The 116,539-nt window shown below is 48.0% G+C and overlaps 1 protein-coding gene and 1 pseudogene across 1 annotated transcript; one reads left to right on the top strand and one right to left on the bottom strand.

The window, feature by feature from the left end:
• Nucleotides 1-27,896: 27,896 nt before the first annotated feature.
• FRMPD3 (FERM and PDZ domain containing 3) lies at nt 27,897-113,708 on the bottom strand. Its single transcript, XM_062183595.1, has 15 exons — nt 113,637-113,708; nt 93,418-93,572; nt 90,277-90,379; nt 86,966-87,011; nt 72,747-72,851; nt 68,929-69,036; nt 66,101-66,232; nt 64,227-64,346; nt 60,000-60,136; nt 59,544-59,670; nt 57,321-57,410; nt 54,695-54,874; nt 44,048-44,192; nt 32,479-33,300; nt 27,897-30,955 (listed from the first exon to the last, which is right to left on the bottom strand). The coding sequence occupies exons 2-15, from the start codon at nt 93,563-93,565 to the stop codon at nt 27,897-27,899; spliced, it is 5,322 nt and encodes a 1,773-aa protein (XP_062039579.1). The 5' UTR covers nt 93,566-93,572; nt 113,637-113,708.
• On the top strand, nt 61,650-61,925 carry LOC133753333 (large ribosomal subunit protein eL36-like; annotated as a pseudogene).
• Nucleotides 113,709-116,539: the final 2,831 nt, after the last annotated feature.

Below are 116,539 nucleotides of genomic sequence, written 5' to 3'. Positions count from 1 at the left end.
GCCCTAAGGCCAAGAATGTTTAAACAATTGAGACAGTACAGATTTTCCAAGATCTATGGATGATGAAGTTCTGAATTATCTAACGTTTGGAAAGAAAATATGATATACCATGAAAATTCAGTTAAAGATTCCTGAAGGAAATGGAAATTTTGATTTTTAGGCCTGTCTACCTCATGTGAACCTCAATGTCATCACCTGCATGTTACTAATGTGGCTTTTTACACCATTATGACGATATTTCTTAACGGGACCAAAGTGAACCTGTAGTCTTAGGTCACAGTTTAATGAATCACTCTCACCATGGGTTAGAAGAAAAAAGTGTACAATTTTAAAATTGAAAGTAACTGTAGGGGCTGGTTCTGTGGCGTAGTGGATAAAGCTGCTGCCTGCAGTGCTGGCATCCCATGTGGGCGCAGATTCAAGTCCTGGCTGCTCCTCTTCCGATCCAGCTCTGTGCTATGGCCTGGGAAAGCAGTGGAAGATGGCCTAAGTCCTTGGGCCCCTGCACCCACACTTGAGACCCAGAAGAAGCTCCTAGCTCCTAGATTCAGATCAGCCCAGCTCTGGCCGTTGTGGCCATTTGGGGAGTGAACCAACAGATGGAAGACCTCTCTCTGTCTCTCCTTCTCTCTGTAACTCAAAACTACAACCATAAAAATAAAAAGGACTTCAGAGATCATCTGTTCTACTTGCTTCATTTTCCATATGGTGAAACTAAGACCCAGAGAGAACTGGGGATTTGTCTAAGAAACAAAGGTTCAAAACTGTGTCCTGTCTTTCTGCTACTGCCATTGTCAGTGGTGTCCATGGAGAATTCTTCCTTCTGACCTTTTGTCATACTCTTACAATCCAGAAATGGATTGTAGGCCCATGTGTATAGGAAGACCTGGAAAAGGAAGTATACAGAGTATTAGTAGTCTTCCACCAAAGGTCACTCATCAAATATTTACTGAGTGCTTTATTGCATACAAGGCACTGTGCTAGGCATTTAGGGGGCTACAAAGTATTTGCCCCGAGGGATTTGCTCATTCAGTAAATATTTATTGAATTTTTTAAAAATGCAAGGCCTTGTTCTGGGCACTGAGAATATAGCAAGCAACAGTCAAAAACCTCTGTTCTCATGAAGTTTACATTCTCAAACAATGAGAATGTAAATAAAGAAAATGCCTAGTATATTAAATGGTGATACTTGCTATGGAGGAAAGTGGACAAGGAAGTGGGATAGTGTGCCAGGATATATGGAGGAACGTGCAGTTTGGAGTAGGGTGCTCAGAGAAGGCTTATCTGGGAAGGCAACATTTGAGCGAAGAACCTAAAGAGAAACAAAAAAAAATGAGACACGTTGATAGGACAAGCAGCAGGAGCAGCAAATATGCAGGCCCTAAGGGCAAGCTTCTGACCAGGCAGACGTCTGGGAGGAAGGTGTGTCAATGCAGAGGGAATGTTATGACCTGAGGATGGAGTTGTCTAAGAGAAAATAAGGAAACCTAAGGTCAACAAGATAAGAGCAGTTGATTGTAGAAAGCGATCTTGCAGGACCATAGCTAAGGCTTTTCAGCAATGACCTGGGCTGACTTCCCTTTTAAAAAGGTGCTCCCAGGAGACAGTGTGGTGCCCCAGCAGATTAAGCAGCTGCCTGCAAGCAGCTGTTCAAGTCCCAGCTACTCCACTTCCTATCCAGCTCTCTGTTAATGCACCTGGGAAAGCAGCAGAAGATAATCCAAGTGCTTGCGTCCCTGAGACCAACATGGAAGACCTGGATGGAGTTCCAAATTCCTGGTTTTCAGCCCTGCACAGACTCAGCCTTTGTGTCCATTTGGGGAGTGAACCAGTGGACAGAAGATTAGTCTGCCTCTCTAACTATGCTTTTCAAATAAATAAATAAATCTTTCTTAAAAAAATTAGAAGGATGCTCCAACTACTGAGAATAGACTAAAGGAGCAAAGATAGAAAACAGAAAGACCAAGTAAGAATTCTCTTCCTGGGGCTAAGTTGCCATCCCACATGAGCACTGGTTCGTGTCCCAGCTGCTCCACTTCCAATCCAGCTCTCTGCTATGGCCTGGGAAAGCAGTAGAAGATGGCCCAAGCCCTTGGGCCCCTGCACCCACGTGGGAAACCCAGAAGAGGTTCCTGGCTCCTGGCTTCGGATCAGCAAAGCTCTGGATGTTGCAAACATTTGGGGAGTGAAACAGCGGATGGAAGATCTTTCTCTCTCTCTCTCTCTCTCTCTCTCTCTCTCTCTCTCCCTGTAATTCTACCTCTCAAATAAATTGTTTCTTTTTTTTTAAAAAAAGAGCATAATATGAACATAACTGCTTCGTGTAAATGTATCTCTGCAGGGTGAAGAATAGAGAGCAGAGGCCGGCAAACAAGCTTGGAAGAACAAGTTAGTAATGTCCTTGGTTGGGCCAGTACCTGAAAGGTTTAAGAAAAGAAATGGGAGAGACATTGTGGATCTCAGTCTTTTGGAGGAGATCATGGACTCCTTTGAGAATTTTATAATGGATCTTGTCTCCAGATAAATGGTCATACAACCCTGAACTCGTTGTATTAAAACTATGCATCCTATTAGGGCAAATGCTAAGTAATCTTATCAGCTAATTCCAGACTGTAAGTGGGTGTGTTATCTTTGTCCTTTTTTCTCTGGAGAAAGGTAAATAAAGTCAGGGTATGTGGTAAGGCTTTACTGTTTGGGGGTAAATAGGCCTTCTTGGACAATGTCTATACAAAGGTAGCTGTAGAGGGAAACTTGAGGGGCTGGCGTCGTGGCACTGTAGGTTAATCCTCCAACTGCAGCACCAGCATCCCATATGGCTGCTGGCTCTAGTCCCGGCTGCTCCTCTTCCCATCCAGCTCTCTGCTATGGCCTGGGAAAGCAGTAGAAGATTGTTCAACTCATTGGGCCCTGTACCCATATGGGAGACTGGAGGAAACTCCTGGCTCCTGGCTTGGGATCAGCGCAGCTCCGGCTGTTGTGGCCATTTCGGGAGTGAACCAATGGACGGAAGACCTTTCTCTCTGTCTCTACCTCTAACTCTGCCTGTCAAATAAATAAATAAAAATCTTTTTTTAAAAAAAGAGGAAAAAAGGGAAACTTGAAAGACTTGAGTGACAATTATTTTTCAAAATGTGTTCAGATCTTTAAGGATGGATGAAAGTGAGCAAATTAGAGTATCAAAAATATGAGCAATGTGTGTTTGAAGTTGGCATTAGGATCATAAGATGTGAGGTTTTGAAAAGTGTGCTGAGCCAGTGTTTTACTGTAGGTTAAGCTGCTGCCTGCAATGCCAGCATCCCATATGGGAACCAGTTCAAGTCTCAGCTGCTCCACTTCCAGTCCAGCTCCCTGCTAATGTGCCTGCAAAAGCAGTGGAGGGTGGACCAAGTGCTTGGGCCCCTGCACCCATTTGGGAGACTTGGATGGAGTTCTAGGCTCCTGGCATTTGCCTGACACAGCCCTGTGAGGGAGTGAACCAAATGACGAGAAAAACTCTGTCTCCCCCCATCTTTCTGTGACTCTGCCTTTCAAATAAATAAATGTTTTTATTTAAAGATTTTATTTTATTTATTTATTTGAGAGATAGAGTTACAGACAGTGAGAGGGAGAAACAGAGAGAAAGGTCTTCTGTCCATTGGTTCACTCCCCAGTGGCCACAATGGTTGGAGCTACACTGATCCAAAGCCAGGAGCCAGGAGCTTCTTCCAGGTCTCCCATGGAGGTTCAGGGGCCCAAGCACTGGGGCCATCTTCTACTGCATTCCCAGGCCATAGCAGAGAGCTGGATTGGAAGAGGAGCAGCTGGGACTAGAACTGGCGGCCGTATGGGATGCTGGCGCTGCAAGTGGAGGATTAACCTACTGCGCCACAGTGCCGGACCCTAAATCTTTGTTTTTTTTTTTTTGTTTGTTTTTGTTTTTGTTTTTTAAAGATTTATTATTTATTGATTTGAGAGGCAGAGTTACAGACAGAGAGAGGGAGAGACAGAGAGAAAGGTCTTCCGTCCACTGGTTCACTCCCCAAAGGGCCGCAAGGGCCGGAGCTGGGTCAATCTGAAGCCAGGAGCCCGAGCTTCCTCTGGGTCTCCCACGTGGGTGTAGGGGCCCAAGAACTTGGATCATCCTCCAATGCTTCCCCAGGCCATTAGCAGGGAGCTGGATTGAAAGAGGAGCAGCTAGGACATGAACCAGGGCCCAAATGGGATGCCAGCTTAGCCTACTATGCCATAGTGCCAGTCCCCAATAAATATCTCCTTAAAAAGGTTAAGAGGAGGGGGCCAGTGCTGTGGTGCAATGGGTTATAGTCCCAGTGAACAGCACTGGCATCTCATATGGGTGCCAGTTCAAGTCCCAGCTGCTCCACTTCCAATCTGGCTCCCTGCTAATGCACCTGGGAAAGCAGTGGAGGGTGGCCCAAGTCCTTGGGCCCCTGCACCCACATCCGAAACCCAGAAGAAGCTCCTGGCTCCTGGTTTCTGATGGGCCCAGCTCCAGCCATTGTGGCCATTTGGGGCATGAACCAGTGGATGGAAGACCTCTCTCTCTCTCTGCCTCTACTTCTCTCTGTAACTCTGTCTTTCAAATAAACAAATAAAAAAGTAAAGAGGTGCTAATGCTGTGGCATCCCATGTGGGCTTTGTTGGCATCCCATGTGGATGCCAGTTTGAGTCCTGGCTGCTCCATTTCAATTCAGATCGCTGCTAATAGCCTGGGAAAACATTGGAAGATGGCCCAAGTGCTTGGGCCCCTGCACCCACATGGGAAATGCAGAGGAAGCTCCTGGTTCCTCCTGGCTTTTGCCTGGCATAGCCCGGGCCATTGTGGCCATTTGGGGAGTGAACCAACTGATGGAAGATCTCTCTCTCTCGGGGCTGATGCTGTGGCGCAGAGGATTTAAAGCCCCAGCCCGCAGTGCCAGCATCCCATATGGGCACTAATTCGAGTCCCAGCTGTTCCTCTTCCGATCTAGCTCTGTGCTATGGCCTGGGGAAGCAGTGGAAGATGGCCCGTCCTTGGGCCCCTGAATCTCTGTGGGAGATCTGGAAGAAGCTCCTGGCTCCGGGCTTTAGATCAGCTCAGCTCTGGCCTTTGCAGTCATTTGGGGAGTGAACCAGCGAATGGAAGACCTCTCTCTCTCTCAGGCTCTACCTCTCTCTGTAACACTGTCTTTCAAATAAATAATATATATATGTATGTAATTTTTTTGACAGGCAGAGTGGAAGGTAAGAGAGAGAGAGACAGGGAGAAAGGTGTTCCTTTTCTGTTGGTTCACCCCCCAATGGCTGCTGCGGCCAGTGTGCTGTGGCCGGCGCACTGCGCTGATCCGAAGCCAGGAGCCAGGTGCTTCTCCTGGTCTCCCATGGGGTGTAGGGCCCAAGGACCTGGGCCATCATCCACTGCACTCCTGGGCCACAGCAGAGAGCTGGCCTGGAAGAGGGGCAACCGGGACATAATCCGGCGCCCCGACCGGGACTAGAACCCGGTGTGCCGGCGCCGCAGGCAGAGGATTAGCCTAGTGAGCTGTGGCGCCGGCCATATATGTATGTATTTTAAAATATCTCTCTCTTCTTTCAAATAAAGAAATATTTTTTTTCTTTAAAAAAATAAGAAATGTGTACTGAGTTATATTTACATCATGGTATGTTTTAATTTTGATATAATTCAAAAGAAAAGTGTTGAGTGCCTATAGGCTAGTGTTTCTGGAAAATGGACATACAGAAAATGAATAATACACAGTCACTTTTTCTCTAGTAGAGAAAACAGATACTTACAGAAATAAGGTTAACATTGTGAAAGTGGCACTCCCATAACTTTGCAATTATTATATATATATATATATATATATATAAAACAATGGAGGCATGAGAAATACAATCAAATTAAGAGGATTTGTAAGAATTGGAAAATGTGTAAGACCAACGACCCCAAACTGAAAACAGAAAACATGAAGAAGAGCTTTAACAAAGGCCGGGGTGGGCAAATGTGTGTGTATGGAGAGGGGTAAAGGTGAAATGCAGAAGGGTATGTTGAGAGCTCCGGTGAAAAATGCAGCTAGAACTCTGTGACTAAACTCTGATTCCCAACTCCTGAGTCAAGCACAAATCTAGGTGTCTTATTTCGCTATAACCAATACCTGAAAAGAGCTACTTAGGAAGGAAGGTTTATTTCGGCTCATGGTTTTGGAGGTTCGCAGTTCAAAATCGGGCAGCCCCATCAATCTGGCTTCTGGTGGTGGCTGGCAATGGCAGATTTTATATGGAGGAATGATCACATGACAAACCAGAAAGAAGAGAGGCAGAGGGAAAGCTTGTGGTCTCTCCTATTATTCCAATATAGGAGCTCCACCCCAACAACCCAACCCAGTCTATTCGTTTCCCAAGTTCCCATCTGCAGAAACTATCATTGGCTGAATTTTGATTTTTCAAAAATATTTATTTATTTTTATTTGAAAGAATTACACAGAGAGAGGAGATGCAGAGAGAGAGAAAGGTCTTCCAGTTGATGGTTCACTCCCCAATTGGCTGCAACAGCCGGAGCTGCGCTGATCAGAAGCCAGGAGCCAGGAGCTTCTTCTGGGTCTCCCACGTGGGTGTAGGGGCCCAAGGACTTGGGCCATCTTCTACTGCTTTCCCAGGCCATAGCAGAGAGCTGGATTGGAAGTGGAGCAGCCGGGGCTAGAACCGGTGCCCGTATGGGATGTCGGAGCTTCAGGCCAGGGTGTTAACCCACTGCGCCACAGCACCGGCCCCTGAATTTTGATTTTTTAAAAAATACTTATTTATTTGAAAGTCAGAGAGGAAGAGAGAGACAGGGAAAGAGAGAGACCTTACATCCAGGTCACTCCCCAAATGGCCACAGTGGCTGGGCTAGGTTAGGCTGAATCAGGAGCCAGGAACTTCTTCCAGATTTCTCATGTGGTTGCAGGGGTCCAAGCACTTGGACCATGATCTACTGCTTTCTTAGTCACATTAACAGGGAGCTGGATCCGAAGTGAAGTAACCAGGTCTCGGACTGTCATATGGGATGCTGGCATTTCAGACAGTGGCTTAACCGGCTAAACCACAATGCCAGCCCCTGCCTGTCTGGTTGGCCTCTTTCTGAAATCTCAGACTTTACAGGAGAATCTAAATTTGTCTCTTTGTTCAGCTACTTCTTGGGTGTTGTGGTGTGGTGGGTGAAAAGCCATCATCTGTCATGCTGGTAATCCCATGTGTGTACCGGTTCAAGTCCCAGATGCTCCACTTCTGGACCAGCTCCCTGATAATGGCCTGACAAAGTAGTAGAAGATGGCCCAAGTGCTTGGTCCCTTGCATCTATGTGGGAGATCTGCAAGAAGCTCCTGGTTCCTTTTTGCTTTTTCCTGGCCCAGTCCTGGCCATTATGGCCATTTGGGGGGTGAACCAGCAGATGGAAGATCAATCTCTCTTCCTCTTTCTCTGTAACTCTGAGTTTCAAATAGATAAATAATATTTTTTAAAAAGAAAATCAGTCACTCCTGCAGGCATTTCTTGTGCAATGACTATGGACAAAACACAGTACCCAAGAGGCTTTACAGATGGACTAATAAATGACTAATTATAACAGCAGACACACAGAGAGAAACCCCCTTTCTCTCCTCACTGCAGGGCTGAAAGGAGACAGTTGTAGCAAGCTCTGCCTTTTCTGGGCCCTGTGTTGTGATCCCAGCATGCTTGGCTTCCTTGTGGTCTTCTAGCACCCCCCCCCCTTTTTTTTTAGCTTTCCATGCCTTAACATTTCTTTTGAGACACCTTCTCTTTTCTATTTACTACCTGTGTCTATTTCAATGTTTCCCTGCTGAGATTAGAGTGACCTGCTCATCATCCATAATCCTTCTGTGGCCTTTTCAGCCAACTCCCAGTTCAAAGCCAAAGAGAGGACAGCTCCAATTTGTAAGCACACCAGAGAACTTTCAAAGGCCACCACAAAGCCCATCACATCCGTAGAGATGGCTGGACCTGCTGTAGGCCACGCTGAGCTCACCAGCTTTCAGAGATTGGCCCTTCCATTGGGTCATGGACTCCCAACTTTACATTCTTTATGTCTTCAGTGAGGAGGCAGGCTGTCTGAGGGCAGAGGCCACCATATCTCTTGCGGTCTGTAGCATAGTCCCCAAAATAGATGCACTTTATTTTATTCTAAAATATTTATTTATTGTTTTACTTGAAAGGCAGAGAGAGGGAAAGAGGGAGAGAGGGAGAGAAAGAGGGAGAGGGAGAGGGAGAGGGTGAGGGAGAGGGAGAAAGCGCGAACACTCTTTCATCCTCTGGTTCACTCCCCAGATGACCACAACAACCAGGGCTGGGCTGGACTGAAGCCAGGAGTGAAAAACTCCATCCAGGCCTCCCATGTGGGTGGCAGAAGCTCAAATACTTGAGCTTTCTTCTGATGTTACCTAGGCACATTAGCAGGGTGCTGGATTCAAAGCTGATAAACCAGGAATTGAGCCAGGACTCCAATATGGGATATAAGCTCCCAATGGATGGTTTAACCTGCTGTACCATAACACCCACCCTAAAGTGGATACATTTGAATCACTTAAGGATTTGAATTGAAAATTTGGACTGACACTAAAGATACATTGTAACTATTAATGGCTTTTCAAAGTATCCACATAGGAGTATTTTGAAAGACCAAAGGCATTGTATATATAAATTTTGGTTTTATTCATAAAAGCTGATCTGAAAATGATTGCTACTCTTGAAGATTTAATATCATAAAGTTTGCTTATTTTACCTTAGGTAGGATTTGGCTGAAATTTTTAGATATGTTTCACTCTCCTCGGGTTCCTGTGAGTTTATTTCTTATGAGTGTAGATGTTATTGTACGTGGTCAGTATCATAGGGAGCTAGAATCATTTAATGATTTAAAGGCAGAAGGATTCAGCTTCCCTTGACAGAAGGTGAGGAGACGAAAACAGCAGAGCCAAGTGGGATTTGTGATTTGTTCTAGTACTTAACTTCATAAACTGGGGAATTCTCCTGGATTACTTGTCTGGTGGACATTTAAGTGACGCTAGAAATACTTGCCTTGTTTAAAAATGCTTAGGCATATGGCTGAGAAAGAACTTTTAGGAGCAATTCTATTCACAATAGTTAACAAAAAAAATCAAATACCTTGGAATAAATTTAACCAAGGATGTCAAAGATCTCTATGACAAGAATTACAAACATGAAAGAAAGAAATAGAAGAAGATACAAAACAGCGGAAAAATATTCCATATTCATGGATTAGAAGAATCAGTATCATCAAAATGACCATATTACAGAAAGCAATTTACAGATTCAATGTGATACCAAAGGACGTTCTTCTAAGATATAGAAAAAATGATGCTGAAATTCATATGGAAACATAGGAGACTCTGAATAGCTAAAGCAATCTTATATAACAAAAACAAAGCTGGAAGCATCACAATACCAGATTTCAAGACATACCACAGGGCAGTTATAATCAAAACTGCCTGGTACTGGTAAAAAAACAGATGGATAGACCAATGGAACAGAATAGAAGTGCCAGAAATCAGCCCAAGCATCTACAACCAACTTATCTTTGACAAAGGAGCTAAAATCAATCCCTGGAGCAAGGACAGTCTCTTCAACAAATGGTGCTAGGAAAACTGGATCTCCAAGTGCAGAAGTATGAAGCAAAACCTCTACCTTACACCTTACACAAAAATCCGCTCAAAATGGATCAAGACCTCAATCTACTATAATCTACTACCTGATGCCGTCAAATTATTAGAGAACATCAGGTAAACCCTGCAAGACATTGGCATAGGCAAAGAGTTCTTGGAAAACACCCCAGAGGCACAGGCAATCAAGGCAAAAATTGACAAATGGGATTACATCAGATTGAGAAGCTTTTGTACTGCAAAAGAAACACCCAGCAAAGTGAAGAGGCAACTGATAGAATAGAAGAAATTATTTGCAAACTATACAACTGAAAAAGAATTAATAACTAGAATATATAAAGAGATCAAGAAACTCAACAACAGCAAAACAAACCACCCAGTTATTAAATGGGCAAAAGACTTAAACAGGCATTTTTCAATAGAAGAAATCCAAATGGCCAATAGACACATGGAAAAATGCTCAGGATCACTAGCAATCAGGAAAATGCAAATCAAAATCACAATCAGATTTCACCTCACCTGCAATAGAATGGCTTTCATACAGAAATCAACAAACAACAAATGCTGGTGAGGATGTGTGGATAAGGGTACCCTAATCTACTGTTTGTGGGAATGCAAGCTGGTAAAGCCACTATGGAGGACAGTGTGGAGATACCTCAGAAATCTGAATACAGACCTAGCGTATGACTCAGTCATCCCACTCCTGGGAATTTACTCAAAGGAAATGAAATTAGCATATGAAAGAGTTATCTGTACCCCTGTGTTTATTGCAGCTCAATTCACTATAGCTAAGACATGAAATGAATAAAATGCCCATCAACTGAAGACCGGATAAAGAAATAATGAGATATGTACACCATGGAATACTACACAGTGGTAAAAAAAAAAAATGAAATCTGGTCATTTGCAATAAAATGGATGAAACTGGGAAACATCATACTTTGTGAAATAAGCCAGTCCCAAAGGGACAAATACCATATGTTGTCCCTGACCTGCCATAACTAATAAAGCACCTAAAAGGCAATTGTAGAAGTGAAATTGACACTTTGAGAAGCAATGACTTTGAACAGCCCTTGTCATGATTGTTGAGGAACAGATTTTTTTTCCATACTATTTGTTGAATTCTTTACTTAACATGGAGTTAATTATATGTGCATAAAGTTAATTGAAAATAAATTTAAAAAATAGTAGATGGGGGCAACACTGTGGCATAGTGGGTAAAGCATACTCCTGCAATGCCAGCATCCCATATGGGGGCCAGTTTGAGTCCTGGCTGCTCCACTTCCGACCCAGCTCTCTGCTGTGGCCTGGGAAAGCAGTAGAAGATGGCCCAAGTCCTTGGGCCCCTTCACCCATGTGGAAGAAGCTCCAAGCTCCTGACTTTGGATTAGCCCTGTTCCAGCTGTTATGGCCATTTGGGGAGTGAACCAGGGGATGGAAGACTCTATTTGCCTCTGCATCTCTGTAACTCTGCCTTTCAAATAATAAATAAAATAAATCTTAAAAAAAAATAAGAGTGGGAGTAGGAAGGAGGGTGAGATTGTGGATGGGAGGGTGGGCATGGTGGGAAGAATCACCATGTTCCTAAAATTTTAGTTATGAAGTGTATGAAGTTTGAACTATAAAGCCATATAATTCTGCATACATTCCTATGGACTTACTTCTAAGGGTACAGTTTAAAAGTTTGTCATGGAACCCCAAATCCCCTTAAGCTGGGTGATAAAAGATAGCATTTTAAGGATTAAGTGTTAAAGTGATCATATAAATAGGATAAAGTGTCTGGTAATAATCATAGATAGAATTAAAAAGGAGTGAATGCTCTACCATGGGAAGAATTCCACACAGCAGACTCATAGAATGACAATCGCTTTAAATAGCATTTGGACCTCAGAATCAGCCCTTCAGGCATTCTGGTCTGGCTGAAAAGCCCACAAGAGCATTGCAGGCATGGAAAGCCAATACACTGTGGCAAACAATGTCCTACATGAGGGACCTGTGGGTGAGACTCCAGTGGGAAAAAGTGGTCATCAAAGAACGAGGTACTTTTCTCTGAAGGGAAGAGAGAACTCTCACTTTGCTTATGGCCTTGTCTAAATACTGACAGTTTGTGGATTCAAAATCCGTCCATAGCCTAGGCAGCTCATGTTAAAAGCCTTGGGTGATCACTGATGTCATACATAAGAGCGTTAATTTTTAAATTAACAACAGGAGTCACTATACATGAACTTCCCACTTAGGACCTCTTTCCTCAAAGTGTTGTATTATGAGAGTTAATAGTAAAATGTGTTCTCAAGGATTTACTTCATTTTAGTGTATTAAGTGGAGGATATTCTTATGTCTCATAAGCTATAGTTATGTCTAAGTGCTTTCAAAAGGTGTATCATTCTTGAGTTCTTCTTTAAAGTTAATTAAATTTCTAAATAAAAATAGAATGCTTTAAAAAAAGAAGTGAAATTAACTTCGAGATGCAATGAGTTTGAACAGCCCTTGTCTCAACTGTTGAGGAATAGTTTTTTTTCCCTACAATTTGTTGAGCTCTTAGTATAGAGTTAATCTTCTGTGTATAAAGTTAATTGAAATAGATGTTAGTAAAAATAAGACTGAGAATAGGAGAGGGAGGAGGAAGAGGGGAGGGAGTGTGGGTGGGAAGAATCATTGTATTACTAAAGTTGTATTTATGAAATGCATGAAGTTTGTATTCCTTAAATAAAAGGTTTCTCTGGGGCAAAAGACATGCTTAGGAGAAAGAATGTTTAGAAAAAGTGCTTTTTTTAAAAAAAAGTGAATAGACACACTAATTCAACTCATTCATTTTCTATCACAATGACTTGCTCATCAGAGAAGGGAAGTCAATGTTCAAGGTCGCACAGGCTAGTTTTTAGAAGAACTGCAAGGAGAACCCAGGTCTTCTGGTTTCTAAAATATGACTGTTGCTTGAAGCTCTATTAGAGCCAACTTAGCTTGGGCTTAGGGCTGTAGGAACTGCACTTCAAATAGAAGTCTCTTCCTTTCTTCAACAGGGGACAATCTCCTCCCCTCCCCTCCCCTCCCCTCCTCTCTCCTCTTCTCTCCTCTCCTCTCCTTTCCTCCTTTCCTTTCCTTTCCTTTCCTTTCCTTTCCTTTCCTTTCCTTTCCTTTCCTTTCCTTTCCTTTCCTTTCCTTTCCTTTCCTTTCCTTCTTTCCTTTCCTTTTTTAATAATTGACAAGAGAGAGAATAAGAGGGAGAATGCTCCCATCCACTTGTTCAGTCCCCAAATCCTTGTACTCACCTGGGTTGAGCCAGACAGAAGCCAGGAGCCAGGTATGCAATCTATATCTCTCATGTGAGTGGCAGGGACTCAAGAATTTGAGTCATCACTCTTGCCTCCCAGAGTGTGTATTGGCAGGGAGCTGGAATGGGTAATGAAGCCAGTACAGTCTGGCCATTTTCTACTTGATTCTTTGAGTAGTCTTTTTCAGGTTCCTGGAGGCATTGTAGTTTCGACTGTGCCAGATTTGCTTGTCCTTAGTGTCTTGCTTAATTGCCACTTCCTCTGACTTTGGTGGTTAAGGCCATGTAGCATCTTTTGGCCTATATTAGGAAGCAGGAATTGCATTTACAGTCATGTGTCACAGAACTACATCCTGATAATTGTGCTGTAAGGCAACGTCATTGATCTGCGAGCATCATTGAGTGTACCTACACAAACCTAGATGGTACAATTACTCAATGTGGCCTCTTGATGCAGTTGAGGTATCACTAAACAAGATACATAAGGTTGGTACCAACATCACATGTCATTTATAATAAACCTTTTTTGGAAAAGTAGCAATATACTCTAAAATAATGATACATGTATTGTGTAGTAAATACAGACATGGGTAACATAGTCATCTATTATCATTATCAAGTATTATGTACTGTGCATAAAATTGTGTGCTATACTTTTATACAACTGGCAGCACAGTAGGTTAGTTTACAGCAGTATCACCACAAGCACGAGTACCATATTGTGCTACAACAGGATGACTAAGACATCACTAGGCCATGGGAATTTGTTCAGCTCCATTTTAATCTTTTTATTTTAAAGCAATAGCAGAAGTTTATTTTTCCAAAGTCCTAGAGGCTGGAAGTCTGAACTCAAGCTAGAATCAGACACGTTCCCTCAGGTGGCTCCAGGGGAGAATCCATCCTTTCCCTTTTCTAGTTTCTGATGGTTGTGTCATTTCTTGGCTGCCTCACTCCAGTCTCTGCATCTGTGGCCATATGGTTTCCTCCTTTGGATGTCTGTGCTTTTTCATCTTCTGTCTGTTACAAAGACATTTGTTGAATTAGTCAGGTTTTCATTACTTTGAATAAAATACCTGAGGGGATCCACTTAGGAGGGAAGAAGTTGTTTTGTTTGCTTGCTTGTTTTCACAAAGAAGTTGAAAATTTTCTTGTTTCTTATTTTTCTGCAGAGCTATTGGTTCACTGTATGAAATAGCACCAACAAATGCAGTATATTGCAATTAAGATATTATTGTTCTTTCTTTAGAAAAGATTTATTTATCCATTTGAAAGGCAGAATTACAGAGAGAGAGGGGAGAGACAGAGAGAAAAATCTTCCATCCACTGGCTCACTCCTCAAATGGCCGCAATGTCTGGAGCTGGGCCAGGCAAAAGCCAGGAATCATGAACCTCTTCCAAGTCTCCTAATTGGGCCATCTCTTGTTGCTTTCCCAGGTGTACTAGCAGGGGGCTGGATAGGAAGTGGAGCAGCTAGGACTCAAACCGGTGCCCACATGGGATGCTGACTCTGCAAGTGTAGGATTAACCCCCTATGCCACAGTGTCGACCCCTCTTAACTTTTTTAGAGTTTTTTATTTATTTGAAAGGCACAGTCACAGAGAGAGAGAGAGAGAGAGAGAGAGAGAGACAGAGAGACAGAGACAGAGAGAGACAGAGAAAGACCTAAGCCATCCTCCATTGCTTTCCCAGGCACACCAGCAAGGAGCTGGATTGGAAGTGGAGCAGCTGGGACTATAACCAGTGCCCCTATGGGATGCTGGCCACAGGCAGCAGTTTTATCCATTATATCACAACGCTGGCCTCAGTATTTCTCCTTCATTAAAATATTTTTATTTATTTATTTATTTGAAACTCATAGTTACACACAGAGAGTTCTTCCATCTGCTGGTTCACTCCCCAGTTACCCACAAAAGCCACGACTGGGTCAGGCTGAAGCCAGGAGCCTGGAGCTTCTTTTGGGTCTCCTATATGGATGTCAGGGGTCCCAGAACTTGGGGAAGTGGAGCGGCTGGGGCTTGAACTGGGGCCCATACAGATTGCTGGCATTGCAGGTGGCAGCGACTTTACTGGCTAAATCACAATGCCAGGCCCCTCCCCCAGCCTCTCCCCCTGGCCACCATCGCCCCCAGCTACTCCATTTCTTTTCCTTTTTCCTTCTTCTTTTCCTCCTCATTCTCTTCCTCCTCCTCCTTTTTTTTAAGGTTTATTATTTATTGGGGAGAGGAAGAGGGGGAGATAGCGAGAGAGAGAGAGAGAGAGAGAGAGAGAGAGAGAGAGAGACTCTTCCTTCTATTGATTCAGTCTCCAAATGACTGCAACAGTCAGATCTGGGCAAGGCCAAAGCCAAGGGCCTGGAACTACATCCAAGTCTTCCACGTGGGAGCAGGGGCCCAAATACTTGGGCCATCATCTTCTGCTGTTTTCCCAGGCACCTTAGCAGGGAGCTTGATCAGAAACAGAGCAGCTAGGACTTCAACTGGCACTGTGATATGGGACACTGGTGTTGCAGGCAGCAGCCTAGCCTGCTGTGCCACTGTGTTGGCCCTGCCACATGGGTCTTGAAAATCATTTCTTCTTTTGTCCTTGGCATGTTGCCATGGAATGGTGAACTTCTAGGACAGACATTGGTTGCATGGGAATTAAACACTGGGCATGGTAGATAAACTTGACTCTGCCACTGGGAAGTTGACTTACAGTTTGGAGTTAAAGCCCTTTACTCCTATGACACAGCAATCTCCCTTCTGGGTATATGCCCAAAAGGGATGAAATCACCATCTGACAAGGATATCTGCACTCTCACATTCATTGCAGCATTGGGCACAGGAGCCAAGATTTGGAAACAATCTAAAAATGTCCATTGAGGGATGGCTGGATAAATAAAATTAGGTACCCACACGTGATGAAGGACTATTTAGCCATGAAAAATGAGATCATGCCATTTGTTACAACGTGACAGCACCTAAAGGACACTATGCTAAGTAAAATAAGCCAGGCACAGAAAGACAAATGCTGCATGATCTCACTTACATGTGGAATCTATAGAAGAAACATTTAGGGTGGTCATTGTAGCACTGAGGGTTAAGCCACTACTTGGGATGTGCCCACCCAGTATAAAAGTGTCTGCAGTGAAGTTCCACCTCTATTTGCAATCCCACTTTCTGATAATGCACAATCCCACTTCTTGCTAAGGCAGCTGATAATAACTTAAGTCTTTGGGCCCCTGCTACCCACATAGGAGACCTGGATGGAGTTCCTGGCTCCTGGCTTTGGCCAGGCCCAGCCCTGACTGTTGTGGACATTTGAGGAGTAAACCCGTGAATGGAATCCTTGCTTGCTTACTCTCTTTCTTTCTCTCCCACTCCTCCTTTCAACTAAATAAAAACGAATACATAAGATGCATCCAAAATATTTAAAAAGGAAGCATTTTAAAAGAGGTGAGAGGGGCCGGCGCTGTGGCGTAGCAGGTAAAGCCACCACCTGCAGTGCTAGCACCCCATATGGGCAGCAGTTCGAGTCCCAGCTGTTCCACTTCCAATCCAGCTTTCTGCTATGGCCTTGGAAAACAGTAGAAGATGGCCCAAGTCCTTGGCCCCTGCACCCATGTGGGAGACCCGGAAGAAGCTCTTAGCTTCTGGCTTTGGATCACCGCAGCTCCGGCTGTTGTGGCCATCTGGGGAGTGAACCAGCAGATGGAAGACCTCTCTCTCTCTCTCTCTCTGCCTCTCCTCTCTCTGTGTAACTCTGACTTTCAAATAAATAAATCTTTTAAAAAAAGAGGTGAGAGAGAGAGATAGAGGAGAGAAAGAGAGAGAGAGAGAGTCGAGAGAGAGAGATTGATTATAGAGAGAATACAACAATGGTTATGGGGTGGAGGGTGGGGTGAAATGGGAAGATATAGGTCAAAAGATACAAAGTAGTGGATATTTACGACCAACAAACCTAAATATCTAATATAGAACATGAGGCCTACAGTTAATAGTAATGTATTGAATTAGGCATTTCTATTAAGTAAATTTTAACTTCTTACATTAAAGTTAAAAATGATTATTCTTTTTTTTTAAAGTAATCTGGTATTTTATTTATTTTCCCCCCCCTCCCATAACTTCCCTCCCACCTGCAACCCTCCCCTTTCCCGCTCCCTCTCCCCTTCCATTCACATCAAGATTCATTTTCAATTCTCTTTATATACAGAAGATCAGTTTAGTATATATTAAGTAAAGATTTCAACAGTTTGCCCTCACATAGCAACACAAAGTGAAAAAATACTGTTGGAGTACTAGTTATAGCATTAAATAACAGTGTACAGCACATTAATGACAGAGATCCTACATGATATTTTTAAAAAATCAATTAATTTTCTATGCCATTTCCAATTTAACACCAGGTTTTTTTTCATTTCCAATTATCTTTATATACAGAAGATCGATGCTGTATATACTTAGTAAAGATTTCATCAGTTTGCACCCACACAGAAACACAAAGTGTAAAATACTGTTTCAGTACTAGTTATAGCATCACTTCACATTAGACAACACATTAAGGACAGATCCCACATGAGATGTAAGTACACAGTGACTCCCGTTGCTGACTTAACAATTTGACACTCTTGTTTATGGCGTCAGTAATCTCCCTAGGCTCTAGTCATGAGTTGCCGAGGCTATGGAAGCCTGTAGAGTTCGCCGACTTTGATCTTATTCCGATAGTGTCATAGTCAAAGTGGAAGTTCTCTCCTCCCTTTAGAGAAAGGTACCTCCATCTTTGATGGCCCCGTAAAAATGATTATTCTTAAAAAAGAAAAACTTTCCTACTAGGTAAGCTTAATTGCTGAGGGAAAATTAGAAATATATACCTCCAGGGCTAGCATTGTGGCACAGTGAATTAAACCACTGCCTACAATGCCAGCATCCAATGTCAAGTGCGGGTTTAAGTCCCAGCTGCTCTGCTTCCTAACCAGCTCTCTGCTAATAGGTCTGAGAAAGCAGTGGAAAATGGCCCAAGTGTTTGAACCCCTGCTTGGGCCCCATGGATGGAGTTCCATACTCCTGGTTTTAGCCTTGCCCAACCCTAGCCTTTGCAGCTATTTGGGGAGTGAATCAATGGATGGAAGAGCACATGTGCTCTCTCTCTTTCTCTCTCTGCCTTTTAAATAAATAAATAAATATTTTAAAAAGGAATTCATGACTCATTTGATTATAGCTTCTTCTACCAAGGACGGTATTAAAGAAAGAAGCCAGAATCCCATCAAGGTGGCATGTACCAATGCCATCTCACTAGTTAAAGTTATCAGTTTCAGTTCATAATTGATCATAATGATAGGATTAAGAGTCAAAGGGCTCACATAAACAAGACTAGTGTCTGAAAATACTGATAGAATTAAAAAGGAGAGAACAATCCAACATGGGAAGTAGGATACACAGCAGACTCATAGAATGGCAGATGTCCTAAACAGCACTCTGGCCTCAGAATCAGCCCTTAAGGCATTCGGATCTGGCTAAAAAGCCCATGAGAGTATTTCAGGCATGGAAAGCCAAGACACTCCGGCAAAAAAACAAACAAACAAACAAACAAACAAAACCAAAAAAAACCAAAACCAAAACCAAAAAAACCAAAAACCACCTAAATGAAAGATCTCTGTGAGTGAGATCCCTGTGGGAAGAATGGGCCATCAAAGAAGGAGGTACCTTTCTCTGAAGGGAGGAGAGAACTTCCACTTTGATTATGACCTTGTCTAAATAAGATCAGAGTCGGCGAACTCAAAAGGCTTCCATAGCCTTGGCAACTCATGACAAGAGCCTCGGGTGATTACTGACGCCATAAACAAGAGTGTAAATTGTTTTTTTTTTCCTGTGCAAGTTTGGATTCGCATTTATTTTGATCTCATACAAAGACATTTTTATTTTTAGCGTAGGCTCATAGTTTTTTTTTTTAATCTTTTATTTAATGAATATAAATTTCCAAAGTACAGCTTATGGATTACAATGGCTTCCCCCCCTAACTTCCCTCCCACCTGCAACCCTCCCCTTTCCCGCTCCCTCTCCCCTTCCATTCACATCAAGATTCATTTTCAATTCTCTTTATATACAGAAGATCAGTTTAGTATATATAAAGATTTCAACAGTTTGCCCTCACATAGCAACACAAAGTGAAAAAATACTGTTGGAGTTATATATATATATATATATATATATATATATTGGAGTTATTATATATATATATAGTTATAGCATTAAATAACAGTGTACAGCACATTAATGACAGAGATCCTACATGATTTTTTTTAAAAAATTGATTAATTTTCTATGTAATTTCCAATTTAACACCAAGTTTTTTTTTTCATTTTCAATTATCTTTATATACAGAAGATCGATTCAGTATATACTAAGTAAAGATTTCATCAGTTTGCACCCAAACATAAACACAAAGTGTAAAAATACTGTTTGAGTACTAGCTATATCATTACTTCACATTGGACAACCCGTTAAGGACAGATCCCACATGGGACGTAAGTACACAGTGACTCTTGATGTTGGTTTAACAATTTAACACTCTTGTTTATGGCGTCAGAAATCTCCCTAGGCTCTAGTCATGAGTTGCCAAGGCTATGGAAGCCTTTAGGGTTCGCTGACTTCGATCTTATTCCGACAGGGTCATAGTCAAAGTGGAAGTTCTCTCCTCCCTTCAGAGAAAGGTACCTCCTACCTTGATGGCCCCGTTCTTTCCATTGGGATCACACTCGCTGAGATCCTTCATTTAGGTCCTTTTTTTTTTTTTCCAGAGTGTCTTGGCTTTCCATGCCTAAAATACTCTCATAGGCTCTTCAGCCAGATCCAAATGCCTTAAGGGCTGATTCTGAGGCCAGAGTGCTATTTAGGACATCTGCCATTCTATGAGTCTGCTGTGTCTCCCCCTTCCCATATTGGATCCTTCTCTCCCTTTTTGGTTTTATCAGTTAGTATTAGCAGACACTAGTCTTGTTTGTGTGATCCCTTTGACTCTTAGATCTATCAGTGTGATCAATTGTGAACTGAAATTGATCACCTGGACTAGTGAGATGGCATTGGTACATGCCACCTTGATGGGATTGTATTGGAATCCCCTGGCACGTTTTTAACTCCATCATTTGGGGCAAGTCCGATTGAGCATGTCCCCAATTGTACATCTCCTCCCTCTTTTTTTCTCATTCTTATATTTAACCGGGATACTTTTCAGTTAAGATTTAAACACCTAAGAATAATTGTGTGTTAATTACAGAGTTCAACCACTAGTACTAGAACAAAAAATACTAAAATGGATAAAGTATTTCATTGTACATCAACAGTTAGCACAAGAGCTGATCAAGTCACTATTTCTCATAGTGTCCATTTCAAGAGTGTCAATTGTTAAATCAACAACAGTAGCCATTGTGCACTTTCTCCCCATGTAGGATCTCTGTCCTTAATGTGTTGTCCAATGTGAATTAATGTTATAACTAGTACTCAAAGAGTACTTTACACTTTGTATCCCTGTGTGGGTGCAAACTGTTGAAATCTTTACTTAATATATACTAAATTGATCTTCTGTATATAAAGAGAATTGAAAATGAATCTTGATGTGAAGGGAATGGGAGAGGGAGCGGGAGATGGGAGGGTTGTAGGTGGGAGAGAAGTTATGGCGGGGCGTGGGAAGCCAGTGTAATCCAAAAGCTGTACTTTGGAAATTATATTTATTACATAAAAGTTTTTTAAAAAACAAAGAAGCCAGACTCTTGGCCAAAGGCCATGGAAAGCCCTTGGGTGCAGCTCCCTCTGTGTGCTGGGGCAGGGGTTCTCCGCCGAGCCAGCTAGTGGCTTTCCTGATTTCAGTGGAAAGGCCAAAGAGGAGGAGGTCGTGAATGTTCCTTTTGAGAGGAACTGACACAAGACAGCTTTGCCTGAGAGCAATAGCTATTGGAGGAGACGGGGAGACCCCCAGAGCTCTGCTGGCCAGGTTTCTAGTTCTAAGCCCTTGATGCAAGCTTAATTCATTTCCGCAGCCCAGCTGCAAATGAGGCAGTGCTATTTGCACTTGTTAGGCTTGTACAGGCAGGATTCAGGATTTTTATAGCTGCATTTTCAACACTGCCTCATTAATCCTCACAGCCGCGGAGGGAGGCTGAAGACTCAGTCATCTTCATTTTAGAGAAGAGGTCCGAAGAGGTGAAATGACTTGTACTCCATCCTACAGCAAGGCAGTGGCTGGGTTGAAAATAGAACCGAGCCCCAATCCTGGGGTAAGCCGCACCGCTGAGTGCCCACCACCTTCTGGCTGTGCTTGTTCATTGCAAATGAGGACCTTTCCAGGTGCAGGGGACACAGTTCCCCTGTCTGGGATGGGGCTGATCTGGTGAAAGGGTAAAATAGGCACCACTGCGGAGGGCAGGGGTAGGGAAGGAAGGTGGCTGTGATAATGCCACCCCATCCCTTCTGGGCACCCTGTCATCCCAGGTCTCGTACCCTTGAGGAAGTGCCTGACTGCCATCTGTGTCCTGATCCATGAAAGTAGGTCCATCCCAGATGTTTTCCCCTTGGGGCTTCTGCCACCAGCTAGCTCATCTGCTAGACCCTGAGTGTGTCCACCATTTCCATCACAGCATGTCTAGCAGGTAAAGAGGATGGACTTGGACACCAGCTGGGTGGGGCGTGGTGACTGAAGCCCCAAGTATCAGACACAAGTCTCAAGTGACTTTGAAATGCTAAGTACTTAAAAAAAAGCATGTACCTTTTGCAATCCTCATTATGGTATTCTTAATATAAAGATATTTAATGTGTCACTCAGATGATATTTACTTCCAAAAACAGTCCCATGTGTCAGTGGTACAGGCGGCCATCATGAGTGAGCTTCGTGTGTCTGCTGGCACACTGCCACATACCCCGGGAGACTGAGACTCCAGGTTGAGGAGCAGAGTGGGGGGGGGGTCCCACAGCAAGGGGGAGGTGAGGAGCTGCCTGGGAACTGCATGTAGAGGTTGAGGCCGGTGGCGGGGTGGGGGTGGGGGCTTTGTGGACACAAAGGACTTTCTCTACACATTTCCATGCACATGTACTGCTTTACACCTGGCTCCAAGAGGCATGTGGCACAAGTACAGACTGGCAAAAAGATGTTAAGGGGCAGGTGGCTGGCGGTATCCTGTGCTTCACAGTCCTTACCCGCAGGCTGCCTTGTCTGTCTCCCGCTCCACCCACACCCACCCCCAGGAACCGTTGTAGACCATGTTCCCGCAAGTGTGGCTCTCTCTCTCTGCCTTGGTTTCCCAGAGAAAATGCTTCAAAGGTGGATCCTGGCTGAGTACTCTTGTGTTCTGGTTGAAAGCTTGACCTGGGGTTGAAAACTGGTGAACCACTTGCCAGCTGTGGGACCTTGGGCTAGTGGCGTAACCTCTCTGGGTTTTGTTTTCCTCCTGTGAGAAGTGGCGGTGACCATGGTACCTCTCTCAGAAGAGTGCTGTGAAGATCAAAGGAGACCTTGCATGTCCAGTATTGAGCAGCTCACCTAGCATATGGCAAGTGTACACATGCAGTTATGTTTTTTTTTTGCCTGTTTAAGGACAAGGATCATTGTTTTCTGTGTTATGAGAGGTTTTCAACATAGTCCAGAAATATATTCTTTGTAGCCAAAGACTTGAGAAAAAAAATAAGGGATCAACACTGAGAGGGCAGGGCATTACAAGAAATCAGGGACTCTAAAACAGAACCCATTCCTAAGTGGTGGGTCTGTAACTTGCAGCTGAAAACAGTGCTGTCATCAGAACATGTTCTCATGATGCCGGGACATGGGTACCAGCCCAAGGACTTGGTATGTGGGTACATGGGCTCGTGCAGGAGGGAATGACAAGAAATACTGATGTGCAGTACCCAGCTTTGCGGTACAGCGGGTTAAGTCACAGCTTGTGATGCCGTCATCCCATATCAGAGCCCCAGTTCCAGCCCTGACTGCTCCACTACCAATCCAGCTCCCTGCTAATGCACCTGGGAAAGCAGCAGAAGATGGCCCAAGTACTTTGGCCCCTGCAACCCCATAGGAGACCCAGATGGAGTTCCAGGCTCTTGGCTTCACCTGGTCCAACCCCAGCCATTGCAGCCATTTGAAGAGTGAACCAGTGGATGGAAGATCTCTCTCTCTCTCTTTCTGTCTTTGGAATAAATAACCTTTATTTTTTTTTTAAAAGGATTTATTTATTTATTTTAAAGTCAGAGTTACACAGAGAGGGAAGAAGATGGAGAGAGAGAGAGAGAGACAGAGAGAGAGAGAGAGAGAGAGAGAGAGAGAGACGGAGACAGAGAGAGATCTTTCATCTGTTAGTTTACACCTCAATTGGCCACAATGGCCAGAGCTGTGCTGATCCAAAGCCAGGAGCCAGGAGATTCTTCCAGGCTCTCAAGTGGGTGCAGGGGCCCAAGGACTTGGGCCATCTTCTACTGCTTTCCCAGGCCATAGCAGAGAGCTGGATCGAAAGTGGAGCAGCCGGGACTTGAACTGGCACCCATATGGGATACCAGCACTGCAGGCGGCAGCTTTACCTCCTACGCCACGGTGCCAGCCCCAAAAATAAATAAATCTTAAAAAAAAAAAACCACGAAAATGAAATCAATACTGATGTGCTCCCAGCAGTCCTGTATCTGCAAAGGTGAGCCTTTGTCATTTCCACCTAACAATAGTTTCCAGGTCAGGGCACTGGATCCAGGAAAATCATTCACTTGGAGTCCAAGACATTTCTCCAGGGCCTAGGACTGAAACTTCAGTGCTCATGTCCCCCAGCTCTATGGAGGACCTTCTTGCCCCAGACTCCCATCCACAGCCTGGTTTCCAGACTGCAGCATGGGGATCAGGTGCTGTTATTACTCCTATCCTATTGGATGTTTGGAGGACTTTGATTCTAAGACATGATTGTGTGTCCCTCTCCCACCCCCCATGCTGGTAGTTGATTTTCCCCTGCCCCTTTGGCAGCAAAAATTGAGACTGAGGTAGGTCCTTTCAGTTCATTGCTATTCAAATTGCCTATTATCCACAAGTGCCTTGACAACAGCTTGAAATAATGTAATGGTGCCAGCACCACTGGCATTTTGGGCCCATGCCAAACAGGCTGAACCCATTTTCCTTTAATTGGCTGAAGTCAGAAAGGCGGGAGTCTGACTCTGGGGGATTTGCATGGGAGGGCTGGAGGGCATCAGCTTCAAGCCAAAGATGGCGAGGAAGATGCCAGTGGGCACGTGGCCTCCCCTGGCCCTCGTGGCTACTGTAGAGACCAGCCCTGGGACCACATAATGGGAGACCCTCAGTCATCTCAGAAGTTTTAGAAACATTTGGAAAGTAGTTGATGAAAGTCAGCTGAGTGAGACATGGGATGGTGGTCCTGACTCCTCCTGCATTTGCTAGGCGGGTGCCTGGTGGCCTTAGCTACATCCAACTACCCTGGATTAGCTATTCCCAGAGGACACAGGACCCTTTACACTTGGTATAGAAACATGGAAGGACTTTCTCCTGGTAGTCATTTGCATTCCACACTCATTCACTGCACGAACATTTATTTGAAGACTTACTATGTGCTAGGTATCATGTGAGTGGGTACCTAGGGAATGTAACCCGATAGGAACACTTCCTGACCTTAAGCAGCATCCAATGTACTTAGTGCAGAGCCACAGGGGTCCAAGTTTCTGGACTGTGCAGCTGGGTAATTTTGAGTGGTAGCAAGTTTCCCTCTACATTGGCATTGACTTCCAGTGAATCCCAGCCTTGGTGTTCTGGGACAGTGTCTCTGGCAGGGAGGAGTGAGAAGAGCTCTGCCAGCAGTCCTAAGGCTGTTGCCCAGAGCTCCCTCCCATGTGCAGAGCGGAGCTCTGGTTTGGTGCTGGGAACACTGCAGAACAGCCCAGACTGAACTGTGTAAACACTGGATCCTGCTCAATGCTTTGATTCCAAGCTTTTTAGCTGCCACCTTTGCAGGAGTAAAGTCTGTGATTATCTTTGGGAGGAAGTGAGGACTCGAGGCCAGTGTACATGACTGTGTGGTTTGTGGACTTAGCCAACAAGGCAAGTGAGGCTGGACAGAACTGAAATGAGCAAGCCTTGTGCTCACGGGACTATCACTGCCCAAGGGGGGAGATTTTTATTTCTAATTTATTATGGCTGGGGCTCATACACAGCAGGGAGAATCTTTTTTTTTAAAAAAAATTATTTATTTACTTGAAAGGGAGAGCTACACAGAGGCAGAGAGAGAGAGAGGGAGAGAGAGAGGTGTCTTCCATTTGCTAGTTCACTCCCCAAATGGGTGCAATAGCTAGAGCTGAGCTGATCTGAAGCCAGGAGCTTCTGGGTCTCTCACGCAGGTGCAGGGGCCCAAGGACTTGGGTCATCCTCCACTGCTTTCCCAGGCCATAGCAGAGTGCTGGGTAGGAAGTGGAGCAGCCAAGTCTCGAACTGGCGCCCATATGGGATATGGGAGAACCTTTGACACAAAGGTGCCTCATAGGAAAGGGGGGGGGGTCTGGGGGGCATCTGTGATTACCAGAAGGAAATGAGAGCAGGAAAACTAACTTCTCACCATTAGGAAAATTGCTGAAAAGCTAGAGCTGCAGGCTCTGCTTAGAGTCCTGATGCTTCCTTCCTAACTAAACAACTCCCTCCTCAAGAAACTGTCAGAGGTGATTGCAAAGGATTTGTTAACTACACTATGAAGCGGGCAGGTGACAACCAGATGTTTCAGAGGGAGAGGTCCCATTTCCCAATCCCAGCTGAGGGCTGGCTGGAAACCCTGTCTCCTAGCTCCCAGGCCATTGGTGCATGCGCCAAGGAGTACATTATGCTTTTGCCTACCCTCAACAGCCATGGTGGCCAGGTGAGCCGGGGGACCCAGTGGTAAGAGAAAGGACTAGACAATGTCCAACTCCCATGACAAACAGCAGGCTTCTAAGAGACGCAAAGGAGATTGCTTGTACATTGGGGACGTGGCAGGAGCCTGGTCCTTAGCTCTCGTAACCCACTGGGGCCCAGGTACATGTGAGCAGAGGCCTGGGGGGGGGCGCTCAAAGGGCAGTGACCAATTGACAATTTAAGGACACAAGGACACACACAGAGAGGCACCGCAAAGACGTATTGGGATAGTCAGGTGAATAGATTTAATCATTCTTGTTTGAAAAACAAGACATAAATTCGTATATATATATAATTTATATATTTTATGTAGTATATATACTATATACAGACATTAGAAAATGTTTCCTCTCCATGAGGCTAAGGGAGAGGTGAAGGGTGGCGGTGGGATGACACAGGCAGGTTGCGAGTGGCGAAGGTGCAGGATCAAGAAGTTGGGAGAAGAGGAAGACCATGTCAGCATTCTGGCTGGCAGTGGTCGTGGGGGAGGGGCTCCCCACTGGCTGCATCTCTGGCCCAGGAAACGACTTGGTCCTGTGGGAGGAGAGGCAAGGAAGAGGGGGCTGGCCTTTGCAGAAAGAGCCCCCTCGTCCTGGCCAGGACTCACCACTCGGTGGGGGGAGGGGGCTTTATTGCGCTTCGGGGTTACCAAGGATGGGTAGGGGTTAAGCACAGTGGACATCTTTATAAAACTCATGTGAGAATGGGAAGTGTCCCATGGGCCTCTCAGGGAATGATGAAAGAGAGGTGGGGCATGAGGGCGAGCGACACAGGGAGATGTGGAGAGGCGGACGAGAAGCAATCTATACAGAAGAAACATTGGCTTTCTTTGTTCCCTACAAGGGGGCAATTGGTAGGGACTCCGTGTCTTCACTCCCAGGAAGGTTGTGGGGGGAGGGCGGTGGGGGAGGTGGAGGTGGCAGCGGCGGCGGTGGCGGCAGTGGTGGCAGCGGCGGCGGCAATAGATGTGTGGTAAGGAGGATGCTAACCAGTGTGACTTCCCTTCCAGATGGCTCCGGAGAGGGAGAGAGAGGTGCAGGATTGCACCGGGTAAGGCGCTCAGCTTCTTTTCTTAGAGAGACAAATCCACAGGGTCAATACACAGCCAAAGCATATACTCAGGATTAACATATCACGCTAGCTTCCAGAAGTTTAAGATATAGTCATCACCACCCCCCTCCCCGTGCCCCCTCCCCCCACCCCCCACCCCAATCCATAGCTAAGTCAAACTCCTAAGGACAGTCTGTCTGCTAGAGATGTTGACAGGGGAGCCACACGCCCTGCAGCCACAGCTCCTGTGCTGGGCCGGGTTGTGCCAGGCGGGCTCAAGGCCTGCACTAGGTATCCCCAGAGCAGACATTTTCACCAGACCCAAAACAAGTGGGCTGATCCCAGAGGCTTGCTCCCTAGTGGACTGAGCTGCCCTGCCCACCAGTGAGGGGCAGGGCACTTTGGGGATGGCTGGTGTGGAGCTACTGGACCCGGGGTGGGTGGGCGAGGGTTCCGAGGCTGCCAGCCTATTGGGCTGGCTGCAGACAGCCTGCGGAGGGGCTGTTTTCTGCCGATGACCCACCCGGGCACAGGCCCTTGGGGGTGGCTCCTGCCAGGCGAGTGTGAGCCCAGGGTGGTGGGCGGGCACATCTGGACCAGCGCCCCATGCCTCCCCCCGCCCCCGCCCCACTCTGGCTCGGGGCTGTGGCCTGATGCTACTGCCACTGCTCCCTGCAGAGAGAGCAGATGCCAGCAAGAGCTCAGGCCCTGACTCCCGGCGCCCAACACAGAGCAGGAAGTGAGCCTGCTGTCATCTCTCAGCTCCGGAGAAGAGAGAAAATAGAGAGCTCTGTGGTGGGCATGGTGACCAAGGGCCTTTGCCCTCACAGTGACGCCCAGAGGCCAGAGAAGGGCTGAGAACACCCAGGGCAGCAGCTGGGCCTGCAGCCCTTAGAGAGAGCCTCAATCCGGGGAGTTTCCCCTCCCCGGGTAAGTGATGGGCTCTTGGACCCTGACTGGCCCAGCAGATACACACACTCAGCACAAGATGCAAGGACCACAAAGCTCAAACCTGGGGAGGGGGCTGGGCCTAGGCAGATGCCCTACTTAATCAGGGTTTTTAAGGAGCGGGTGAATGTGCTCATAACAGTCGCCGAAGATGGGGAGCCTGGTGGGTGCCCTGTGGCTGCCCCCGTGGCAGCTGCCACCTGCTGCTGTTGCTGCTGCTGCTGCTGCTGTTGCTGCTGCTGCTGCTGCTGGTTGAGGTTCCGGGCTGTGGACTCCTCAGCCGCGCGCAGCAGGAACGTGTAGTTCCTCACCACTTCTTCCACCTTGGCCAGCAGCTCTTGGCGCTGGGCCTCAGAGCGCACGATGAACACCAGCCGCACAAAGGTCTCGATGAGACTGCTCAGCACCTGGAAGCTGCCTGTGATGGCTGCGAGCATGTGGGTTGGGCTCTTGTCCACGTTGGCCACACGGCGGCAGGAGGCCCGGAGCTCCTTGAACTTGAGAGCTAGCTCGAGCTTGTACTCAGAGATCTGTGAGACATAGGGCTTGGGGGCACGGGCCTCAGGGCTGGCCACACACTGCCGCAGGACCGTCAGCAGCTCATTGGTGTCCAGCCGGGCAGCCAGGAAGCCGTCGGGGAGGCCATAGGCGTGGGCCCGCAGGGCATTGATCTTGGCCAGGCTCCCCTCGAAGGTGGACACCCGAAGGTCAATCTCCTGGGTGCGAGCGGCCTCGGGGCTGGTGCTGCAGGTGGCAGCGTCCAGTACCTGCAGGGTCCTGCTCACCACAGGCACCACCTGCTCGTCCAACTTCATGCCGGGCAGAATCTTCATGGGAATGGAGTAGGAGAGCTCGTCCTTGCCGTCACTCACGTCGTCGGCCATGTCGCACTTGCGGTAGTAGAAGCAGTAGCGGATGGAGCAGCACTTGCTGCTCTCGCTGTCCTCGTCCAGCTCGGCTGACTTGCGGTACACCTCCTCTGGCAGTGAGAACACGGCCATCTGTCTGGGGCCTTTGGTCTCGGGGGTAACCTGGACATACGAGGGGTCTCCCAGGGTGGGTGACTCCAGAGGCTTGCTTTTGGGAGGCACGCCCAGGGGGAGGCCTGCCTCTATCTCCTTGACCTCCCTGGGCAGCGAGCCCAGCGGTGGGTGCGGGTACATGTCTGAGGTCAGTGAGGCCCTGTCACCCTGCTCCAGCTCACTGATACTGTAGCGGCGCATCAGTTTCCTGTAGTTGGGCGCTCCCAGACACTCGCCCCCCGAGGCACATGTGGTCAGGCATGAAACGCCACTCTCAGGGTCCGATCGACACTCGCGGGATTCTAGGCTGGTGGAGCGGATCCGCCGGACATTGATGGGGCTGCTGAGGCTCAAACCTGGTGCGGCCTCTGGCTGCTTCTGGGTAGGGGGGACCCTGTCCCTCTCCCTCCCCCGAAGGCCGGGCACTGGCAGCTGGGCGGCCTGTGGCCGGCCACCCCGGCAGATGCGTTTGCAGTCACAGCTGCGCCTCTGCTCACGGGACATGCCAGGTCCCTGCTGCACAGGGCTGCTGCGTAGCTGGCAACTGCAGCGGCCAGGCGCTGGCGGCTGCAGGTACTCAGTGCCCGGCAGCTCCCCCTGGCTTGGTGGCTTTAGGAGTTCCTCGAGAAACTCGAGCTCATACTGCTTGACCTTCTGCAGCTGGGCCTGCCGCTCGTCTGTCTCCTTCTTCTGGCGGGTCGGGAAGGTGGCAGAGAATAAACTGCGGAGCCGGAAAGGACCTCGGGATGACTTGGGCTTCGTGGGGCCTTCAGAGGCTGAGTGGGCTCCGTCCAGGGTCGTTTCAAGCTTCCTGGAGGGCATGGTGCTCACTTGCCGGTTGGCGGCCAGAGGCCTCAGTGGGCTTTGGCCTCGAGGCTGGCAGCTGGGGCTCTGGCCTCGGGACTGGCTGCTGGGGCTGGGACCCCGGGGCTGGCAGCTGGGGCTGTGGCTTCGTGGCTGGCAGCTGGGGCTCTGAAGAGCCACGGGGTAGCCAGCCCGGGGCACCAGACTGGTCTCCTCGAGCTTGCTGCTTTTGGGTGTGCTCTCCAATTGCCCCCGGTCACCCTGGCTGGAGGCAGTGCCCTGTTTGTGCAGGGCAGGCTTGGTACCCTCTGGCCCGCCCTTGCCCGCCCCCTCCCCTGCAGCTGGCTTGCCCACCGATTCTCGACTTGCTCGCAGAAGATAGCTTTTGGGAGGGTAACTCTGAACAGGCATCCTGTCTTCTGGTGGGGAGAGGTGGGGGCCGTCAGCCCGGCTGCCTGCGGGTGCTCTGGCGCTGGGAGACACCTCCGGGCCGAGCTGCTGCTGGGAACCGCGCGAGACCTCTGCGGTGCCGGGGCTCACGTGGAACTTCAGATTCTTATTGGCATTGCTGCTCGCCATGCCAACGTCTGCCCTTCCCCTGCTGACCTCCGGCCTCCCTATGCTGTCCTCCAGCCTTCTCTCCTCCCTGCTGGGGGCGTTTCCCAAGGCCCCGCCAGGGCTGGCCAGACTCTTGCTGTGAACCACCTGTTGCAGGGCGGCTGAGATGATGGCTGGGGCCACACTGCCTTTGGGGTCCAGGATAAGCTTGGGGCTCAACCTGAGCTCCTTGGGCAGTTTCTCCCTCAGCTCTGAGACCTGCTCGTCACTGAGGGATGGTGTGGGTGCCCTCCGGGACATCTCCAAACCCGCCCTACCATGGCCAGGCCCTTGGTCCTCAGGGACTGGGGACAGCAGGCTCAGATTCTTCTGCTCACTAAGCTGCGGGGACAGGGCGGGGTGTACCGCCAGGGAGTATGTTCGCTCTCCCTGTGCCTGGGCCTCTGACTGGGGCAGCTTCCGCCGAGCGCCAGGGGGACCAGGGCTCTGGCCCGTGACAGCTGGCTGCAGGGATGGGTTGGGGTCCGGGCGTCCAAGTGAGTAAGGGGCCGTGAGAACGGCCTGGGCGGCACAGCTCTGGATTCGGAAGGGCAGGTCCTTGCGGGAAAGGAGGCTCTCCTTGTTGAGGTGCTGGGCCAGAAAGTAGGTGGTGTTCTGGTGCTGCTTCATGGCCGACATCATCTCCGACATGTCAGTGAGCTCCGAAGAGTTGGTCTCGTGGCCCGAGTCCAGCGAGGATTCAGGAGTAATTGTGGCCAGCACAATCAGACCTGGAGGGACAGGGAGGGCACCTGTTACACTGAACTGACTTCAAGTGCCTTTCCGATCAACGGCAGAGGCGTCCTGGAGGCCAGGGTCAGCGAGCACTTTTTTCAAGCTGGGGAAAGCCAGGCAGGCCCCAGGGAGGTGCAGGGCTGAGTGTGGGAGGAGTTGGCTGGAGGGACAAAGAAAGGCAAGCTGGGAGAAAGGGTATGAGAGGCTGGAATCCAAAAGAGAAAACAAGAGAGGCAAAGAGAAGATCCGGACAGTTTGGTGGTGAATTACCATGCAAATTACATGCAAACCAACATGCTAATCAATGCTATTTTTAGATTCAACAGCTAGGAAATTTTTGCTAATTGTCCTGAAGGGGCTGGCAAAGAGAGGTTCCCCCCTCATCTGGCCAGGCCCACCCAGAGTCCTTGCAGCTGAGGCCATTTAAGCAGAGCTTGTTTTCGTTCGGGCCTTGAGCCTGGGAGCAGCTGGTGCTTTGGAGCTCCAGACGCTGAACAAGGAGGAATGGCGGCCCTGGGGGCCAGACACGGGGGGCTGCCCAATGCCAAGGGCACCCTCATGTGCAGAAAAGGCAGGCTGCTGCCAGCCCCAGTCCCTTCAACTCTCTCTGCCCACACTTCCCCTGCCCTCACACTCCTCCTCATAGTCCTTCTTCCTTCCTGTTTCTTTGCTGATGCTGGTCACTGATCTCCTTTTTAGAAAAGATGTATGTGCATGGATGTACATAAGTGTGACTATGGGTACATATGTGACATGTGCATTTGTCTAGGAGACGGATGGATGTATGTATGTCTAGAGCAGGGAAGAGCATGCATGTTGCATGGTTCTCCTAGCAGGTGACACTTAACAACAGTTTTCTGAGTCCTTACTGTGTGCTAGGCAGCGCTGAAGTGCTTTGCAGGAAAGATCTCATTTAATCCTCACCAGAACCCTCTGTGACATGATTATTGTTATCAAACCCATTTAAGATGACCCAAGTGAGGTTCAGAGGAAGTAAGGGCCTTGTCAAAGGTCACACTGACAGTGAGTGAAGAAACCATGATTCAGGTGCATCTGACCCACGCTCCTAGGCAGAATAAAGACCTCAGCCCTGAGCAGTGATGGCTCTTGGCTCCCTGATCCCAGGTGACTAGACGGATAGTTGGCTGTTTTGTTTTTCTTCCAATCATGTGCATGCTGATGGTCTTTGCCTGTCTTCTATATCTCTCACAATTTTCCTCTGCTGCTGCATCCTGTCTGGCTCCGTGGCTGTCATGGCCCCAGTCCCTGGGATCCATCTGCAAGACATTTCCAAAGATAAGGAATGGAGGGAGCTGGTGCTCTAGTTAGAGCTGAGAGCCAGCCTCTGCCACAACATCGTTGCTCTGTCGACCCCACCTGAACTACCTAAGGCCCATCCACTGCCCTGACACACCACAGTGGCTTGGAGATCTGCTTGGGAGAAAGCAGTGTCACCTGCTGGCCCTTCCTGGCCAGGAGAAGGAAGGGGAGGCAAGAGGGAGGAGGAACGGCCTGTTACCTGCAGTCTGTGGGGGTGGGGGGTGCGGTCCGTCCTCTGAAGCAGCCAGGGCTTCCAGAGCCTGCAGAGTGGACACCAAGGCATCATCCAGCTCTTGGGCATGATCTCGGACTGTCCGTGTCTGCACGCTGTCAATCAGTGTCACTGGTATCTCATCGTACAGAAGCCCACGCAGGTGGCGTCCCTGCTCCTGGCTCTGGACAGCTCGGCGCTTGGGGTCATCCTCATCAGAGCTGTTGTCTCGGAAACCAGGGGGTGGGGCAGCAATGGCAGGCAACAGAGAAGTTGTCTCATCTTCCTCTTCCTCTTCTTCCTCACTCCCAGGTGGTGGGAGGGACATCAAGTCTACCATGTTGTCACGAGAGGAGCCAGGCCTCCCTCCTTTGCGAGGGCCCAGCTGCTCCTGGAGTTTGGCTTTGCAAGAGTCACAGTAGAAATTCAGGGCTTCGGCCCCAAGGGAATTGTCCAAGGTGTAAGACCGGGCCCTGCTGGCACAAGGCTCGTGGTCTAGGCTGGCTGCATCAAAGTCATCAGGGACCACCTCGTAACCTTGGCCAGAGCTTTTGGATGTGGGGTCAGACTTGGTCCTGGGCCTGGTCTCCTCGAAGAACATTAAGTTCTCGTTGACATCCGTCCGGCTTTCTGGCTCCTTCCTTTGTTCCCGCATGTGGAGGTAGCAGAAGCTGACAAGCTCAGAGTCGGCAGGCGAGGGCGTGCAGCGGCTCGACTTCCTGGGGCTGGTGCCCACGCTGCCCACATAACTACTCTCCTTTTTCCCCAGGTGGCCCCCAGTGACAGGGCGGTTGGCGCTGTGCATGTAATCTAAACCCAGAAAGAGAATCAACAGATGAGCCCTGGAGCTGAGGATTGTGGCTGAGCTCCCTTGGCATCTGGCTCTTGTCCCTGCAGCACAGCTGAGTGACAGGGACCAAGAGAAAGCACTACCAGCTGGCCTTGAGAACTGAGGGAGGAGAACCTAACAGCCCGAGCTGCTGGTGGCCCCATCGCCTCCGGGGAAAGGCATGTGGTCAGGTGTGACAAACACCTTGGTATCTCGGCCCAGTTGGAACCTTACACGGGTGTACCTTCTCTGAAAGTCAGCTGTAAATGTACTTAAAGAGGTGTGACTTGTTTTATGCCCCCTTTGGAACGGTTGCTGCTCCTGTCCCCCCACCCCTTTCAGAGCCTTTCCGACTGCCAGTGCTCTGTTGCTCTTCAGTGATCTTGGATCTCTTCTAGGCGAAGGAACTAAATCTGACAAGTTGCTAAGGCTTCGCTGCAAAAGCATCAAGCAGGCTACAAGCAAAGGCGAAGAGTTTGCATTTCAAAGAGAAAGGCCATGGAGGCACCCCACAAGAATAGGCTCTCCTGGCTATCTGAATGTGTCAAGAGAACTGGAGATAGGGCCTGCTGTGCATGTAAGGGAGCAGTCTGCTAATTCTTCAAATCTACACTTGATCTTAGCCAAAAGACGGAGAAGCGATAATTCTTCAAATCTTATCACTTTTTTAGATTCGTGCAGGGCCAGCCCTGCCTTCCATGCAGACACGTGGCACAAATCCTCTTATAAGCAGCTCTTAATGATGGTAGTTGTGTCCATCTGAGAACCATCCATAGCAAATACTTAATCTCTGAATTGCTTCTCTATCTTACTGTATTTTGGGAGACCCTCCCCATGTTATCTGGGAATATACTCAGACAATGGCAATTCACTCTGCTCTCAGCACTAACCTAGGTTCATTTAATCGTCACAACAACCCAACGAGGTAGGTTTTATCACCATTTCAGAAAGGAATAAACAGATCCAAGACTTAAGTGACAGTACGAACTTGAGTACAAGTGTGAACACATGTTTTCTTTAAGATTTATTTATTTATTTGAAAGGCAGAGTGACAGAGGGATCTTCCATCTGCTGATTCACTCCCCAAGTGGTAGCAAGAACCAGGTCTGGACCAGGCTGAAGCCAGGAACCAGTAACTCCATCCTGGTCTCCGACATGAGTGGCAGGAGCTCATGGACTTGGGTCATCTTCAGCTGCCTTCCCAGGCACATTATCAAGCAGCTGGATCAGCAGCAGAGCGGCTGGGACTCAGACCAGCACTCCAATATGAGATGCTGGCATTGCAGCAGCTTAACCCACTGCACCACAACGCCAGCCCCCAAAACCCAGTTTTAACCATTACCCTATAGCTCATCTTGGTGGTCATGATGCTGGCAAACATGACTTCAAAAGGACTTTAACTCTAGTTTGACAGAGTCAACATGCCATTACTGCCTTTCACTAGAGCTCACAGCTATGGCAAAAACACAGCACTGGCCTCTAACAACAGAGACCCATCCCCAAATATGAAAACAAAAACAGACGGAATTGAAGGGAGAAGTAGACAATTCAACAATAAAAGTCCCAGACTTTAACATCTCACTTTCTATAGTGGATAAAACAACTAAGCAGAAGATCAACAGGGAAATGAAGGACCTGAACAATATTATAAACCAACTAGAGCTAACACAAGTCCATGGAACACTCCACCTAATGGCAGCAGAACATCCATTTTGCTCAAATGCACATGGAATGTTATTCTAGATAAACCATATATTAGGTTATAAAACAAGCCATAATAAATTTAAAAGGGATAAAAATCACACAAAGTGTGTTTCCTGAGTACAATGGACTTAAATTAGAAATGAACAACAAAAGGAAGTTTAGGAAATTCACAAATATGAGGAAATGAATGCACTTCTAAACAACCAAATAACTAAAGGATAAATCACAAGAGAAATGGGAAAATATATTGAGATGAATGAAAATGAAGATACAATATATAAAAATCTATAGAATCTAACTAGGGTAAATTCTTAGAAGAGAAATTTAGAGCTATAAATGCCTCCATTAAAAAAAGAAGAAAGATTTCACCAAAATAACCTAAACTTCTACCCAAAAAAATCAGAGAAAGAAGTATGAACTAAACCCAAAGGAAGCAGAAGGAAAGAAATAGTATAGAGGATAGAAAAAAAAAGAAAATCAACGAAGCAAAAAGTTGGTCCCTTGAAAAGATCAAAATGAATAAACCTGGGGCTGGCGCTGTGGTGGAGCGGGTTAACGCTGAAGCGCCGGCATCACATATGGGCGCTGGTTCAAGACCTGGCTGCTCCATTTCTAATCCAGCTCTCTGCTATGGCTTGGGAAAGCAGTAGAAGATGGCCCAAGTCCTTGGCCCCTGCACCCATGTGGGAGACCCGGAAGAAGCTCTTGGCTCCTGGCTTTGGATCACCGCAGCTCTGGCCATTGTGGCCAACTGGGGAGTGAACCAGCGGATGGAAGACCTCTCTCTCTCTCTCTCTCTCTCTCTCTCTCTGCCTCTCTGCCTCTCCACTCTCTGTGTAACTCTGACTTTCAAATAAATAAATAAATAAATAAATAAATAATAAATCTTTTTAAAAATGAATAAACCTTTAGCTAGACTAAGCAAAAGAGAGAAAACTCAATTACTAAAATCAGGAATGAATAAGGGACATCACAACTGACTACACAGATATGGAATAAGGGAATATGAATTTTTGTGCCAACAAATTCGACTAGCTAGATGATATGAATAAATTCTTAGAAATATACAACCTACTTGAACTGATTCAGAGCTGGCCTTGTGGTGAAGTAGGCTAGGCCTCCACCTGTGGTACATCCTGTATGGGCTCTGGTTTGTATCCCAGCTGCTCTTCTTCTGATCTAGCTCCTTGCTATGGCCTGGGAAAGCAGTGGAGGAAGGCCCAAGTGCTTGAGTCCCTGCACCTGCATGGGAGACCCAGAAGAATCTCCTGGCTCCTGGCTTTGGATTGGTTCAGCTCTGGCCATCATGACCATTTGGGGAGTGAACCAGTGGATGGAAAACCTTTTTCTCCATCTCTTCCTCTCTCTATCTGTAACTCTACCTCTCAAATAAATAAATAATCTTAAAAAAGGGAACTGATTCAGGAATACAGAAAATCTGAATAGGCCAATAACAAAAAAAGGAACTGAATTAGTAATTAATAGCCCCCATGCACCCACTATTAAAAAAAAAAAATAGCCGAGGCCCAGATGGCTTCACCGGTGTATTCTACCAAATGCTCAACAAACATTTATATCAATTCTTCTCAAACGTTCCAAAAATGGAAGAGAGAACACTTCTCAACTCCCTCTATTACCTTGATACCAAAACCAAAGACATACAAGAAAACTATAGACCATTATCTCTTATGAATATAGGCATAAAGTTCCTCAACAAAATACTAGCAAACTGAATCCAGCAACCTATAAAAAAAAAAGTTAGGGACCAGAGTAGTGGTGCAGCAGGTTAAACCACTGCTTGCAATGCCAGCGTCCTATGTGAATGTCGGTTTGTGTCCCGGCTGTTCCACTTCCAGTCTAGCTTCCGGATAATGTGCTTGGGAAGGCGGTAGAAGATGGCCCAAGTAGCTGGGCTCCTGCCACCCACATGGGAGACCTGGATGAAGCTCCTGGCTCCTGGCTTTGGACTTGCCCAGTCCCAGTTGTTGTGGCCATTTGAGGGGTGAAACAGTGGATGGAAGATTCTCTGTGTCTGTTTCTTCCTCTCTCTCTTTCTAACTTTGCCTTTCAAATAAATATTTTTTTAAAAAGTTATACAGGGGCTCGCATTGTGGTGAGCAGGTTAAACCAGCGCCTTTGATACTAGCATCCCATATTAGCATCGGTTCAAGTCCCATCTGCTCTGCTTCTGATCCTGCTCCCTGTTAATGCACTTGGGAAAGCAGTGAATGACGGCCCAAGTGCTTGGGCCCCTGGCACCCAAGGCAGAGACTAGGATGGAGCTGCTGGCTTAAGGCAAGCCCAGCCCCACCACTGCAGCCATCTGGGGAATGAAACAGCAGATAGAAGACTGATTTCTCTCTCTCTAACTCTGCACTGCAAATAAGAAAATCAATATTTAAAAAAATTATGCACCATGACCAAGTGGGTAAATTTTTGGTTTACCACCCAAAATCAACTAATGTAAATGATTTTAACAGAAGACAGGACAAAAAACTGCATGGTCATCTCAATAGATGCAGAAAAACATTTGACAAAACTCAAAACTCTTTCATGATAAAACACTAAACAAACTAGAACTAAAAGGGATCTTCCTGAACACAATCATGTTTATCTATTAAAAACTCCTCGCTAACATCATACTGACATATCTATCATCATACATGAAAGACTGAAGGCCTTGCTCCCAAGATCAGGAAACACCATGTATAGAATAGCTATTCTCATCAGTTTGATTCAACGCTGGAAATTGTAGCAAGAGCAATTAGGAAATAAACTGAAATCTAAGGCATTCATATTGGAAAGGAAAAAGTAAAACCATCTCTATCTGCAGATGACATGACCTTGTAGCTAAAAAACCCCAAGGAATCCACTAATAAACTATAGGAACTAATAGACAAGCACAGGATACAGTTCAATACACAAATATCAATTGTATTTTATACACTAGCAATGAACAATCTGAAAGTGAAATTAGGAAACAATTTTATTTATAAATAGCATCAAAATGAGCAAAACGCTTAGGTATGAATTTAACAAGAATAAGACTTGTACACTGAAAACTACAAAATATCTAAAAGAAATTAAGAAGATTTAAATGGAAAGATATTGTATGCTCATGGGTTGGAAGACTTAATACTGTTGAGATGGCAATACTTCTCAAACTGATCCACAGATTCAATATATTCCTTATCAAATCTCCAGCTGATTTTGTAGTTTACAAGCTAATACAAAATTTCATATGAAATTGCAAGGGACTCAGACTAACCAAAACAATTTTGAAGAAGAATGAAGGAGGAAGACTTATACTTCCTGATTTCAAAACTTAGTATGAAACAGTAATAATCAAGGCTGTGTGGTACTGATATAATGATAGACATATAGATTAATGCAAGAGACCTCAGAGTGCAAAAGTAAACTGTCAAATTTATGGTCAAACAGTACAATTTAAAAACTGACCAAAGGGGACCAGCATTGTTGCACAGTGAATTAAGCTGCTGCTTGGGACACTGATATCCCATATCAGAGTACCAGTTTGAGTCCTGGCTCCTATCTACTCTGGTTTCCATCCAGCTCCCTGCTAATGCACCTGGGAAGGCAGCAGAAGATGCCCCAAGTACTTGGGGCCCTGTCACCCACATGGGAGACTCAGATGGAAATCCTGGCTCCTGGCTTCAGCCTGGCCCAACCTTGGCTGTTGTAGTCACTTGGGGAGTGAACCAATGGATTGAAGAGCTCTCTCTGTCTCTCTGTCACTTTGCTTTTTCAAATAAATAAGTAAAAAAGAAATAACAATAGCACAGAGCTAGATACGTGATTAACTCTAAACTCTTATACAAAGTAAAACATGTGCCTTGCATTGTGAAAGGACTCCATGTGGTTTATCTCACATAATTTTGTCAAATGTCTCATGAGGTAGGTAGTATTATACTCATTTTATAGATGACAAAACTGAAATTCAGTTTATGGAGTGTCCTCATGACCACACAGCTAAGATACAGCAAAGCTGGGACTGGAATCAGAATCTCTCTAACCTGTGATCTTAAACTCTTACAGTTTTCCATAGGCCATGTTGCCTAACTATATACATGTTGCTCTAACTATAGATTCAATAGTATTACATTGAGTGGGTTCAGTTAAGGCGTTACTGGCTGTATCTAGGGAGCCCTGGATCAATTGAGGGAATAGTATCTTATGACCTTGCATTCCTGCCAGGAAGCACTAAGCCAGGAGTATGGACTATTAGTTCATGATGTCTCTACTCCAAGGCATTGTCCACATGTTCTGGGGAGGCACCAGGTGCTAACTACCTATGAGACAGCTGAGCAATCAGGGTAGCCTGCCTGGTAATAAGCTGCCACTGGATGTGGCTCCTGGGGCATGGTCAACAAGCAGGTGGTTACTGCTCTCAGGCAATGGGTGGACTTGTAAGGCTGGCTTCCCTTCCTGAAAGATGGAAACATCTCCCAACACTAGACTGTGGAGGCCAGGTGATGCCCTGCCCACCACCTGGTATTGTGATTTCCAGATCTTAGGAGAGAATGTGCCCTGAGAATCCCAAATCTCCTCTAGGCAGAAGATCATAAATGCCAGGAAAGCCAGGTGCAGCCGGCTGATGGCTGGGGCAGCATGCCTCCCAGATTGCAAATCTGTTGTAAATTGCTCATCAGCTTTCCCAAGGGGATGCCCTAGTCTGTCCCTCTGTACCAGCCGCTTCAAAGATTGATGAAAGAAAAAAAAATGCTTGCAAAGAATGAGAGAGTGGATCCAACTGGAGTTATGCTCTAAAATAATTACAGTTTGTTTTTACATATATAAATGTATGAAGGGACTTAAAGTTCATAGAAAATGGAATGAAAAGATATGTTTATTGGATCCGGCACTGTGGCACAGTAAGTTAAGCCTCTGCCTGTGGTGCCAGCATCCCACATGGGCACTGGGTTCATGTCCCGGCTGCTCCACTTCTGATCCAGCTCCCAGCTAATGGCCTGGGAAAGCAGTGCTGACTGCTTGTGCCCCTGAACCCACGTTGGAGACCCAGAAGAAGCTCCTGGCTCCTGGCTTCAGATTGACCCAGCTTCTCCATTGCAGCCACTTGGGGAGTGAACCAGGGGATGGAAGACCTTTCTCTCTCTTTGTCTGTCTCTCCCTCTCACTGTCTGTAACTCTGCATCTCAAATAAATAAATAAACCTTAAAAAAGAGGTAAGTTTATTTTGGTGCAAAATCACTTTGAAATCCATGCATAGTTGTTTCATAACATGCATTTTCCACACATTTTTAAAGACTACTTGTATATATAGATGTCAAACTTTTTGCATCCAAAATAAGCTTATCATTTAATCCAATTTTTCAGGAGCTTTTTGAAGTACCTTGTACAGTCAGCATGACCTTGACTCAAACAGCATTCCAGTGCTAGGCCCTGCTTTACTGTACAGTCCAACGATCGCTGTTCATGATGATGACCTAGAGGCCTTCAGAGATTTCTCATATTCTTTCTGAATCACCAAAAAAGAGGAAAAAAGTCTATTATGTTAAGCCTGACTTTAGTGCTCTGTGTATACTGTTGGGTCTTAACTACAGAAAATTAGTAAGCCATGTGTGGAATATACAATGATCATTAACCAGAATATTGAATTCACCACACCAAACTATTTTCTAACCATGGCAGAAAATATAGAGTGAATTCCTTCAACTAAAGCCCCAACTAGGGTTCTCAAAGTCTTGTTTTCTTGGGTTCTTCAAGGACACTGAGAGGTTCAAGGCTGGGGAGAGACGGCAGGTGCTTCTGAATTTCCAACTACCTCAGTACTGATGGAGAACTGGCATTTGTTTGAGCTTTTCTTTAAACTCGGAGCCTTTCTGAGCCTTCAAACTTATAGGCTATTCTATTGTATCTGTTGAATGTCCTCTCTATAAACACAAAGGTACTTACTGTGTTGCCAGGATCCATCTAATAATGTCTGTATTCCTCCTACCACATTGTAAACTACATGAAGGCAGTGCCATCAAGGCAATGTCTGTGGGGCTGGCATCATGGCACAGCAGGTCAAGGTGACTCCTGCAACACCAGCATCCCATGTGAACGCTGGTTCAAGTCCCACTTATGATGCAGGTCCATGCTAATGTACCTGGAAGATGCTCTGACTTCTTGGGTCCTTGCCACTCATGTGGGAGACCCAGACGGAGTTTCAGGCTCCTGGTTTCAACCTGGCCCAGTCCTGGCCACTGTGACCATTTGGGGAGTGAACCAGCAAATGGAAGATCTCTTTCTCTGTGTCTCCCCCACCCCACCAACTCTGCTTTTCAAATAAAAATAATAATAACTCTTTAGGAAACAAAAGACAATGTCTGTTATTTGTGGCTGTATCGCCAGTGCCTGGCACGTAAGTCCTAGAGAAATACTTGGTGAGCGAATAAGTGTAACACCTACTCTGTGGAAACTGCTGACACAGTCCAAGAGGAAAGTCCTTCCCTACCACTTCTTCATTCTTTTTTTCCTGTGTCTGGAAGAGAGTAATGCTTTCTCTTTGCCAGTTTCTGACTTAACAGCATCCTTTAAACTACCGGCTCTAAGGCTGAGTGCCGAGTTGCACCAGCAGCCTGGTGGGACAAGAAGATACATCTCTTCCTCCTTTGCAGAGGCACCAGGCTCCGAGTGGGCTAGGGCTTTGGGCTGAAGTTGGGAGGATGACGGTTCCCTTTGCTGAAGAACATCAGTCAGCAGTGGGGCTGCTGTCCTGGGAGGAATGTGAGGGCTGACGAAGGAAACTGATTTCAACTTTGGATTTTGGTCCTCCAGGTCTACAAGACCAGGAACCTATGGTCCTTCCACTGTCACCTGAACTGAGTTCTCCTCAGTGGTGCCCTCCCTTCCTAGAAACCAGGAGGGAAGATACATACAGGAGCCTTGCAGCTTGCTGGGGTACTGGTGGCAGCTCTGACCTGAGGCACACCTGTGGGGTGCCACCTCACCCACAAAGAGTACCAGGTGGTTGCTGTCAATCCAGGATCTAGCAGTCCAAAAAGCCAACAAACTGGGCCCAAGCCTCGAACCAAGTCCCTCGAGAGAGGATGCCAAGTTCAAGTTTTCATCTTTCTGGCGAGAAGAGGGAAGGAAGAACAGAGGCTTTCTACTTGCCTCTTCCCCTGAGTTGCCAGTTTCCACTTTTTTCCACCCAAGAAGAAGCACTACAAGCAGCAGAGACCCCACGGTAACTCATCTGACTCCTGCATGCATGTAGAGGGCCCTGTGCTAGTGACTGTCTGAACCTCCATCACTCTGTAGGCCCGATGGGACTCTCAGGAATCGGGTGGCGGCGGCAGGGCGGGGGAGGCCTCTAAAGCCATATCTAGCTATAAGATAGTCCAATGAAACAGATTTGCCTATGCAAAAACAACAGGGAAGCAACATGGAATATATTCAGTGAGGTTCCGGGGACACAGGAAGCTCATGTCTCTCACTTGGTACCACTACCCTCAGAGGGCCAGCAATGGCTAACGTGATGATAGAATGCCAGAAACCCTTTGTCAGGCAGGGTAGGACTACAGCACACCCCCACTGCTTTCAGAAAGTGGAAATCCCCAAACAATGCTCCCTGACACATCTGGTCCTTGGCTAAGTGCCAGAATGCTCCTTCCCTTTTCCCTTTCTCCTTGTCTCTCCTGCTCAGTAAATGGCAGAGTCTACCAGGACAAGATTAGAATGAGGAAGCTCACAGGTGACACTGACAGCGCTAACATCGGCTTTTCCAGAATTTGCCTATTTGTAGGTCTGCCAGTATGACTGCATCTTCAGAGCTATTCACCTGGAGAGGTGCAGCAATTCACCCCCTGGTTTCTTCCTCTTCCAGGTCAGTTTCTTTGCTTCTCTAGGTTAGGAGGAGCCTATGCATTCCCAAATCTGTGTTTGACCGTTTCCCTCTTACTTTCTGTGGACAATGTTATGAGATGTCAACTTGGGCTTATGATGCTCATGATGGGCTGGTTCATGATGAGGAGACAATGGGTTGAGAGGATGTATGTGTGGGAGCGGGTACACAGCCTCTGCGTGCTGGCTCATCCAGCAGGAGTGTTTTTCTACTCCCTAAAACCTAGATCTAGATCAGATGTGCCCACTCTGAAAACCAACGCAGCCTTGAAGAAGGGAGAAGAAACAGTCAAGTGGTAAGGACAGGTGGATCAAGTGCGCAGCATGAGGAGAGGGCTACTGCTGGGTGTTAAGTCTCAGCTGCACTTGTGATGTTTGGAAGCTGGGTTGCAGAGGAGTCCTTAAAGCACATATGTGAAACTTAAGGTCTGGTATGTGGTGTACCTGCTTTCTGGGTCACTTCCTTCTCCTTCCACTTCTGTCTAGACAGCAGTTCCTGGACTGGGCTGATTTTCCCCAAGGCTTCTTCTCTTCGTGCCATCACTCAGACAGCTCTGGGGGATGGCAGCATTAAGCTGCCCATCTGGGAAGCCTGCTGTTTGGGGGCTGCACTTGAACTTGTTTTTTTAATGACTGTCCCCTCCTAACTCCAAACCCTCTGGGCCTGCACAGCCTTCCTACCCCAGTCCTCAAAGGCTCCATACTTCAGACAGCTCTTTCAATCCCTGTTATGATGAACAACACCAGCACGAGAAGTTTTCCTTTCATTTTTCAATCCCACTTCCACTAAGCCCAAACATGCATGAGTCTCCTCTATATCTCCATTGTCTCCAAAGATTTGCCTTAGATTCTACGCGATTCTATAATTGTCTCTATTTATTGCTTGTTTGCTATTTTTATCTTACGTTCATTCACTGACTCAATCACAATGTGTGGGCACAGGCATCCTTTATGCAGAAGGCACATGTGACAGCCAGCTGTCTCTCCTACTAGGACTTGCCAGGTAGGACGCAGTGCTATAGCGCCGGCTACTGGTAAACCAGACGATGTCAGCATGGGGTGAGCATTAAGGCAGCAGAGTTCCTCCCTCTAGCTCTCTATGTCTCCAGGGTCTGAAGGGCTTCCGGCATACCGAAAACCGAGGCTGAGCCCTACCTGCCTTGATCATTGGAGGCGGAAGAGGCTGGCTTGCAGGCCTGGAGAATATCATCTTCCTGGAATCCAGCAGGAGGCGGCAGTACCCCGCAATCAGGCAGGCAAAATTGGTGGCTTCCGGCCACTCCATCAACAGCACCAGAGGCTGCAGGGGGAAACGAAAAGAAACATGAATACCCAGGACCAAGCGAGGCAGGTGCACTAGGCTGGTGACTTGCATGGCTACAGAGGCATACTTTCTTAACCCCAAATCCAGGCCTGACAAATAGTTTCTTCTGATGTGGGAATTTCTTTGTAGTAAACTCTTAATGCAAGTATCAGGACAAGGTTGACTTTAAACCACACACTTAATGAACCACCTTTACTGACCAAGGCTAAAATTAGGTAATACCCTGTGACTGCTGTGTGGCTGTATTTGTGTTTTTCAGAGCTCAGCAGATGTGCAAGGCAGCTGGGAGAGGAGGGGTAAAACTGGAAGACTGAGCTAGACTGAGGGAAACCTGGAGCGTCCTTGACTGTAAGTAACTGGGGTACAATAGCTATTGCTCAGCTCACTATATCCCCTGGTAACACTCAGAACAGATTCTTGGACATAGAAGGCACTCCATAGAATCGAGCCCTAAGCGTGTCTTTTGGGGCCGAAGTCTTTCTGCCCTGCAGCCCTGCTCAGATCTTTCTGCTCTCCCCTCCTTTCCTCGGCACTTCTTAAAAGAACTCCTTAGTCAAATATGTTTGTGACACTGGGTTAGTGTATGAAGAGGGTTTTACTATGAGAATGCTTGGATCTTTTAATATATTAACATGAGCTGTGAAAGTTCAAGGGGAGAGCTTTAGCAATCCAAGTTTTCCAAATTTATTAGACCACCGGGATATATTTTTATAGAAAATATCATATTAGGGTCATTGTTGTTTTCAATTCACTTTGGTAAATACAGCAGACTTTATTGATTTCTGTTCCTTACCCTAAAATCAGATTTATCCTGGGATTAACGGATAATCAGCAATGATATACAAAAAACAAAACAACAACAACAACAACAAAAAACCAACAGCACCTTTTCAAGAAAACTTCCTGATATCTCTATTACATGTATAATTCTAGAAGTGGAGCTTTTTGTGGTGTAGTGGGTAAAGCTGCTGCCTGTAGTGCTGGCATCCAAATGGGTGCTGCTGGTTCGAGTCCCGGTTGCTCCACTTGAACCAGCTCTCTGCTATGGCCTGGGAAAGCAGTGGAAGATTGCCAAAGTTCTTGGGCCCCTGCACCCATATGGGAGACGTGTAGGAGGCTCCTGGCTTCAGATCAGCTCAGCTCTGGCTGTTGTGGCCATTTGGGGAGTGAACCAGTGGATGGAAGACCTCTCTCTCTGCCTTTCAAATAAATAAATAAATCTTTTTTAAAAAAAGTGTAGCTTGATTAATTTCAGTCAGACTGAAGTCTGGGATTCCTCCTGGGATAGAGCAGTGTGTTTCCAGATAGACCACTAAAGAACTGCTAAAGAGGGAGCCATGAGGCTATGGGTCTCCATGACCTTTTGGGGTCCCTAGACCAACCATTAAGAATTAGAACAATTAAGAAAAGGGAATAAGACCTTTCTTTAACCACCAAGAGGGCTACAGCAACAGACTAGGAGAGAGGTGATTAGGCCCCATGAGGGTAAGTGCCCAATCCAATGAAAAGGAAGGGATGGGGCCGGCTCTGTGGCGTAGCGGGTAAAGTCGCCACCTGCAGTGCTGGCATCCCATATGGGTGCTGGTTTGAGTCCTGGCTGTTCTGCTTCTGATCCAGCTCTCTGCTATGGCCTGGGAAAGCAGTAGAAGATGGCTCAAGTGCTTGGGTCCCTGCACCTGTATGGGAGATCCAGAAGAAACCTCTGGCTGCTGGCTTCTGATTAGCGCAGCTCCAGCCGTTGCAGCCAATTGGGGAGTGAACTAACAGATGGAAGACCTCTCTCTCTCTCTCTCTCTCTCTCTCTACCTCTCCTTCTCTCTGTGTGTAACTCTGACTTTCAAATAAGTAAACGGGGCTGGCGCTGTGGCACAGTGGGTTAACGTCCTGGCCTGAAGCGCCGACATCCCATATGGGCACCAGTTCTAGTCCCGGCTGCTCCTCTTCCGTTCCAGCTCTCTGCTATGGCCTGGGATAGCGGTAGAGGATGGTCCAAGTCCTTGGGCCCCTGTACCCATGTGGGAGACCCAGAAGAAGCTCCTGGCTGCTGGCTTCGGATCAGCGCAGCTCTGGCTGTTGCAGCTATCTGGGGAGTGAACCAGCAAATGGAAGACCTCTCTCTCTGTCTCTACCTCTCTAACTCTGTCTTTCAAATAAATAAAAATAAAAAAAAATTTCAAATAAATAAATCAATCTTTTTTTTAAAAATGGAAGGGATAGCATGAAGATTTTTGAGGCATTATTAGGAATGGCACAGGTATGTTCTTACTTCCCATGAATGGTTGCTTCGCAGTCACAACACAATGATCAGCCTATATACAAGAAAGTGAAGGTCAATGGGGTGGAACTGGGCTGGAGGGAGTCAGATGCCCCTTCCTGCCTCACTACTGAGCCCCAATGGCAGAGGGATACACGGAGGTGTCGGTACAGAGTGCTGCTACCGCCATTCACGGAGCTTTCCTCGGGAGCACTCATACACATTGCAGCCAGCTATGTTCACTGCCACTGCTTTAGTCCAGGCCCTCATCATCTTCCTTCCAGACCCAGATCTCTCCAGGTGTGTCGAATGGATGGTGAGCGTGCCGAGACACTGAACCTCTCAGCCTGAGCCCTGTTGCCAGACACAGATTGCCTCACCTATGTATGTATGTAGTCTTGGCTCTCTCTCGCTCTTCTTTTTTTGTTACAGAAAATTGGAGCATTTTCACACGACCTGGAAAATGTTGGGACACATTAAGCTGAGCACTTCCAGGGCTCTCTTGATTGGCCTCTCTGCCTCCAGTCTTTAATCACTTCACCCCAAAGGTCCTGACTGCGGGGTCTTTCGAAAGCACAAGTCTCACTGCCATTTAAAATCTTTCAGTAGAGCTTATCACCTAAAGAGTAAATTGGGGCCAGCGTTGTGGTGCAGTGGGTTAAGCTGTCACCTGCAATGCTGGTATCCCATATCAGACTGCTGGTTTGAGTTCCAGGTCACTAATTCTGATCCAGTCCCCTGCTAATGCACCTGGGAAAGCAGTGGAAGATGGCCCCTGCCACCCACGTGGGAGACCTGGATGGGGTTCCTGGCTCTTGGCTCCGACCTGGTCCAGCATGGCTGTTGTGGGCATTTGGGGAGTGAACCAGCAGATAAAACCTCTCTCTCTCTCTCTCTCTCTCTCTCTCTCTCTCTCTCTCCTTTTCCACTTCTTTTTCTGTCAATCTGCTGTCCAAATAAATAAATCTTTTAATAAAGAATAAACTCCATCTGCCTTTCAGTGGTATACAAAACCCTTCAGGGCCTGGACGCAGCCTACATTTCCAACCATATCTCTACCTCTGCCTGTATCCTCCTCCATTCAGTGGCCATCACCTTGTGCTCATTTACACAATTTGCAGCTCATCATGTTCTTTCACACCTTCATACCTTATCCTAGGCTGTTCCCTCTGGCTGAAATGCTTCTCCTGCCCTGCTTCGTCCACCCAGCAAGTGGCTACAAACCAGCTAGATGCCGCATGTAGAGCACAACCAATGTGAGACACATCCATTCACCCCAGAATGGGGCCAACCCAGTTCCTGCCCTCATGGCGCTAATACTGTGGCAGCAAATAAGACATAAAGAAAATGATCACACCAATGAAAATGATTGTGAGGATGACAAGCTCTGTGAAGGCAAAGTTCAGAGAGCTAGCAACACATAGAATGTTCCAGAATGGAGTGTGTGTGTGTGTGTACATGTGTCTGTATGTGACTAATTTGGTTTCAGAAGCTGGAGAAAGCTCTTTGAGGAAATGGCATTGGCTGACAAATAGAATGAAGGATCATTTGATCAAAATACAGGCTAAGTGGCAGGCTGACTGATGGATAGACTGATGCGCTGGCTGGCTGCAGGGCAGTCTGACTCACTCGTACCCTAGCTGACAAGCTGGCTTCAGGACAGGCAGAATGCCCCAAGAGCCTCACATTCCAACTATTAGCTACCTGGCTGGCTAATGGGCAGAATTACTGACCGGAGGTCAGGTGACTACCTGACTGATTGACATAACTATCTGACTTCATTTCAGTCTCCCCTCTTACCCTTCACATAGGCTGATGTTGCTAATAAAAGAGCACAAAGGCAAAATCCTGTGCACAGAGAGGGCCAAGCACATCCCCGGGTGGCTCAGCATGAGACACACAGCACATTGAGAGTTACTCCTAAGCATCCTCAGACAGCCAACTGGGCCCCAGCACAGGCCAAGCGCAACTGGTAAATGGAACACCCAAGGGCTTATTTGCCAGCAGGGGTGAAAATCAAATCCAAGGTAGGCAAGCCAAGAGGTTGGATAGGTTTCTTAGAAACCTTAAAAGCCATTTTCTTTTAAATAGGATTTTAATGACCGTGATGTGTAAAGTAATGCTTGTCCCTACAGAAAGCACTAGAGCAATCAAGCTCATGCCTGAGAATAGGAGACACACTGGGCCACAAGAGATCCTTTGGGATAATTCCTTTGATGGTTTCCCTTTCCCCCTTATGTGCTTCTGTGATAATGGGGTATGGTAATGGCTCAGCGGTGTCTCAGTCCCAGGCTGCCATCTTTTGGAGAAAGACATTGGAACACTACCTCATGTTCGCTCCCTATGAACCAGTAAGCTGAGTGAAAACTGTAACTAAATCTGCTCAGGTCATCTTCAAGTGGAAAAATAAGATAAGGAGAACAGAGTTTGAGGCATGAGCCCGCGAGAAGGTACAGCAGGGATTAATTTGCCATGCTCCGGCTGTATCTCCTTCCCGGGTGCCCAGAGGTAGCCTCGGCTCACTCTAGCATCCGTGACAACAGGAAATAGATGAGAATCCAGGGACCTGGAGGACAAGGGTACAAGATAATGGTCTTTGAGTCCTAGGGAGGCAGTGCATTTGGGTTCTTGCCTCTTCTAATTGGGCATAGCCAGCCAATTTAGGGGGAAGGCAGAATATCACTTAAGGCAGTGCTTCTCGGGTCAAGTGCACATTAGAATCACCTTGGAATCACCCTGGGCTCCACCCTCAGAAATTCTGATTGAAATGGTTTAGGAGGAAGAGCATGGACATCTAGTGGTTTCTACATTTTTTACTCATTATTCTCATTTGTGGTCAGGGCTGAGAACTGCTGTCAATGAAAAATCTTATTTTCACCAGACTATTCCAGAATATTCCCAGACCACAGCAGCATTTCTAGGGGGAAAAGGGCCAAATCTGGCTTCTAATTTCCATGTTCCCTATTAAATAAATAAAGCTGGCCTTCCTTCCGTGTACTCTATGCAGCGGCCAGTAAAGGTGTCACAGCCACTCCTTTCAGGTTCTGAGCTGTAGTGTTGGCCAATTGCCCTGGTGTACACACTCCCAGCACTGCAGTGTGAAGTCCAGGAAGGCAGAGTTGGGAGGAAAGGGCCTGACCAGCTCTGACGCACCTGTGGGGGTGGCTCCTGCACACTGCAGATGCCACAGATGGACCCCACGGAGCCTAGGCAAGCCATTTGCTCCACTAGGGAGCTCCCAACTGCTGGTCTCCCAAGTCCTTCCCAGAGACACCTCTCAGTCACCACAAGTACTACTGCTTTCAGGAAACTCTCCTTACTCCACCAGCCAGGGTTTGACTTCCTCTAACCTTCTCTTGCTACCTCTCCTACAGTACCTTTATCAGTCTTGCATGTATTTTGCTGTTGTCGTGGAAATTGGAAAAGGTTTCATTTCCTAAATGCAGACAGCTTTATAAGGCTGCCTGTCTGCGAGGAAGCACACCCAGGCCATCAGGGCCAGGCACTGCCCTGGGCAGCTCACTGGCCAGCTCCCTCTTGTGCTGCTGGGGTTCGCCTTCATCGAGCACTGCTTCTTGCCCGCTTGCTTGCCCCAGAAGTACTCCAGGGAGTGGGAGAGCTGCTCTCACCAGCAAGCTCAGTGCCATGGCCGCTGGAGCCAGGGCTGCCCTTGGCCCCCCAAGACCTGCTCCTTGGCTTCTGCTCCTCACCACAGCAGCCCTCTGCCATGTACTTGTGCATTGCTTTCCTACAAGATAGGAAGTATCTTGATGGAAGGAGCCATTTTTTCCCCTTTCCTTTACAAAGTACCTTTGCATCCAACATTGTGTTGAATTTGCTTCCTAGCAACAGCAAGTTCGTACTAAACTATTACATTGAAACCTCTGATTTTTCTCTTCCTTCAAGTCTTCCTTTCTTCCTCCTACCACTATGTCATCCATCTTGCCTCTGCCAATTTATGAGATACAGATAAATGCTGCTTGGTCTATTCCATGGGGCATGCACTTGAGCTTATAATGCACAAGGCAGCAGCCAGCTCTGATTACAGGTACATCTGATTCTATGTAAAAAACAAAAGTGGAGTGGGAGCAGAATGTGTAGCCATCAAATCATATCTTCAGTGTATTGGATGAGCACTTGCGACTGAAGGAATCGCCTGGTGTATCAATTTCCTGTTGCCGCTATTAGAAGTGACCACAAACGTAGCGGTTTAAATAATACACATACATCTATTCTCTTTAAGTTCTGGAGGTCAGCAATCTGACACCAGGCTCACTGGGCTAACCTCAGGTGTAGGCTGGTGGATCTAGGGTAGAATCGGTTTCCTTGGTTTTCCTAGTTTCTGGAGGCCTCCCAGACCCCTTCACTCATGACCCTGTTCTCCATCTTCAAGGCCAGCAAGGTCAGGCTGAGTCCTTCTTACATCACATCCCTCTGAACTTCTCTCTGCCTCCTCTCCCTGTAAGGACTCTGCAATATATTGGGCTCACCTGGAGAGTCTAGGCTAATCGTCCCATTTTAAGGTCACATGGTTAGCGATCTTAATTCCATCTGCAAACTTAATCCCCAGCCCACCACGCTCCCATATAATTTAGCATATTCATAGGTTCTGAGGATTAGGGCACAAGCATTTTTGGGAAGCCATTATTCTGCCCACTGCACATGGTAAATCGTATTATAAAGTAAAAAATATTCTGACATCAAGTGGATAATGCTCCTGTGGTTTTTCACATATATTTTATCAGCTACTTAAAGTTTAGGGGCACGCTTGAAACCAACTATACCCTATCTGATGGTTGTATCTCTGAGAAGTCATACCATCTAACCATTCATTGTTTCCCACTTGCAAAACATAACCCTAGTGTCTTCCCTTCATCTACAACACCTCCCATCTATCCCATAATATAGTCTCCCTCGTGCACCCACTCGTGATTCGGTAGAGAGCTGTCCGAATGGCACTGTTGTTCAGTGCACTTGGGATCTGGGCAGCAGGTAATAGGAGGAGAAGATATAACAAGATGTGTGCATCGTCAGTGCCAGAAAGGTGTGAGAGCAAGGATATGCACTCACATCTTAATGACCCTGCAGGTTTCACACCCGCTCTTTCTCCTTACCGCTACCATCCCTCCAGCTGAAGCTCTTACCACTTCTCGCCTAGACTAGTTAAATCATCCTCTCCTCACCTCCCGGGCTTCACACTCGTCTTGCTCCCAGGTCCAAGTCAGCCATCACTCTGTCACCCCCTGCTCGAGGACCGACAGTGGATTCCCTCTAGTCTACTACATTGAACCTGAATCCCTTGGCCTGGCCTTTCAGGCTCTTAAGCAACTTGTTCTGCTCATCCCCAATCTCTCTGATCTCGTTTCTCATTATCCTCCTCTCCAGCCAAGCAACTATGCTTATCGACCTGCACATATGGCTTGCTTATTTCTGTGCTTGCTCCTTGCCTTTGAACACATCCCACTTCTTGCTGGTAATTCGTGCCTATCACTTCAAGATCCAGATTAAAACACTCTCTTGTGGGAAGCCAGGTCTAGTTAACTCCTTCCTGTTTTGATGCTCCATGTTCCACACAAGCTTATCTATAAACATTTCTTCACATTACTTTTCCTTTACTGATATTTTGCTTTAAAAAAATAAGTTTAAGGCCGGCGCTGTGGCTTAACAGGCTAATCCTCCGCCTTGTGGCGCCGGCACACCGGGTTCTAGCCCCGTTCGGGGTGCCGGATTCTATCCCGGTTGCCCCTGTTCCAGGCCAGCTCTCTGCTGTGGCCTGGGAAGGCAGTGGAGGATGGTCCAGGTCCTTGGGCCCTGCACCTGCATGGGAGACCAGGAGAAGCACCTGGCTCCTGGCTTTGGATCAGTGAGATGCGCCAGCTGCAGCGGCCATTGGAGGGTGAACCAACGGCAAAAAGGAAGACCTTTCTCTCTGTCTCTCTCTCTCACTATCCACTCTGCCTGTAAAAAAAAAATAAGTTTCATTATTTGAGTACATACTATGTGCCACATAGTGTGCTAAGACACCTTATAGACATTTTCTCATTGAGTCCTAACAATAACCTTTCAAGATAGTGCTCCGCTTTGCAGTTGAGGGAATCAGTGTGCACAGAGGTTAGGATGCTTTCTCAAGGCCACACAGCAAGGAAGCCATAGAGCTGGGATTTGAACCTGGTCTGGCTGAGCCCAGAGTTCTCTCTACATATATTCTGATGTGTTCTTACAGCATGTCGTGTGCTTTGTAAGTCTTGTCTCCCCAGGAAGAATGTAGCCCCTCTAGGGCAGCACTCCTGCCCACAACCATGACTGTCTCAGTCGTAGAAATATGCACAGTATTCCTCACTCAGGCAATGTCCACCAATGCCCTGCGTGGCCTGTTTCTCACCACATCTCTGCTCTCAACCTTATACACTCTAACTGGCCTGCACTACAAAACACCTAGAGAACTGGGAAAAATAAACAGATCCCATGCCCAGGCTGCACTCCCTACCAATGAAATCCTAATCTCTGGGAATAGGACCCAGGCATCTGTATTTTTGAAAGTTCTTAAGGAAATTCTAGAGTACAGCCAACGTGGAGACTCACTCCCTGACTCAGCTGGAAAGCTGTTTCTTTATTTTTAAATTGCTTTTATTTCTCAGGAAGCCACACCTCTCCTGCATGCCTGGTTTTTCTTCCTCCTTCCCTACCAGTCCATTTGGCTTTTTACCCAACAACATCTGAGGAGGGCAGCCACCATTGGTTGAAGACGTGGCCACAAGCCAATCAAATATCAGCTCCAATCAAGCACCTAAGCCAATGGGAATTCCCAGAGTCACAGGTGGAAAATTAACATATTAAAGCTTTCTGGATTTTCCAAATACAAAAATAAATAATTCGCTCTTTTAGAAACAGCAAACACTCCACCTCTTAATCTGTTACCACCACCCACCCTTGAGAAATCCTTTCAGAAGGGAAAGTTGCACCTCCTCTAAGAGCCTCTGCTAGTTGGCTAGCTGGCGAGCAGGCCTGCCCTCCGCCCACACTGTCACTGTGCAGAGGGGGTGGCTGACCGCAGCTGCCAGGCTCGGCACAGGCCACAGCTGCTTGCCAGCTGGAAGGAGCGGCTCGACAGGAAAGACTCTAAGGTTCTGGAAGAGCTGGACCCTGCGAGGTGAAATGGGGACAAGGCTCTGCCTGATCCTTGTCTCCCCAGGCCCTCTTGGTTCTGTCCACACCCTGCCCCCCAACACCTCCCTACCCCTCCTTGATTCAAAGCATGTGTGCCTACGGCAGGGCTTCCTAACTGCTGTGTAGCCAGAACAGGTCGTGATGAGCCAAGATGTTCATCCCTTCAGCCTCTGGGGCAGTCAGCCTGGGCCTGGAGTGGCCAGGGTCTCTGGTGCTGCTCCATTTACCTCCAGGTTCCTTGAGAATATCATTTTCTATGTGTGCTATGACGGGGAGAGAGAGGGCAAGCAATGGCTGTGGAGTAGCTCCACGCTCTCCAATTCTCCTGCCCTGTGCTGAGGAACTTTCTTGGGTTGATCTGACACTCCCTAACCTTCCCAAAGTGCCAGCTGGTCTTATAAATACACTTTCAAAAGTTCAGGGGAGAGGCCGGCGCCGTGGCTCACTAGGCTAATCCTCCGCCTTGCGGCGCCGGCACACCGGGTTCTAGTCCCGGTCGGGGCACCGATCCTGTCCCGGTTGCCCCTCTTCCAGGCCAGCTCTCTGCTGTGGCTAGGGAGTGCAGTGGAGGATGGCCCAAGTCCTTGGGCCCTGCACCCCATGGGAGACCAGGAGAAGCACCTGGCTCCTGCCATCGGATCAGTGCGGTGCGCCGGCCGCAGCGGCCATTGGAGGGTGAACCAACGGCAAAAAGGAAGACCTTTCTCTCTGTCTCTCTCTCACTGTCCACTCTGCCTGTCAAAAAAAAAAAAGGTTCAGGGGAAATGGAATTACAAGATAAGCTTGCATTGGTCCCCCAACTTCTGAAACCCAGGTACAAGTTTTTCCTTATATTTTCCAGGAATTTTTTGAAGACTCCCTAGTATGTGGCCAAAGCAGCATGTCCCAGAGGGTTGAGAAGGGACAAGAAAGCCCCAAGAGGAGCCCCAAGAGGCCCAAAGGTCTGAACTGCTTTGGAATCCCTGACCTCACTTAGGCTCCAACTCTCCAGCCTGCTTGTCCCTCTGCTCCTGAGACCTGTTCCTAGAGAGAAAGAGGCCCTGGACGCAGGGCTCACCTTGGCATCCATGATGCTGGTCTCCACCCGGGCCACGCCCTGGTTCTCCCGGAACAGCTGGATCTTGCTGATCTTGCTGAACTCGGACAGCACAGTGGTGAGGTTGGTTTTGAGGTCAATAACATGGCTGATGCCGTGCCGGGGTCCCACCAGGAGAGTGGTGGCTGATTGCTTCTCGTCCTGGTGCCCATGTGTGGTAGCCAGCATTCACAGAAAGAAGGGCACAGCAGGAGAGGCAGGAGGAAACAGAAAGCATGCATTGGTCGGGTTCTGCAGGGAGGGGGTCTGGAATTCCCTGGGGCTCCGTGCCAGGGGAAGAGGACAATGCTGAGGAGAAAATGCTCTGGGACCCGCCTGTGGCCACAACAAGCACACAGATCACCATTTAAAATGGACACTTTCGTCTCAACAGCAGGTTATGTGGGCAGCAGCAAGGTTGGCTCTAGAAAAACTGACATAGGTGAGGTCTGTTTTTGTGCCTTTGGAACAGCCACCCCTACCAAGCCCCAGTCACTTTCCACCCATTGCAGCAGGCCATTCAAGGCCCCCAGCCAGTATTCTGCCTGACTGGGCCACATCTCAGGGCTGGGCTTTACCCTCCTCCTACCTACCAATAGCCACTCAAACTTGCACTTCCCACCTAGTGTCAAGTCTAAACGGACAGAACAACTCTGCCTAAGGGGTTCAGGCTTGACAGGGGCCTTCATGAGGATCTCCATCCTGAACCAGAGATTCATTTTTTTTTTTTTACAGGCACTCCAGCCGTCTTAACCCAAAGGAATGGCCAATAGGAATTCTGGCAGTGGTGGGTGGGTGAGAGATTTCAGAATGTGGGGAGGTGGGAGGAGGGAGTTGCCAGTGGGCTTTCCATGTTCCCAGTATGTAAGCTACCTCTACTCTTTTTTCTTTTCGTGATGGATCGGATTCCCTAAGATGTCCTGACAGGTTCCTTGGAGTGATCAGGCCTGAGCCCTTGGCAGGTCCATTCTGTGCCATTAGCATCACCCCCAGGAGCCTCAGGACTCTGTCTTCAGGCACTTTGATAAGCTAGTGTGACAGTGAGCTCCCCAGGGCATGACAAGCACCTGGATCCAATCAGCAAGATGATTTGAATTTCTTTTCACCAGGGTAAACTAGCAAGAGACACAGTCTTAGCGGTGGGGCCAGCTGTGCCCGGTCCTGGAGCACAGGTACTGCAGGTGCTGGAAGGCAGGGGGCAGTATAAGGACTCAGGAAGTGTGGGTTAGGGGCTGTGGGAGTATGCGGAAGGGCAATGGAACAGAGCAGGGGTTGGCATACTGTGGCTGGTGGGCCACATTTGGCCGACCAGCTGTTTTTGTAGGGCCCACACACTAAGAATGGTTTTTACATTTTTAAATGGTTGGAAAAAATCCAAAAGAATCTTTTGTGACATGTGAAAATTACATGAAATTCAAATTTCTGTGGCCACAAATAGTTATTGGCACACAGCCATGACTGTTTGTTACTGCATTGTCTCTGGCTGCTTTCATGCAAATATGGCAGGGCTGAAGAGTTGCTACAGAGACCCATATGGCCCACCTACAAATGCCTAAAATATTTGCTATCTGGCCCTTTCCAGAAAAGTTTGCCGATCCCTTAAAGAGAGGAAGGGGGAAATAAATACAGTCATCTCTCAGCATCTGCAGGGTACTGGTTCCTGGAAGCACACCCTCTCCCACTGCAGCCCCTGGCCAAGGATACTGAAATCTGAGGATATTCAAGTCCCTTATATAAAATGACATAGTGCGGGGCCAGCATTGTGGTGCAGCAGGTTGAGCTGCCACTTGGAATGCAGGCATCCCATAATAGAGTACCAGTTCGAGTCCTGGCTATTCCGCTTCCAATGCAGCTTCTTTCTGAAGTGCCTGGGAAGGCAGCAGAGGATGGCCCAAATGCTTGGGCCCCTGCACCCATGTGGGAGACACAGATGGAGTTCCTGGCTCCTGGCCTCAGCCTGGCCCAGGCCTGGTTGTTGTGGCCATTTGGGGAGTGAGCCAGCAGATGGAAGATATTTTTTTTTCCTCCCCTCTTCTCTCTCTCTCTGTTGCTTTGCCTTTCAAATAAATACAAAAATAAATCTCAATCCATCTGGCTCTCCCATGTGGGTGGCAGGGACCCAAGTAGTTGGGCCATCTTCTGCTGCTTTCCTGGAGGCATTAGCGGAGAGCTGGATCAGAATTGGAGCAGCTAGGACTTGAACTGGCACTCCAATATGAGACGCAGTGCTGCCAAGCGGCAGCTTAACCCACTGTGCCACAATGCCAGCCCCACATAAGTACATCTTTAAAAAAATGATGTAGTATTTGCATGAAGCTCCTGTGTTTTTTAAAATCATCTCCAAATGACTTAGAATACCTAGCACAATGCAAATGCTATGCTAAAAGTTGTTATGGTGTATTATTTAGAGAATAATGGCAAGAAAAAATGGCTGTGCATGTTCAGTACAGAAGCAGTTTCCTTTCTTTGAATATTCCCCATCTGCTCTTGTTGAGTTTGCAGATGTTGAACCTGCAGAGACAGAGGGCTGACTCTTTTGGCTCCTCCTGCCCCCCACCCAAGGACAGATGCCAACACGTGGCTCCTCTCCCCCCACTGCCCCACTGACCAGGCCCACAGTGTTGAACAAAACGCCTGTGAAGGTCGGAAGTTCATTCAGAATTCGAAGATACTGGAGCTTTGCCTGAATCGCAGAGCCCTGTGGAAACAAGGCACACAGATGGAATATGAGAAGCCCGAGCAGCATGGGGAAAGCAAACGTGCATTCTCCGAGAGGAGCTGTGCCATCCTAGGACAAGCTCTGGTCCTCACGCTGCACTGTGTGGTGTCAGCGGACCCTGGGGACAACTGCAGGAGGGTTCCCGCTTGGGCAGCTCTTTCTCTGCAACCTGTCCCCCTTCCTAAATGCTTTTCCTACCCCTCAATCCTCGTTCCTGAAGTATCCACCTTACTCATTCTGTTCTTGGGTGAATTCCAACACTTCTACCTGACTCTAACAACTCTCCTAATCGATACCTTTCTCCGGAGAGCCTTCAGACCCATACTGGCCACCACCAGCTCGAGGTCCCATTCAATGCCTTTAATACTGAGCACCCATAAGTCCCAAGCCTATGCTTCCCCTGGCATCCTGGCTCTCTATCAATCAACATCCTCTGGGTAATTGAGTTAGAAACCTGCAAGTCACACTGGACCCCTTCTTCCCTGAGGGCCACAAGTCACCAAATCATCTTGATTCTATCTGGTAACTCCCTCTCCAACTTATCCAGACCTCTTCTGTAGCCCCATAGTCACTGTCTTGACATTGCCACCTATGTCAAGGTGACAGCCAGGTTACCTTTCATACTGATACTTCTTTCCCTCGGTTGACACATGGAACACACAGTTACATGGAGCATTCTCCAATTGTATAAGGTTACTTGCATCAGTGTCCTGCTTCAACCCATCAATAGCTCCCACTGCCTACAGGATAAAGTTCAGTCTCTGCCTGCTGCACACAAGGCCCTCCTTGGACCAGCTCCTGCCAAGTTGTATGGCCCCTCTTGCTCCTACTCTAGCCCCCTACATTCTTGCTAAGATGGAACTATTTGCATTTCATTCCTCACACCGTGGACTCTCACACCATATTCTCTGGGGCTTTGTACAAACAGCAGGATCTTGCAGCCTGGAAAAGTCTTCTTCCAATTCCCCACCCTCACTGACTCATCTCGACAAACATGTATCTGTCTGTCCTTCATGATCCAGCTCTGGCATCAAATGCATGGACTCCTGGCCTTTCTCACGTCCCCCAGGCTGGCCTGTGTGTCTCTCCTCCATCAGAGCACTCATGTGTGTGTGTCATGTGTGTGTGTGCGTGTCGGGGGGAGACGACTGTGTTTTTCTGCTAGACAGTGCCTCACAGAGACCAAGCCTTCTTTGTCTTTGCATCTTCAGCCAGAGTACTGGGGAGCCTCAAAAAAAAAAAAGTTAGCTGAGGAGATGATGGTGAGCAGTGGTGCTTTCAGCTGAGAAGAAAACAGTCTGATTAAATATGGACAGCAAGGTGGGAATGGCTTAACTCTCTGGGGAAATTTGCATCTTAACAGAGGAGCTAGTTGGTAATGCAAGGAATGTGGAATGAGTGGAATATATTGGGGCTGTGTCCCAGGTCTACAGCTGCCTGCTGATTCTAGTGCCGCTCACCACCCTCCTGCCTCATTGGCAGGAAGTGCAAGCAGACTGAGTCTTGCAAGCCTAGGAAGGGCCTACGGGGCTCGGGGAAGGTAGGGTGTGGGAGGCCTCAGAGGGCAAAGGGATGTGTGCCCTACAAGGTGGAAGAGAAGGCAGCAGGGGCCCGAGGCCTGGACATGACATCCAGCGACCCATTCTCTAGGTCAAGCTTTGCTTCTCCCCAACCTTAAGTTTTTATCTCCCAGAATTCCGTGTCACGGGATTGATGGATTAGAAAGCTAGTGAGGTATGGAGAAGTGATTTCCGTGGAAAAGTATCCTCTTCCAGGTCCAGTGCTTTCCACATGACAGGTGCTCAATCAGTACTGACTAACTGGTGAAAGGGCCACAGTATTATCTTCTCCTGCATCTTGGCCCCTTTGCTATGAGGACCCTGAGTGCTGTCAGCCACATGCTACTGAGCTGTCTCTGGGAGATGCTCAGGCTGGGGTGGGGGAGGGGGAACTCATCTCTGTAACTGCCCCCATCTCCAAGGCAAGCTGGATGTGCACCTGAGTCAGACTGAAGGCAATTCCCAGAGGTCCAGAGCCTGCTGGGAAACCATCCAGGAGCCCCTTGTGGCCACCAGTGCCTGGGCACACTGCCCAGTGGCCTATGCTTGATACCTTAGAGCCACTGGAAGGATGGGTTTGGTGAGCCTTCAGTTGCTGAGAAAGAGATTTTCGGAGGTTCTTCTCCTTGATGCCCTGCAGGAGGGAGGGGGGAAGAAAGGGTTCCAGGCCCCACTCCTTCCTAAAAGTGGAAAAAACGTAAGAGATTAGTGAGAGACAAAGGAAGACAGAGAGGAAGACAGTGAGATAGACACTGACTGAACCTGAGATACAGAGGTGGAGGAATAGGAGCAGAGGGAAGGAAAAGGAGGGATGAGATCAGAACACTATTGGCCACAGTTCCCTAGTGGGAGCTGTAGCTCTAGGGCATCATGGTGTATGGGTGAGGAATGTCAATTCTCACTCCCATGCCTACATTCCTGAAAAGCGTAGGGTAGCTCAACCGTTGCACCTTCTGCCTACACAGTCATCGCCCCCCACCCCCGCCCCAGGGGTCCCAGTACAACTCACTCCACATTCTTGAGAGAGATCTTCTGACTAGGCCGTGTGGCTGAGACAGTGATATAGATGTGGAGGGCAGCGAGGCCCAAAAGCATCTCTGGCTTGGGGTCCATTCCAAAGCGCTCTCGGATAACATCATTCCGACTCTGTGAGAGAGGCAAGCCAAAGCTGTCAGTTCAAGGAGACGTTCCCTCTCCGTCTTTCTGGATCTACTCCCTGATAGCCCAGAAAAGAATCAGGGCATCAGTAAGGCGTGGCAGAGCAGGGGGAAGAGGACGGTGCTGCCCTCAGAGAAGGGACAACAGAGGAGTCTCCACTGGACAGTTGCCTTCTCAGTGACAGGTATACAAACTGGCAAGCTGCAAGTGGGCAGTTCTCTGTTCATCGCAAGTGAGACGTGACAGATGACTGTGCGGTGGCTAGGATGCTGCCTGGGATACCCTCATGCCATATCAAGGTGCCTGGGTTTGTGTCCTGCAACAACATGGATGGATCTCAAAACCATTATGCCAACTGAAATAAGCCAGACCAAAATAAATGTATGCACGGCATGATTTATGATTTCAGTTTTATAAATTCTGAAAAACAGGGGTGAGCATTTAGCCTAGCAGTTAAGATGCCAGCTAATATGCATTGGACCCATCTCAGAGTTCCTTGGTTTGATTCCCAGCTCTGGCTTCTGACCCCAGACCCTGGGAGGCAGTGATGAAGGCTCAAGTCATTGGGTTCTTGCCACCTATGTGGGGGACCAGGATTGGGTGCCTGGTTCCTGGCTTCAGCCTGATCAGCCCCAGTCATTGTGGGCATTTGGGGAGTGAACCAGAAGATGGGAGCTCTCTCAGTCTCTCTAATAAATCATTAAAATTTAACCATGGTTCTAGAAAATGAAAACTATGTAGTAATAGAAAGAAGGTCAGCAGTTGCCTGGGGCTAAGGGTGATGAATTACAAAGGGGCCTGAGAAAATTCGTGGGGGTATTGCATATGTTAAAAATGTTCTGCCCATGCTGATGGGTCCATGAGTAGACACATGTTAAAACTTATCATACTGTGCATTTTAAACACGTGGAGTTTGTTTGGGGCTATTAGACCTCAGGAAAGCTGTTAAAAAAGAATGAAGAGGCAGCTGGGATCTGCGGCCCTTCAGACTCCTGAGCTACTGCACAGCTCAGAAGATGGCTGGGTGTAGCCCGCGAGGCCAAAGAAGCCTGCACAGGCTGGCGCCGCGGCTCAATAGGCTAATCCTCTGCCTGCAGTGCCGGCACACGGGGTTCTAGTCCTGGTCAGGGCGCCAGATTCTATCCCGGTTGCCCCTCTTCCAGGCCAGCTCTCTGCTATGGCCCGGGAGGGCAGTGGAGGATGGCCCAAGTGTTTGGGCCCTGCACCCGCATGGGAGACCAGGAGAAGCACCTGGCTCCTGGCTTCGGATCAGCGTGGTGCGCCAGCCTCAGCGCGCCGGCTGCAGTGGCCATTGGGGGGTGAACCAACGGTAAAGGAAGACCTTTCTCTCTGTCTCTCTCTCTCACTATCCACTCTGCCTGTCAAAAAAAAAAAAAAAGCCTGCATGTGAGGTACTGGGTGCCAGGGATTGAGCTGGATCTCACCTCTACCTTCTCTCCACATAGCTCTCTGCAGCCATGGTTCTATGCTTCCCCATGGCATGGGCCTCAACACGAGCCATAAGGTGACCAAGAGCATAGCACAGCAAGCCAAGATACAGCCACTGCTGCAAGTACCTCACCAAAGTATACAAAGCCCCTAAAGACACGACCTGAGAGATATGTGGTTTTGTGCCACGTCACTGCTCAAGGTCTCCAAACGGGCCTTCACGTTCATCAAGAAATGGGGATGCACACACATCTGTGCCAAAAGGAAGCGAGAGGAGGTGAGCAACGTCCTGGTGGCCGTGAGGAAAGCTGCTGCTAAGAAGGACTGAGCCCCCTCTCCCCTCTGGGAGCAGCAAGTCTATTATAGAAAAAAAGGAAGGGGCCGAGTCGAAGACCATATTACAAAGGGGAGTGAGAGAGAGACATGGTCTTGTCACCACATTCCAGAATATTAGAGCCAAGACGATCCCTGGGAACTTGCATGAAGAACCTCGGGGCAAATCAAATCAGAAGTACACTTAAAACATTCATAGAGCAACCCCATCTCACTGGCTCAGAGGATTGGTGAAGGAACCTGAGAATGTTTGTTTGAGAAATGTTCCCAAACATTCTAGGTTGTCAGAAAGGGCAGCAGGGACAACCATGAGGCCTCATAGCACATCCTCAGATGTCACCATCAGAGACAGGAGAAAGTTTGAAGTTTTTTCTCTCGTCAAGTTCTCTGTATGTCCTATGGGCAGCTGAAACTCAATATATCCCCAGATGAGCTCATTATCACCTCCAATCCATTCCACTGCTTGTGTTCCCAAACTTGGGGAATTAAACCACCTCTATAAGGCACTCATCAAATCAAAGCTTATTGATTCTACCTTTTCAATCTCTCTTGAATTCCCCTCCCCCATCAAGGCCTTTGTTCCAATCCTCGTCATTTCACCTCTGGATAACTGCCACAGCTCCTTATCTGGTATTCTTCCTTGGCACTGTGTGATCTTTCCAAATTGCTCATCTGACCAGGCCATTCTCCTTTCATCATTTTTTTGTGCCTCCACTCTCCAACAGAATTTCTTTACTTTGGTTGCACATCAGAATCATTTAAGGGGGGCTGGCACTGTGCAACAGCAGGTTAAAGCCCTGGCCTGAAGTGCCAGCATCCCATATGGGCGCCGGTTCTAGTCTCAGTTGCTCTTCTTCTGATCCAGCTCTCTGCTATGGCCTGGGAAAGCAGTGAAGGATGGCCCAAGTCCTTGGGCCCCTGCACCCATGTGGGAGACCCAGAGGAAGCTCCTGACTCCTGGCTTCGGATCAGTGCAGCTCCGGCTGTTGCAGCCATCTGGGGAGTGAACCAGTGGATGGAAGACCTCTCTCTCTCTCTCTCTCTCTCTCTCTCTCTCTCTCTCTCTCCCTCTCCCTCTCTCTCTACCTCTCTCTGTAACTCTGTCTTTCAAATAAATAAATCTTTAAAAAATTATTTAAGGAATTTGAGTTGGCGCCGTGGCTCACTAGGCTAATCCTCCGCCTTGCGGCGCTGGCACACCGGGTTCTAGTCCCGGTCGGGGCACCGGATTCTGTCCCGGTTGCCCCTCTTCCAGGCCAGCTCTCTGCTGTGGCCCAGGAGTGCAGTGGAGGATGGCCCAAGTGCTTGGGCCCTGCACCCCATGGGAGACCAGGAGAAGCACCTGGCTCCTGCCATCGGATCAGCGCGGTGCGCTGGCCACAGCGTGCCAACCGCAGCGGCCATTGGAGGGTGAACCAACGGCAAAGGAAGACCTTTCTCTCTGTCTCTCTCTCTCACTGTCCACTCTGCCTGTCAAAAAAAATTATTTAAGGAATTTAAAAAGTACCATAATTTGGACCTCACTCCAATAGATTTTTACCTCATTAATCTTGGTAGGGGCAGAGAATTTTTTCCAAAGCTTCCCAGATAATTCTAATGTGCAGTTAGTTCAAGTATCACTTTCCTTCAACAGTGGTTCTCAGCGGCCTTCAGGCATCAGAATCCTCTGGAGAACTTATTACAACATAAACACTGGACTCTATCGCCAGGGTTTCTGATTCAATAGGACTGGGCTGAGGCCCAAGGGTTTGCACCTCTACAAGTTTCCACCTCTGATGAAGATGCTGCTGGTTCAGGCGGTGCACTTTGAGGACCATTTCCCAGCTGCAATCATAAAGGCTCCCAAGTCCTTCACCACCTGGTTCCTGTCTGTCCCACTTCATTTCCTGCTGCTCTTTACCTCACATGCTATACTCCAGCCCTGATAAGTCACTTGCCATTCTCTCATCACGCTATGCCGTTTCATGGCACCATGCTTTTGTGAATGGAAGGCCCTGTGCTTAAACATGTCCCTCCCACTCCATCTCTCTACAGAGCAAACTTTCACTCATGCTTCGTGGCTAAGCACACGCATCTATCACCTCCTCTCTGAAGCCTTCACTGTCTCTCTCCTATGTAGACTTGGCAAGCTGCTTCCTGGGTGCCCTCACTGACAGTGCACCCTGCCCTTGTTAAGTTTATGCACACAGGAGCTGTAGTAGCCAGGGTCGTTCTTTTGACTTCACCGTGATGGCAGAATAGCCTGACTGTTTGCTCACTGGTCTTTCTGTCTGTGTGTCCCCAAGCCAGACCTTACCTGGATGTACAGGTACTCAAAAGCAGCAGGATCTCGACGCAGCAGCTCCACGGGGTCTTTGGGAAAGAAGCTTATTCGGAAGAGGCATTTCATCCCATGGTAGTGTGTCCGTTGCACCACCTGAATCCCAGGGTGGGAAGAAAAGATATGGAATCAGTGGCTCGGGTGGTGGGAAGCCAACTGGGTGGCTCCTTAAGGTGGGGCGTTGGGCAGAGTGAGGTTGTTATTCCCTGCTCTGGCCCACGCATATATAGTAGTTCCCCCTTATTCATGTTTTTGTTTTCTGTGGTTTCAGTTACTACTGATCAATTGTGATCAAAAATATTAAATGGGAAGCATTAGAAATAAGGATTCATTAAATCACTTTAATTACAATATATTATTGTAATTGTCCTATTTTATTATTCAGTATTGTTGTTCATCTCTTATTGTGCCTAATTTATAAAATACATTTTACCATAGTTATATATGATGAGGAAAAAACATAGTATGGATAGGGCTCAGTACTATGTGGGGTTTCAGGCACCTGTTAGGGGTCTTAGAACATATCTTCCACCATGAAGAGGGACTAATGTACCCTTGATGGAAAGTGACGAGGAGACGGATCTTTCTGTCTTTATGACCCAAAGTGACTGGTGTCTTTTCATTGCTTGTCCAGGATATGATCTTTATTGACAACTGGGTCTAAGGCCTAAGACAGTAAGCAGGAAGAGAGGGTAGCTGGAAGTTTCTCAGACTCTTCTTGCCTTGGGGCTTAGGCCTTTACTCTGCAGAGGGGCTCAGTCTCAAGTGAATTTAGTTCCTGATTAGAAGCCAAATCAGAGATTTGCAATTTCATTTGGAAGTATCAATGAAAAAGTGAAACAAGTTGGTCACATATTACTAAGGATTGAAACTTGGATTGGCTCACAGGGTTCACTATATTATATTTTTTCTACTGTTGCATGTACTTAACATTTTGCATAATAAAAACCTACAACATCCTATTTGGAGCAAGAGACCAATCAACTTAAAAAGACTACTTGGAGGCTCGGAGAGCACTTCGGACTCCCTTTGAACAGGACACCCACAACATTTCCTTTCCACCTGAGTCTCTGGATTGCATTTGGCTGAGAGCCAGATGCGAAGAATATTTCTTTCCAAAAATCCCTTTTGGTGTATGTCCGATTTTAGTTTTTGGTCAGCTTCCACATAGGTTCTTTAAAGATGTTTCTTCCAAATTTCCCTCTCCAACCATTTTTCCAGCCCATCGCGTAATACTGACTGGTCCTGGTTGCCTTTCTAGCATTTTCTGATATTTCTTGTTGGTGAGATCCTATGCAGCAGTCTTGCATTTCCCCAGCCTTTTTGCATGTTGCAAGAGACCAGGACAATCAGCTACTTTCCCCTACTCTATCTTGAAAGCAGATATGGGTGACTTGCTGCCTATTCTTGGCCCTGCCTCCACCTGCCCATTCCCAACTCCTGCTTGTCCTACTCTCAGAAGATCCCATCCCCCAACCTTACAGTATAGCCTTCACATGAAAAAGGCCAAGTTTGCTCTCAGGAAAAAGAAAAGCCTAGCAGGTTGGGTTTCTAGGAGACATGCCACTGCTTGTCGACTCAGTATCCCGCGTGCTCTGCAGTAAAGCACCACCTCCCACACTTCTCACTAAAGACCAAGGCTAATGATCTTTGTGCCCTTCTTAGGTCACAAAGGGTATTGCCAAAGGCCCTCCGGAGGTGGGCAGTACCAATCTTGGGTGAGAACTGTGCGTTCTGGGAGCTGGCGGAGCATATCATTATGAATTTTCCAGGCAGGGAGTACTTTGGGTTCTTTTCTCTAGCAGAGGCCACACGCAAAGCCATCCAGCCGGGATAGAGGTGTTACTTACATAAGCCAGGGGCTGCTTGTCCTGCAGAAGCAGGAACTTGTGATTCTGCTCTGGCCCGGCGTACTCAAGGACAAGAGCAAAGTGCTCAATGTACCTCAGGGAAAGACGGTCCTGTAATGTCACCATAACATCCTATAGGAGAGAAAAGAGCCTTGAAATGGCGCTCTGTTATGGCTCTGAGCCACTCTAAGCACTAACCTTGTGTGTGTGTGTGTGTGTGTGTTGGACACAGAATGGAAAAGCAAGACAGACAGCCCTGGAGAAAAGGTTGCAGACACTGGCCTTCAGTGCTGTGCTTTAGGATGGGTAAAATGACCCCGAGTGCTGCTCAGAGGCCCGAGCCATGGGGAACACCAAAGGTGCAGGGGATGGGGGTAGGGGTTTCTGAATCAGCCTGGCCAGGCATAGGGCAATTGGAAATCCTGCCTCTCTCTCCCCCTCCCCCTCCCCCTTCCATTCAACAAATTACTTCCTAAGTTTTTACTAAGTGCCAGACACTGCTGGTCGTGGCCTCGCTCTCAGAAGTCAGAAGGTCCACTTTGGTTTGTCTGTCAACTCTGTACACAGGAATTACCAAAAGCAAAAGCTACATTTATATGATTAAAAAGTGTACTATTTCCAGATTCAGAATCTAAATCAAATGACTTGAGTTAGTGGCAGAATGTTCATTTTTGACTGTGGCTGGCTTTCATAGAAGATCAATTTAGCAACTTGAAAAATGTGTCCACACAGAGGAACTATGTCACATGTCTTGTGTACAGTCATAACTCTGACTGCGTCTGTGCTCCATCTGCTCTGCTGCCCTACTTTTAATATTTGGGTGTCTGGAAACATGTCGGAGGGGGCTGCCTGGGTGTTGTCACTTGTGAGACTTCCGCCATGCATTTGCTGTGACTTTTGCATATATGTGCACCGGACTCCAGCACCTGCATTCACGGAGGCAGCATCTCTCAGCCCCCAAAGGCTGGAAAGAAGCAGGCTTGAGATTGTGAAGCTCGCTTACAGCCAGGGCTGCCAAACAAGCCCCTCTGTGAACGCTGAGAGATGTTCAGCCATTCAGATGTTCAGCTGGAAACTGGTGGGTACTTGAGAGGATCTCTTTGTATTATCCAAGTAGTCACAGAAGCGCCAGTGTCGCTGGAGCTCTGGCAGGGACAGATGAGGTTTTCTTTGCAGCTCAGCTGCACTGGGATTGTGGACAGCCAAGCTAGCGATTGCCAACTGGTGTTACAAGTGTAATGGCCCCTGTGCCAGGCTGTCAATTCACCCAGGTACCTCTCTGGGACAAGTGGCTTGGCAGCCTGTCAGAGCTCCCATGAAGAGCCAGTGGCCCCTTCCTGAAGGCTGTATAAAGATCATGAGTGAGGGGAACATTGCTGTTGTGAAGGGCTGGGGCTCCCCGGAAGCCATAATGGTGGTGATGACGTCAGGTGGGAGAGCGTTTGGAGAAGCTTCCAAGGGGGAAAGAGAGGGCAGCAAATGCTCCAGTGTGGAGACAGGACTTACAGTGGACACACCATTCCATGAATAAAGACCAGAGAGGATCCCAACACAAAGAGATAGCTACATCTGGAGGAGGGCCGTTTGGACATCCCTAGGGTAGGTGAGCTCAGTTTCAGTGCTCCCTCCCTTAGCCTGAGACCATCTCATGGCACTCTAAGGAGTCATTTTGGTCCTCGACCCCATGGGGAACCCACTTAGGCCTAAGCCTTCCACATACACTGTTGGCTCCATCAACACGGCTTCAGCAGAGTGTATCACAACCACGGTGCTATTGGAACTTTGGGCAAGGCAACTGTTCATCATTCAGGGACTGTCTCGCTTACTCCCTACAGAACACTTGGCATCTCTGACTTTGAGACACTGAATACCAGTAGCTTGGTAAGTCATTGAGATGACTCCCAAAACACTCACTCATTTCCTAGAGCTCCCTGAGAGTGTAGAGTACTGCCCCCTAGTGGTTGAAAGCCTCTTAGCGAAAGTTCCCTGGCCCAGGGATTTAGGGTTGTGTTGGCCGCTGAGTGTAGGAACCACAGAATACCTGTTGGCCAAGGTTGGTTTTCTGGGTAGCTGCCCAGCACAGTAGGCAGCATTGGTTAGAGTAAGTCACCCATTCCAGGGCTCGCATTCTCTTTCTGGAGAGAGTCCAGAAGAAGCAGGAACAGATATTTCTGTTCCACAGCAGACTGAACCCATGGGTTAATGGTATCATCACCTGTCCTCCTCAGAACTAAGAGAATCACTAGGACTTTCTGACGCTTGGCTGAGCTGTTAAGAATCATGTCTCAGTAATTGCTCTTCCTGTGAAAAGAATAGCCAAAAGGGCTGTGGCTGGACTTTCCAAATCATGGTTCAGTGCTTGAGATCTGGTTGTTATTTAAAAAGCAAGGCATGGCTAAACTAATCTCCCAGGCACTTGTGTTTGTTTCTGTCTGCTGTAAGTTTGTGTAAGTGTTATTATGTCACTATAAATCACTTTTGCTTTGTAAATGGTTTAATGATCCTCACACCCTGTAGTGCCCGGAGTCCTGAAGGTTCCACATCACAGGAGCACAAAGCAGCTCACAGGTAGGTCTGCCTACCTATGTGCCCGCACATGCACACATCAAGTCTTATAATTACTAGAATACAGTCAGGAATGCATGTTTCCACCAGCCCCTTCCTCTGAGGGCTGTGTGTTTTCCTAGGCTGTGTTCATAAGCACTGGGGGCTCCAAGGTCCTCTTCCAGCAGTGACCAGCTACAGGAAGACTCAGAGGAACACAGGACAAATTGTTCGGTGTACTCTAGAGAGGGCAACACTAACCAGGGAGAGGAGATTCTAGGTACCTTGACAGTGGTCCGGCCGTCAAATGTGAATGACTTGATCTGCCCATTTTCCAAGAAAACTTTCAGGACGTTGGGAATGAGGAGAAGAGCTTCTTTCTTCATCATTTTCTGTGGACAGGCAGGGAAAGGCCAAGGGGAGGGGCTCAGTGAGAAGGAGGAGGGAACCAGAGAGGGTGTGGAAAGGGTGAGGGAAGGGAAGAGGAGGTGAAGGTGAACAGGGAGCCAAAAGTGTGGGGGGACAAAGAGACAGCGGAAAAGGCAGGTGAATAATAATGTTATGTGGAGTCCAGAATCAAGTGCCCCAAGAAGACACTGGGCTAGATCGAAAGCTCCCTCTTCATTTGACGCCTCAGTGGACATGCCTTCTGCCGTGGTTCACAGCTGCTCAGCCTAGAGCAGATCCAAGCCCACCACGCACACTTGAAGAGCGTGGAAGGTCTCCTTTGGAGCCCACCTCACTCACCTGATCCTATCTCCTGACAATGTCCCACCCTGCCCCCGCCCCCACACATGCTTTCTGCCACACCATTTACAAATTGAGATCACTTCCCTGTCCATGCCTTTGCTGTGTCATTCCCCTCCCTCATGGCACCCTCAGCCCTTTCTGACCTGACCCCTGCCTACCTCTCCAGAGTCATGTCTTGCCATTCCCAATACTCACAGTACCCATGCCTCTTTCATGTATCCACACTTCTGACAATTCTTCATTACTGAGGAATTGTCTCGCTCCCTGCTGGACACTAAATGACAGTAGCACTACAGATCATTGGGATGACCCAAAACATGCCCAGACACTTCCAAAAGCTCTCTGAGAGTGTGCAGTACTGACCTTGGTTGGGAATCATTGGCAAGGCCCATTTTGGAACAAGTGATAAACTCCTTAGCAAAAGGTTTCCTGGCTCAGGGGTTTCTTTATTTATAGACTGGTACATGTTAAGTTCTCAATAAATCTTTATTAAATAAATGCTAGTCCCTCTGCCTTGCTCTCTCCCTTCTTGGAAAACTCCTATTCATCCTTCAAAACTCAGCTCAAATACATATGTGTTCTGTAAAGCCTTGGTTCAATATCAGCAGATACTTGGATCCGGTCTTGAATCCCATTCAGTCCTACAACAATTTGTGCAAAACACTCCCACTGCTCTTGTATTTTTGAAGAATATTTGCTTTTTTATAATTAGTGAATTCAGAGTCCAATGACCATGTCCTATTCATCTCTGTAGTCACAACAGTGGGAACAGAGTTCCAGGCACATAGTTGGTACTAAATAAAGGACTACAAGATGAATGAGCAGTGGTAGAAGAATCCATTCACTTCCAGGGGCCAAGTTTATCACTTCTGTAAGAACTCAGAAGCTGCATGTAAAAACAAATTCCTTAATTCAGTGGTCATCCATTGAGCCTATACTCCATGCTCAGCACCATGCTAAGCCCCTGGGAGGGTTACAGCAAAAATGAGACCTTGACTCCAGTCTTATACTCTTATTATAGTGACTTGGCATACACAAACATTATAAAACCCAGAGAAATCAACAGGTATAAAATGGCTAAGGTCACCTAGTAAGGCAAATTGGATTTTGATTTTGAGGGAGTCAGTAGGTCGGAATTATTAGAGAAGCTAGAAGAGAACAATATACATCCGGGGACTGCCTGGGAACAGGAATGAGCAAGTCCTCCTGGGATGGGGTGTGGTTGTTGGTGGTGGGGAGTCAGGAGCTGAAACTAAAGAGGGAAGCAGAGGGATAGAAAGTTGAAAAAGTGTGAACTCCCTGGGCTCTCCCTGATCTGAGATGCTGGTTCTTGCCAAGCCCAGAAGTCTTCGATCTCCAGGCTGATGACGCTCAGCAGTGGCAGGTTTTATTTAGCGCACTGGGTTGGACTTGGATAATTACTTAATTGATTTTGCTTAAAAATGGAGCTGGCAAGGAACGCCCACAGGATTTATTTTTGCTCTGGCTGCTTAATAAAGCCTTGGAACACTGAGGGAAAGGGATGATAGGACAGCCTGGAGTCACCTGGACTTGGAGTCCCCCAGGTTCCAATCAGTGAGGCTGCTATGGGTCTATGGTAGCGGCAGCGGCATCCAGGATGCTGCTGTGACATCAGGTGATTTCCTGATTATGGTGAGTTGGAAGATTCATGTCCCTCTCCTAGACAAGGGCCTCATGCCGTGTCCGGTGGTCTGTCCAGGAGACAGTGAGAGAAGTAACTCTAGGTGTGTCTTAGCTACTCTGGGCTGTTTGCATTCAGATTGTATTGGAGTGGGGGCTTGATTCTGCCTGCGGCCTGGCTGCAAAGCATAGAGAGCAGAGGGATGGTGGAGAGAGAAAGTGGAGAAAGGAGGCTAGAAGGGAAAGGAAGAGAGGGGAGAATGAAGGAAATGAAGATGAGAAGGAACGAGAAGGGGGATGGGGAGGATGGGAAGGGAGGAGTGAGAGTTCTTCACTGGGTGGCTTGGCCTCGGTTAATTACTCTGCTAATGTTGATATGGGAGAGGAAGCACCTGCTCATACTTTTGAAATTCAAGTCATATGTCCTCTGGGTTTCCAAGGGCTTAGGACACAAATGTCCTCACAGGGACTTGGACTTTGCTATCTGCTTCAGCCTTATCTGCTATCACCCTTCACTCCTCCATACTACCCCTTTTTTATTCTCTGCTCACAAACTCCCACTTCTATTCATTTTTTCTTTCTGTTAGGATGGACATGGACCCCAGCCATCAATTGTTCAGGCAGCTTGCTTAGTGGGACCCATTAGTGCCCTGGGCTTCCCAGCCTTCCTCATACCAGGAACAGAGTCAAGGACATGGAGATGGAAGACATTTGCATGTCCCTTCTTCCCTCAAAGAGCTATGGCAGCGACAGACGTGCTTCTGGTTTCCCTGCTCAGTCGTCTCTCAAGAATGGCGGCTGTGCTTGAGTACGTAAATGCCAAGGGCCCCTTATGAGCCTAGCCTGCCACAGCCTACAGAAGCACGCCAGTGCCTGTTAGCTGCAGCTCTCTCTACCCCTCGCCCCCAGCAGCTATCACCACCTTCCGCAGGCTCCTGGGGGACTCTGGGCCAGAAGCCATCACTGATGAACACACATCTTTCTGCGCTCTGCTTACCCTTACTCATCTGCACATCTGGAGTAGACAGCTCATTGCACGGAATCCCCACAAAGCCCAGGGTAAGCTGATGGGCTGGCCGGCACCCCCAGCCTGACAGCTGCATGGCATGAGCTGTCAATTACTTGCTCTTGCGGATGCCTACTATCCAGCCATAGATTCTATAATGCCTCAGTGTGTACCACTTGAACCTATAGCATCGTTGAGAGGTATCCAGTGGCGATTTTTTTTTTTTTGCATTCCCCGTGGTGCTGGGAACACAGCAGGTGCCTAATAAAAATTTGGCAACTTGAGTCTGTATCGTTTCCCACAGGCTGCTTCACCCATCACTGCAAAGTCTTCTCCAGTCAAGATGTGGATGTGCCGCATCACTTACATGTGAGGAGAGCTACAATTTCCCCAGCCACTTGTCCCCTGAATCTTCAGAAAACCATCACTTCCTTCCCACTTTTCTCAAGTTGCCAAAAAATGTTTCTGGTGCACTTGCTCTGAGCGTAACCTATTGTGCTAAAGACAGAAATTTTTTTCTAAGCATCAAGAGGATCCTGAATGAATCAACATATTTTCCTTCTCCCCCAGTGCCCAGGGCCTCTGTGCACCACACACTCCGTTCTCCACCCTCCTGCTGCAACCCCTTCGTGACACCATCTACTATGAGGAGTCTCCGAGCGAGACTGGGACGGCAGAGCTGATTCCGGCCAAGGCTGCACTTACTGCATCTGTTTCTCCAACTGCCACCTGCTCGGAAAATCGGACTTTCACAGGATGGGACCTCAGCTGGGCCTTCTTCGCAGCACTGATAAAGGCAGATTTGGGGGACTGGAAGAAGAACAGAGGGTGGGTGAGTTCTCCATCTCTGGGGGAAACATGGCTTTTGTCACATCAGAGTTAACAGGCTCCAGTATAGGTGCACCTCAGTGACTAAGGGGTCAATACATAAACATTGATTACCTACTAGGTGCAACACGATATGCTAAGTGTTCTGTTATGATTGGTGTGTTGCAAAAAAAGCTGGGCATGAATTAGATTCGGGTAAATTGACTCCCGTTATTAATTCTCCAGGCCTAGGGGAGTTTGCAAGAATTCTTTAGTAATAATATACATTGAATTTTTACATGTTCGGTTTTCTTAATGCGAGCTATACCTAGATGATGTTTATTACATCTGAACACAAGCACCCCAAAGGATGTACAGAAATGATCTTATTCATCTCACAGACATGCCCTGCCCCTAGGAAGGAGGCTCATAACAAATATTGTTTTTGATGTGGCAGAAAGGAGATCTAGCACGCCAAAATGATTTATGCACAGTTTTATACTATTTGGGAATAGAGATGTGAGACATTTAGCACAGCTATCCTGGCTTTCTAGTTTCGGGCTCTGTATTACTTTGTTTATCCAATTCTACAAGAAATACCCGAAGAATCAGTGAGGTTCTCCAGTTCTTGAAAACTCTCCCACCAATTGAGTAGGAAGTGTGATGAGCAAACACTGGCACATAATGCTTCCCGTGGGCTACTGGAGTTCCAGCACCCCTATCGAGCTCCACAGAGCTCAGCAGCCAGGAAATGCAGAAGGCATGCTGACGGGCATCCCCATGTCTTCGAGGGCATTTATTCATTCATTTGACAAATTTAGGGAGGGCCTACTATGCACCAGGTGCTGTTTCAGATGATGAGTGGTATGGCGGTGAACAAGACACACAAAACACCCTGGGCTTATGGAGCATCTGCCCCAGCAGGGACAGAGAGATCATAAACAAGTGCCTTCAAGTGGTAAATAAGGACTCTAGTAGCTCTTCCTTATCTACAGCTTTGCTTTTCCGTTTCAGTTACCCACAGTCTGAAAATATCAAATGGAGGGGCCAGCACTGTGGCATAGTAGGCTAAGCTTCCACCTGCGGCACCGCCATCCCATGTGGGCATCAGCTTCTGTCCCAGCTGCTCCTCTTCTGATCCAGTTCTCTGCTTATGGCCTGGGGAAGCAATGGAAGATGACCCAAGTGCTTGGGCCCTTGCACCCACGTGGGAGACCAGGAGGAAGCTCCTGGCTCCTGGCTTTGGATTAGCCCAGCTCTGGCTGTTGTGGCCACCTGGTGAGTGAAGCAGCGGATGGAAGACCTTTCTCTCTGTCTCTCCCTCTCCCTATCTGTAGCTCTGCCTCTCAAATAAATAAATAAAATCTTTAAACAAAAGATAAAAAATTAAATTGAAAAAGTCCAGCAATAAGAAATTCATAAGGGTTTTAAAAATGTTTTATTTATTTGAAAGGTAGAGTGACAGAGAGGAAAAGAGAGAGAGAGAGAGAAAGAGAGACAGAGAGCGAGCGAGCGAGCAAGCGAGCCAAAGGGGTATCTTTCATGGACTGACTGTTCACTCTCCAGCCCATAACAGTGGGGCTGGGTCAAGCTGAAAACAAGGTTCAGGAACTCCAACTGGGTGTCCCTTGTGGGTGACAGGAACCCAAGTATCTGAGTCATCATCGTCTGCCTTCCCGGACACGTTAGCAGGAAGCTGGATTGGAAGGAGAAGCAGGACTTTATTCTAGGCACTCTGGTATGGCATGAAGGTGTCCCAAGCGGCAGCTTACCTGGCTGTATCTCAACACCCAACCCGTAAGTTTTATTTTTTTTCTAAATAAGAGTTACTACTATTAGCACCATAATTTTATTTATTTTCAATGTATTAATTTATATATTCATTTCTATTTGAAAGGCAGAAAGAGACAGAGACAGAAAGAAAGCTTCCATCTGCTAGTCCACTCCCCAAATGCCACGGCTGCACCAGCCCAAAGCCAGGAGCCTGGAATTCAATCCGGATGCCCCACATGGGAGTACTTGAGCTATCACCCATTGCTTCCCAGAGTGGGCATTGGCAGGAAGCTGGACAAGAAGCAGAGCCAAGACTCAAACCCAGGCACTGCAATATGGGAAGCAGGTGTTCCATACAGTGACTTAACCTCTACGCCAAATCCCCTCCTCAATTTAAGTCACTTTTGTTAAATAGTTAAAATTGTTTTATTTTATTTTAGCTATTGCTAATCTCTTACTGTGCCTCATATTTAAAATAAACCCTATCATAGGAATGTATGTCTAGGGAAAACATGGTATATATAGGGTTCAGTACAACCTGCAGTTTCAGGCATTCACTGTGGATCCTGAGAATAAGGAGGGAAAGCAAAGCACACCAAGGTGCTACACAGGAGAATGAGTGAAGATGGCAATGGTGGGGATGTTATTTTAGCAATTTTGAAATATCCAATACATTTTATGAACTCTAGTCATCATCTTGAGCAACAGATCTCAACACCCTCTCCCTCCTGTCTAACTGGGACTTTGTGTCCTGTGACCAGCATCTCTCCATCCCTGCCCTGTGCTCCTCCTAGCCTCTGGTGATCACCATGCTACTCTCTACTTCTGTGACTTCGACTTTTTAAGATTCCACATATAAGTGAGATCACGCAGTAATTTTTTTCTGTACCTGTCTTATTTCATGTAGCATAACAGACATCCATGTAGTTACCAACGACTGAATTCCCTTTTTCAAAGGCTGAATAGCATTCCATATACATATAATACATATAAGTATATATTGTACAATATATATATGTTGCACAAGTTATTTTTTAAAGAATTATTTTATTTATTTGAACGACAGTTACAGAGAGAGGTAGAGCCGGCGGTGGGGGGAGAGGTCTTTCATTCCACTGGTTCACTCCCCAAATGACCACAATGGCCAGAGCTGAGCTGATCTGAAGCCAGGAGCCAGGAGCTTCTTCCAGACCTCCTATATGGGTGCAGGGGCCCAAGGACTTGGGCCATCCTCTACTGCTTTCTCATGCCATAGCAGAGAGCTGGATAGGAAGAGGAGCAGCCAGGACTTGAACTGATGCCCATATGGGATGCCAGCACTTCAGGCCAGGGCTTTAACCCACTGCGCCACAGTGCTGGCCCCTACAACAAGTTCTTTACTTTATCTGTTGATGGATACTTAGGCTGATTCTGTATCTTGGTTACTGTAAATAGTGTTGCAATGAACATAGGAGTGCATATATTCCTTCTACATAGTGATTTCAATTTCTTTGGCTATGTACCCAGAAGTGGGATGGCGAGGGTGTTATTTTAGACAGCATGACTAGGGAAGACCAATCTGAGGAGGTGAAATTTAAGCAGAGACATGCAGGAAGTGGAGGGGAAACAGCCATGAAACCGTATGGAGAAAGAGGCTTCTAGGCAGGCAGAAAGAAGAGTACAGGCTCTGGGGTGAACATAGGGTTGGGGTGTCGAGGAACAGGAAGGGAGTGCAATATGGTTGGCACAGAGCGATGGAGGGGGAGCAGGAAGCAGTGTGTTCAGAAAGGCAGCTGGAGGCTGGGTCAGGAAGGGCCTGATCAGCCAGGGTGAGAACTCTGGATTCCACTCTACTGGAGGATTTTCAGCAGACAGGGTCTGACGTGCATTTTAAATGATGGCTCTTTTGTGAAAAACAGATAGTATTCGGACAATGCCAAGAGGAAGGAGATCACTCTGAAGTCTCTAACTGCAGTATTTGTGGCTGTGATGATCTAGATAACATGCTGAACACTTGGGCTAGGACAGTTAATAGTAGAAATGATAGAAAGTGAGTGAATTCTGGATACACTCTGAAGATTGAACCAAGATGATTTGCTGGTGGATTGGATGGGGGGGGGGGTGAGACAAAGACAGGCGTTGACTGGAGGGATGGAGTTGCCACTTGCTTTGATGAAAAAGAGCAGAGGGTGAATCTGGTTTGAGGCTACTTCAAGCCATCTGCCCTATGGGCCTTGCCATAGAGCCCGTGAGCCTGCCAGTCAGGACTTCTTTTTGTTGAAGGTCCTGAAAGTCCCTACCAATTGGAAAAGGAAGAACATGAAGCTATCATCTGCCATGTACACTGTGGTTGACATTCATTTACCAGATCAGCCACAGGTGGGCAGGGCCTCAACATAAAGACTCAGGAGAAACAAACATCTCCAGCATGTCTTGGGCCCTGGTCTCAATGGTCTGCTCTGTCAGAGCCAGCAATCTCATTCCCCACCAAGGGGAGACTGCCAACAGCCACCCAAGTCCAGCAGGAACTCACACAGTGGGTCTTGGTGATGGCAGCACACAACAGAAATACTGGAGAAGCTCTAAAAACGCTGAGGCCCAGGCCCACCCCATATCAACTACATTACAGTTCCCCGGGGCAAGGCTCAAGCATCAGTATTTCCTTTAAAGCTTCTGATGACTTCAAAGTGCAGCCAAGACTGAGAACCATTGAGCTAAAGGAACTTTAGGTTTCTCATCCTGAGCCACGGGGTGGGGGCACAGTTTGTTGGCAGCAGATGATACAGCACAAGCAAATCCAGGGCTGGAGATCATTGCACAAAGCGATTACAATATTGATTGTTCGTGCAGTCAATAAATGCCTTCATGTGCTGCACAGCCTGGTGCTCAAATCCTGGGCAGGAGTCACGGGAAGGGGCAAGATGGAAAGATTTGCAGCTATACTCAGGCAACGTTGACTCCATCTCCACAATCATCCACATTTCCACCAAGTCCCCAGAACACGCGAGGGCAGGTGGAATCTTCATTCTACCTGCCAGACACCCTCTCCCTTCGTTGTGACCATCTGCCATCAGATGCCTTCATGGCATAGTGTGCAAGAAGCCTTCTCCACAGACCTCCATGGACCATGCAAGTTCATCCTTTGTTTAAAAAATATTTATTTTAAAGAAAGATGAGAGAGAGAGAGAGAGAATCTTTGATGGGTGACTTCCAAAATGCTGGCAACAGCCAGCCAGGCTGAAGCCAGGAACTAGGAACTCAATGCAGGTCTCTTACATGGGAGGCAGGGACTCAAGTTCAGGAGCCATCACCTGCTGTCTACTACAGTGCACACTGAGCAGGAAGCTGCAACGGATGTCGGAGCTGGGACTCAAGCCCAGATGCTCTTATTTGGGATGTGGGTGCCCCAGCAGCATCTTAGCCACTGTGGCAAATGCCTGCCCTGCTCCCAGTCCCTTGGTTTTCATATGGGAAATGGAGGTCCAGGAAGAGGATACTGTTCACTCAAAGTATCAACATAATTGGGTAGCAGAGCTGACACCAGAACCCAGATTTCCTGAGCCTTGGCTTAGTGATTGCTCCCCCACTGCAGGTTGCAGCTGGGAGTCCACCCCTATTCTTTCACCCACTGAGTCTGGTTTTACCTTGGTGCTAGTTAGTAGATTCAAACAAATGAATAGAAGAGTCTCAAAATGGCACATGGCAAATGTGCATTATGAAAAAGCCACATAAAGAATTCAAAATGGTTTGGGAACAAAATAAACTTATCCTTCCATTTCACTTTTTTTTTCATGAATTTTTTGAAGCCCCCTTGTATTCACCTACAGTGGAAGAGATGACATCCTTGCTAACCCTACCAAAAAGACAAGATTAGCTCCTGTCTTAGAAATTTTTTTTTGTCTGTACCACTACCAACAAAAGATTCAGATATTTACAGGAGCAAAACCACCCAGGAGGAAGTTAAATTGGCAATGTTTTCAGGGTTTATAATCATTTCTTGGTGCCTGTTTCAGAGCTATTTTCAGTTTGTTTATGCCTCAATCCTCATTGACCCTTGTCCTGTTGGTCTCTAAGACTCCATCCTATTCTCGGCCTGCAGCCTCATTTGCTGATGGTGACTCACTCATTGCCAGCTGGTCTCTGTTAGATGTCACGAAGTCATGTCTAGCTTTATGCTTAGGCACAGGTGAGGCCTGCCTTGCAATGTGATATGAGGGGGGCTCTCAAAGGTTTCCCTGGCCTGAACCATCTTCAAAACTCAGCTGTAGCCGGCGCCGTGGCTCAACAGGCTAATCCTCTGCCTAGCGGCGCCAGCACACTGGGTTCTAGTCCCGGTCGGGGCGCCGGATTCTGTCCCAGTTGCCCCTCTTCCAGGCCAGCTCTCTGATATGGCCCAGGAGCGCAATGGAGGATGGCCCAAGTGCTTGGGCCCTGCACCCCATGGGAGACCAGGATAGGCACCTGGCTCCTGCCTTCGGATCAGCACGGTGCGCCGGCCACAGTGTGCCAGCCGCGGCGGCCACTGGAGGGTGAACCAACGGCAAAGGAAGACCTTTCTCTCTGTCTCTCTCTCTCACTGTCCACTCTGCCTGTCAAAAAAAAAAAAAAAAACTCAGCTGTAGAGACTGAAATTCTTTTTTAAATTTAATTCACCCTTTAAATGTATTTGAGAGGCAGAGAAAGACACCGCACAATCGCGGGCGCGCGCACACACACACACACACACAGCAAGCTTACTTCTGGTGGCTCACTCCTCAAATGCTTGCAACAGCTAGGGCTGGGCGGAGGCTTGAAGCTGGGAGCTGGGACCATTACACAGGTCTTCCACGTGAGTGGTCAGTACCCAATGACTTGAGCTATCACCGCTGCCTGCCTGTCTGCATTGGCAGGATGCTGGAGTCAAGCACTAGAGGCCGAAATTGAACCCAAGTACTCCATTGTGGGACTGTAGGCCTCATAACCACTAGGTCAAAACGCCTGCCCCTGAAATTCTTAATACTAAGGTTGCACCTTTGAATTAAAATATTGAGAGCTGGGAAAGCCCTGGTCAAAATGCAAATATGATACCCAGGACAGGTAACAAACACAATTCAGGGGTCAGCAAATCATAGGCCTGTCTGGGCCAAATCTTGGCCACTAAGATTCTTCTTTCTGCAAATACTACTTTTCTGGAACACAGCCATGATCTCTGTTTATGCATTGCCTATGTCTGCTTGTGTTCTACCACGTATGGACCGCACAGCTCAAAATATTTACCACACAGCTCTTTACAGGAGTTTGCCAACCTCTACACCAATTCATTAGTACGCACTAACCCACGGATTCTACAACCTGCCTGATGAAAAGAACCTCTGAGGAGCGCCTGCGACAACACAGAGGCCTAGGCCCCCAGCAGACTTAGAAACTGAGAATCTCAGAGAGAGTAAGGCCCAGGCATCTGGACTGGTGAAGATGCCCTAGCTCATTAAGCATAGATGAATTGAGTACCTTAAAGCTGGGACATCTGAGCTCTTCACTGGCTCTATTTTTTTCTCCAAGCAGCTGGGAATCTCATTTTGCAACAGACACCCTTTCTGGCTAAAATGAATTTTGGCTTGAAACACGGGACTAGAATTGCTAAGTACCTCTGGGGCTACTGCAAGCCCCCTGAAGCAAATATGAAGCCAGAAGCTAGGTAGAATAAGGAATAGAAGAGAAAGCCTGCCTCTCCCTCAGGGATGAATTCAGCAGCTGCTGATTCTTTGACCATTTTTTAATTTGGTGGCTCTATTAGCACAGAATTCAATGTTGTGATCACTCATATCTTGGCCAAAGTCAAATATGTATGTAGCCAAACATTTTAGTGCAGGATAGGGCCCCACTTTCTAAGTTGTGTTTTTAATTGATATGTGATAATTGTATATTTTTATGGGGTTACAATGTGATGTTTCCATACATGTATACATTATATAATGATCAGGATAATTAGCATAGCCATCATCTCAAACTTCCATTATTTCAAAATCTTCTTGGGGCTGGCACTGTGGCATAGCGGGTAAAGCCGCCACCTGCAGTGCTGGCATCCCATATGGGCACTGGTTCGAGTCCCGGCTGCTCCACTTCCAATCCAGCTCTCTGCTATGGCTTGGGAAAACAGTAGAAGATGGCCCAAGTCCTTGGGCCCCTGCACCCGCGTGGGAGACTCAGAAGTTCCTAGCTCCTGGCTTCGGATCTGCGCAGCTCTGGCCATTGCAGCCACCTGGGGAGTGAACCAGCGGATGGAAGACCACTCTCTCTCTCCCTCTCCCTCCCCCTCTCCCTCTCCCTCTCCGTGTAACTCTGATTTTCAAAATAAATAAATCTTAAAAAAATCTTCTCTTCCATGTATACATTATATAATGATCAGGATAATTAGCATATCCATCATCTCAAACTTCCATTATTTCAAAAATCTTCTCTTCTAGCTGTTTTGAAATAGACACTATTGTTAACTATAGTCACCCTACTGTGCAATAGAAAACCAGAACTTAGTCCTCTGATCTAACTGTATAATATAAAAAGGTTGATCTCAGAAGGGAGACTAGAATAGTGGTTACCAGAGGCTGGTCAGCAGCCCCACTTTTAAAATTGTGAAAGAGGGGAGCTCAGGTTGCACAAGCTTTGACTGCTTTCTGATTTGTCTTTCTGCTGGCTCACCGTCTTTGACACCTGAGTCTATGTATAATCAATTCCCATAGCAACCACTGCAGGCGCCTAGGACAATGGAGAGCTATCCTATCAGGAGGCCTTCCTTCCTGCAAATAGAACTGCCTGGAGACAAACAGGTCCTCTTTCTGACCTCCAAGGCCTTCCACAAGCCACACTTGACTCTCCATCCTCATTTCCCATCTACCCCTAATATCACTTCTCTTATACCTGGCGGTTCTGCCCCTAGCTCCCTGCACACACCTCACTGCTGTCTTACCCCATCTTCACCCTTCAGGGCCCCCAGTGTCCCTTTTAAAGACCAACTAAATGCCATCTCTTCTTTAAAACCCTATTCAAGGCCGGCGCCGCGGCTCACTGGGCTAATCCTCCGCCTTGTGGCGCCGGCACACCGGGTTCTAGTCCCGGTCGGGGAGCCGGATTCTGTCCCGGCTGCCCCTCTTCCAGGCCAGCTCTCTGCTGTGGCCAGGGAGTGCAATGGAGGATGGCTCAAGTGCTTGGGCCCTGCACCCCACGGGAGACCAGGATAGGCACCTGGCTCCTGCCATTGGATCAGCGCGGTGTGCCGGCCGCAGGGCACCAGCCGCGGCGGCCATTGGAGGGTGAACCAACGGCAAAGGAAGACCTTTCTCTCTGTCTCTCTCTCTCACTGTCCACTCTGCCTGTCAAAAAATTAAAAAAAAAACCCTATTCAAATTTCACTTTTGTCCGAAATTGTTCCCCAATCCTCCATTCTCCTCTCTGGATTTCCTAATCATCCATACTGCTTATAGCTCACCTCCCCAACCAGGATGTACAAGAAGAAATGACATTTTATATTACCATGTCTACTACCAAGCACCATGTAGGCACAGCAAAAAAGATACTCATTGATTGCCAAGATTAATAGTGAATTCGTTCATTAACTCAGCAAATATGGTTCAGTACCTACCATCTGCCAAGTGCTATATCTCAAGAAGCTCCGTGGAAAACTAGTTCTTCTGCAGTGGTTCTAATTGTCCCGGCTTCCCCCTCTGCCCCCACCCTGGGTAGGTGGCTATAAGGAGTGGATATTTATGCTCTTTGACTACAGGCGAGTTTTCAGAATCAGAAAATTAGGGTTTCATTGAAGGGATGTGTTTGCCTGAGTCCCCCTCCCACCCCATGCACAGGTGCCAGACTTGTGACCTGAACCCTGTCCAACTGGCCCCTGAGCTGCAGCTTGTTGCCCTCCTCTGCTTTGGCCCCTACGGTGTCCTCCTCTGGTCGTCTCTGTATGAGAGCTGACACAAGAAGGCAGAGTTGTGCCTCGCTTGACCTCAACTGGGAACAGGTATGTTGGGCAATTCAAAATTTTTCTCTTCTGCACACACCTGCAAATGACCAGAGAAGTGCTACGGGTATTGATTTTCTGGGGTTACACATAAATTTTAGGGAGTAGGCAAATTAGCAAACTATGAAATCTGAAAATAATGAGGCATCAACTGTATATGTATACAAGGGTGCCATTCAGTCAGGATGCACTGGTATGGCCATACCCATTGAAAAATACTGAGAGGTTCTTTCACACTGATTTGTAAATAGTCACCTGCTCTAAGCTTCCTGAGTGCCACCTGACCTCTCACCTGAGACCTCTTTACAAATGTAGATCAACAAAAGGATTAACACTTGGTATAATTAGGAGGTCTCTAAAACTGCTCCAGTGCTGTTATTGACTTATATGCCAATTGCTTGGCTCCCACTGTACTACTTGCTAAATATGTCAACTGTCATTCCTGTGTGTTTGTGCCCACCCACTTCTATGCTCCAAGTGTTTAGAAAGCACAAGAACTAGAATGGGAGCTCTGTGAGGAGAGGAATCATGTCTAGCCTGTGCACTATGACATTCCTAGTTTATGAGTGCCCAGAAGGGTTAGGTATTCAATAAATGCTTGATGGAAGAATGAATGAATTAGAAACTCTCATTGGGGTTACTCAGGCAAAGCTGTTTGGAAGACATGCATATCCAGCCAGGTCTTAAAGGAAACAGGCATGTACTAGGGGGCTTCACAAAGTTCATGGAAAATGCATACCAGGAAAACCTTTGCTTGGATTTCAAACTTTTTTTTAAGATTTTGTTTATTTATTTGAAAGCCAGAGTTACAGAGAGAGAGAGAGGAGAGAGAGAGGGGGGAGAGAGAGGGGGAGAGAGAGAAAGAGAGAAAGAGAGAGAGAGAGAGAGAGAATCTTTCAGCTGCTGGTTCACTCCCCAAATGGCCACAATGGCCAGGGCCAGGCCAATCTGAATCCAGGAGTCAGGAGCTTCCTGCAGAACTCCCACATGGGTACAGGAGTTCAAAGACTTGGGCCATCTTCCACTGCCTTCCCAGGCACACTAACAGGGAGCTGGATCAGAAGTGGAGCATCCGGGTCTGGAACTAGCACCCATATGGGATGCCAGCATCACAGGCAGTGGCTTTACCTGCTACACCACAACACTTGCCCCCTTCAAAAGTTTTTGCACCAAAATAAACCCATGTTTTAATTCCATTTTCCACAAATGCTTTGAAACCTGTAGATATTAGAAGAGATATTGAGTAGTACAAGAACAAAAGTCCACAGGGAAGTAGGACTTAAGAAATGTACAAGGAAAAGCAGCCTGGCCACAGCAAAGGGACCATGGGGTGAGTGAGACATAAGGAGGCGTCAGATCTGGGAAACAAGGGAGTGGTGGGAGCACTGAGATGGGGAAGTTTGGGGGAAATGAGGGAGAGTGTTAGAATCTTCACTCTGCAAATAAATGTGGCTACTTGAGTTCAGTTTAGGTTGTTTTGATCCCTGGAAGCTGGGTTTATTAGGACCTACTCTGTGCCAGGTGCTCGTCCAGGTTCTGGGGCTATAGCAGAGTCTTAACTCTCATGGAGCTGACATGCAAATGACAAAGACAGACAATAAGCACATTAATATAATATTTTCATGGTAATGTTAGATGATAAGCCACTCTGGAAAACAGTCTGGGGGTTTCTTCATAAACTAAACATATACTTACTGTGTGACACAGCAACAGGCATTTATTCCAGAGAAATGAAAACCCATGCTCACAACAAACCTCTACATGAATGTTTACAGAAGCCTTACTTGCAAGAGCTACGAACTGGAAACAACCTTGATGCCCTTCAACAGGTAGATGATTACACAAATGGGTACACCCACACCATGAAACACCGCTGAATACTACTGAGCGATAAAATGGAACGGATTCTTGATACACACAAGTTGGGAGAATCTGCAAGGCATTATGCTAAGTGAAAAAAGTCAATCCCCAAAGGCCCCACACTGTATTATCCACTTTGTATAATATTCTTAAAATGATAAAATTACCGAAAAGGAGACCAGATGAGTGGTTGACAGGGATGTGGGGGTGGGAGGAAGTAGGTGTGGCTATAAAAGGACAACAGTAAGCAACTGTTTGGTAAGGACATTAACCCACACAGGTAATCAAACCACATTGAGCTATGTGCACATAGTGTATCACTATGGATTCCTTGGCCTTGAGATTGCACTACAGTTGTGTAAGATGTTAATATTGGGAAAAGCAGGGTAAACGGTACCTGAGCTATCTCTGCACTAACTTTGGCAACTTGCAGTGAGTCTACAATTACTACAAAACAAAAAGGTTTTGAAAATACAGTATTTCAGCTGTGATGAAGAATTCAGCAATATCAGGAACCAGGGGTAGGCAGATGCCACCTCAGGAAGGGACATTTGAGGAGACCTTACTAACAGAGTAACTCCCAATGAGTCTTTGACCAGAGGAGTACATTCTAACCATATAACACGTGTGTTCTGGGGAGAACTGGCGGCCACTGTCGAGGTAGCAGATTGAAAGGTGGGAAGTGTTTGCCCACTGTTCACTAGGCAACTGTGCATGTGCGGTAACGTTGGAGGAGCAGAGTATTGGTAACACTCACAGCGAGGGCTAGGGAGGCTTGTCTACTAGGGGACAGAGAATGGCAACTGCGAAAGGCCTATTGGCCTGGGAGCTATCAGCCTGTGTGTGTGCGCACGTGAGAGTGCATGTGTGTGAATATATGTGCGTATGTGCAAGTGCGTATATGTGGGAACATATGTGTGTACATATGTTAGTATGGATACATGCATGTGAATCTCCTGCATGAGGATATTCTGTATGTATGAGTACAGGTGTGAGTATAAGCATGGATGTGGGTATACGCATCTGTGAGCATACTGAGTTTGGATGTGCAATTTTATATGTGTGCAAGTGTGTGTGTGAAGCTCATGCACATACAGAACAGGGCTGGGAGCCACAGGAAGGGGAAGTTGGTGTCAGGCTTGACCGGAACTCCATCCAACTGACTTGGGAGCCCAGGCCCTGTGCCCATAAACATTCTCTCTCTCTCTGGAAAATCTTTCCCTACATCTCTCCATGGGAAATCCTGCCCCATCCCTCAAGGTCCAGCCCAGGTATAGCCTTCTCCACGAAGTCTCCCCTGATTTCATGTCCCATACCTCCAACAGATATGACCTCTCCTGTGACTAGAGGTTGAGGATGGGACATCAGTGCTGGGGTGCAGGGGGAGCTGGGGGACACTAGAAAGGGACAAGTAAGCTGGAGGTCAAGTGCACCTGCCTTTGTGCATTTGGAGACAGTATGATTTTCTGGGATGCAGAATATAACCTAGCAATGGACACTAGACTTTCTGAATCCCACTCCTGAGGAGAAGAGCCTGGAGAATTTGACTTTTAATAAGTAGTCCTGGTAACTATCATGATCATGCGCACTTAGGAGACAATGGTCTAGTTATACATTGTATTTACAGATGAAGAAACAGGTTCAGAAAAATGGAACTGACTTGTCCAAGATCACATGGTCAGTTAGTGTCTACATTAGGACAAAGATAATCCTATCTGTCCAAATGTACCCTTTAACAACATTATACTGAACTTCTACACAGTTTTGAGTCCCATATATTGTACATTACTCACTTAGTAAGTTCTTATTATGGATGAATGAATAAGATTAGCACTTACCATATACTAGAACTCTATAGATGTTGGACCCTGGACTGGTAGTTTATTTTTACTGAGGCACAGTAAAAAAGACATGTGAGATACATTTGGAAATGGGGCAGTGGGCAGCTTAAGCGGACAAAGCAAGGGGCACAGGATAGAACACAGCTCTACACAGCCAGGCCTTCAAAATCCTCAGCCTTGGGCTGGTGTTGTGGTACAGGAGGTTAAGCCACCACCTGCAATGCCAGATCCCATGTCAGAGTGCCAGTTTAAATCTAGGCTGCTCCACTTCTGATCCAGCTCCCTGCTTATGTGCCTGGGAAAGCAGCTGAAGATGGCTTAAGTGCTTGGACCCCTGTAACCCCAAGTGGGAGACCGTGGCTTCAGCCTGGCCCAACCCTGGCAAATATGGCCATTTGAGGAGTGAAACAACAGACGGAAGATCTCTTTCTCTCTGTCTCTGCTTCTGTCACTCTGCCTTTCAAATAAATAAAATATTTTTTTAAAAAAGTCAGCCTTGAATGTGAGACTAGACATAATGTTCAGAAGATATTAAGTTCACTCCTAAATCCTTGGCTCACATGTTGGTCCTAGTCTCTGCACCTGCCCCTTCTACCCCATGCTGTTGCTTCCCAACACGGGGTCATCTCTTCTCAGGAAGAAGGGCAGATACAAAGACAGTCACTCACCTGATGAGTGTGCAGAACTGTAAGAACGATGAATTCTTTAGCACTCCTACAGAGAAAAGAGGGAATGGGAGAGTAGTGTATCATATACAAGGTATTCATCTGGTACAAGAAGCAACCCCAGAATTTCCCCCTGGGCTGCATTCAGGATTACGGATTAGGACAGAGGGCGATATGAGTATCTGCACAGATGCCTCCTCTCCCATCATTTGTAGTGGCCAACACAAACCATCCACGCTGGTTCACACAGGCAGCTGATGAAGGCATTACCATTGCCTCTGGGGTTCTCATTTTTTCACGCTTTCTTCTTATATTCCTTTTCGCATTCTCTCTGTAGAAATCCCCAAACCTTAGGAGTAATTTTACCTGTAAACTAAAAAGTTCTCAAGGAAAACTAAAGGCCTGAATTATGGAACACAAAGGGCACACAGTTAGAGTCCTGGGAACCATGTACAATGAGTATTGGCAATTTGGTATTTAAGCAAGAGAAGAAATTCAAAGGAAAAACCCAAAGGAGGTCATTTGGTCATCATGACTCACACTTAGCAGATTTGTTTTAATTGAGGGACCAAAAATGCAAGCCATGGAGCAACAGATGGATGCCAAGTTCTCCATATAGCAAATGTTCAAAAGTATAAAGAATTTGAAACTCTTCCACCAAGAATTATGCCAATGATCAAAGAGGCTGTGAGGTATGAAAAGTCTCTCCCAGGAATACACACTCCTTTAAAAGAACTGAAAGAACTAGGAATGGTTTGCTTTCTCTTCTCCTTATTTGGCCCCTCCCGAAGGCTTATGGGAGAGACTGGCATTTTGGTGTAGCAGGTAAAGCCACTGCCTGTGGTGCTAGCATCCCATATGGGCACTGGTTTGAGTCCTGGCTGCTCCACTTCCCATCCAGCTCCCTGAAGATGGCCTTGGAAAGCAGTGGACGATGGCCCAACTGCTTGGGCCCCTGCACCTACATGGGAGACCCAGAAGAATCTCCTGGCTCCCAGCTTTGGATTGGCCCAGCACCAACCATTGCAGTCTTCTGGGGAGTGGACTGATGGATGGAAGATCTCTCTTTAAAACTCTGCCTTTCAAATACATAATAAAATCTTTTTTAAAAAAAGCTTATGAGAACAAAAACATTCAAGAAGCAGAGTGAAGATGCCCTTGGTTCTGGATATTCAAGAAATGCCAAGGCCTCCTCCTCAAGGACTTTGAACATTTTCCATATTTGGTGAGGCAAAGTCCAGGGGTTAATCAGCTCCAGGGTCTGGGAAGATCCCAGGAGGAGAAAGGAGCTGTGTTCCAGGGAAAATACTAAGGAAAATCCTTTATCTCGAGCCCGGAGGACGTGTCTGCTGCAGCCCCTGCCATGTCTCCCCACTTCATTTAGAAGAATGGCCCAGTCCTTACGATGGCTTACCAGCTTCTCCACAATCTGAGGCTATCCTCCATAAGTCTCCTCCTTCCTTACTCCTCTCCAGTCACACTGTTCTCCCCTGTTCTGCAGTCATTCCAGACACTCCCCTGCCTTAGGGCCTTTGCACCCTCTCTTCTCTCTTTCTCCAGCACCCTCACCTCCTTCAAGCATTTCTTCAAAGATCACCTTTCTCAATGAGGCCATCACTGGCCACGCTGTTTAAAGTTATATTGGGCACCCCTGTGGCCAGCACTCCTGATCCTCTTCACTCAGATCTACTTTCTGTTCTTTGGTAACACGTATCAACTTCTACAATACTGTAAAGTTACTCCTCTAACATGTTTACGGCTTATAGCATGTCTCCTTTCACTAGAATGTAAGCTCCACTGAGCCAGGGACTTTAGTCTTACTGCTCTATCGTCAGAGCTTAGAATGGTGCCTGGCACATAGTAAACACCCAATAATAAATGTTCATGGAATGAATGAGTGAATGACTCATGGGCATTGTGTACTCTGTTTGGAAAGTGAAGGTGCTCTGGACTTCCTCTCCAAATCAGGTTACCATGTACTAAAGTGCAAAGATATCAACTAGAAGCAAAAGTGGTGATTTCTGAGGGGTCAGGCTGAAATAACCCCAACACGATGTGATGCAAGTGAAAAGGACCTGCTACATATTGGCAAGGTGGTGCAGGGTGGAGAGTGAAGGGCAGAGGACAGAGGATAGGGAATGCATGGGCAATTGGACTTGGAGCACAGATAAAACAAACATATGTCATCAGAGACCAGACATTTTTCAAGGTATGAGGCTTGAGAGGGAGCATGTCAAGGAAGACCTGCTCGGACTTTGGAGGTGGGGGGCAGAGGGCGCTGCAAACCCCTCCCAAGCCAGTCAGAGCCAGACGGCCAAGTCTGTCCTTGAAGGTTAGGGAGGAGGCCGGGGGCCCCTTGAGCGTTGGGGAGCCCCGGAAAGATGAGCAGCATGAGAACACTCTGAACTAAGAGGGTTTGGAGGAGCTACAGGAAGAGTTGGAGCCAGACCACACAAGAGAGAGAGGACGTGAGAGAACACAGACACATGGTTCCATTTGGAGGGAGACAGACAAGGTCTCCAAAGTGAGGTCAGCCCATGGAAATTAGGTCCTTTGCCTCTAAGCTTCTCATTTGCTATCAACAAAATGTGTGCAAGGGGTGTGCACATGGTGGTGAAGTGTGGGAGAGGGAAGTACGTATGGTATGTGGTATATGTGTATGTGGGATGTGTGTAGGGGAAGAGACAGGCTAAGCAATGCAATTACTCCCCAGGTACAGATAGTGGCGGTCCCTCTTAGCACTCCCTTTCTCTCTCACCTGCTCCCATCTGGGAGAGGATTAAGGATCACAAACATTGTGAGTAGAATCCACAATAGCAGGGTCCCTTCCTGAACCCACTGGTTCAGTGCCTTCCCACTCCTGTGTGTGTGTTTTGTCTCAGGGGTTGAGGCGTGGGGTGGGGGAGGTGGGAATAATGTCTTGCTTGCGCTGTGCTTATCTCAGAGTGTTCTCTTAATGGCTGGTTTGGTTCTTGCCAATCACTTGGCCTGATTCACTCACTGCACAGTAACTCAAAGCCAAAGGAACCGGGATGAGGAGATTAGTTGGGAGGAGGGAGGTGCAGATGAGGCTCTAGCAGGGAGCTCTTCTTTGTGTCTATCCAACGTGGCTGCAGAAGGCTAAGCCTGAGTGTGTGAGGGCCCCTGGGGACCCTGGCTGCCTGGCCCCTCATGTTCTGGGTAGCTGGGAGCTCTGACTAGGGCTGCTCCGCATCGGAGTGCTCCTCTCTCAGTGTGAGGGTGGACAGCCACTGGTGGGACAAGGGGTGAGGACACTGCTCAGCTCCTGCCAAGGCCCAAGAGGCCCCTGTTACCTGATGAGTTCTATGAACCTCTCCCTGGGGGCTTCACTCACGTCCTCCTCATTAATAGCCACAATCTGGTCACCAGCCAGGAGCTTGTCCTCAGAGGGGCCTCCTGCAGAGGAGAGGAGAGAGGTGTGAGGCCTTGGAGCTCTTGCAAGAGTCGCAGTGCCTGAGGGAGCAGAAGCAGTCCTGGGGGCCTGCAGGAGAAGACGCAGGCTGAGCAGGGGTGGGGTAGGGGGTGTCACCAGAGCTCTGCTGCTGCCACTGCAGCCACCTGTGACAGACCGAGGAGGGCAGGAGAATGAAGGAAGAGAATGGAGCAGGCCTCCTTCAGGTGGGAGTGGGGCAGTAGCAAAAGGTCCTAAGCCCAGACCTCATCCTCAGACGAGGTTTGTAAGTGCTTTCCTGGCTTGGTTCTCAAGAACAGACACTTCATTTCATGGCAGTGATCTGCTTAAGCACAGGCAAAAGACTTCCAGACAGCTGGAAGTGGTACTGGTGACCAGAGAAACTGGGGAGTGGGGTGGGGGCATTGTCTTCCTTGACCGTGATTCATACTTATTGGTCTGGAATGATTAAGGCATTCACTTGCTGAAGACGGGGATGTACTCAAGACCTAATGAGCTTAACTTTGTTCTTAACACTGAGAGATGCTACTCTCCAATAAAAGAGGGGAATAAGGTACAGCCTCTTGGGCACCTGGAAATTTACTTTCTCTCTTTCCCATGTCTATGGCTGAGAGTGAGCAAGGAGGCATGTCTGAGGGCCATACCTTCTTGGCTGGGGTGAAGGGCTGGGGTAGAGGGGCGCCACAAAGCTGTGCTGGCTCTGATTAGCAAAAGGTCTTCTTGTAGAAAGCTTTTCAAAGACTCATCTGACAGAAATATTTAATGACATGCCCCACTCTCAAATCAGCCTTGACTCTTGTTTGCGTCCACTTTAAAGGACCAGATCCCAGCTGCTCACTCTCTCTAATGAAGTGTGCTGCCCAAATTCCAAAAACAGGAACATACCCAGCAAATATGTCACTTGAGCCCAGCTCAATGGCCCTGGACCCTGGGGCCTGCGCACTGAGGCTGGCTATGCCAACACAGGCAGCAGGATTCCCCAGTTGACCAGAGTGGCCCAAAACCCACCAGGCCAAGTCCCCTGATCACGCACTGACTTTAGGAGCTAAGAGCACAGGGATGAATAGTATGCACTTTGCAACCAGACAGACCTGAGTTCTACTCCTGAGTCTATAAGTCACTAGATCTTGGATCTGTGATCTTGGATGAGACACTTGATCATTCCCAGTCTGCCTTATCTCATCTGTAAAATGGGAAAATAATATTAACCAATACATCACAAAAACGGTGGGAGGATAAATGAAATGATGAATTGTAGTACTTAAAATAGTTGCTTGATGTCGGCAAGAATTTGATAAATGGTACTTCTATCCTCCAAGGGACAATTCCTTCAATTCTTTGCATGCCTTCTATTTACTTCTTCCAAAACTTCCACTCTTATGTGGAGTCCACTCTATCTATATCTATCTATCTATCTATCTATCTATCTATCTATCTATCTATCTATCTCTTTATCTACCTACTTACCTACCTACCTACCTAATCTCCCTCCCTTCACCTTTTCCTCGCTTCCTCCCAGAACTTGATATTCCTTCCTCATAGAATTCAACCTCCTTCATGGGCCTTCGCCCTTTGATAGCACGGGTAGCATCCATCTCTTACTGCTTTCACAATTGGTTTGTTGGCTTGCTCAACCAGAACTATTCTTCTGTAGGATCCCTCTTTGTCTTTTCTAACCGCTTCGGATATAGAACCAAAGCAGTCCTCTGCATGCAGGAACCACCGGGGCCAGACGCAGCAAGGTGAATGAGCACCAGGCCTTTGCAGGGCTGTGCCTGCCAGACCCATGGCTTCGCGGGGCTTTTGCCCCAGGGCTTTCCTTCTCTTCACCCATTCCAATTCCTTCCTCTTCATTCCCTATGCCTTTCACAGCTGACCTCCCTCTGGGCCTGGGGACTTTCTGTTTGCTTTGAAGTTAAAGTAGGCTCTCCTGGTGGTCTGTTACTAAGATTTATCTCATCCCTTTTTCCCAGGACAAATCCAATTTCTGATCAGAAACTCAAACTGCATGACTGAGTCAGGAGCCTTAGGTCAGCCATGAACTCCTGTACTGCTGAATTGTATTTTTTATCACTGCTGTGCCCTCTAGTTGAAGAGACAGCTTACAAAAATCTTTTTCTTTGCCTTTGAGGATTGCAAAATTCATCAAATTTCTGCAAGACCAGTTTGTACGCCGGCTGCTCCTCTTGACTGAGCGAGAAACTGTTGTAAACATCTAAAGCCTCAGGCCCAGCAAGTCAAAATAAAGCTCTTTTTCTGTGTCTTTTCTGTCAATGACTGGAATACTCAGAACAAAACAGTGCTTTTTGTCCTTTCTCATTTCATTCATGATGCCAGCATTTCATAGCTCAGGGGTAGCCTCTGCTAGGCCTATCCCACATGGTCCCTCCCATTCAAGCCCCACCTACCCCAGGCGGCATCACACAGGCCAAGGTGCCTCTTAGCTGAGTGACCCTGGGCAAGTCATGCTCTTCTTCTATGCCTCCATCCCCTCATTTGTGAAATTGGAATGGCATGACTTACCTTGCAGGCTTGACTGTGAGGATTAAACAAGGTGATGGCAAGTACATAGGAGACATACATGAGTATGTGCCAGTCTCCATAGCCTGACGGTTAGATTCTTGAGGATAGGAACTGTGTCTTGTACTTTCCTACAACATTGTTGGGCTTAGGATAGGCAATCTATAAATACTTGTTGAATTGAACTGGATAGGTAATTTCTCATCCAAGGCATTGTGGCTCTACTATGAATTTTCAGGGCAAAGGGAAGCTTTATTAAGACCAGACTGTATTAAATGATCAATTGCAGCCTCTGTCTGGGACCTAAAGCTGCCTCAATGCTTTGCATCTATCATTCTTGAAAGGCTAGCTTCCTCATACAGTGATTGGTTGGCAAGTCTTCACCTACTCTTCCTGAATTCTCCAGCAACACGGTGCAGTTGCAAACTGCTCCTTGGGAAGCTATGTGGGTATCAGGAGCTAGGAGCCAGGGCTGGGGCGGGGTGCTATGAGGGACACCTACCTGGCCTCACAGATCGAACCACCACGGGCCTCTCACTGCCAGCCACGAAGCCAAAGCCATATATAGGGTCCCGGTGAATGGTCACATGTCGCAGAGTCTCTGCTGGCAGCTGCTCACATTCCATATCATTTGCGCTCTCTTCCTGCATCACATGACTAGGGGAGGGGGAAGATGGGAGCAAAACAAGATGCAAAGGGAACTAAGCCGCAGAAGCAGTTGGGAGGGACATCTGTTAGGGTTCTGGCCATGGCACCCGGGAGTTCACAGCTTAGCTTCCCGACATCCTCTGCAACTGATGGAGGTGATGACTGCCTCACATTTCAGATTGGAGGAAGAGGAATCCAGAAAGGAGAAGCCCATTGTCTTTAGGGCTCCAGTCAACAGAAGAAACAGTTCAGAGGCAGACTCCCTTATCTAGGATATTCCGACTCCAGAAGGAGGCTAAACGCGAACGTGCTACTCTGAAGGTAACTGGTATCACCCAGGGAATCGGCCACTAAGTCCCTAAGGGAGCCCAGCACCTTGAGGGAACAGGCCAGGAAACAGGCAAGTAAGTGGCGAAGGAATGTGAATTTTTTCCAGCCTGTGGGGAGGGAGTTCCTCCGTGAAGTCCTGTGTAATCTTTACTGTCTCGTAGGTGACATATAAAGATGAACTACTTCTGGTGGCATCTAAAAACAAAGGTGCTAAGGTTTGAGACCATTACCTCAAACAGTTGTACATAATGCCAACTCACTTCACTTACTGGGACGCTTGGGAAATGGCTCCTACAGCCAGAAAGGGAGGTGCCTCTGCAGGCCTGACACCCAGAAGGGTTGGCAAAAGAGAAACTGCAGCTCTAACACCTGGGAGAGATTACGGATTGTTCTCTTGATGACCACAACTCAAGTTACTGAAACTTAGGAATTACCCAAGAGTCTTCCAAAGTTTCTCCATGAAGGGCTGGCCTGAGTGTAGTATCCACATGAAAAGCCCTGAGGGGTAAGGGTGTAGGAGCACTGGGGGTCTGTGAGAGCACAGGGCGCCAGGGGTAGGGAAGAATCAAAAGGCGGAACGGATGACCCAAGAGAAAGGCAGGGCAGGTGAAGGTGGGAGAGAGGGGGTCAGAGCCTTAGATCCTTAACTTGGCACTATAGCACCCCCAGGCTTTCAGGCCTGCCGGGTGGGCATATGTTCTCTCACCTCAGCAAGTACAGTCTCTAAAATTAAGGTTCCAGGCAGGGCTTTCAGACCAAGATAGAGGCGGCTAGGAACTAATTCATCAAACCAGAATAAGATTTGTGAAAAAAAGTGGGAGGTTTTGACATCATGAGAATGACTCGATTTTTGATCAACAATACTAAACTGGTCAGAAGCAAAAGGTTTCAAGCAGCTAGGTTGTTTATCAAGACACAAACACAAATTCAGTAGAGAGGAGCTTTAGGACTATGTATTGGAGAAAAGGGAAAAGATTTATTGTCATTGCATGAAAGAGAATTGGAAAAGAACCCCAGAATCGTCTCTGTCCTACAGGGATCTGGGAAGGAAGGCAGAGCACGGTTACTTGATTGTAATCCCTGCACGCTGGCCACACCCAAGTGGGCTTGAAGTTGACCTAAGACCCCTTAGGGAGGTAGAAGGGGATGCCAGGGTGAGGTCAAGTCTTCATAGGCGAGTTTGGAAAATGGCTCCTTGCCTCGCACACAGGTAAGATTAATTGTCACTTTCCTCTGACAGTCACATGGAAGCTGCAATGTCCTGAATAGGTGCCTTCCCGGGACAGAGACTCTGTGAGGTGACCTCAGGCTGGCCCCTCTCTCATGTCTGCTCCGAGTGGCAGGAAAGGAGCCACAGAACCCCCTCCTGCAGCTGTTTCTGAAATGAGTCCTTTGCCTCCCACCATCCGTTTCCCTTTTGATTTCACCTGCACTCAAAGGGCCTCTTTCTGGGATGATACCAGCTCATTTCTGTCATGGGCACCAGCCAGGGCAGCCCGAATGATGATAGCCTGTCTAGCTGCATGGCCTGTGGCATGGGGAACGGGAAGGCCGGCAAGGAAGCGGCAGGTGTGCTGCAGAAGAGCTGGCTACACTGGCCTGCAGTCAGGTTCCCACGGCCAGGGCAGCCTCTGACTTGTCCCTTCTTTCTCTGGGGCTGAGGATACTTCAGTCTCCTCCGGGCCTTTATCACCAATACTGAGGGAAACGGGCAGTCCTGAAACCAGGGGAACCAACAAACCAAGAGCCTTTGCAGCACACGTATTTTGCCTTATTCTTTTGAGTCGTGTTAATCAATCAACAAGTATTTATCGAAGCCTGTAGATGGCCCAGAGCTCTGGAGGACCCAAGTCACAGAAACCTTCCCTCGAAGAGCTTGCAGTCCAGCTGGGGGTGGGGGGGAAGGCCAGTGTGCCCTGCACTAGAGAGAGTGCTGAGACCAGTAGCTGAAGTCTATAGCTAAGTGCCAACTTGTGCATTTGGAGGAGTGGATGGCCAAGTTGGAGAAGGCTCCACGGAGGAAGTGGGGACTGTGCTGCCTGGCCAGGAAAAGGAAGACTTGGGAAGAGAGACAACAGTGGAAGCTCTGTCTGTGCTCTGGCCCCACCTTCTCCAAGGGGCCCAGATGGTTCTTCCACCACCACAGGCATGTCTCCCTGGGCTGGCACTAACTGAGCAGGAGTAACCATCCCGAACTGGATCCTCCCTTCAGCTCCACGGACAGCCCTTTCCTCAGGCTGCCTGGATCTTGCCAGGCATCTTGGGGCAGGGGAGAAACACCTCCCTTGCAGACCAGAAGGCCGTTCTACAATTCAAATCCAAGTTGTCTCTTCTCTCCTGGGGTTTGCCTCTTTCAGCGTCTACAGCTAGGTCCCTCTGCAATTTGCTAAGTGCCTGGAGGCTTGGGAGTGACTCTGAAGGCAAGCAGTGATGGATGACAGGAGCTCAGCTGTCCATGGGTCATGTGATGGCCCTCCAGGGGGAAACAGCCAATTTGACTTTGAAAGATGTTTGGCTTCTGGTCCCTTCCAACAAGGCAACCCTGAACACAATTATGAAGGAGCCCAAGCTTATGCGTCCCCTAACCCCCACCACTTTGTCTCAGGGACCTGTTGTTTTCTGCTTTTGTCTGCTCTAAAGCATACAATGCCTTCATTCTATCCCCTTCCTACAGCAACTCCTGAAGGGTGTTCCCTCCTCCAGCATGGGCTTGCCCGCTGTATTCAGTGACCCAGGTAGAGAGGCCAAGCCTTTCTCTTCTGCCGAATGATAAGAACACTTTAGATCCACGTGGTTCTTTTCACCTTTACACCAGCTACCTCATTTGAGAGAAGGTACTTTCATCTCCATTATCTCCTCACAGCCTCTAACTGTCCCATCCAGGAGGCTATGTGACTGCGCCTCCTCCATGCCAGCCTCAAAGGGAGGACAAGCAGAGCAGAACTGCACGCAGGTGAAGCTGCAGCTGGAGCCAAATCTCTCAGGGCCATAGCAGCATCTCCCACGTGTACCTGCTTAAGGTCCTGGACTCTCTGGTTATCCCCAGTCTCCACCGCAAGACTGTCCCAATCCTATGGCCAGCAGCACTTCTTGTCCTGGACTGGCCTGGATGCTCAGCCCACATCAAAATGGACCTGTCTCTGATCCCATTCGCTGCACAGTGTTGGAAGAATGAAATGAAATCATAGCTACAGGGGCACTTAGGAAGGTTAAACATATCACACAAATGTAGAGGTGGTCCTATTACTGGGAGCGTTATTTAGGATCCAATAGCTTGATCGCATAGCTTGAGCGCATGTCAACGACTGATGGTCGGCAGGACATGGCTAAAGCACAATGAATGGAGAAGGAGACGGAATGATTCTAAGCTGCTGGTCTCCTCCCTTGTGTTTTTGGGCAGGGAGAAAGAAATGGAAGAGCTACATTTTCAGGCATCAGCTTTCAGTGCTCCATCCCTCCTTGCCTTTGGCTCCTTTTTCTTTACATTTGGTTGGCTCCTTGGGGAGTCTTGTCACTCCTCTCACAACTGGCAGGATTTGGAGCCATGTGGGGCCAATTAGCCCTCTGATTCCAGTAACAGGAGTCTGAGTCTTCTGGAAACTCCAGAGACCCAGCATGGTGGGCTAGCACCATGAGATGCCATGTTCTTAGCAGCAGGACTGGGAGCCCCAACCCTGGGCGTCGGAAGTAGCCGCGGTGGGTGCCTTCTGGTGAGGAGCTGGGTGACAGACCACTAGGTAAAGGACATGCTTCCTGTAATGGAGCCCTCACCTGCCACTTCTGCTACCTGCTTCAGCAGTGATGCTCCAACTGCAGTGTGCACACGAATCACCTGGGGGTAATGCTAAAATGATTCCGAGGCAGCAAGTCTGGAGCAAGGTCTGAGCGTCTAACAAATTCCAGTGTGGTGCCCATGCTGCAGCTCCACAGGGCATACTCAGAGAAGCAAGAGCTGAAAGAATGCTCTCTTCTCAGGCCATGGCAGAGCCACGGGCATGTGGGAGGACTAAGAGGTACTTTTATTTCATTCAAGTATGGCACTGAAGGCCCCAGTTAAAACACAAACCTTATGCAGACCCATACATGCTTGCAAACAAAGGACATGCTGGTTGAATTGGATTTACCGCAGGAGAGAAAAGATCGGGAAGATGGGGCACTGTTTAGCCCTACGGAAGAGCTGGGTCCAAGGACAATCTAAGGACTAAGCGGCAGCTCGGCATAAGGCAAGGGGATGCTGGAAGAAAGGACAGTATGGGCAATGAATAGTATCAGCTGTCACTGACTGCAGACTTACTATGCTCTAAGTGCATTCCACGTACTGCCTTACTCCATCCTCACAAACACCCCATCAGCTAGGCAGGATTGTCGACATTTTATTGACAAGGAATCAGACTTGGGAAGAGAGACTAAGTCATCGTCTAAAGGATAATCACCTCTAAACATTGTGTGGCGCCACACTGAGAACCTGAGTCTACTTTACTTCACCATTTTTGCCTAGAACCTGTGGATGAAGCAGTTTCCCAGAAGGCAATGAGGCCAGCCAGGGGGGACTATTTGGTAACAGTAGCCTCCCTTAAAGCAACCACATCAGCAAATAATGTAGCAAAGGCCACAGCTCCAGCAGCAACATCCTGTAGGTCTCTACGTCTATTCTTCCTTATGGGAGACTCATGTACACACGTAGGGTTCACATTCCTATTAAGTTCAATCACCATTAGAAAGCTGTCTATTGGCCGGTGCCATGGCTCAACAGGCTAATCCTCCGCCTTGTGGCGCCAGCACACCAGGTTCTAGTCCCGGTCGGGGCGCCGGATTCTGTCCCGGTTGCCCCTCTTCCAGGCCAACTGTGCTGTGGCCAGGGAGTGCAGTGGAGGATGGCCTAAGTGCTTGGGCCCTGCACCCCATGGGAGACCAGGATAGGCACCAGGCTCCTGCCTTCGGATCAGCGCGGTGTGCCGGCTGCAGCGCGCCGGCTGCGGCGGCCGTTGGAGGGTGAACCAATGGCAAGGGGGGACCTTTCTCTGTCTCTCTCTCTCTCTCTCTCACGGTCCACTCTGCCTGTCAAAAAAAAAAAAAAAAAGAAAGAAAAGAAAGAAAGCTGTCTACTCACTCTGATCATCTCTCATACCCACACTCTCATCCCCACACAGCAGTCTCCCTTGATCCAAGGCTGCCAATGCCAAAAATTGTGCATAGTACCAAACCCTATGTAGACTGTTTTTCCATCCAAACAAATATACCTATGATAATGTTTAATTTATAAATTAGGTATAGATTAACAACTGAACAACCTTAATGGAAAAATTTAACCAAGTAACAAAAGTTATTTAAAATGTATGAATTGGCCCCCAGTATCTGGCCAGTAGAATTATACATACTATCAAATATCATCTCATATACACATAGGTGAAATATATTTGAATGACACTATACATACTCCAAAAAGTTCATGGAAATAAAATTAAAAGATAAATTTGTTTTGATGCCAAAAAAACTGAAATATATGAATTGGTTCTTTCTGGAATTCTCTATTTAATTTTTCAGACCACAACTGACCAGAGGTAAGAGAAACCACAGAAAGCAAAACCATGGATGAATGGGGAGGACTGTTGTAGTCTGTTCATACTCTAATCCCAGCTTTTCTCCATTCCAATCCTTCCATTGTGCCTTCTGGAACTCTCAGCCAATAGCAAGCTCTCCTACAGCCTCGATTTATTCTCTCCGAGTGCCCTTCACCTTCTTTCCCCACTAGGACCTGGTTATTCTTCCACGATACCACTACCCACCCCACCCCCAGCCCTCTCAAGTGGAAGCTGGCTCTTTTGTCCTTGGTTTTCTCTCTCTCAAGTCTTAAGCCCTCAAGGACCTTCAGGTGATATAGCTGTCCCCTGTGCTTAGCAGTGCTGCCTCCAGATCACTCTCCCTCCTGTAAGAAATCCTATTCGTTGGAGGAGCCTTGCTTGCCTCTTACCACTCTTTCTCCCTCCTCACTGTTACCTACTGACTTCCTGGGTAGGCTCCAGAGTCACTGAAAACTTTAGTTCCTAGTCACATGTGATCTTTTCCTCCACCCTTTTGATCATGATCAAATATACATAAGATAACAGTTACCATTTTAACCACTTTTAAAAAAGTGTTTTATTATTTATTAGAGAGAGAGAGAGAGAGAGAGAGAATATATCTTAATCTACTGATTGGCTTCACAAGTAACCAAAAGTCTGCAACAGCCATGGTGGACTAGGTCAAAGCTGGAAACTGGGAATTCAATCCAGGTCTCCCACATGGGTGACAGGGACCCAACCATTTGAGCCATCACCTGCTTCCTTCCAGGGTGTACACTAGCAGGAAGCTGAGGAGAGACTCGATCCTAGGCACTTCAATATGAGATGTGTGCATTCCAAGTGGTAGCTTTAACCCACTGCGCCACAATGCCCACACCCCATTTTTTAAAAAGAGTATTTATTTATTTATTTGAAGGGCAGAGAGTGAGAGAGAGAGAGAGACAGAGAGGGATCTTCCATGTGCTAGTTAACTCTCCAAATGGCCACAATACTGGTCAATACTGGTCAAAGCCAGGAGCCAGGAACTCCATCTGGGTCTCCCACATGGGTGACAGGAACCCCAAAACTTGGGCCATCCTCTGTTGCCTTCCTAGGATCATTAGCAGGAAGCTGGATTGGAAGCAGAGCAGCAAGACTCACACAGACACTTCTATATGGGATGCCAGCACCACAAGCAGAAGCTTAACACCCTGTGCAACCTCCCATTTCAAACAATTTTAAGTGTACAGTTCCGTGGTATGAAGTACACTTACTTTGTTGCACAACCATCACCACTATTCATCTCCATAATTTTGTCATCTTCTCAAGCTGAAACTCTGTACCGATGAAACATTAACTCCCCATTTCCTCTCTCCCAGACCCTGACAACCATCATTCTACTTTCTGCTATTATGAATTTGAACACTGTAATAACCTCATAGGAGGCATCACACAATATTTGTCCTTTTCTGTCTGGTTTATTTCATCCAGCAGGTTATCTGCAAGATTCATCTACATTGTAGCATATGACAGAATTTCCTTCCTTTGAAGTTTGAATAATGCTCCATTGCATGTATGTACTACATTGTATCCATCTATCAATGGACAGGTTGTTTATATTTTTGGGTTATTGTGAATAACACAGGTCTGAATATTTTACAAAAATCTGTTGGAATTTGTGTTTTTATTCATTTGGGGTATATACCCAGAAGTGAAACTGCCAGATCATTCGGTAATTCTATATTTAATTGAAAAAAAGATTTTAAAGATACATTTATTTGGGGCTGGCGCTGTGGCATAGTGAGTAGAGCAGCCGCCTGCAATGCTGGCATGCCATATAGGCACTGGTTCACGTCCTGGTGCTCCACTTCTGATCCAGCTCTCTGCTATGGCCTGGGAAAGCAGTAGAAGATGGCCCAAGTCCTTGGGCCCCTACATCTGTGTGAGAGACTGCAAAGAAACTCCTGGCTCCTGGATTTGGATTGGCACAGCTTTGGCCACTGCAGCCATTTGGGGAGTGAACCACCAGATGGAAGACTTCTCTCTCTCTCTCTCCCCCTCTGCCTCTCTTGCCTCTGCCTCTCTGTGACTCTTTCAAATAAATAAATAAATCTTAAAAAAATTTAGAGTTGGCTGATCTATGTGATGCAGTTCTATTGCTAATAAATATAATAAATTCTCCATCTTTAAAAAGATATATTTATTTTATTTGAAAAGCAAAGTTACAGACAGATAGGGAGGGAGGATGGGGGAGAGGGAGAGGGAGAGGGAGATATATATATATATATATATATATATATATATATATATATATATCTTCCATCTGCTGGTTCATTTCTCAAGGGGCCGCACAACAGCCTGAGCTTGGCTATGCTGAAACCAGGGGCTTCATCCGGGTCTCCCATGGGAGTGCAGGGGTGCAAGCACTTGGGCCATCTTCTACTACTTTCCCAGGTGCATTAGCAGGGAGCTGGATCAGAGGTAGAGCAGCTGGGATTCAATTGGCACCCATATGGGATGCCAGTGTTGCAGGCCGCAGTTTAACTCACTATGCCATAAAGCCGGGCTCATGAAAAAATTTTAAGGATTTTATTTATTTATTTATTTAAAAGAGTTACAGAGAGAGGAGAGAGAGAGAGAGAGAGAAATCGTTCATCTGCTGGCTCACTCCCCAAATGGCCGCCACAACTGGGGCTGGACCATGCTGAAGCCAGGATCCAGGAGCTTCTTCTGGGTCTTCCATGTGGGTGCAGGGGCCCAACACTTGGGCCATCTTCTGGAGCTGGATTGGAAGTGGAGCAGTCTTGAACCTGTGCCCATATGGGATGCCAGTGTTGCAAGCGGAGGCTTAACCTGCTACGCCACAATGCCAGCTCCTAATTTTTTTAAGTTTACATATTTTATTTATTTGAAAGGAAGTCTAAGAGAGACAGCGAGAGAGCTAGAGCAAGACCGAGTAAGCAAGAAAGAGAGAGAGAGAGAGAGAGAGAGAGAGAGATTGAGAGAGATCTCTCACCCACTGGCTCATTCCTCAAATGCCCACAATAGCAGGGAGTGGCCCAGGGTGAAGCCAGGAGCTAGGAACTCAATCAGAGTCTCCATAATGGGTGATAAGGACCCAACTGCTTGAGTTGAGAGCAGAGCTGGGACTTGAATGGAGGCACTCCAATATGAGATGTAGGCTACGCCAACTGCCCACTCCTCTATGTTTGTTTTGCTTGTTTGTTTTGAGGAATGGCTGTACTGTTTCCACATCAGTTGAAGCATTTACATTCCTACCAGCAATGCATAAGAGTTCCAATTTCTCAATATCCTGGCCAATACTTGCTATTTTGTTTTGTTTGTAACTGTTGTGCCCACTCGAATTCTTGATATCATTACTGGTAAATTCGACATCCCCGTGGTGTTAAGGTGGCTTCTTCCACTTAACTCACTTTATCATTGTCCACTTAGACTTTGGTTCATCATCAGATATTGTATCACCTCTAAAATCTCCATCACCAACATCCTCATCTCTATTACACCGTCTACTGTGTCAGCTTACCTCTGCAAATGCTCCCCATGCAGAAATCCTATTCACTTTCCACTTGCTAGTCCCCTTTTCTGGAAATCTCTTTCCCTATTCAGTGCAGAACTGACTCTCCCTCATTCAGGTGTTAGCTTAAAGGGCACCCCTGGAGAGAGACCTTCTCTAAACATTTTCTTAGTTATTCACTTTCTTACTTTCTTTCAAGCTCCTTCTTATCTTTACTGCCTTTCATGTCCGGATTAGAATTCCTGGTCTATAGTTATGATCATTCTCTTTCTTGCAAATACATTTAACTCCCTTACTTCCTGTCTGTCTGCTATCCTAGCCTTGCAAAGCCTCACTTCTTGATGAACTCAACCCTAGGCGTCCTCTGTGCCTGCATCAGAGCAGCTGAAGGCAGCTGGACAAAGCACATACAACTGCACAGGTGGCTTACGCTTTAACTTCACAATGTCAAACCTTGTATAGGCTCTCAATGCTGTCTGCCCATCACTTCCTCACTCTCTTAACATGGCTACCTCACAGCTGCTCCTCTCTTCTTAATCTTTCTCCCCTCCTTATCTTCCCCCCAAAAGTCTCACCTGATGACCTTATCCCATATATTACTAAACAAATAAACCAAAGAAAACAAAAGCATTTGGTGAGAGCTCCTCATGTTGCCACCACCAAATGCCCACAGCACCCTGTGGACCTCTGTCCCCATGCTTTCTTCTTCCCTCCTATTAAAAGGAAGCTCACTTCTCTCCTTCTGTCACGGGCAACTCTCTTTACTTATGTTCTGGCAGCATCCCTTCTCATCTCTGGAAGGATTCTTCTGCTCCTTCGGGCATTCACTCCTTTCCTTAAGTCATCAATCTTCCTAACGCTCCAGAATCGTGCAACATGCTGATGGAAATTGGCCAACCTTAAGAAAAGGAACAAAGGGATGGGTGTTTGGCACAGTGATCACAATGCCTTTAGGGATGCTCGTATACCATATCCTAGTGCCTGGCTTTCAGTCCTGGCTGCTCTGCTGAGCCCATCTTCCTGCTAACATGCATCCCGGGAGGCAGCAGGTCAGATGGTCAAGTAGCTGAATCCTTGTCACCCGTGTGGGAGACCCAGATTGAGTTCCCAGCCCCCAGCTTTGGCCTGTCCCAGAGAGTGCCTCCACATCAAGTAAAATGAAAATATTTTTTAAGGGGCTGGTGCCGTGGCTCACTTGGTTAATCCTCCGCCTGCGGCATCGGCATCCCATATGGGCGCCAGATTCTAGTCCCGGCTGCTCCTCTTCCAGGCCAGCTCTCTGCTGTGCCCTGGGAGGGCAGTGGAGGATGGCCCAAGTGCTTGGGCCCCTGCACCCGCATGGGAGACCAGGAAGAAGCACTTGGCTCCTGGCTTCGGATTGGCGCAGCGCCGGCCATAGTGGCCATTTGGGGGGTGAACCAACGGAAGGAAGACCTTTCTCTCTGTCTCTCCTCTCTCTCTCACTGTCTAACTCTACCTGTCAAATAAATTAAAAAAAAAAAAAGAAAGAAAACAAAACCTACCTATCTCAACCCCCATAGTCCCCTTAGTTACTGTCTCATTTTCCTGTTCCTCTCACAGCAAAATTCCTCAAAGGGGTTTTCTACCCATATTGTCTGCATTCTTCATCTCTTATTCACTCCTCCATCCACTTCCATCTCCTTTCCACATCTATCACCTCGCAGAGTTGCTCTTGCTAAGGTCACCTCTGGTCTCCAAGATCGTCTCCCTGTCCTCCTCCTACTCAACTCTCCCCAGCTGTAAACATCCTTAGCCAGTCCCCCCTTCTTGCATCCTTCTGTCTGGCTCCTGTGACTATCTCCTGACTCTCCTCCTACCTCTTTGGCCACTTTCCTTAGTCTCCTTTGTTGGAGAGTCTGGGGCCTTCTCTTTTCTCTCCATTCTCTTTCCTGAGGTGATCTCATTCAGTCCCATGGCTTCAAAATCCAATCTACATGCAGACAACTCCCAAGTATCCATTCGACCCGGAGCTCCTGTGTGAGCTCTCCAGCTCATATACTCATATCTCTACTTTCATGTCTCACTGGAACCTCAAACTTAACTTGTCCCAAACTGAACGCATGATGCCTACGCCGTCAAATCTATGGTCCCCTCAGCCTTCCTCACTCAGTACATGACACCATCATCTCTCCAATGCCTCAAGCCAGAAACCCAAGTTACCTTTGAGGCCTGGCTCTCCCCACATCCAATCCCTCAGCAGTATCATCAGCGTTCACTTCAAAAACACATCCAGGATCTGACCAACTCTCTCTGTCTCCATGGCCATCATGGCCATCAGCTCTCCCGTGGACTTCTGCAGCAGTCTCCTTCCTGGTCTCCCTGTGTCCCCTGCTGCTTCCTTCTTTATTTATAAAGATTTATTTATTTATTTGAAAGTCAGAGTTACACAGAGAGAGGAGAGGCAGAGAGAGAGAGAGAGAGAGAGAGAGAGAGAGAGAGGTCTTCCATCCACTGGTTCACTCCCCAATTGGCCACAATGGCCAGAGCTGCGCCGATCTGAAGCCAGGAGACAGGAGCTTCCTCTGGGTCTCCCATGTGGGTGCAGGGGCCCGAGGACTTGGGCCATCTTCTACTGATTTCCCAGGCCATAGCAAAGAGCTGGACCAGAAGTGGAGCAGCCGGGTCTTGAACCGCTGCCCATATGAAATGCTGGTGCTTCAGGCCAAGGTGTTAACCTGCTGCACCACAGTGCCAGCCCCGCTATTTCCTTCTGAGTCTGGTCTCAACCAATATTGCAGAAGTCCAGATCAGATCCTGTCACTGCTTAAAACCCCTCAGGTGTTTCCCACTGCAAGTGAGTAATATCTAAACACTTTCTGTGTCCTACATGGTCCTCTGTGATCTCCTCCTGCCCTCCTTGCCACTTGCTAACTGCAATCTGGTCTTACTGGCCTCCTTTTGGTTTCTCCACACCAACTTCTTTGCCACCTTAAGGACTCTCCACTTGGATTCTTTTTTCTTGAAAACTTTGCCCATTCTTCTCTTGACTGATCTTTTATTATTTTTTAAAGATTTATTTTATTGAATGACAGAGAGAGAGGGAGGGAGGGAAGAAGGCAGGGGTAGGGGGGAAGAGGGAGAGGGAGAGAGAGCGAGAGAGGGAGATAGGGAGAGAGGGAGAGAGGGAGAGAGGGAGAGAGGGAGAGAGGGAGAGAGGGAGAGAGGGGGGGGAGAGGGGGAGAGAGAGAGAGAGAGAGAGAGAGAGAGATCTTCCATCCACTGGTTCACTCCCCCAAATGGCTGCAATTGTTGAGAGTGTGCCAATTTAAAGCTAGGATACTGGAACTCCACGTGGATTCAGGGGCCCAAGCACTTGGGGCCATCTTCCAATGCTTTCTTAGGCCACTAGTGGGGAGCTGGATTAGAAGCGGAGCAGCTGGGACTCAGACCAGCACCCACATGGGATGTCGGCACTACAGGCAGCACCTTAACCCACTGGGCCATGATGCCAGTCCCAACTTTTTAATCCTTTAGGTCTTGCTTAAATATCCCTTTCTTGGAAACTCTGTCATTGTTATTCTTTGTTACTGTAACCTGTCGGTTTCCTTCATGAGCGTCATCACAATTTGTAACTATATATTCATTCACGTGATTATTTGGCTATAAACCCCTAAGAACAGGGACTATATCTCCTTTGTTTAAGATTGTGTCTCCACCATCTAATAGGATACCTCGCACACAGTAGGTGTTCAGTAAATATTTTCTGAATGAACCTATGTGTACACAGGAATGATTTTTAGGCATACAGGTGAGAATCCCCTACACATTCCATGTATTCATTATCAAAATCCCTATTGGTTGTGCGTCAGCCCGTGAAAGTCAGGTTTCCAGATGAGGAGTGTGGCCTGTGGGAGAAATCCCTCAACATCTCTGGGCATAGATAGAGGTAGGAAGACAATGGCATGGAAAGAAAGGTCCAAGGAGGGTCATAAACTATGCAGAAATGGGAGATGGAATGATTCCAGGCCTTTTAGGGGTGTGAAGGTGGGAAATCCAACAGCTGTTCCTTCATTGGAAGGGTTTTCTAAAGTAGACAACTATCCTTTCAGAATGGCAAGAGGCAGGGGGATGGGCGGGCTGGCCTTTGATAGTCCTTCCTGCTCTGGGGTCTCTGGGCAGATGATTTGGTTACTTTCCTAGGGCTGTCTCCTTGCTTCCCTCCAGCTCTTCGTGGCCCCGCAACTCCCTGTTGAACTGAGCTTAAACAGACATGTTCTGGAAAACCTTCTGGTGTCTGCATACTTTTTCTGGTTGTCCAAACAGTAGCTTTCCCCCAGTGGGCTGGAATGGAGACACTTGTCACCCGTTCTAGCAGGTCACAAGGGGCAAGGTGGAGACCAAGGTCATGTATCCTTCCACGAATACCTGGGAGCCTGGAGTCACCTTGCAAAAGACCAGTTCCATAATGCTGAGAGGCAGCTGCCCCCTGCTCTCTGCCCCCCTTCCCACGGGGGCTACACCTTCAGTAGCTTCAGACATGTTGTCTAATAGGCCCAGACACACTCCTAAACCCTCCCTGCTGGGGCTGCCAGCCTGGTGACAGATGTGAGGACCGTGCCAGATGTGAGGCTGATGCCATATGGCACCGTGGGTCACAAGGTCTGAAGCTGCTGCTACTGAGCTGTGGCGGAGTTAGTGGGGAGATCCTTGCATTTTAGCCCCCACTCACCTGTCACTGGCTGAGGCAGTGAGGGGGAACTGGAGCAATGAAATATTCATGGGAGCTTGAAGGAGTTGTCATGTCACTCCAAAGAGCCCTGGGCACTCCAGCCCCCACCCTCCACGCACCACACCAAGTATTTCTGAAGGAGGCAGAGACAGATATTGATTGATTGAGCCATGGGGCGGGGGGATGAGGAATGAAGGGGAAGACAAGCAAGAGGGGAGGGCAGCTCAGCAGGAAAGGGAGCCAGAGGAGGGCCTCGGAGACGGGGGTGGGGGAGGACAGGCTTGGGGGAAGGCATGCACCCTGCAGATGCTGTGCATCCAACTCTGGTTGCCTATGGCTGGTGGAGACCCTCCCCAGGTTCTCAATTGTTCTCTTAAACATCCTTGAGCTGCCCCCATCCACCCCAGAGCTGTGCTCAGGGCCACAGGGTAACGAGAGGCTTCTGGTAGAGGACCTCAGTGATGACGCTTTCCTGCACATGGGACTGCTATTACGCCATACTGAGAGCATGACGGCGCCCGCCCCATCGCAGAGATGGGGACGCAGCCGGAAACGGCGCATCAGAAACAGCCTGAGCCAGGCAACCCAAGACACTTTCCTGACCCAGGCCTATTTCCCAGGCACCCGAGGCTGGATGTTTGTGGGGAGAGAGAAGGAACACACAGACATTTCCAGAATATGGCAGGGAATGGTCATGACGGGGAAAGTGGAGTTGGCAGCAAATGGAGCGGCAGGCCTGAATTCTCCTCCTCAGTGCACACATCTCTCCAAGGCCAGGCTGGGCCACAGAGCTCTGGCACTGAAGGCTAAACAGGGAGAGGGGGCCCTGGCCACCCAACTCTCTCTCTTTCCTCTTGGATTCCAGCCTTTCGTTTGCCAAGGGCTGAACTGTAAACAAAGCTTGGAGGGCACACAGAGGGAGCAGGTGTGGGCAGGAGCTTCTGGGAACTTCCCAACAAGTAGCTGCCTCCAGCAGCCAAAGACCTGGGCTCAAATAGCAACCTCAGGGGGCTGCTTGGCAGGCGCCAGCTGCACAGGGCTCTGGGCAAAGCCTCCTAAAGCCAATCAAGGGCCTGTTCAGATGGCTAGCTGCGCTGTGCCTCTTCTCCGTGAGGTGGAGGCCTCCACGGCCTGGGCCCCCAGCCCTGGATGCACACGTCCCTGACTCCAGTCAAACTCCTGGGGAGTGCAAGAGTTGGCAGGGGCCTTGGAAGCTATTTCCTTCACTCTCATCCACTCTCTGCTGGTTTTCAGAAGCAGTGGGGTGAGGCTTCCCTAGAAGAGGCCTATAGCTGGGTGCTGTGGGAAGAGCCAGCACAGACAGAAGGGAACAAGGGGTATGTGGCAGGAGGCACGAAGACTCCTGAATGGCAGAGACGTTTGCTGGGAAGCAAGAAGCTGTAAGCTGACCCAAAGAAGACACCAAGTAGGCCTTTCTCTCACTCCCTCTCTCATGTGTGGCTCTGCAGAGACAGAGACAGGTCAATCAAGTCAGAGGTGGAATGAAAAAGGCCCACGGAACTGTGGTGCAGTAGCTAAAGCTGTCACCTGCATCCCATATGGGCGCCTGTTTGAATACTGGCTGTTCCACTTCCGATCCAGCTCCTTGCTAATGCATCTGGGAAAGCAATAGAAGAAGGTCTAAATCCTTGGGCCCCTGCATTGACATGGGAGACCCTGGCTCCTGGCTTTGGATTGGCCCAGCTCTGGCAGTTGTGGCCATTTGGGGAGTGAACCAGCGGATAGAAGATCTCTTTCTTTCTCTCTGCTTCTGCCTCTGTTTTACTCTGCTTTTCAAATAAATAAATAAATCTTAGAAATAATTCCATCAAAAGAGAAAGGCCCAAAGTTTTGCCTAGATGCCCATCTCTCTACCCTATCTTGCCTCAGATGAGGCAGTTGGTATCTGATGCCCATACCCTTGACCCAGCAGGCCCCAGGTGGACTTCCTGGGAGGGAACAACCCCTGACTCCTTCCTTCCTGTGCACCATCTCTGAGCCATCTAATCTAGAGCACAGCCCAGAGGCAGGGTAGAAATCAGACCAAGAAGCCACTCGATGAAGGAGGGCATGTGAACAGAGGCCTGGTAAACTCATATCATGGAGGGGCCCACAGATGGCAACCACAGCCTCAGAACAATGCGACGTCTTTTAGTCTCCCTAATTGCATCTTCCTGCTGAGAGGGAGGAAGGAAAAACAAGGTCTGACCTAAATTGGGGTCAGAAAAGGAGGAGTGAGGGTGGGAAGCTTCCACCTAAGAATCAAAGCCATGGACAAGAACACCTGCTGAGTTACTAGCTCACAGGGCATGCGTCAGCCTTGTACCTCCCCTGTTGTTAGTTGGGAAAACTCAGCCTGTTTCCTGGAGGTGAGTGGCAGCGAGACCACAAACCTATGGGCTTGTCTTTTGGTACAGCAAGGGTAGGGGCGCGGGAAGGCATGGGGATGGGGAAGGAGATTGCATGCTACTCTATTGCAGACTTGGGCAAACAGGGAAGGCTGAGAACTCACCACCTCCCTATTCGGAACACAAATCCAACTGTGGACCCCAGACTCAAGTCACTAAGGTAGAAAAGCAGACCCGAGCATTTCAGAAAGAATCCAGAAAAGGTAAAACAACATTATTTTTTCGGCCTAACCCTCAGTTACCCAGAAACATTCTATTAACCAGAAAAGCTCTTCTCAAGCATCCGGATTGTGGAATTACAGTGTATTTGGGAGGGGTTGGCTTGTTTTTCTTCTTCTTCGGCGATTGAAATTCACAGAGCCAGGGCACCTTGCAAGGTCTGGTTCTACCTCCCTTCTTTTAAGAGGAAAAACAGCAGAGTCCCTTGCTGACAGTCAGGGGCTCCCTCCATCAGCTTTGTAGACAGCATTCTCTCCGTGCTTTAAATATGCAGCAAAAACTTACTGAACATTGCTTATGCGCCAGGTATGGTGCTGGATTCCGGAGACACGCAGATAAATAAGGCCCCGTCTCTTCCCCTCAGGGAGACTGCAGTCCAAGGAAGCAGGTACATAAACAAAGAGAATGGCATTTGTCACCTGGCGCCACAGGGGGCAGCAGAGAATGCTGTGGGAGCACAGATGACAAGTTCCCGGGCACGGTGACTCCCAGCAGATCTCCCCCACCCCCACCCCCACCCTCAGCTGAGTGGTGAAGGTGAGAAGGAGAAGGACACTCGGGGAAAGGAATGTCAAACATGACAGCAAAAGAACAATTAGGAAGATTTAAAGTGGGAAACCCCTAGGTATTTAAATCACTGCAATTAAAAGAAATCTGAAAGAAGTACAGGGAAAAACTGAAGGGGACCTTTATTTCATTTCAGGACCAATGTTACCCAATGACTCCATTTTTTTTTTTTTTTGGTGGCCTTCTGAAATGATGCAGAGGCCTCAAAGGCAACCAGGGACACAATCTGGCCCTGGGCTTCCCAGCCCCATGTCTTAGGCACCACCTCACAGGAGGAGGCAGTGAAGGAGAGCCACCAGCAGACGCACTGAGGCCAGCCACAGTCACGGAGATCCAAAGCACGGAGCTCACATACCTTGTCACGCCCGCACTGAAGAGCGGGTCCCTGTGAAAGCAGCTAACAGGGGGCCAATGGCAGAGCCGGATGCTAAGTAGCAACAGAGGGACCTGGCCACTTGGAGGTTTCAGCTCTCAGGGCCATGGGGAGGGGGCAGCAAAAATCCTACTCCTGGCTGGCCAGCAATTGCTGTTATTGAAGTCCTGGCCACGAAACAAGATGCCAAATACAGCTCTAAAAACTTTTTACAAAATAGCTCCTCACAGAGGCACTCAGATGGAGCCATAATATCGGATTAACGACTCCAAGTCAGCAGACCAGACACTTGTCTAATGAATAAAACTTCCAAAGCAGAACTTATCGATGTTCCAGTCGTGGCTAGGTAGTGCAACAACAAAACCTAAATCCACGCAGAATGCTCCTCCCCTAGGAATCTCTTTCTCCACCAACGTGCACAGTTCCTTCCTTGGTGCAGAGCGGGGCTGAGAAATGGAGAGGTTAAAGGCTCTGGGAAACTGGTTAGGGAGTGGGAGGGAGGACTCTGATGCAGGCAAATCCCACACAAATCTCCCAAAGGGTGGTTCCCACCTGGGCTTTGGAGTTGATGGAGTGGGGCAGAATCCCAACTCCAGCAACTTATGTAACTAACTTCCTTCTTCCGTCCCTCCCTCCCTCCTTCCCTCTTTCCCTTTCTTCTTTTGCAGACAGAGGGAGAGAGAAAATCTTCCATTCGTTGGTTCATTCCACAAATGGTTGTAATAACCAGAAGCCTACAACTCCACCCAGATCTCCCACATGGGAGGCAGGGGCCCAAGCCCTTGGGCCATCTTCTGCTGCTTTCCCTTGCACATTAGCAGGGAGCTGGATCAGAAGCAGAGCTGCTGGGACTCATATGGGATGCCAGTGTTGCAAGATGTGGCTTTCAGTCCTGTTATTTAACCTCTTGAACCTCAGTTCCCTCATCTGTAAAATGGGCCCCTTGGAAGAACCTTTTTCAAAGTACCTACATAAAGACTAGCTATACAGAAAGTGCTGGTGCAAAATAAGTGCTCAATTAATACTGACTATTTAAGTGCTCAATTAATACTGACTATTAGCAATTATTACTACTGGAAACCCACTAATGGGATATGCTGCTTGTTACGGTCCACTCGGTTTGCTTTTCTCCACAGGATGTAATGGGGTGACTTAAAAATTGACTCAAAACTCTTTGGACCTCGGCCTTAACTTCAGATCTACAGAATAAATAAGCTTCGCCGAAGGGAAATCAACCTCTATTTTACTATTTGGTTAAGGCCAACTTTTTTCTCACCATCTTTCTATAGTTAACAGTGATGGGTGGGGAGGCTGAAATACACCAAAGTTGAAATCCTAGTTCTGCCTCTCCCTAGCTATGGAGCCTTGGGTTCCAGGACTTCTTTGTGCCTCAATTTCCTCACCTGCGAAATGGGAATACTATTAATATTTGCATCACAGGTTTGTTGTGAAGATTAAATGAGATCATGTGTACGCCGAGCACTTAGAACTATGCCTGGCACACAAAAATGTTTTACAATGAGCTACTGTCCCTACTGTACATGAATTCTTACTAGTAGGTCAGGAATTTAGCTCAATGCCCAGCGCACAGTAAGATGAGTGACTGGGCATTGAACAACACAGGAGAGATCCGGATATTGTCTGAGAAGGTCTCAGGGCTTCCCCTCTCGCCTGAGGATTTCGCAACCCAAGAAAAGTGGCAGGTGCTCCTGCACTGTCCCATGGATCAACGCTTCTGCAGTTAGTGCAACGCGTACTAGGTGGGGTCTTGATTCTCAGCCACACAGAGCTTTGTGAACGCTGACAAGCCCTTTGAGGGCAGATCAGCCAGCAGGTTTTGGCCCTGGGGAAATGGAAGTGCATTGGGGGTGGAAGGGGACGGTTAGAAACCTGGGGTACTCCTTGGAGCCCCGAGCGACGAGCTGGGGTGGGGTGGGGGCAGCTGGAGGGGTCGTCCCGCTCCCACGGTGGCTGGTCCCGTTTGCCCGCGTTCTCCCTTCTCCCTCTCCGCCCCCCCTACCCCCACCCTCGGCAGGAAAACTTCCCGCACCTGCTGCCACTTTCCCTCCAGCGGCTGAAACCCCAGTCTCACGCATCTCGCCTTCTAATTTCCTCTTGGACGGCGGCGCGAGGGGAGAGCCGCGCGCTGCCTGCAGACCCGAACCAATGCTGAGGGCTCAGGAGGACGGATGGAGAGGGATGTGCTGCCGACGCGCCGCAACTCTGTCCCTCCGAGGCCGCCGCACACCCAGGAAGAGGGGGCCCACGCCGGCGCCACCACCAAGTCCCTGTGAGAGGCTGGCGAGGACCCTAGCACTCAGCGACCCACCCCCTATTCCCACAGACTCCACCCCACCCCACGGCCAGGCGCCCTGATTTCTGGCTCTTTCCCAGGCGAGCGCGGTACTTACTGTCGGGGCCCTTTGCGGGCCACAGCGGGGCGGCAGCCCGGCCCGGGAACCCTCTCGCCTCCTCTCTGTCGCGCTGCCTCTGGCTGTGCCCAGCGCCGACGGTAGAGGCAGCGGCTTCTGTAGGGAGAGAAAGAGCACGCCCGCCTTAGAAACCCAGCCCCTGCTGTGACCAGAATCTTAAAGAAGGAGCCGCCTGGCTTGGCCCCAGAGCCGCGGCCAAGGTGGCGAACTGGCCAAGGAGCTGGTAAACACGGCGGCGTCTGCTACCTCCCGCCCGGCCGCCCGCGCTGCGCTGGCTGCCTGGGCAGCGGGCGCACTCCTCGCCACCCCTCCCCTCCGCACTGCAAACGCGCCCCTCGGGCGAGCCGCGCAGGGGAGGCTCCAAGCACCAAGGTGTGTGGATAATCCAGCTGCCTGTTGGGGAGCGCTTACGAAGTGCCCGCCGCCGTGCTTTAAATCCATTTTCTCATTCCCGCATCTTCGCCATCGTCCAGAAAATAAAACCGAGGCTCAAGAGGCGCAAAGCAAACAGCTCCCAGTACGAGAGCTACTACGAAGTGGTGGGGCCAAGACGGGAAACCTGCGGGATCTCAAACCAGGGCTGCAGGCCACGAAAGCCACTTTGTGCCGCTGCAAAGCCTCATTTGAATATCCATGTCTCCACCTCCTGTTTCCCTATTTTTCTGACCGGGCTGGGGACGAGTAGCAACTCCAGGTCAGTTGGCTTGTGGAGGTGGAGATGGGGCTCTGGGGCAGGGAACAGGATCCTGATTGCAGTGCCTAGGGATGTTTTGCTCAATTCATTCATCTAGCGTTTATTGTACACCTACTATGTGCCAGGCCCTGCGGGAGGCGGGAAAAGCGGGAAGTCTCAGCCCAGGCAGCCGTCCAAGAGACCACGCGGGTCTGGAATGGTAGACCTCTTAAGAACCACACTGGGGGCGGAGAGGAGGGGCTTGCAGAGACAACATGGGGAGGATACCTTCCCTGAGGCTGATCCCGACCCCTTCCTGCTACTGTAATGAGGACTCACAGCTCCATTCCTCCTTTTTTTTTTTTTTAATTAGACAGGCAGAGTTAGAGAGAGAGACAGAGAGAAAGGTCTTCCTTCCGTTGGTTCACCCCCCAAATGGTTGCTACGGCAGGCGCTGCGCCAATCCGAAGCCAGAAGCCAGTAGCCAGGTGCTTTTCCTGGTCTCCCATGCAGGTGCAGGGGCCCAAGGGCTTGGGCCATCCTCCACTGCCTTCCTGGGCCACAGCAGAGAGCTGGACTAGAAGAGGAGCAACCAGGACTAGAACCTGGCGCCCATATGGGATGCGGGCGCCGCAGGCAGAGGATTAACTAAGTGAGCCATGGCAGTGGAAGGCAGTCGTTGGGAGATTAAGCCCCAAGGCTTCCTGATGGGAGCTACCCTAATCTTTAGGCCTTGGCAGTGACACCTGCGAAATGGGAAAGATCTCTTAACTCTTCAAAATGATGAAGGAACACAGCATTTCCTGCTGGTTAAAAGAGCAGTTTTACAAGTTGCGTCCCTTCCTGCTGTGCCTCTGCTTGTGCAGTCATTTAGCAGACAGGAGGTGACTTCATAAAGTGGCGGGGGGGGGGGGGGTGGTGGTCAGCATTGTGGTGCAGTGGGTTAAAGCCCCAGCCTGCAGTGCCTGCAGTGCCGGCATCCATATGGACGCCAGTTAGAGTCCTGGCTGCTCCACTTCCGATCCAGCTCTCTGCTATGGCCTGGGAAAGCAGTAGAGGATGGCCCAAGTGCTTGGATGAAGACCTCTCTCTCTGTCTCTACCTCTCTCTGTAACTCTCCTTCACATAAATAAAAATAAATCTTTAAAAAAAAGTGTGTGGGAACACTGAATTCAACAAAGTAAGTTGATGTTGGTGGAAAACATTTTTTACATCTGTGCCTGGTCTTTTCTTAACACACATGTTGCATGAACGTTTTGAAGATTCCCCTGTACTTGTTTGCATCTGCTTTGTGCCAGGCACTGTGCGGGGTACAGGGCACCTCCCCAGTTCTTGGGGGCGGGGAGGAGGAGTCCATGAGAGGCAGGGAAGATCGCAGGGCTGGAAGTGAGGAAACACACCTGAAGTCCTAGTTCTTTAGTAAATAGCGGTGTGACCCTGGATGAGTCATGTCTCCTTTCAGGGCCTCAGATTTCTTGTTGGTCCAACAGGGATAATAACACCTTCCCGTCCTCCATCATGGGAGTGTTTTGCAAGGCTCCATGGAGATAATGGATGTGCAGGAGCTTTGGAAAGTATAAAGCCACTAGACAAATGTCAGAGATTAGTCTGTCTCCCAGGTGGAAGGGGGCTGCTGGGAAGTAAAGCTTACAAGAAATCCTGGCTGACTCTCCCAAATTGATTGCACTGAATTCCATCTTCCTCCAGACACGGAGCCTGCTCCTGAGCGGGAGTCTCTGCTCTGTGACATATTGTTCTCCCTCAGCAGCGCCCATGACACACAGGTTAGTAATGACCTGGCCTGAAGCGGGGGAGCTTTTTTTCGGGGGCAACTTCAATGGAATCAACGGGACAGTCTTGGCTCCAGTTTTCAAATTCCTAGCAATAGCAGCCTTCTCCTCTCACCCAAGCCCACTCAACTCCAGGACTTGCAGGTGACTGGGTAGAAACCACCAGAGGCCTCCAGAAACACCCTGTCCAGGATACACGGGGCTTGTGTCAGATAGCAGAGGGTGGCCATGAAGGTGGATGCTTTATTTTATTAGAAACCGTGAGTTCTGTGTTCTGCCCAGATTGGCTGAGATCTACAATAGTACTAGTGGAGACTTTTGGGGCTGTCTTCAGCTTACTCTGCTCATCCTCATAAGCCCCCAGAAGTGCGCCTACAATCTACATTATAATTGCCCCTCACTAGTAGAGGGGAATTGGC

The sequence above is a fragment of the Lepus europaeus genome, chromosome X (assembly GCF_033115175.1).
Source record: "Lepus europaeus isolate LE1 chromosome X, mLepTim1.pri, whole genome shotgun sequence".
NCBI lineage: Eukaryota > Metazoa > Chordata > Mammalia > Lagomorpha > Leporidae > Lepus > Lepus europaeus.
Note: the sequence above shows the minus strand (reverse complement) of the source record. Positions and strands in the feature narration are given on the sequence as shown.

Coding starts and splice junctions, on each gene's coding strand:
- FRMPD3 (XM_062183595.1), bottom strand. CDS start 93,565: ATGCAGGAAGAGAGCGCAAATGATATGGAATGTGAGCAGCTGCCAGCA. Junction 57,411..59,543: donor ATCCTTCCAGTGGCTCTAAG/GTATCAAGCATA, acceptor TTGTTTCCACAG/GGCTCTGCGATTCAGGCAAA. Junction 33,301..44,047: donor GCCTCCAATGATCAAGGCAG/GTAGGGCTCAGC, acceptor TTCTGGGTTTAG/ATTACATGCACAGCGCCAAC.